Source organism: Dama dama, chromosome 3 (assembly GCF_033118175.1).
Source record: "Dama dama isolate Ldn47 chromosome 3, ASM3311817v1, whole genome shotgun sequence".
NCBI lineage: Eukaryota > Metazoa > Chordata > Mammalia > Artiodactyla > Cervidae > Dama > Dama dama.
Genome location: NC_083683.1, coordinates 23,993,812 through 24,137,990, shown reverse-complemented (window position 1 = coordinate 24,137,990; position 144,179 = coordinate 23,993,812). Strand labels below are relative to the sequence as shown.

Here is a 144,179-nt window from a genome sequence, read left to right as displayed (position 1 = left end):
GCTATGAAATTCAAAGACCCTTGCTCCTTGGAAGAAAAGCTATGGCAAAGATAGAGAGCATGTTAAAAAGCAGAGACATTACTTTGCCAACAATGGTCCATCTAGTCAAGACTATAGTTTTTCCAGTTGTCATGTATGGATGTGAGAATTGGACTAGAAAAGAAAAGCTGAGCGCCGAAGAATTGATGCTTTGGAACTGTGGTGTTGGAGAAGACTCTTGAGAGTCCCTGGGACTGCAGGGAGATCCAAACAGTCCATCCTAAAGGAGATCAGTCCTGGGTGTTCATTGGAAGGACTGATGCTGAAGCTGAAACTCCAATAGTTTGGCCACCTGATTCGAAGAACTGACTCAATGGAAAAGACCCTGATGCTGGGAAAGATTGAGGGCAGGAGGAGAAGGGGATCACAGAGGATAAGATGGTGGGATGGCATCACTGACTGGATGGACATGAGTTTGTGCAAGCTCTGGGAGTTTGTGATGGACAGGGAAGCCTGGTGTGCTGCAGTCTGTGGGGTGGCAAAGAGTTGGACGCGACCAGCGACTGAACTGACTGAAGTCTCTTCAGTCATGTCTGACTCTGTCTGACGCTATGGACTGTAGCCTGCCAGGCTCCTCTGTCCGTAGGATTTTTCAGGCAGGAATACTGAGTGGGTTGCAATGCCCTTCACCAGGAGGTCTTCCCGACCCTGGGATTGAACCCACATCTCCTGTGTATTGGCAGACAGGTTCTTTACCACTAGTGCCAATTGGGAAGCCCATCTCCTGAGGTATACATGATAATAAACGTCTGCTTGTTTTTCTCCTGTTAATGTCTTTTAATACAGGAGGGCTCAGCCAAGAACTCTCAGAAAGTTAGAGGAAAAATCATTTTTTCTTCTCTACAGTTAGAAATAGGACATGGATCCCACCTGTTTAAGAGCAAGGTGCTGGCAGGACACATTCCTTTCTGGGAACTCAAGAGGGGCCTCCTTTGCCTTGTCTTTTCCAGTTTCTCGAGTCCGCTTTCCTTCACTCTCGGCTCCCTCTCTGCTTTTTCAAAGCTGACAAAGTGAAGCAGTGTCCTTCGCCACGCAGCTGATTCTCTGGTTCTCATTTCCAGAGCCGCAGCTCTGCCTTTGTCTCCTCTGTCTCTTATGCTTTGAAGGATGCTTGTGATTAAAATGGGCCCACCAGGATATAATTCACAGTCCACTCCCTACTTGAAGGCTAGCTGACTAGTGATTTATTCCATCTGCCCCTCTGCCATGTAACGAACATTCACAGGGCAGTGGCTATGGGAAGAGGTGTCTAACTAGATTGCCAGATAGGTTGCAGTCAGTAATCATTTTATCACTCCATTCAGTCAAACGTGACTGTTATCCCAGTTCTCAGGGTTAGGAGGAGGTAGACCTCTTTGGGGAGCATTGTTCTGCCTGTCCCATTTAGAACTCATCCCAAGGAGTTAATTAGGACCAAGAGTTTATAAAGAAGTAGGTCCTGGTACAAGATGGGTTACATGACAGTAACCCACAAAGTCGTTTCGCTGACAGGACAATCAGGCCCCTTCTCCTCTATACCTGATCCATGGCAGACGCTGCTAAGCAAACTCTCAGGATCCTTCTCCACACAGCATAATAGGTAATCACCAGTACAGTCAATCAGACTTGGCAAGCAAACTGAAATCTATTTTCCATACTAAAACTGAACAAACGTAGTGGAAACAGACTTTCTCTCGGGGCCTTTTTTGGTATAACTTGCTGATCTGATGTTTTTAAATTGGCAGACAAAAGGAGTCCCAGCTGGCCTAAATAAAGAGATCATAATATGACAGTAAAATAAATGGAATAATTTATTCAATCCTTGACAGAAGTCTCTTTCTATGATACTTTGTAGAGCACTCAAATAGTAACTAAAAAAGCCTGCATTTATTAATGACCCTGCCCACACAATGCAAAGCCTACTCTTGAGATTTTTTTTGAAAATGAATTTTTTTTTCCTAAGAGGATATCTTGCTTAGATAAATATTTGACTGTGTGCTTATATGTAGATATTTGAAAGCTTTTAGTATTTCTAAAATAGAACATTATGATCTTTTACATGCAATCCATAATTGTGGTTAGTGAATTTTGGAAAAACAAAGAAGAAACAAAACAGGAAAACCACATAGAATTCTGTCAGAAGTACAGTCTGGTTCTCATTCTGCCAGATATGTTTACATTCATTTATTCATTCAACACATTTTTATTGAGCCTTTGTGCCACGCACTATTCTAGGCTTTGTTGTTGTTCAGCTGCTAAGTCGTGTCCAGCTCTTTGCAACCACATGGACTGCACCACGCCAGGCCTCCCTGCCCCTCACCATCTCCCGGAGTTTGCCCAAATTCATGTCCACTGAATCAGTGATGCCATCCAGCCATCTCATCCTCTGCTGCCCTCTTTTCCTGTTGCCCTCAATCTTTCCCAGCATCAGCGTCTTTTTCCAATGAGTCAGCTCTTCACATCAGGTGGCCCAAGTATTGGAGCTTCAGCATCAGTCCTTCCAATGAGTATTCAGGGTTGATTTCCCTTAGGATTGACTGGTTTGATCTCCTTGCAGTCCAAGGGACTCTCAAGAGTCTTCTACAGCACCACAATTGAAAGCATCAGTTCTTCAGTGTTCAGTCTTCTTTATGATCCAACTCTCACATCCATACATGACTACTAGAAAAACCATAGCTTTGTCTATATGAACCTTTAAGTGTATATTATGGGAAAAAAGATAAACAGACAAAAATCTATTCCCTCAATGAACTCAGTTATGTACAGAGAAAAAAACTTACATCAAAAATGATGCTATATTTTTCAAATTGTTTGTAACTCACTTTTTTGATATGCTAGTTTTTTTTTCTTTAAATGATTCCTCTAATTTTGTCAGGCTTTTGTAGTTTTCCCAACAGTCTTGATCACTCCAAGAGACAGGATGATTGTAGATTGCTACATAATTGGCAGTTCAGTCTTCGGTCTTGACTCCTCCTTCTAAGATGTGATGCTATGTGATCAGGAAGAAACCTCCCACAAAGAGAATGCTGTGAAATCGTACGCCACAAAAGATGACCTAGGGAACTGAAGAGAACTTCATTCTATCTGCTTCCAGTCATCCATCATTGTACTGTGTGTCTTCCTAAAGCTTAGTAGCTTAAGAGAACAGTGATCATTTTACTATTATTAACTCTAAACAGTTCTCAAGATTTACTCAACTCAAGGGGCAAGTTCCCCCTCTCGGAACTTGTTTTTTATGCAGCCTGACAATTCTGGGTACTGGAGTCACCTTCTATGTTTCTTCACTCACACGGCCCACTGCTTATGGCCGTTGGCTAGGACATCAGCCAAAGCTGTGGTCTGGAGCACCCACACACAGCCTCTCCGTGTGGCCTGCCTTCTTTGAACAACGTGGTTGGAACACAGGTGGAAGCTGTAGCATAGCCTTCTATGAGGTAGCCTCACAAGTCACATAGGGTCACTTCCCCCATAGTTACAGGCCCGTCAGATTCAAGAAGAAACAGAGATGCCATTTCTTAACAGGAGGAGCATCAGCATCACATTGTAAGGGGTGGATTGTGGTGAGCATCTTTGGAGAATGCGATCTGCCACAGGTCTCAAACACCTTACACCATTCACCCATATGATTAAAATCAGGGAGACCAAACTTCCAGGATCACTATAAGTTTAAGAAGAAAAGTTCTATCACTATCAAGACTCTAAAAAATGCAACTCAAAGATTCATTTTAGTAAAAAAAAAAAAAAAATTTCAATAATTGAATAACCAACTAGTCTACCGTTCCCTACATTTATCTTATGGATCCCACTTAAGAGTATTGCTACGTGTGTGCTAAGTTGCTTCAGTCATAACCGAATCTTTGCAACCCTATGGACTGTAGCCTGCCAGGCTCCATAGGATTTTCCTGGCAAGAATAAAAGTGGATTGCCATTTCCTTCTCCATTAAGAGTATTAATTGATGATAAAAATGACTTGATCAGATTTTTTTGGTCTTTAATTTACAAAACTCACCTTGAGATAATGACACATAGAGAAATAATCCTTCCTATGTATGAAGCATGGGAAGAACTGTAAGCTAAATTCGTCATCCATGGCTATTAAAATTATAAAGTAAGTTAATTTAAGAAAGCTGTTAAATGGGTTCCAGACATCTTTGGGATCTCCATGTACATCACTGTGAAGAGATAAACACATTAAATCAATCAGATTACTCTTACCTAAAAAGCCAGATAAGAATTTAGAGAAATAATTAATACTTGGTAAAACAACCATTTACAATAGCCCAAGACATGAAACGTCTACTAACAGAGGAAAAGATAAAGATGATGTGGTGCACGCTAAGTTACTTCAGTCATGTCCGACTCTTTGTGACCCTATGCACCATAGCCCACCAGGCTCCTCTGTCCATGGGATTTTCCTGACAAGAATACTGGAGAGGGTTGCCGTGCCCTCCTCCAGGGGATCTTCCCAACCCAGGGATCAAACCTGCTTCTCTTAAGTCTCCTGAATTGGCAGGCAGGCTCTTTACCACTAGTGCCAACTAGGAAGCCCATATATATATATATAACAGAATATATATAACATGGAATTTCACTTAGTCGTTCGTTCAGTTCAGTCACTCAGTCATGTCCAACTCTTTGCAACCCTATGGACTGCAGCATGAAAGAATGAAATATTGCCATTTGCAGCCACATGGATGGACCTAGAAATTAGCATACTAAGTGAAGTAAGGCAGAAAGATAAAGAAAATATGATATCACTTATATGTGGAATCTAAAAAAAGATACAAAACAGAAATAGACCCAGAGACAGAGAAAACAAACTTATGATTACCAAAGAGGAAGAGGAGAGGGATAAATTAGGAGACCGGGATTAATAGATATACACATTAGTAGATACAAAACAGATAATCAACAAGGACCTGATATACAGCACAGGGAACTCTACTCAGTATTTTGTAATAATCTATATGAGAAAAGAATCTGAAAAAGAATATATATGTGTATAACTGGATCCCTGTGCTATACACCTGAAACTAACATGACATTGTAAATCAACTATACTTCAATATATAAAGGAAAAAGTAAAGAAAAATACTTGCTAAAATGAATCAACATTTTACCCTTTTATTTCAATTCTTAATGATATATCTGGTTCAAATACTATGTACTCATGTCATACTAACTATTTAGGAAATAAAGTAATATTAAAATAATACTCTGTAAGTTTAATAGTACAAATAAAATCCTATTATAGTAAATACCATTATGAAGTATACTCTAGAGCAGGTATTTATACTATAATACTATAGTAGACTATCCACTACATCACTGCACTGTTGATCTAATCTCAACACACTTTTCCTGTTGCTTAGCCAAAAGAGTTACTTTACAGGTTCATAATTGATTCCTGTGGAGGGAAGAATCAAGCTGGATGGTAGCTGAATGCCACTCATTTCTTTTGTCCGGATGTCAAGAAGCAGTGACTTCTTTCCATGTTGTATGAATTCTCAAATCCTCACTCTAAAAGTCAACATAAAGAAGGAAACATGCTTTCTTTCTGAGTTCTGTCCTTTTTCCCTATTAATTCACCACAGTGAATATTTTTTTTTATGATTTTACTTATTTATTTATGGTTGTGCTGGATTTTTGTTGCTCAGAAGTTTCAGCTCCCAAGTTCTAGAACACAGGCTCAATAGTTGCAGAGCACAGACTTAGTTGCTCTGTGGCATGTAGGATCTTTCCAGATCAGGGATTAAATCTGTGTCCCCTGAATTGGCAGGCAGATTCTTTACCACTGAGCCACCAGGGAAGCCCCACAATGAATATTAATTGTTTCTTTCGAATCTGTTTCTAATCATGAGTTCATTAAAACTGAAGTTCTTGTTGTAAATTTTGTTTATTCTCTAGAGGGCATTAGAATGCAGGTTGACTCCTGTGATCTCCAAGAACATTCTGCATTAATTAGTTGATAAAATCAGCCTAAGAAATCTGAGATTTTGTGCATGATGTGCTCAACTTTATGAACTTAATGGGCCATTTCACTTAACAAGGGGGAAAAACAGATGAGAGAAAACTGTCACAAACTAGCAAAGTTTTGTCTTCTATTGTTTTTTGGTTCAGAGGTTTGGGTTTGGTCTTGCTGGTGAAAGGACCGTTCTCGCACATATCAGGAGCTTGTTCACCAACATTGCCCTGACAAAAAGGTACCTGGGCCAAAACCCTATTTTCCTGGAATCGCAGCCTTTTCTCCCCATCACTAAAGACAGTTTAGGGAACTCACACCACCCAGGTTTCTTTCCAGGAAACTCCATTTCTTTCTTGAATCATACACTTACACAGGGAGAGGAAATGATGAAAAAGTTTTCTTTCTGTTCTCAGAATAGACTGATTGTGTCTGTGGGTCCATGTGTGGGGACTGGAATCCCTTGTGGGCTTTCTAGGGTCTTTAGTGACCCTAGACGGTGCTCTGAAAAGGAGACACATCATTGGACAAGTCTTCGTCTTTTATTATTTAGAATTTCAAATGATCTAGAAGAGCTCATGAAGCTTGAATTGTTTGATACTGTAACTACCATAGTGACCAGTTGTTTTCCTCCAGATACTGCAAATGTATAAACTACATGATAATCATATATTAACCACTTTTTTATACATCTGCTTAGGCCTTCTTAGGTCACAGAAGCATAATGGTTTAGTGAGACAAGAGTCATCGTTTCTTTTGATGATATAAAATAGGGGAGAAGAAAGAATATTAGTTAGACTGATTCATTCCCAGTTTTCCAAATCTGTCATAAGTATCAAGGTTTCACTTCATAGGCATTCAATACTTATATCTGGGAAATCAATTTCTAAAACCAGAGTAAATCGGCCTTTTCATGGTGGGCCTTACTCTGGTTTGACTTCATATTTTTTCCCACATTTTGTTCATTCACTCTGCCAACATTCATGAAGTACCTAATATGTTCCAAGGCTGTGCATTAGGCTGGGAGCTGAAGACAAGTGAAACAAAAAAACAAAATTCCTGGTCCTCAGAGAGTTTAAAATTTAGCAGGGAAACGGACGATAACCAGTCACAAGACAATGTGTTTATACAGGATGCACTTAAAGAATGGCTTATGCTACAAACATTCCAGACACCCCACAAGGTGGCAGGAATAGAACAGCTAACAACAACAACAAAGACACAAACTGTCTCTGTGAACTTTAGTCACGGAGGTAGGCCTGAATGAGACGTAACACAGATGTAAGTCGAATATTATAAAATTTAGAACCCTTTCAACTCCAAGTAGCCAAAAACCCAGCTCACACTGGCATAAGCAAAAAAAGGGCATTTATGGATTCATGTAATATACAAACCAAGGGCTAGTTGAGGTGGGGATTGGTATAGGGGTCCCTGGTACCTCGCCTTATTTCAGCCCTGCTTTTACCTGTTTGGGTTCATTCTCACACTGAAATCCACTAGTAACAGAAGAGTGTTTCTCTTCTCCCAGCAAGTACCCTGGGCGTGAAGCTCACCAGGCCACCTTCCCTAAGCGGCTCCCGGTCAGGGCACGCGGGCGCCTGGTGGGCGGGGCCAGCGTCACACGTGAGGCCGCGGAGGAGGGGCTGGGCCGGTTCCCGGGACGCCTGCGCAGTGAGAGAGGGGAGGCGGGTCAGGCCCCCGAGGCGAGACGGGCTGCCTTCCCGCGGGGGGTCTGGACCCTGGCGGCCAAAGCCCACTGGCCACGCTGCACGCCCGTTTCCAGTCCAGTCCAGTCTCCATGTGCGGTCCTACTCCTGGGGACAAACACAGCAGCCGAAATCCCAGCAAAAGCGATTTCCGTCCTTACTGGTGCCTCTCCAAGTCCGCCCAGTGTGATTCGATTCGCAGGCCTGACGCACACCGCGACGATCCCGTTTCCCTTCCCTCTCCCTGGCTCTCATACCCAGCATCTCCCCACTGCCTCTCTGCAGCCCTGCTCTCCAGCTCCTGCCCGACGTCCTCTCGACCCGAACTCATGCCCCTGCAGCCCATCCCTCAGTTTCCCAGCCTCAGCTCCCCTTGTCTGGATCCACTGCCCGCCTCTCCTCTAGTACTTTCCACCTCCAGCGGAGATCTTCCAGGCTTAGCTGTTTCTCAGGTTTTCTCTCCACCGATCACCCTCATCTGCATAATAAAGGTCAGGATACCATTACAAAGTGGGGGGTGGGGGGAGGGATGAACCCATTAACTAAGAAAGACTGGACTCTTTTCAGCTGAAGAAGCGAAGACCATGAGCACTTTTAATGTCTTTTCTTCTGTCTCTGCCATCCAAATAATCACACTCCACAGTACAGAATTTCAAACTGTGACAAAAATCTGGAAAGCAGGTAGAGGACACACTGGCGGACTTACGGATTAAGATCTAAGGAATGAACGAGTTCAGCAGGTGAGACGGTGCTCTGAAAAGGAGACACATCATTGGACAAGATAAGCCTGGGGAAGGTAGAACGGAAAAGCGGGAAGACTGTTCAGAACCAGGGAGCAGGACGCGGGATGAGGCCAAGGGCTACGTGCAGGTAATCCCCAAGCAGTGGCCACCGCAGGAACAACACCGACGACCCAACAGGAGAGTCTGGCCCAAAAGGTCTGCACAGTTCCCTTGGGTCTCAGGCAGACAAAGGAGAGTACTTTTAATAGTGTTGCTAAGCCCCAGGCTTGGAAGAAAGAAATCACTTTTTGAATCCTCTGTGCATGGATTGTTACGCTATAGCCATCTGAGTTATGTAAGTGCTCTGAGAAGAAAGAAATGAAAAGTGCCTTCGGCTCAGCGTCTCTTGGCTGAACTTGTTAGTCATCTTTCTGTGATACTCTTAAGTCAGAGGAGGAATCGCTGCCAAGATCATTTTGCTGTTATGATTAGTTCAAGTTTCTAATCTTTCACTGCACTGCTTTTGGAGAGAAATTTAATGCTAATAGGGGATAAAAAGTTAACTTGTTTATTTGCTGAAGCGTACAGGGGGCAAAACACCTGGTTTATTTGCCCAAGTGTTTACAGATATGGATGGGTTTAAATCTATCATCTTGCAATTTGCTTTCGAGTTGACTTACCTATTCTTTGTTCCTTTTTTAAAAACTATTTTTCTACTTTCTTTTGGGTTGAGTGTTTTTACGGTTCCATTTTATTTCCTTTGGTAGCTTGTTAAGGTTATTTCCTTTTGTTGCTTTAGGGTTTACAGTATATGTCTGTTGCAGTCAACTTTCAAGAAATAATGTACCACTTCAAACAGAGTATAAAAACCTTACAATAGGACACTTCCTTTTCCCACATCTATGTATGCTATTGTCATACATGTTACTTCTACCTACATTATAAGCCCTAAAATACATCATATATATTGCACTATTTTCTTGTTAAGCAACTGATTATCTTTTAGACAGATTTTCAAAATAAGGAAAAAATGGTCTTTTCTACTTACCTATGTACTGTTTCTATTCTACTGTACCTATGTACTGCTCTTCAATCCTTTAAGTAGCTCCAGATTTCCTTCTAGTATCATTTTCCTTCTGTTTGAAGAAGTTTTTTAACATTTCTTTTGGTTCATGTCTGCTGTGATGAATTCATTCAGCTTTTATATGCCTGAAAGTAACTTGATTTAACCTTCCTTTTTGAAAGATTTTTTGTTTGTTTATGAATTCTAGCTTGGCAGATTTTTTTTTCTTTCAGTACTTTAAAGATGTTAATCCACTGTCTTGTGGCTTGCATTGCTTTCTATAAGAAATCTGTGATCATTCTTCCTTTTGTTTCCCCTCTGCATAGATTGTGATCTTTCCACTCTGACTGCTTTTAAGATGTTTTTCATTATCATTAATTTTAAATACTCTGATTACGATATGCCTTGGTATAGTTTTCCTGTTCCTTATTCTTAGAGTTTGTTGAATTTCTTAGATTTATAGATTCACAGTTTTCATGAAATTTGGAAAATTTCTGGTCAATATTTTAAAATATTCTTTCTGCCCTTCTCTTTCAGGGACTCTCAGTAATGTATTTCATCACTCAAGGTTGTCCTGAAGCTCACCAATGATCTACTGATTTTTTTCCTCACACTCTTGCTTTGGTCAGTATTCAACTGCAGATTTCAGGAGGAGCATCTGCAGTTCTCTAGACTTTTCTTTCTGTGTAGTTTTCGCTTATCTGCTTTTCTGCTGGGGAAGTCCTGGGCATCTTGGTCTCCCTGGACTCTCAACTCCCTCCCCACTACTCAGTGAGAGAGGCAGGCCCTTCCTGGGGCCCCCTCTCCCTTCACCTAGAACTCTCTCTGTGTGCTAAGTGGGAACAGTTGTCCGGATCATTTTCTTTGTTTTCCACTTCTCAGGATGACTGTCCTGAGCTGCCTGATGTCCAATGTCTGAAAACCATTGTTTCATACATTTTTTCCAGTTTTTCCTTTTTTTTCAGGTAAGAGGATAGATAAATCTGGTCCCTGTTCCATGTTATATGCTGAAAGCTGAAGTTTTAAACTATGTGAAACTGGTGATTCTCAAACCTTTGTATGCACGCGTTAACTGGTAGGCTTATTAAAACACAGGGCATAGTGGTAAAGAACCTGTACACCAGTGCAGGAGACAAAAGAGACAGGGGTTTGATCCCTGGGTTGGGAAGATCCCCTGGAGAAGAAAATGGCAACCCACTCTGGTGTTCTTGCCTGGGAAATCTCATGGATAGAGGAGCCTAGTGGGCTACAGTCTATGGGGTCATAAAGAGTCAGACACGACTGAGCACACACATTTGTCATTCATCATTTGAGTTGTTAATGGGTGCTGTGTGAAAGATGTTTATAGTCGAATAAGGTTAGGGACCTATAACATGTTAATGTATTTTATGAATCTTCCAAGGGGAAGATAAGAATAAGAAGTGTTTTCCAAACTGATTTGACCACAGAGACATTTATTTTGCAAAACATCTATTAGTAACTTGAGAAACTTTATTGCTCCTTGGAAGCTAGTTTGGGAAATACTGGAGCAGACCCTTGGCTTTTGTAAGTTTATTATTAATGTTAGCTATTTGTCAGAAGACATTTCATTGCTGTAATAATTTGTGGTTCTGCTGGAGTGAGTTTCCATTCCCAGGAAGTGAGTCACTCAGCTAATGAATGAACCTGACCACTGCCCATAATCCATACCCTAATTTGCTTAGCTGCACATCACTCAGTAGCTTTTGTAGTAATAAAAATTTGTTTGCTTTGTGAAAATGACCCTGAGAAAAAAAGTCAGCTATTGGTTTTGGTGGAAGAGAAAAAAAAAGGATTTGGTAGTGTTGGAAGTTATATTAAAAAGGGCGTCTTAGCAATGAAATAGAAGTTTGGGGATAAATTTTAAAGGCCATCTCCTAAATTTGTCAGGGACTTGGCTCTGTATGCAAATAAGCTCATCCGGTAACCTACTCGGAAACCAACAAGAATGATTCATGAATCTCTTCAGTGAGAGACAAAACCTAGCAAGATAAGATGTTACACAAGCAATTGCTGACTGAAGTATAATTCAAGAGAAAGCCAAAAAGCCTGGGCAGGTGTTTCTGTGAAGCCGCAGGAGGTGAAGACACTCATACATAATGAAGTTGGCTTCTAGATTCTAAAGAGAATTTTTTTTTTGGTATATTATACTGTCAATAAGGGAGATATGACCTTAGCTGACTATATCTCAAGGAAATGGAATATGTTTCATCCTATGCTAAAGACCTTACAGAAGCCTGAGAAATAAATTTCATGCCTCAGGACATAAAGAAAGTTATAGAGGGAAAAAAATGCTGCTAATCACAATGGTTCTTTTATAAGAACTTAAATTCATGTTCCTCTTACCCCTTTCATACCCTACTTAGGGCTTTTCTCGGTTAACTTAACCAATGTTACCAGTATTTATTAAGGACCAGGGGTATGATAGTTATAGGAGTTCGAAGTGTAAAGAAACCAGCGCCCTGCCTGCAGGGACCTCAGGGGTGAGGGATGTTTGAATTACTGCAGCCTGACTGATCCACCACAGTTGTGTTCCCACAAGGTCCCTCACTAAAATGTCAACTCTGTAAGGGCAGATATTTGATCCGTCATTGTATTCGTGGAATATACTTTAATTGATTAAATAAATATGCCTTATAATAAAGCTTAAAAACAACTTAGGTATTTAAATATAGAGAATTGAGTCAAGCAAAGAGTTAACACAATGAAATACTAGGCAGTAATAAAAATAAGAAATAGTGTCAGAGGGGAAAAACAAATAGAATAGAGTTATACCAATGAGTTATTAAAGTATCCTGCCTTGTCTAGGTTTATGCTCCAGCTCTTCCCTGCCCACATCTGTAGATGCCCTACCTCTCTAAGGCTCAGCTGAAGCACCACATCCCCTCTCAGGTAGCAAGACTCCTGCATCCCTCCACCCTCAGAATTAGCCTCCTAGAAGATGCTGGCGATCCTCACCCACACACCTAGTGTTTTACCTTCAGTGCTAACAAGTGGATTTCCGACTGCAAGTAGCAGCGTGTCTTTGGTTGAGAAACCTTCTCCAAACCTGGCGAATGCTGCTGTGTCCACTTGCTTGGCGGGCCAGAATGCCGAAAAAGTAACTGCTCCCCATCTGGGCCTCTGTGTTCCTGTATTGTAATGTGTCTCACATTATGCTCTTTACTGTGAGGTTTTGTGACTGTTTTGGCTCTTGTAACCTGCAAAACTATTTGAGAACAGACACCTTTAAATACTGTATCTCCCAGAGGCTAACAAAATATCTTGCATACAGAAAGTGTTTTTAAAAAACTAGATTAACTACATTAATCAAATTGAGTATTTCTAGAAGACAAGCACTGTAGATATCTAATACCTAAATAGTTCACAGCATTCTCTGTGGTATTTAATCAATGAAACTACTTAAGCAAGTTTTTATGAATCACGGTTATTGATTTTAAAATCTTATAATAAAAGTCTTATAATTATTGTTTCAAGTTCAAAGTTGGGCTTTGAGTTTTATATTGAGTATATTTTAACATTTCCTGATTGAAAAAACTCAGCATCCATTGAGGGAAATAGAGGGGATAAGATCTGAATTGAGTCTGTACTTTTTTTTTTTTGGCCGTACCATACGGCTATGGGACCTTAATTCCCTGACCGGGGATATAGCCCTGAACTCCCTGCAGTGGAAGCTTGGAGTCCTAACCACTGGACAACCAGGAAATCTCTGTATTGCTTAACACAGCATCCAGAAACCCACATGGTCCAACCCCCACTGTCTTTCTCAATTTTATCTTCCATACTCTGGCCACCTTTCCTATGTATACAGCTGTGGAATCTTCATGCAAAAGATTTGTAGTTCATATTTATCTTTGCTTGTTAACAACACTGTGTCATTGTTAATGCACAGATAACAACAATGCAGTGTTCTACAACAATGCAGTGTTCTTATAAAGTGATATGTTCTTATGAAGACATCACTTCATAAGAAAAACTATCATTTGAAAAATGGCAATGAAAGATATGATACATGGCAATGAAAAATGGCAATGACAGTGTGATATGAGGACAAAAAAAAACTCCACATGATAATCCTTCTTGAGATCCCACTTTTGCTTCCCTATCATTATTATATTGTCTTTGAGTCTTTATTAACAAATGTTCAAGTATCTAGGAATTTGATAACGTGACCTAAATTTGAATAATGATTTACATGCCTTTCAAAGTTATTTCCCAGGTCTAATTCAGTGGCCAGTATCCTGAAGACCCATATCTGCAGGACACAAAAAGGATACCACCTCTATGTCACATATAATCAAAAGAACATAAACAATAAGCATCATTCTTTTAAGAAAAAACACAAGATATACTCATCCTTGGTAGAAATATCAGGCAACATAGAGAAATGAAAAGGCAGTAAAAACACAGTAATATTTTTGATCAAAGCAAAATACTACTAAAATTTTACTGCATACCACTCCCAACTTTTTTGGTATGGTATTTTTAACATAGATATTGCGAGGGCTCATGGTATGTGCATGTTTTTTCTCCTCTTTGCACTCAGTCATGTAACACGCCGAACCAGGCACCACACATAGGCTCACTTGACACCCACTCAAGTCCGAACACAGCTTCCCATCCTCCAGAGACTAGTAGGAGGAGTAGTGTTAGTCACTCAGTCGTGTCAGACTATGTGTGACCCCATGGGCTGCAGCCCACCAGGCTCCTCTGTCCATGGGATTCTCCAGGCAAGAATGCTGGAGTGGGTAGCCATTCCCTTCTCCAGAGGATCCCTACCCAAGGATCAAACCTGGGTCTCCCACATTGCAGGCAGATTCTTTACCACTGTACCACCTGAGAAGCCCAAAGAAAGCCAAACATTTCCAAGACTCCGTTGCAGCCTGGCTTCCACAAATAATTGAGTTTCCACCAAGCCCAGATGGAAGAGACATTCCCTGAGCCAGATTTGGAAGGCAAGTGAGTGACATGAAGTGATGATCATGATCAGGGATGGCAGATCTACTGGTAACCGAGATAGAATGCTTACTCTCAGTCTCTAGGATAATAGCCATTGAGAGGTGAGCATGGGCAGACATGGCGTCTCCTTTCACACTGCGCTGTACTGGGCTCAGCTATTGTTCTGGGCTCTATAGCAACACTTGCATCCCTGCTCCTCTCAGAAATTCTGTGGTCTGCAACTAAGAACCCTAATGAATACCTGTGAACGCCTTTTCATGTCAAAAAGTACAAGTCAAGAAATATTATATAATTGCCACTAGTAGAATCAGAGAATTCTAGAGCTCAGTGGGAACCAAGCAATCAATCAGACTTAGGAAAATATGCTCAAAGAAGTTAAATAACTCACCCGTTTCCCCAGATGGAGACTGGTGAAGGCAAGACCATATGTAAATCTCCTTATTCCCACTCCATATAAGGAATTTACTCCATGCTTGCGTCCCAGTGAGAAGATGGACAAAAATGGCAGTGCTCCAAGTTAAACTTCAGTGTTTTGTGTTGCATAACACACTCATCCATCATCTGGGAGACTTTAGCCCAAGAAAAGCCACAGTGTGATGTCTTTTTAATGTGTTGCCTCTTCTTTCCATCTACCTCCATCCCCCAGCACAGGTCCATCCCCAGAGCTGCTCCCCTGGGTGAAGACCTGCTGACTTAGTCAGGGTGCCATGACCAAACACTGTAGCCTTCACTCCAGTTGGCTATGGGGTGGAGCATCTCCTCAGGCTACAGAAGTTTCTGTTTGGTTTGTATGAATGAAGACTTGCTCCCAGGGAGCTAGCGGTCTGTAATGCTCTCAAAGAGGGATACTTCTTTTCGCTCTTCTCTTATGACAGCAAAAATTCATTGTCAAAAGGCTTCAGATCCAGACAGGATCTGAATCCCAGCTCTGCCACTTACTAGCTATGTGACTGTGGGAAAAGTTATTCAATTTCCACAAGTCTCTCACTTTACTTCATTGTAAAGTGGAAAGAAAGATAATGGCTTTTACAAGGCTGTTCTTTGGACCAGAAGACACATTTCTGTAATGTTTGACATGTAAGGGACATTTTCAGGTGGCTCAGTGGTAAAGAATCCACCTGCCGAAGCAGGAGACTTGAGTTCAATCCCTGGGTTGGGAAGATCCCCTGGCAAACCACTCCAGTATTCTTGCCTGAAAAATCACAGGGACAGAGGAGCCTGGCGGGGTCACAAAGAGTTGGACACAAATGAGTGACTGAGCACACACAATAAATAGTTCTTCTTATTGGGTTGCAATATATGCTGTTAACCTGAAGAGCAGCCAATGGAGTATACATTGGCCCTTCCCCATTTATGATTTTATAGCTGAATTTGAGCAGAAGAGTAAGATCACTCCAGGGTAGCCCACTGCCATTTTACAAAGGATTTAGACGGTTGCTTGAGTCCATATAAACATACATATCTGAGCTCATACCCAGCCATTAACAGGTCACAGGAGTTTGTTTCTGCTGCAGCCCTACAAGTCTTCCACTAAGTGAACATAGGGACAAATAAATCAAAGCTTGGGTCTTTGAACATACGACATTATTTAAGAATTAGGTATGGAAATTAGGTATTCCCACAATCTCTGGAATGGTGTGAGTCAATAATATTTAAAGTAAAAGCTAAGTCAGCTTTCCCTATAGACATATAAATATAGAATTTATAGGAGTTGGGGTGTTTTTAGGTATTAACCTTTTTTCTATAGCTCAACATTTTTCTTATGAGGTGAGAGCTGCAGGACATGACAATTTTTATTTTGTTTTGCAAGAAAAGGTTCATTTTACAAATGACGTTTAATCCCACATGCGAAGCAGATTACACAAAAGTCCTGGCAGGCATATGCCGTAAGTAAGTAATTAAGTGCTGGTCAATTATAGCATTGTGTATTGTTTCCAAACTCAGGTTAACTTCCCTTACATCATTTCCAAGAGAAGCATTACTTATATACATATATATATATGATGTTTTAACTGGAAATTTTTATGAGGCTTTCTCTGAAGTTTTGTTCAATGATAAAAATACATATGGAAATCTTGTTTAACAATATTTAAAATGAAATATATACCCAAATGCTGATTCTTAAATCCCAAACTAGACTAATTTTCTAGTCTTTTTCCGAACAGAAGGGAAAAAGTCAAAATACTTTGATAAGCACTACTGCAGATTCTAAAATTTTTTCTTGAAATTTACTGGATAAATATACACTTTTATACAATCTGTAGCAAGAGAAAACTATATGAAAGTTAGAATATATATATATATATATACATTTTATTTTCCTGAAATTATCTAGTGTTTCTTATCAAGCATGAGATAATTCTTTGGGGGGGGCGGGGAGAAATAGGTTTCCCAAGTGGTTGTGGCTTTGAGAATTCATTCCCATTTCTTACCAAAACAGTCTTAAGACAGAAGTTAGCATTTGTGTGAAACTTTAGAACTGTGACCTTTCTTAGAAAATTCCATTCTGTGAGTGTACACACAATCACATATTCATTCAACATTGTCTCATAACCAAGAGGTCAAGTAGGGTGAGCCTTGGAAGATGGTAACTGGTTTGGCAATCAGGGCCTCTCCGTGACCACAGGGAGAGGCTCAGGGTCTCTTGGGCGGGTGATGTCAAAGCTGCAGCAAGCGCTGGAGTCATTTCAAGCTTGACAGACTATAGAATCTCCTTCCAAGCTCACTCATGTTTTTGTTGGCAACAGGCTTTGACTCCTTGGAGTCTATCAGCTGCAGGCCTCTGTTCTGCACCACGTGGGCCCTCCATAGGCTGCTTGCGTGTCCTCCTGACATGGCTGCTGGCTTCCCCAGAGCCAAGATCCATCCAACAGAGACAGAGATGCAGAGAGAGAGGGATGGGAGTGCAGGACACAGGAGGAAATCACAATGCCTTTTAGGATGTAGGCTGAGAATTATAGACTTTATGCTATTTTCTGGAAGTGAGTCACTAAAACCACCACACACTCAAGGAGAGGGAAATTAAATGCCACCTAATGAAAAATCTAGATAGCATATTAAAAAGCAGAGACATTACTTTGCCAGCAAAGGTCCTTCTAGTCAAGGCTATGGTTTTTCCAGTGGTCATGTATGGATGTGAGAGTTGGACTGTGAAGAAAGCTGAGCGCCGAAAGATTGATGCTTTTGAACTGTGGTGTTGGAGAAGACTCTTGAGAGTCCCTTGGACAGCAAAGAGATCCAACCAGTCCATCCTAAAGGAGATCAGTCCTGGGTGTTCATTGGAAGGACTGATGCTGAAGCTGAAACTCCAATACTTTGGCCACCTGATGCGAAGAGCTGACTCGTTGGAAAAGACCCTGATGCTGGGAGGGCTTGGGGGCAGGAGGAGAAGGGGACAACAGAGGATGAGATGGTTGGATGGCATCACCGACTCAATGGGCATGAATTTGAGTGAACTCCGGGAGTTTGTGATGGACAGGGAGGCCTGGCGTGCTGCGATTCATGGGGTCGCAAAGAGTCGGACACGACTGAGCGACTGAACTGCACTGAACTGAATGAAAAATCAAAGAATTTGTGGACATAGTTTTAAATCACCACAATCAGTTGAGAGTCCTAACTGCAAGTTACAGAAATCCCACCTCAAAATGAAATAAACATCAATGAGAATTCATTTGTTCTCAAAATGAAAAGACCCTGCAAGTAGACAAACTCTGTGCGTCGTTTGTTCAGAGCTCTGGCTCTATTTCTCCGATTCTGTGTGTTGAATCATCCTCAGGCTGGTTTCCTACCAGCAAAATATGACTGTAGAAACTCTGGGCCCCATGTATGTGCATAGAGCTTTCCAGACTGAAGAGCACGGCTCCCTCTCAACATCCCAACAGAGTTCAGAGACTCCCTCTGCCGGGACGGGCTTAGGTCGCGTGACTCACCATGCAAACCAGGGGTTGGAAGGCCTAGACTGGCTCCAGAGCACCCCAAGTCAGGGCTGTGGCGGCTGTTCCCTGAAAGCACACGGACCTCCAAACAGAAACATGGGCCTCTGGGAAAAGGGGAACGGATGCTAGTGAGACAGCCACCAAAACCTACTACAAAACTCAGGGAAGTTTCTGCCAACTTTTAAAAATATGGGGTAGAGAGCATTTTTGTAATTATTGATAGAAGGGGAAGGAAGCAGTAGAAATAGAGAAATTGAAGTGCAAAGTAATAGAAGCATGCCAAAGAATGAAAAGCACAGGCAGAATGGATATTCTTGGTAAGATGGGAGAAGCCCTGTTCCTCTGTAAACATGGGAGAAAATATGGTGATTCAAGGCAAAGTGGGGGAAGGCTCAGGCAGTGTTGGCTGGTGAATGGGAATTAGGATGAGGGAGAAGGTGATGTCACCACCTGAAATAGGAGAACAGCATATGCCGCATCTAAGGGGTTAAGATGGTTGAAATGGACAGACTCAAAGGCTAAAGTTAATGGTATTTTTCATACTAGAAGAGCTAGAAAAACTCTGCTGCAGTAAGAAAAGTCTAAACCAGAGGAGCCTGGTGAACTACAGTCCATGGAGTCGCAAAGAGTCAGACCTGACTGAGAGCGCGCGCGCGCGCGCGCACACACACACACACACACACACACACACACACGCAGAGCTAGAAAAGCAAAGATGCTGTTATAGAAAAGAAAACCTAAATAATGCTGTAATGGAAGGTAATAGCACTGAAGGAAAATACTGTAGTATTCAATAAGGGAAAGGTTAAGAAATAACCAAATTAAAGAAAGTGGGAGTTTGAAGCAAGTTTAAAAAAAAGCAAATATGGTAAATGTCAAAAATGATATTTTAATCTACCTTTCAGATTTTAAGCATATAAAACTTACATTATTTAGTCTCTGCCAGACAGTGCCTCACAGAGTACTGGGGTAATTTTTGAGTATGGGTGATTTTTAATTCTTACCATGGCTTCTAAATCTTGGCAACATCTGCTTCTTTTTTATTTTTAAGCATGTAGATAAGCAAAATGAGAGAATGTGTTTTTTTCCCCCTTTATTTAACAAATACTAAAAGATTCCTTTCCACCTAGCTGGCTTCTGGGAAGGAATCCTGGCCTTAAAATAAAATAAAGAAGCTTTATGTTTATACTCATACACTCGTCTGGCTCAGAGTTTTGTTAAGAAAAAGTAGCATGAAATAAAAAGAATAAAAATATTTGAAAAATCCAACCTTGAAGCACAAGGTCATTAAGAAAGGCAACCTTGGTTCAACTTGCCTTAGGACAGCGACCTTGATAAAGGACTTTGATTCAAAATTGGCTAATGGGTTCCAGAGACTGAAGGAGCTGTAATACAAGTATAATGTGCCTTTCTTGGGAAAAAGAAACACCCTTCTGGATACATTTAACCTTTCATTTTGCCTCTTATAATAAGGTGGAAGGAATCAAGCAGACTAGGACCATGTGGAAATTAAGAAAGGCCTATTCTCCATGAGGGCACATTTCTCCCACTAGCTCTTTCCCAGGCTGACAATTTACTTTCTACTGGCAGTCTCTTAATCGTTTTGGGAAATACTTCATACTTTCTTACTACCAAACCCTTCATGGGCAACATAAGATGAACTATCAGCAAAGCCTGGCTTCTATTTCTTTCTCAAGGCAGAAGAGGACATCAAGATATCCTTGTTTCACATAACTATCATCATTTACTGAGTGTTCACCAGGTGCCGCATGCTGTACTTGGCATTTTACATACGTCATCTGATGTAACTCTCCCAACAGTGGTACAAGGTGTGTACTATCGTCATGTGACAGGTAAAGAAACGGATACAGAGAAGACAAGGATTCGGTCAAGCTCACAGGGTTAGTAGGTGTCAGAGCTGTATGTTGAAACCACCTGTGTCTGAAGCTCACACTCTTTCCTTTGTGCCACTCTGTCTAAATAAATGGAGAGAATTTCCCAACATTTATATTGAAAAGAGTCAACAGTTTAAGGAAATGTTTAATTTAAGAGAAATAAAATAGTTTTTAAATGTGGATAGTTCAGTACAAATATAGATTAAAAATCAAATGTTGTACTTTACCCCCAAACTCACTGTAAAATACACTCAGACAAATACACGGAGAGATACCAGAAATACTTTTTAAGCTCAGAAGCAAAGTGAAAGTCGCTCAGTCGTGTTCAACTCTTTGCAGCCTCATGGACTATACAGTCCGTGGAATTCTCCAAGCCAGAATACTGCAGTGGGTAGCCTTTCCCTTCTCCAGGGGAGCTTCCCAACATGGAGCCCAGGTCTCCGGCATTGCGGGTGGATTCTTTACCAGCTGAGCTATCAGAGAAGCCCCCAACTTCAAATGCTAGGAGGTAACTGACAAGTTTAGGGATGACATGAGCATATCAGAAAGCTCAGGCCTGGAGATAACAGAACCCAAAGTAACGGAGAAAGGACAACTAAATTGAAACTGAAAACCAGTGTGGCATCAAAATTCACTGATGGCTTCATTCAGTTAGAAACACAACATAAACCAGTGCAAGAAAAAATAAATGCTGTACGCAGCGGAGCTAAAGGGAATATAGAATCTGAAAAACAGATTTTTCATGTTGGCCCCCGGAGTCAAGTCACTCTTACATTAGATGATGTCATGAAAATAGGGGCTGACCATATTTAGCAACACTCACAGCAGGCAGGAATATTTTCAGACTCCCAAGACAATATCAGGAGATGTCAATCACCACTATGTCTTTTTGCACAGTACTGGGTGGACAGAGAATAACGCTGCTGTTTTAATGGGTTTATCCTGGATTGGTCCCAGCATATAAAATAAAACAATAATAATACTATAAGCCACTTCTGCACTTTGTCAATGCGGATATATACCAGGGTGGTGTTCTCAACCAATGCCCTCTGCCCCCTCCCCAGGAGGGCATTTACCACTATCTGGAGACTTTTTGATTATTACAGTGTGGAAGGAGGGGTGTTATTGGCATATCGGTGGAGACATTCTACAATGTGCAGCAAGCCCCCACAGCTAAGAACCATGCAACCCCAAATGTCTACAGTGGGGAGCTGGAGAAGCTTTGCACTAGAGGAGGCTATTGCATTTGTGACTTGAGGGAAAGCCTTGGTCACTGCCTCTTGGAGTTCTCTCCCAAACGCCAACTCTCAGGGATCATCGCTGCTGGCACAGGTGACTAGCAGGCCTAGAACTGTGAACAAGGTAGAGATGCCACTGTTTATTTTTCTTTCCACCGGAAACAATAAAGCTGACTGTGGGTCAGGTATCAGGTCGCCTCGGTTGTCACTGCCGTCCCTGGGGTTCCCTGGGGTTTTTCCGACACCGACACGGCAGGGTCCTTTGGCGCCCGGGGTTTCTGGCTGGATTTGCCCCCCCACCCCGCCTCTCCACCCCCGCAGCAGAGTGTGCAACCGTGCCCCAAAGGTGGGAAAAGCAAAACACTTGGGTAATGAGGCGTTTTCTGTAACGTCATTTATTTAGTCTAGATGAGAAATTTTGCTCTTTAAGAACAGGAAGGCTGCGCGAATTCCCAGAAGCTGGAAATCGGGCCAGAGGATACTTATCCATTGGGGAAGTTGATCACTTTGAGTTTATTTATAAGGATAAGGCAAGGGAGGCGGTGGTGGAAACCCCCGATCTGGCCGATTTCCTACTGCTGGAAACTCCTCCACCTTGGAGTGCTCCGTCCTGAAGGAGAATTGGCGCCCGCGGTAGGAAGGGCACGTCGCAGAGCTGTTTTCCCAAGGGGACCGTCCCTCCGTCCGGCCTCGCGGCAGGGTGAGGCGGTCTCCTTTCCCAGTTCCTCTAGAAACCGCGGGCTTCAGCGGCTAGGGCGAGAAGGAAACCGGCGGGAGCGGGCCCGGTACGGTGGGGGACGCCGGGCGCGCGGGAAGCAGCAGGAAGAGGCGGGATTCTGCCTTTGTCTCTCCGGCCTCACTCCGGAGCCCCGCCGCGCGCGGCGCTCTCGCCAGACGCCCCCAGTCCTAGCGGCGGGCCCGGGAGGCCGCCCGGCGCGGCGGGGCGGGGGCGGGGCGCACACAGGCCACGCCCACGGGGCTTAAAAAGGTGCCCGGCGGGGCGGGGGCGCCGCGATTGGGGGCGGGGCGTTCAGAGGCCACGCCCGCAGAGCTTTAAAAGGTACAGGCGCTGCCGACCCTACTGCCAGACTCCCGCCGCAGTTTCTGCGAGCTGTTCTCGATCGCTCAGCGTGGTCCTCCTTCCGATTCGAGTGAGTAACCGGAGTGAGTAAGGCGATGGGGGTGTTCCGCCGATCCAAGGGGTGGGGGTTCCCCTCAGCCCCCCGGATCCTCAGGCCACCCTGCGGGCGCCCCCTCCCATTTCTTCCGATGTTCCCATCGCGATACCCATTCGGTACCCCAGCCACCCTCCTCACTTATGCGCCCCGATCTCCGCCATCCCTCTCCACACACCTGCCCTGGTCCCCGCGGCCGCCCGAGCCCTGCTCTCGGATCCCGGGTCCCCTGGGCAGAGAAATAATGGTGCGTGATCTCCATACCGGTTTTTCCGCGAGGGAGAGGTAGGGTCGAGAGTTTCGCGTGGCTGCTAACCCGCCTTTTAGTAGCCTTGGGCCCGCTCGTCCAGTGGCGCATTCTCTCTCCGCGGAGGGGAGGGCGGAATCCGAGTCCTGGGGTCTCCTGTGCCCCGAATGTGCTATGCGCCGAGGGCGACCTGCCCAGGGACTGGTTCGGAGCCCTGGGGGTGAGCAGGGGGCTTCCATAGCCGGTTGAACCCAGAATGCTTCCTCTGTTGCGGTGCAGAGCTCCTGGTAGCCCCGTTGTTCGGTGGCCTCTGCCCACCGGGCACCGAACCTTAAATGTTGGAGGAACAGGAGTGAAACGTCATATCGATCAGCCCCAGCTTTTTCCGGAACTTTCCACGATTCAGGTACAAACCGGGAAAGCAAGAATGCTTGGTTGTAAATTCTGCAACAGGTTCTGAAAATCACAACTGCGGTTCCAAAACTCCACGTAGGCAGCCCCCAGGGGGGAGGGGGGAGGGGGCTTTTCTGAGTCAGGAGACACCCACGTCTGCCCCACCCCACCCCCACCGCCCAGCCTGCACTTTTGTAGAACGGTATCTGTTTAAATGGTTACTCAAAATGTTTAAGCTGCTTTATTCGCGGTCCAGAGACCAGACTTATTTTTCATTTTCATTTTATAAATACTTTTTATTTTGGGTAATTTTTTAACTCGGGCAGTAAAAATGGCCTCTATAATTCTTAACTTTTCTAATTAACCTGTTTTAAAGCTCTACTTAAAAAAATGCCAAGAATTCAAATAGGACAGCCCCAGACTTGGCTATAATTTGACTCAGATTTTCAGGAAAGAGCTGGGCAATAGATTCTAAAAGGGTAAATTTCACATACTCTGTGTGTGAGAGAGAGAGAGAGAAAGAGGTTTATTGTTACTTGTAGCAAAGAAGGAGAATACTTTCCCAAAGCAGTGTCTCCCCAACAGCAAAACTGGGGAAGTTTTAACCTAAGGGCACATGGGTATTCATGAGGGGGCTCGAGCAAAGGAGAATTCAACATAGAATTGGGACAGAGGTCAACAGAGTCCAAGCCTTAGTCTATTGAAGTTGGGGGCCGGGGTGTGTCAATATCATTATTCCATCCTCTACCTGGGTGGGAGGGCCTTAGCTCCTGGTCTCAGGACTTAATGAAACCCAGGTTCTTGATGCCTCATCTCAGAAAGAATTCACTGAGAAAGTATTAGGTAAGAAGTGGAGTATTTAGAGAGAAACACACTCCACAGACTGTCTCAGAAGGTCACAGACTGACATACTTTAGAACTATATGTATTCAAGACATACTTTAAAAACTGCATACCAAACCAGAACAAATTTTATCAAGTCCTCTGTGGTCTCCCCCCACTATTTCATTGGTCATTGCCCTCTAAAATTGATTGCCTCTGATACTTTACCAGTATTTCTCAAGGTTCTTTCTACTCTGAATTCTAGTTTCCTTTTCTCTTTCAGAGTGAAGTTAGGTAGAGACAGGGTCTGCATCTCATGAGTCTTTGAAATTCACAGAACTTTGCTTGGGTATCTTAAACACTGTTGGACCAGAACCATACTGGGTAACTGAATGAATGAATGAAAGTTTGAGTAAGATTGCAATCATAGAAAACAAAGATTTAATTGGACTCAAGCCACATAAGTATTAGCAGATTGGAGCTACAGTTTCTATCTTGAATTTTTTAATGGATTCCTCTAAATGTATTCACAAATACTGATTGATACTGGTATGTGCCAAATACTGAAGTGAAAAGCCATACTCTTTGGAGGTCTGTCCTGATGAAACCGCCAACTCACTTGGATTTTGAGGAAACTCTATTTTACACTAAAACAGCAAGAACGATGGCATAGAATAAAGCTTGGCAGTAATAAATGAGCTTGAGAAACCTCAATGCCACTGAATGTGGAGATCTGGGCCTCTAATTTTTCTTCTCTGTCAAAAATCAGGTAAATCAGATGAGCGGGGTCAGCACTCCCGCTGCAGGAGAGGAGGCATATAGCATGGTGAGAAGGACAGGACTGACCGGCTGGGCCCAAATGCACATCCCAGCTTCAGCACTCACTGCTTTGATGACCTTAGGCAAGTTAGTTTACTCTTGGGTCTGTTACGTCACCTTATAAAATGGGTGTAATAGCACTTACCTTGCAGGGGTTCTCGAAGGCACGCTGTTCCTTGTACTATCCTGTACTTTGTTGAACACAGGGGTAAATGGCTATCCATGAAAGCCTCCTCTGGGAGAGTGCTGCCTTGGACAGTATTGCCTGGGCCTTGCTTGGAGGCCAGCTTTCTTCCCTTTTGCAGGTTTCCTCAACTGTGTCATTTCCTGGGCTTGTATCGCCGGGCATCCCTTGTGTTCTCTTGGATGGGGTTCCCTGCACCTGGGGTCTCGATTACTCAGGATGGCACTACCTAACTTTTTCATGTCATGGAACTGTTTGGCAGTCTGGTGAAGCCTCTGGACCCCTTCTCAAACTTTTTAAGTACATAAAGTAAAGTTCATGGTACCAAGTTCACCTATCCCCAGAATTTCAGGGAATCTGTGGACCTCAGGTTAAGAACCTTGACTTAGGGGGAGTTTTCTCAAAATGGATTGTGGAGGAGCCAGGCACAAGTTCTGATTGTTGAACATTTTAATGTAAGTCTTAGAGGAAGAACCAAAAGATGTGTATTGTAAACATTTTGCAAAGGCCATCAGGTTCCTTTGTTGCTCATCTCATTGTGCCCACACTACTACTAATTGTCCTTGACTAACAGGAAGACGACACATACCGTTGAATACATTTTGGCCGGATGTCTTCCCAGTAAGGTTTCGTCGTGGCTGCTTTTCCAGAAGAGAAAAACAGCATCGAACCCTCACCCCTCCCACAGCAGGACAGAAAATACCCAATTTAAAAAGAACTTGTTGAGAGTGTAGCATTGATATATATACACTACCACGTATCAAACAGATAGCTAGTGGGAACCTGCCATATAGCACAGGGAGCGCAGATGGGTGCTCTGTGATGACCTAGAGAGGTGGGAGGGGGGAGGTATATCTATATGTACACATCTGTGACTAATTCACTTTGTTCTACAGCAGAAAGTAATACAACACTGTAAGTGTCCTCTCTGCTAACCTCACACCCAGACTGCTGCTCTCAACCGAAAAGTACCCTACACTCCTCTGTGCTCCCCCAAGTCCATCCTCCTACTGAGGGAAACCTCCCTTCTGCCCAACAAGCACCCCTGTGTTCACCTCACCCTCACCATTCACTGCTAATTCTATATCCTGTTGCCACGCATGTCTTCACCTTGGAGGACAGCAAAATCCCTAACACAGATTTGGAGACTAGCTGCCAGATCACCCATTAGAATACGACTACGCTCTCAACTCGGTCACTGACCTCCGTCTGCCAGCCACAGCAATCCAGAATCTGTGCAAACGACAAGATATTTACTCAGACAATTTAATGTTTGTATGGTTTTTACATACAGTCACACTGAGATTGATCTGCCACAACTACTGTTTATTTGCCAAAAGGTCTTAGGTTGGTTATCTGATCCGCTTATTTTCTCATTTTAAAAATGGAGATACTGCTTATTTATATCATAAGGCAGTTTTGAGATTGGACGATATTTGTAAAGCACTTAGAATAATGTCTGCCATGTGATAAGTAGCAATAATTAGAAATAGTTATGTAAAGGGGCTTCCCAGGTGGTAAAGAACCCTCCTGCCAGTGCAGAAGATGCAGGAAACATGGGTTCAGTCCCTGGGTGGGGAAGATCCCCTGGAGAAGGGAATGGCTACCCACTCCAGTATTCTTGCCTGGGAAATCCCATGGACAGAGGAGTCTAGTGGGCTACAGTCCATGGGGTCACAAAGAGTTGGACACGACTAAGAAAAATCAATCAAAGGTAAAGCTTACTATACTTATGTTAAGTAGTTTACTTATATTAACTTACTTAATCCTCATGACAGCTGAGGATTATCATTATCATTACACTGTATGAGTGGGAAAGCTGAGGTATAGATTATTAAGTGACTCATAACTGTGAAACCAAAAATTACCAATTCAACCTAAAAATACCAATGAAATTCAAATAGACTATATTGAATTTATTTGACTGATGTTTCACTAAAACTAAACCACTGCTGGCTGGATGGTTGAAGACACCAGAATGGAAGGCATTCCTGGGTGTAAGTTATAGTTCATGCTCCAGTGATCTGAATGTTCTCCACCCTTAAATCAGATACTAGAGTTTGGAGGACAGCTTGTGGTTCTGGGGTCAGACATGAGTGGTTGAACCTATATTTGCATCTCTGGAGGTCACTGATCTGAGCAAGTCAGTTAACCCTGAACATTTGGTAACCATATTTCAGGCCTACTGGCACTCCTGAAGGAAAAGGAGGCCCACATTTATGGAGCACAGGCTCTCTGCCAGGAACTTTACAAATGTTATTAATACCTCGTCAGATCCTTAACAGTCGTCCTATGAGAAAGAGACTGCTCATCCAATTCCAAGTTGTAGCTGAAGACATAGAGGCTCAGGGGGTCAGGAACTTGGTTAAGGTAGCAGAGCTGATCACTGACTTGCAAGCTTACAAGTGACTGATTCTGAGTCCCACACTTTATCTTACTCCAGGAATGACTTAAGAGGCGGTGTGTGCACTGCAGTTTCTATAGCAGACATTAAATAATAATCTTGAATTCAGAACCTTGACTGATCTCTGGAATCTTTTTTTGGCATAGTTGCAGGAACTCGTATCAGTGAACAAGATGAAACTGTTCCGGCATCCCTCTGTCGATAGACTTCCCAAACCCTTTCTCCATGCGCCTGGGCTTTGGGTTATGTTATTTTGCTGTTACTTGTTTACATACTTCTACCACCAAAGTAGGACTCCCTGAGAAACTGGCACTCTTCCTTTACCCTTTGATCCTCAGCTCCCGACCCAGGATATGGCTTGTAAGATGCTGAGCTAATAGATTTGTAGGAGAGCTTCATAAACGGCACAGCATTACAGTGTTTATTAGCTGCTCCTATGCTGGAAGAATTACTTGAGATTCAGAAATGAAGTCAGGAGTTAACTGGATGAGGGAGGGAAGTCAGTTTTCCTGATGTTAGAGGGATTATGGGTATAATGGAGGAATACATGGACTCTGAGATGGGTAGAAGATGAGTATTGATAACAAAGACTGAACCTGGCTAAATACCAACGGTAAAGGCTACCAATCATTAGAGGCTGACTATAAGGACATTTTCTCATCTGATTCTCTTAACAATTCTATATGAAAGGCATTTTGCATATGAGGGAAGTGAGTTTGTTGACTCCAAAATCCGTTTTCTTAGTTCACCCTGAGGCTGAGCTCTCCTGAAGGCCAGCTTGAGGATCTGGCTTTGGTAGAAGGAGCCCAGTGGAACATGGAGAGCATCACTCAGATTCAGTCTCACTCAGACAAGGGAAGTAGACTAATAAGAAGGTAGTTTGGGTTGAAGAAGAAAATTTTAGAATGGGCATTCATACATGAATGCCCGTGAAGCTTAATTTCCAATTATTTACAGCTCTCAAACTCTAGCCTCTTTAAAAACCACTGTAATTGGGGACAGTTACATATTCTTTAACAAGTGACCCCATCTGGATGTGGCTCAAAATAAAACTGGTTTATAGTAGATTCTCCTCTTGGGAAGTTAGGTTATAGTATAATAACAAAGATTCTAGTATAATAACAAAGACCTGCATGTAGTCGTAAAATGGCAGATCTTCTGGAAGCATTTAGAATCTAGGTGTATGAACGATTCACTCGGCATCAGAGCAATTAACTTAAATTGCAGGTGGTGACATGGAGACTTGAAATTCATGGATGTGCGTCATTCAGATCCTAAAAGAAGGCAGTTAGCGCAGCACAGGTGGGGAGGATGATCCCTGTGGCCGCTGGCCATCTAGAGAATGAGCTAACTTTACCACACGGTGACTCAGATTTAGACGACAGTAAGTTTCTTCTTGGGCTAAGTCTTATGAATTCTGGGTGTGGTGCCTTTAAACTAGCGAGAAGCAGCAAAGAGAAACTGCACATAGGTGTTTGGATGAAAATCAGGTTTTTTCATCCAGCACAGTGGATAAATCCTAGTGCTGGAACTCTTTCCGGTAAGGAGAACCAAAGAACAAGACGAAAAACCTGAATTAGCCCAAGTGTGGCCTCTTTTGCAAGGTATGTGTAACGTGGGGTTTTCTTACCATTCTGTAAATTAACGCATAGGATAAGGGAAAGGCATGCAGACTGCTCAGTGCAAATCCAGTCTGCTGTGATTCATGTCAGCTGCTGTGGAGTAGTGCAGCCAGGGGCTTGTAGGAAAAATGAAGCTTTGGGTTTGTGTGTGTGTGTTTTAACATATGCATAGCAGTGCCAAGAGCGACAGAAACAGAAGATGGCCCCATTTCCCTCTGCCACATTTAGCAAATGTGCAGAGGGGCACACCCAAACGGTGTGAATCCGAACTTCATCTCATAGTCCCCACAAGCGCCAACTGTACTTGTGGCGCATTGCAGTGTCCCAGAAGAAGGTTTATGAGTGACTGATCAGGTAACTTTTCTCTACTGGCTGTTGCTCTGAGCTGTGTCCTGTGGGTGCTGGTCCGGGAGTTTCCTCTAGGAAGACTACTGGCAGGGTGGACAGTATAAGACGCTCCCCCCATCCTCAAGCTGCCAGTTACTGGATATCTGCCAAGAAATTTATGTATTTGTGTTTTATCTTCACAATATCTCTGTGAGGTAGAGAGGGTTACCTTCCCCCCCCTCTTTTGCAGATAAGAAAGCCAAAGATTGCACAACCATTAAAATAGTGAAATTAACCCAGGTCTGTCTAAATCAATGTTTTCCTTCATCTCTCCCTTCCTTCTTTTCCCTCCTTCTTTCCTTCCATTACAAAATATTTCAGACGAAACAGAGAATAACATAAGAAACACCCAGCTACCTACTATCCGGCTTAACCAATAAACATAAACCCAACTGAATCTCTCTGAGGATGCCCTATGAGCCTGGCCCACAGGGAGCGTAATTCAGAAACCCTGAGCAAAGCCTTTAAGCGGAGTGCAATTTTTAAAAAGTTAATGATTTGGAAATTGTGCTGAGAATCCAAGAACGTGACGGAGAAAAGCAGGACAGTGCCACCACTGTCTTCATAAGATCGAATTGGGAAGTGTACAAACAAATTGAAAATGGAAGGATTCTTTGAAAACAATAGAAATTACATATTTTAACATGTGCCAAATACTCTGGTAGATGGTGGGGAGGAGACAGAACTGTGGTCCCCACCCCCAAAGGAAGAAGTTCTTAAAATGCTAAGCTGAACAGATATTGGATAGGTATTTCCCCAAAAGATTTGACTGGCATGCTGTGTACGGTAGGAATCAGACTTGACTTACAAGAAGTGAATTTAAGTAACCCTGAATTGCATAAGAAAAGGGAGGATATTCTTCCTTTTTTAAAAGTCCTGAGTTGCTCTACAGTAGAGAGAAACATAGAGTGATGAGTTAGTTTTGATGTATTTTTAAGTGCTATTCAAAGAAAATCCAGGACAGTTTTAGTCTTGATAGAAGTCTGACTCCTTACAGGTGATTGCTCCAAAGTAAATATAATACAGGTTGGCGTTTCCATGACACTTCCGAATGTGATGAAAAGTGCCTTGACGATGATGTATTTTAAAAGCCAGCTAGGCTGTTGATGTTTGGGATCCGATTTTAAGTTACTACAGCATCATTACCTACAAGTCTGGCTTTGGTGTTTGGATTCCTCAGAATCACGGGGTTACTTCCAACAGATGTCTGTTGTATCTGTGAGCGTTCCAGAACACAGGTAACTTTGGAGCCACGGGGCAAGGTCGTTACATTAATTCAGCTCCAGGCTCAAGCCAGGGCAGGCTGTTGGAGCCAAGTTCTGTGTCGAGTTCTGCAGCCGGGTTCAGGTTTCACTGTGGATTTAAACACTGGATTTAAGCACCTGTCTCCAGGGATGGGAATGAGAGATTTATGCCACTACTGAAGGACAGCGTGCAGATATATTTCATTGGCGCTGGGTATCGATCCTATAGGACGCCTTCACAGGAGCCTGGTAACATGTGGACCCCAGGAACTACTCTGTTCCTGTCTGAACAAGGGAAATAGGCTTTCTGCAAGTTGAGGCCAACAGTATGGAGATAACTGGTCCCATCAGTCAGGCCTTGGTGTATCTCTTTGTGTGTTGCTGTTGTTTATTTCTGGGACCAGGGGCTGTGTCTCCCAAAGGGAATTTATTGGCTCATATAACTGAAGAGCACGGGATACAACGAGGTGAAGCTGAAAAGCATCTGGTTTCTCTGTTTTCCTCTATGCTGGGTTCCTTCTCAAGTTTCCTTGCAGACAGCTGCTAGCAACTCCCCTCCTGCATTCGCCCAGTTCTAAACCAAAGACCAGGTTTCACTTCCATTGAACTGGCCTGGGGTCCTGTGCCTGGTCCTAAACCAGTCACCATGGGGGATGCAGTGATCTGACTGGTGTGACGAGTTGCATGTCTGGCCTTGGAGTGGAGGGTAGAGGCAAACACCTCTAACCCAGTGCTTCTCAGACCGTCTGTGGTGAAGGACTGTTCTCTTTAATTCCCAAATAGAGACTGACTGTCCGACTGGCCTCTGTCCAACAAGATGAGTCCACTGATCATGCTCTTGACTGTTGTGGCATAAAATTGGGGAAAGGTTTCTAAACACTTACCTGAATGTTGTCTTGAATTGGTAGCAAGCACTGTGGACTGTCACCAGGAAACTGCATCTTAGTAAGTCAGTCTCTTAGACCATATGTGCCAAGAAAGAGATGGTTGCTTCCCTGGAGAGAATCTGGGGAAACTATTCCCAGAAGAGAAGCCAGGGAAGGCTGGGTACCAGCAGGGTGCCCAAAACGGTGACTGATTCTGTCAGGCTTTCCTGTGGAAAGACCTCATCTCAGTGTTCAGGAAGCCTTACGTTCTGGATGGTCTAAACGGTGTAGGATGGTAAGTGGGATGGGCATTTTCTCCACCCTCCTTTTTATCTTAAGACTGAAGATTCTTCAGCTTTTTGCTTAGAGGCTGTCCCCTGTCCCTTCTTTTTCTAGCCAGATTTGAGTTAGTCAGGACATCCCAGCTTTCTTAGCAAGCTTTATGAATACTTCTATAGAGGCCAGCCGCTCATCCAAGGGGATGCAACAGACAAGGGCTGCAAACGCCCGTGACTGAAGGGAAGTCTGGAAATGATGGTGGAAGCCAAAGGGATTCTTGTACTTTGTTTTTAGATACTGTGTTGTCGCTACGGCGGGGCTGACATAACATGCTGTCTTTACAGGAGAACTCTTAACTGGCAAAGGCACTCGAGCAGGTTGGCCATTCAGAACTAGGCATTTTAAACGGTCCAGGGAGACCAACTCATTGAGAAAGAGATGAGACCACGCTGCCCTACATCATAGCAAGACAGCCGAGGATTTTGACTTCCAGCTGCTCCACCCAGCTCCCAGGGCACACTGCATGCGTGATCAGTCGCTCAGTCGTGTCCGACTCTTGCGTTGCTATGGACTGTATCCCCCAGGCTCCTCTGTCCATGGGACTGCCTAGGCAAGAATACTGGAGTGGCTTGCCATTTCCTCCTCCAGGGGATCTTCCTGACCCAGGGATCAAACCCACATCTCCTGAGTCTCTTGCTTTGGCAGGTGGATTCCTTACCACTGAGTCACCTGGGAAGCCCCATCAGGCCACACTGCTTAGGTTATTCTGACGCTCAATGAACAATTCACTTCACCAGGAAGGGACTAGGTAACATGTTTTGTATGGATGGACAGGCCCATCAGAGAGGGACAGCCAGCTGTTGGCTGGACTGGAGGACCCTGGGATTAGTGGCCATCTGGATGGAGGTCTGCTGTGGTTACAGCCAGGCTCCACCCACGCAGTTGTGCTTAGTCAGATAAACAACTGTTTATGCCGTGACCCCCCAGAACTTTACAGAAGATATCCAACTTAATGTTACCGGGCCATCCAGCACTTCCTTCCTAGAGAGTGTGTCGTAGCTTGTGTATGTTAAGTGGTTAAGAGTTTGGCGGTGTTACGATGATGTAAACGTGTAACAAAAAGCTCTCCCCTTGAGCTGAGTTTTCAGAGCTCATCACAGCCGCTGCGGCTGGCGGCAGCGTTGGCCCTTCCACTCCTACATTGCTTTCTTAAACCCTGTGGGTGCGGGGCGGTTTGGTTTGTGCCTGGCGACGTGCACGGCTGTATTGTCCTTTGTCCTGCAGCAGAAAAAAAAACCTGTGCCTGACAACCCGGCTTCCTAGTGGAAGAGCTGTAATTTGGGAGGCGAGATGAGGTTATGCTGGAGGACCCGCCCGTCTTTGAAAGATGTGGTCGGGGCAGGTGATAGAGAAATGAACGCGGTCCCCCGGGTGTCAGCAGCCCTCCGGGGACCCTGTGCGGCATCGCGTCGGGTGGGGGCCCGTCCTAACGAGGCTGTCTTCCGCAGGATGCCTGTCTGGGGAGGCGGCAACAAGTGCGGGGCCTGCGGGAGGACCGTGTACCACGCCGAGGAGGTGCAGTGTGACGGCCGGAGCTTCCACCGCTGCTGCTTTCTGTGCAGTGAGTCTCCTGAGATCCCCCATCCACCTGCTTCAGGCAGAAGATGCTGTTAACAAAGCCGACACCCCGGTCCCAGTGGCTTCTGCCTGCCTGTCCTCCTGGACGGTGCATGCGCCCAGCCTCCCAGCGAGGACGGTGACCCAGACACCCAGCCTTGCGTCCCCACGGCACCTCCTCTCCATTAGGCTCCGGTGCACGTTATTCGTTGTCATGTCTGTCTCCCCCGCTGCGCCCAGAGCGCGCCCGTGTCTGTGGTTTGGCGCCCCGCACAGTCCCTGGCGCATCCCCGGGGCTTGGCTCCGATCCCCGGATGAACGGCTCACTCCCCGTCCGCCCGGGCTTTCTCGTCCTGGCTGAGCTGCTCCTCCTTGAAACCTACTGGCCGGTTTCTCAGCATGTCATTCGTTCAAATTCACATGTCTAGAAGCTCAGATCCTAACTTCTCTTGACAGTGAATGTTTACAGTTCTTTCTTGTTATTGATGTCCTAAATTTGAGGGAAAGGAACTAAGGAAATGAGAATACCATAGAATTTGTGGGGAATTCCTGTTGTTTCTGGATGGAGAATGAGCAGTGTCTGATGGAGACAGGAAGTAGCCCATTAAACCGCACATGTCCGTCTGCTCCAAGGACGAGCAGTACCTGATAAGGAGAGAGGGGATAGGAGAGAAGCCCCCTCACCCACCAGGTTGCAGACTCCTCCTGAGGACAGCCAGGTCTTCAGTCTTCAAACAGGAGAGGAGCTGCTTCAGAAAGCTCGACGTTAATCAGTTTCTGATTCAAACGACAACATTTTCTTTAATGAAGGATTTGTCACATGAGGAACCCAACCATCCGTGCAGCTATCTGCCATCTCTAGAGTGCCGTGCAGTGAAAACTACTGTTAGGAGTTCTGTATGTTTAAAAAAAAATTTAGTTACACTAAGGAATAATTAGAAAGAGCGTCCCTCACAAATTTTAGTCATCCTTTTCCTTCTAGGCACCAACACTGAAGGCGTCTGGACCTTTTTATACAGCAACTGCTTTGCAGGCGATCAGAAACATGAAAATTGCAGTTACAAAGAATACAGACACAACATATGAAATGTCTGCTCTGTAGCCTCCGTAACAGCTAGCACGTCTCAGATTTGGTTTAACCATTTCTTCTTATAAGTTAATTTTCTTTTAAAGGAATCTGATTTTTCCACAGCTTTGTACCAAGAGAGTGTAAGAACAGAGAGGAAATGCAGATACTTGAAAAATTGTTCTTAGTCTCCTCTAGGTTAAGCCATGATGTCTACACCATAATCAAGCCAGTGTTTATTCAATGTCAAGGTCATTACTGGTCATTTTTATTACTCTTTCCTAATATTTGCCTCTGCTGACTAAAGCCTTTTAATTTTTTTCTCCTAAAGCCTTTTAAGGAAATAGTTTGTGGACCTAGAATTTTACTGCATAGAATACAGATTAGGCCTTAGGGGGAGAGGGTGGTTCTGTAGTAAAAATTTCACATATTTAAACTTGTTCTGGTTCATAGATATGTGTTAACAGTTAGTTTTCTGTGCATTCTGTGAAGGGTGTTTGTTCTTTAGCAGTGTACAATTTTAGGTTAACTGTCTTTAGGCAGACATCCGTATGTCAGTATTTGAGCCTCAGCATCAAGGTTCAAAGATGATGATGTCATTCTGTTCTACCAGAGAGGACTTCACTCTAAGATAACAGAAACTTCATCATCGAGCTCTGCTCTGAAGCAGCCTTTCCCTGCCCTTCTTTCTGTCTTTCCTCTTTTCATTTCTCCCTCTTTAAGAAAAAGGGGGGCAGAAAACCCCCTCTCCTGCTGCACTAATGTGGGGTTTCCTGCTGCCCAACTGTGCCACCAGTGAGCTTTCTCACAATTCTTTTTCCCTCCAGCTTAATTGAAGTTTTAGAAAGTGAAATAATGTCTGGATAAAACTTGATGACATTTGGCAGTTTTATGAAGTGGGATACGTGGAAATGTCTTGTGGTAAGAAATCCATCAAGAAAGAATGTGTTCCCCTTTGGGACTGAAGGAAGACTTGAAACCACTTGAAATCAGACTTGAAACCACTTGACGATTTTCAGACGTACTTATCACTGCTGGAGAAGCCGCTGGTGAGATGAGGGAAGACTGTTTTTTTCCCCTTCCAGACTAGTGATGACAACTAGAATTCTGGATTTAAAACTGTGTGCATCCCAGGAGGTGCTTTTGGGGGAGGAGGAGCTGCTGCAGAGGCAGCCCCGCCGCCTGCCCAGGCACTCCTGCCCTTTTGTTCCTTAACAATGCTTGGATGAAGGGAATGAAAAGGCTGGGTGTTGAGGGCTGGGAGCAAAAGCCTGGGCACAAAGTGCTAGCTTCCTTGCTTTGTGCAGGTTATCAGTCATCTCTGAAACTTCTCTCACTCCCGCCTGGGGGGCACATCCTGCCACCAAGTCTGAGGCTTCAGGATGTTCACATTCTAATGTACTTCTTTTTTTTTTTCCATTTATTTTTATTAGTTGGAGGCTAATTACTTTACAATATTGTAGTGGTTTTTGTCATACATTGAGATGAATCAGCCATGGATTTACATGTGTTCCCCATCCCGATCTCCCCTCCCACCTCCCTCTCTACCCGCTCCCTCTGGGTCTTCCCAGTGCTCCAGGCCCGAGCACTTGTCTCATGCATCCAACCTGGGCTGGTGATCTGTTTCACTATAGATAATATACATGTTTCGATGCTGTTCTCTCAAAACATCCCACCCTCGCCTTCTCCCACAGAGTCCAAAAGTCTGTTCTGTACATCTGTGTCTCTTTTTCTGATTTGCACATTCTAATGCAAACCATCATACAGGTGGGGGAAGGCAGAGCATTTGTGTGACTTTTGGGAACCAGAGAATACAGCAGGACTGAGCGCCTCTGCCTTTCCCGTTTCTAAGTTTTGTGTCAGCGTTATCTTTGTTCTAAGGAAAAAGGCATCTTTGGCACATTCTTAAAGTCTAACTTTTTCCCCCTCAGTGGTCTGCAGGAAGAATTTAGATAGTACAACAGTGGCAATTCATGATGAAGAGATCTACTGCAAATCCTGCTATGGAAAGAAGTACGGGCCAAAAGGCTACGGGTACGGCCAGGGCGCGGGCACGCTCAACATGGACCGGGGCGAGCGGCTGGGCATCAAGCCCGAGAGGTGAGTCAGGACTCTGACCGCCAGGGAGGAGCAGTGGCGATTCACGTGGCTTGAGCAACGGGGAATCTTGGCGTTTCCAGGTTTTTAGCTTGAAATAATCAAAGACAATGACTCAGATTTACTGCTGTTCTTGAAGCTTGAAATAATGGACAGTTTTAGACCTGGCCAAGTTCTTATTGATTATTCTAGTGATTTCCAGTCCTGGTTTATAGCATTCTGAGGTGTAGCAAGGAGTCATGATATTCTCAAAAGCAAGTACCACTTTCACAGCACTTCAAAGACGTCAGATGCGGTGTCGGAATCCAGAGATGCATTTCTCCTGTGCAGTCATGCAGTTGCCGACAATTCCTCAGTCACTCCCTCCTTGCCAGAATGCTTCCTCACCAAGACATGACTTTAGCTTACTTAAAACTGGAAATTATTTCCTGTATTTGATTCTATGAGATGAGTTGCTATTAAAAGTGTCAGTACCCAAGTAAGCCAAGTGCTAATAAATCTGCTAAATTTTAGTGATTCATACTGACACTAATTTCTTCACGTGAAACTTAAATTCTATTGTTGACTCAATAATTCCCTCATTAGAACTTCATATTTTTCACATCCATTTTTATACTGAAGAAGCCAAAAGTAGTATAATAATCCTGTAAGATGGCCTTTCTCTTGGATAAGGCCATTAATTGTGCCCTTATTCTAGACTGGACACCATGCAATAATATATGGTAACTCATATAGTTCTCGCAGTCCTATAAAGTAGGGTTTCCCATCTTACTCAGGAACAAAGAAAGACAGCATTAAGTGATTTGCCTACAGTCACACTGCTAGTTAACTGTAGAGCCTGGAATAGTGTAACTCCAAAGCTTATAATCTTAAATACAAAGCACTATGGTATGCCTGAAATAATGTGTGCTGAACATTTATGTTCATTCTGTGTAATCTTCATAGTAACTCTGAGTTTAGGTACTCTGTCCCTGCAGGACACTAAGGCTCAGCTCACACAGGTAAGCAGCAGAGCCAGGATGTGAACATTTGTCCTCTTGGCCCCAAACCTGTGCTCCTTTCTGCGTCGAAGCCCACCTCTCGTTTCTTCTCCTCTCTGAGCCACAGGGCCTTGCTGGGAGTCAGTTTTACCAGGACTGACTCATTCCCTGCTGCATGCCATCACTTGCAGGAAGGCCAGCTTACCTCTGACTTGGTTAAAGTTCACTGTTCTTGTTCTGCTCTTCTTTTCCAACCTGTTAAAATCCATTCTTGTTTCCCAAGATTTTATTTCAAACACAGATCTGTCCAGCTTCCCCCCTAAACTAAGCTCATCCATGACCCCAAAAGTGTCACCAGGACCCGTGGCCCGTGCTTATCTGCTCGTCTTCACATTCTCCAGTAACTGGCCAGTGTTCCAAGCTGGCCTGTGTTGATCTGTGCCTTCACCTCATCCCTGCGTTAGCCTGGCCCTGTGCCACGCACCCAGCAGGACCAGGTGCAGGGGTTCCTCTTCTGGACGCCTCTCCCAGTGACTGCCCCCTGGGAGCAGCTGTGGTCGGGATGGCCCTCACGGTGCGTGGTCAGAGCGCCAGGCGTGGGGGGCACACAGCTCCAGGAGACTTTCTTGACGAGGCCACACTGAGGGGGCAGGTACATCTTCACTGGGGCAGACCTGCATTTTTTTAGTTCAGGCTCACCAATTTACTAATGCTCTAGCCTTTCAGCAGGTTATTCAACACATTAGCCCATGTTTCCTCATCTGACATTCAAGGTAACTATTAACCATACCTTCTGAGGTTGTTAGTTCCCTAGTGACTCAGAGGGTGAAAAAAAACACACAAAAAAACTGCCTGCCATGTGGGAGACCCAGGTTTGATCCCTGAGTCGGGAAGATCCCCTGGAGAAGGGCACGGCAGCCCAGTCCAGTACTCTTGCCTGGAGAATCCCATGGACAGAACTGGGTCACAGTCCATGGGTTTGCAAAGAGTTGGACACGACTAAGCGACTTTCCCTTCTGAGGTTGTTGGAAGGAAGGTGGAAGATAATCCATATGAAGTTCTTCTCAATATACCTAGCAGATCTGGAAATTTTTCTTGGAGAACATGTAACTACAAGTGTTGGATATTGTGAATAGCTTTTAAAGATCACAAAGCAGGTGCAGGTATCCTTTGGTATCTGCAGGGGGGGTTCCAGCACCCTTACAGATACCAAAACCCAAGAATGCTCAGATCTTATACAAAATGGTGTAGTATTTGCATGTCACCTACACACACTCTCCCAGGTACTTTTAAATCACCTCTAAATGACTCATAAGACCTATTACAATGTAAGTGCTATGTAAATGGTTGCTGCTATGTGGTAAATTCAGGTTTTGCTTTTTGGAACTTCCTGGAATTTTTTTCTTGAATATTTTCAGTCTGAGGCTGAATCAATCTATGGATGCACAACTTGTGGATCAAGAGGGCGAACTATATATATATATATATATATATATATATATATATATATATATATATATATTTATACAGTGGGTTGTGGAGTTTTAAAAATATGCCTATTTACAGACAGTTCAATCCTGTGAATTAGTACTGTGAATTGGTATTTGTTGCTTAGAATAAAATTTCCAGTGGCCACATCAAACATGATTCAAGAAATGCTGTGCATGAAACAATTTAGGTAAGTGGAAATGTAGGAAACTTGGAGATGAAGATATTAATGATACATGTGAAGTTTGAATAAACTGTCTTATGAAAAGGTGGTATTTTCAATAAACATTTATTTTAAATGAATTATTTTATTTTATTTATTTAATTTGTTTATTTTAAATTAATTTATTTAATTTAAAATATATATGTAAGTTACTTAATAAAATATAACTAGGACAAGATTGTTTTCCTAGGTGGAAAAACTGACACTTAGCTACCCTTTGCTGAATGCTAACTGTTGTTGTCTTATCTGCTCAGCCCATGTGTAAGGTTTTAGAGGAGCCTTTCAATCTGTTCAGAGCCCAGAATGGTGTTCTGTGTGCAGGTGCATCTATATAATGAATGGAGAGAAATTGCAGAACAAGGAAATAAGGTTTTATCTAGTGACAAACACAGCACTCTATACAGAGAAAAAGTAAAAGATAGGCAGATCACATAGTAATAGGAAAACTTTCTGAAATATTTTCCCATGAAGAAAGTAATTTATTTATACTTTCCCCGAATATATTGGGGAATTAAATAATCTGTAAAACATACTTAATTTTCATAATTCTGCCTATATGCAGAAACTTAACTGCCTAAACTACCACTGATTTTTTTTCTTTTTTTTGTGGAGAAGCTAGCTGTTAATTCCAGTGTTATGTGAACAATAATATGAATGTGGGGTGCACATAGGTGCTGTGGTAGGTTTAGTGCTGAGGATTCCATGAATTGTGATGAGTTTAGACTCAGAGGGACAGATACTTAAGTCTGGAGCCTTGTCTGACTTGGTAATAATGAGCACATAAATAGATTAAGATAATAACTGGCTAGCCCCTGAGATTTCTTTCTCCTTTGCCCTGGCCTGGCCTGTGGAGGCCTCCAGCCAAGGACAGTAGAGCAGTTACATCCCAGAGTTCTGCTGTGTCTGCCTTGTGGCTTCCGAGAGCCTTTAGGGAAATCTTACCTAGTTCCTTTTTTCCCCTTTCCACAAGTGTTCAGCCTCACAGGCCGACAACAAACCCAAACACTTCTAAATTTGCTCAGAAATACGGAGGTGCCGAGAAGTGTTCCAGATGTGGGGATTCCGTATACGCTGCTGAGAAGATCATTGGAGCGGGAAAGGTGAGGTGCTGAGTTAGTTGCCTGCTCTCTGCTCCCTCCCCCAGGCCCCTTCAGGGTCCACTCAGGCGCTGTACCTTATACGTCAATGCCTTGAATTAAACTTTTTCTTAATCAGATTTCCATCTGAATCAGTAATTTTTTGAAGTGATCCCCTTGTTTGACAGATCACATCTATGTTTAACAGAAACTTGTTTTCATAGGGGGCACTTAGGAAGGTGTTAACGAATAAGGCCAGACTTTTAACAAACCTGGACTCCACAGGTTTTTCAGTGTGGTGAAAGGGACAAAAAAAAAGGAAGGAAGCAGTGACAGTCAGGGCCCCTGATACACTTCCCCTCTTTAAGCTGCAGTGTTCTCAACCACAGAGGAGGCAGTCTTTAAAGGGAGCACTATGCTTGAGGCGCGCTTGTGGACAGCTCCGGGAAACGGCCCTTGTGTGGCACAGCGCCTGCTCCGCGTGCTGTGGATGAAGTTAGAACTGAGCCCCTCTGCGGGCAGCCGGCCATGCAGAGGGTCTGGCTTCAGCCTTCTGGTCCGGGCTCTCCCACAGCAGTCAGGACCCATGGGGGCTTGATCTTCCAGCTCCTAAACTTACTCATTCTTCTCTTCCAGCCCTGGCACAAAAACTGTTTCCGATGTGCCAAGTGTGGGAAGAGTCTCGAGTCAACAACTCTGACTGAGAAAGAAGGTGAAATCTATTGTAAAGGTATAATTTAACTTCAGTTATTGCTGTCCATATGAATATCCCATATTGGCTACTAGTGAAGAAAATGTCACCACCAGGGCGGGGAAATACTCTGAAAATGGGGAAAAGGTGGGGGATAGTGCCACTGGGTATTTGAAAAGATCTAGAGATGTTTACAGGTGACAGAAGACCACAGAACATTCTTGAGGACACAGTAAGTTAAGTTCCCGGCCATTTAAAATACCCCCTACATAAACAACAGTCTTCTTTCAACTTAAATGTTTTAAGCAAAACATATGAATATATGAAGGTAATAGACAAATATATAACTAGTCTGCTCCCAACTTGCAACTCAGTTGGGACCATGAGCTGAACCCTAGGGAACTAGAACACTCAGACTTAAATTTGTAGCTCTAAGATAGTTACTGTAAGGCATAGCCAGCAGGTTTTTATAATTTACGGAGGTTTGTTGATACATGGGTCTTAAGCAGTGCTAGCAAAGCTTAATGGACTTGCACTAATTCTTCCCTTTTCTTTTTGTAGGATGCTATGCGAAGAACTTTGGGCCCAAAGGATTTGGCTACGGCCAAGGAGCAGGAGCCCTTGTTCACGCTCAGTAGAGGTGCAAACGCAGAACCGAGAAAAATCACACACTGAGAATCTACATAATCTAGGCACAGATAATCTAACACTAAACTACTGTGAAATTCTACAGTACTGAAGTACTGTATGTTGCCCTGTACTTGGATAGGCTGGCTGACTAGTAGGAAGACAGGACTATATCTTTTCACTTTATTCATCAGTATTTCAAGAACTATTTCTTTTACATTTTAAATAAAACTTCAGCTTGATTTGGGTATTCCGTGTCTTTCAGTTAACCTTTTGGAAGAGTGCTGTGATGTTGGCTAGCATAAAACTAACCAGTGGGTCCCCACCTGCATTTTTATTGGTTAAAGAGCGTCTACCTGCCCCATTACGTGGTTGACTCGCCAGGTTAATCTCTGCATTACAGCTGTTGGAAAAGATGGCTCTCTAAGCAGCAAGTGTACCCTAAGTGAGGGTTGCTAGGCAACAGGCCCACCACGCCAGCGCCTCAGAGCTGGCATTTAGCAGCGCAGAACTCCTGTCTGCCTGCCCCCCTCAAGCGCCGTGGGCGCACTCCTGTTGTTGGGTGCCGCCTCCTAAAACACGGCTCCTAGACAACCTGCACCAGTCACCTGAGGGCATGAGAAGGCAGGTTCCTAGGCGCCACAGAAGGAGAATCTCCAGCAGCGAGGCCATAGAAGCCCTTCTAAACAAGCTTCTCAGAAAGGCACGCTGACCCAGGCTGAGCACACTGTTCAACAAAACACTTAAAAATTCTTTTGATTTATCTAGATCATTACAAATAGCTACCTGTAGACAGCTACAGAATCTGAGGCTTAGTGAGACCCCACTCTCCTCTGATAAGATGGTGAATTACTAATCCTGGAAATGGGTGATTATCTTGCAAGTTTCAGTTCTGCAAAATCAGCAAAGAATGTTACATTGTTGTGGCACATTCAGCTGGCTCAGGTAGAAAAGGAATATTCGACTATATGAGGTATATTTTCATTATTTCTCCAGAAACTTTTAGTTCATTATCAAAGACTCAACCCTTTATTTTTCAGGAGCAGGGTGTGAAATTGTTCTGTAATGTGTAATTATAAAATTGAACCAGCCTAGTGTGTGAATATCTCTTAATCTTACATAACCTTAGTGGGAAAAGACTAGTTGAGGGTGTACCAGGTGAAGAGAGCTCATGATTATTGACATCACAGCCTTGAACACTCTGCATGTTCCGTAAGCTAGGTTTCACTGTGAGAAAGGAGCCAGCAGGCTGGGGAAGTTCATCAATAAGAGACAGAGTTCCCTCATGGTCCAGTGGTTAAGAACCTGCCTGCCAGTGTAGGGAACATGGGTTTGATCCCTGCTCTGGGAAGATTCCACATGCCTCAGACAACTAGGCCCATGCGCCACAACTGCTGAGCCTGGACTCGAAAGCCTGCGTGCTGCAATACCAGAGCCTGTGCTCTGCCACAATTAGAGAAAGCCTGCACAGCCAAAAATAGTCGTATGTAAAAATTAAAACAATAAAGGATACAGGGTTATGAAGAAGACTTACGTAATAAATGTAATTCATTCTGTGGCAGTTTCAAATGTGTACAAATTCTTTTGGCAGCTCCATCAAAAGATGGGAGTCTTAATTACCGTTCCCTTGGAGTAAGGGTCAACTTTAGTGACTCATTTTTATAACAGTACATATAATGGACCAGGCTAGGCTAGAAAAGACAACAAAGCTACCTGCCTGTTTCTCGAGATGCTTACTCTTGGGTGGGGAGGCCACATGTAGGTGTTACAGCCATAACCTCAGCTAAGATCTCCCTCATCAGACAGTATCAACCAACAGCTTGCAGACTATTCCAGTGCCCAGTTTTCTGAACTATCCCTGTGGATACCAACTGGTGCAAAGTGAGTTATTCCTGTTGAGTCCTGACTAAATTGCAGATCTGTGAACAAAAATGCCTTTTTAAGCCACTAAACTTTTCAGTGCTATAATCAGAATTTAACTTACCACAGAGCCAACATTCCCCATCATACTAGGTTTCCCAAACTGTATTGCAGATGCTAACAGATATTCAAGAGGAAAATACATGAAGTTGTCAGGCACCTGATAATTTGAAATTTAAAGTTTAGCCACCACCCCCCATTCAGAATTAAATTTATTCTTAAATTGGGAGCCACGGCAAAACAGCTACTCCAAAACGATAAAGGTTCCAGTGGTTCCAGGAGTAGAAGAAATGGAAATGTGGCTTTGAGTAGGCTCTGTTCTGAGAGGCATTGCTTTCATCATTTGGGAGTAGATCAGTAGGGTAGCCCCAAATTAATCCAAATGTGATAAGTGTTGCACCGTAAATACCAATATTTTTGTTTTAAAAACGACCCACTTGGGATATTCACCCCAACAGGGGCCAAACCACTCAGGCCCCTGTGGTGGTTTGGTACATTTGTTGACAAGTCTAGTTCTGAAGGGCTTCCCTGGTGGCTCAGATGTTAAAGAATCTGCCTGCAATGCATGAGACCCGAGTTCAATCCCTAAAAAGTTTCCATGATCAATTAAGTTTAGGGAGCGTTACAGCCATCTCTGTCTATACCTATGTTCCTTTAGATTCACAGTGCACATCAGCATATTGAAGTCTTGAGACTTGTGGTGAGAAGTCTGTTTTAACTTGAAGAAAGCCTTGCATGGAATTAACTGTTCATAGAACCACTAACATCTCAAGGAACAACACTGGGAAATGATGGCCTGGACCACTGGTTCTCAAACTTTGACTGCAGGACCTCTTTACATTCTTCAGTTACTGAGCCCCCCACCCCCGCAAAGAGCTTTTGTTTATGACAGTTAAATCTGTCATTACTTTCCATATTAGGAAATTTTTTAAAAATTTAAAAAATATATTAGCTCAGACTTATGGTCAAGCTGAGATTAACAGGAACCAGATTCACCTCACTTGAAACAATAAAAAATAAAGACAAATTACATGAAAAAAATAAGATTTTGAGAACTGATAGTACGCAACAAAGGATAGTTAAGGGGAAAATGAGGTCAGCCTTGAGATTAGCAAGCTTATTACTCTTTTTGGGAGCTGGGCTATAGTGCAAGGAGGAGGAATAAATGAGGGAGCTGGAAGGCACCCCAGTTGAGACAGAGCTGAGGGTCCAGAGGGACCAAGGCGGCTAGAGGTGGAGGGGCTGCAGAGAACTGCACAGAGCAAGAACCCCAGGAATTCATAAAGTCCCGCCTAACCCCCGACGTGAAGTCTTCAGCTATGTTCTGGACTGAACATGCGTGTGAGGTGACTGCTCAAGAGTATGGAAAAAACCATCTGAAAGATTTAGACAAAACAGTGTCTGGTGCCCATACGGAGCTGGGAATAGTGCCTACTCTCATCAGTGAGATCAGGAAGCATGACTCATGGAACTCTGGATGGAATACACAGGTCTTGCTTCAGTAATGGCGAACAATTAACCCTAAACTGAACACTGCTCTGGTCCTGCCTTAAAAAACCCTGCTTATCAGCAAACCTGAAAGGATCAAAGTTTCCGAATAATTGCATCCCAGAGCAATGCTCTGGAGTTTCTATAGGAATTAAAAAATACCCAATACTCAGTTTCTAGTGTCTGGCATCCAGTCAAAAATTACCAGGCATTTGCAGCAACATGGATGCATCTAGAGATTGCCATACTGAGTAGAGTAAGTCAGAGAAGGAAAAATATGGTACGACATCCCTTATATGCAGAATCTAAAATGGCTCAAATTTACAAAACAGAAACAGACACATAGATTTAGAGAAAGAACTTATAGTTGTCGGGGGCAGGGGGAAGGGATAGTTAGGGAGTTCAGGATCACCATGTACACACTGCTATATTTAAAATGGATAACCAGCAGGGAGGTCCTACTGTATAGTACAGCAGAGAGAACTCTGCTCAATGTTATGTGACAGCATGTATGAGGGGGAAGTTTGGGGGAGAATGGACACTTATACTATATGTATGGATGAGTCCCTTTGCTGTCCACCTGAAACCATTACAATATTGTTAACTGGCTATACTCCAACATAAAAGTTCCAAAATAATAGTAATAAAAAAAGTTAAATTTACCAAGCATGCAAAGAAGCAGGAAAATAGTCCATAATGATGAAAAATAAAATCTATCAGGACCAACTGAGACCTGATATTCATTGTGATAATTAGCAGGTAACAATACTAAAACAGCTAATTGTAACAGTAGTCTATTTTGAAAGCATTAAGTAGCAATCAGAAGATGTAAAAATGTCTCAAATAAAGCATTGTAGGTGAAAATTATAATATAGCAGATAAAAAATACACCAAATAGTACTGATGACAGACTAGACAGTGCAGTAAAGAACTTAAGAGAATTTTAATAATGAGTTATCACTGAGCTGCAGGACAATCTCACACGGCCTAATATGTGTGTAACTGGAGTCTGCTGAAAAGGGGGCAGAAAAATATTGGAAATGATGACTGAAAAATTTCCAAATTTGATGAAAACTGTAGAACTGCAGATCCAAGAAACAGCATTAGTGGCAATGAGGCTTCCTAATGCTTTGGATGGGAACAGTCCCTCTTTCTTACTCAGTACCAGAAACACTGCTGTGTATTAAAAAGCATTTACCAAGACGAGGGTGGGACGCTATGAGAGAACAGCAATGAAACATGCATATTACCATATGTGAAACAGATGACCAGTGCAAGTCAATGCATGAAGCAGGACACCCAAAGCTAGTGCTCTGGGACAACCCAGAGGGATGGGGTGGGGAGGGAGGTGGGAGGGGGCTTCAGGATAGGGGACACTGTACGCCCATGGCTGATTCATGTCAATGTATGGTAAAAACCACCACAATACTGTAAAGTAATTAGCCTTCAATTAAAATAAATATATTATTTTTTTTAATGTATTTCCCAATACCAGTCTGTTATCTGATGACAGAGATATTCTGGTAAAATTTATCTAAGCAAAACATTCATACTTCAATTCAAAGGCAAAAACTTTTCTAAGAGACACATATGATTTCCTTGAGTTGGTGACTTAGCTGACCTAGATCAAGGGACATTTTGAATTTTCCACTTGGAATTACAGATTTTTCTATTTTAAAAGCCACATAAAGATATTTAAAACTCATATACCAAAAGTTTGATAAGATTTAAGGTTTACTTTCTGACTTGAAGCTAAGATTTCTTGCCCTGGTAGGTACTTGTTTCCAATTATCTCCATAAACTCTTAGAACCAGGCATCCACATCACAGTGCAAGCTACCAACCTGGGGAGGACTAGGGGATCCACTACAGAAGATAACAAAGAGAAAAGGACCTAGCCAGAGGGAAAGGGGAGGGCTTACTGTACGCTTTCCTTCTGTATCTGCACTTGTTTAAAACATTGTTACTTGAATTCTAATAGCTCTGGAGGCACTGCTCTCAACATAGCACAATAATTATGAAATGAGTGTTAGGTCAATCTACTTGTTTAATACCACTGGGTTCTCAGTTAAACCATACACAATCATGTGATCAACAGCAAAGGGTGCCTCCATAATTCTTCCTTTGTGAATCCCCAAATAAAGCTTTCCTTGTCATGCAGTTTCTCAACTAACTGAGAGCAATGTTTCATAGGTTTCCAATTTACTAGAGTCTTTAGACACACTTAAGGTTTAAATCTTGGGGCTTCATACACTTCCTGAGAATCCTAATTAACTCTATGGAATCCAAAATTCTTAAAGAAAAATATACTTTCTTATTTTAAAATTATTAATTACAAACACGCACACATACACAGAATGAAAGTTTTGTTTGTCTTTTAACAATACTTATCATCTTCTACTTTTGCCAATTTGTAGTTTTGCCACTTGATTCCTTGTTGACCCAGATATAAACATATAGAATAACCTTTTCATATCACAGGTACCAATATTAGCAGTTCATCCATCTCGTGAAGTGAACTGAGCAAAATAACAAACACACACACACACTTAAGAGTCAATATTTATTCTGATTAATATTTTACAAAATTTTGACAGATTTAATTTATGTAAGGAGAGCTAATTTATTAAACACTTTACAGGTTTTTCTTTCCACAGAATAACACGTTAAGTAGCAAAATAATACTTGGCACAGTTATAAATAAAATATAAAATAAAAATATCCATAGCTTAAGTATAATAATGATGCTGTTTTATGCCTATTAATATTTCAAACAAATTCCTGGGAACAACAAAAATAAGGAAAAAATTTCAAAGAACTAATTCATGTTTAGAGCTGAGAAGTAAGTTCCTATTTGCTAAAAGTATCCAATTAAGCTGACATGAACTATTCCTCAAAGGGTCACCCTTATACACAACTTCAGAATGGGGTTAAACTGGTTCCACGCCTAAGACCTGTAAAATCATTAGAAGGTACACTGCTGCATAGTTGGCTCCTGACCATCTGACCATTTCTGAGTTAGAGATTTCAGTGGTGCTATGAGATAGTTTAGTGCTAAAGCATTAACATTGCTAATATTTTCCATGTATACATCTAGAGTTTTTTTTTTTTTTTCTATTTAACTGAAAGACATTTCTTTCACACTTAAAAGAATATTGTACCATAAAGAAAGAACATGGTAACAACACTCTCATTCAAACTCTGAGAAAACCACCATTGTATTTGACTGTTAATAAAAAATGTTTCGATAAAAATTGCAACTGAGTCTTCATGTGAAGTGGCTCAAAATACAAAAAATTAAAACAAATTCTAGCCTTTTATAAATAACTTTGAATTTAAAAATTATCTAAAATTTCCCCCAATTAGTAGTCAAAACTAGCAGAGACATTTGTAAAGTTAACCAATTTTGTACATTCTATGACAAAATGGCACGATGCTATTGCCACCCCACACCCATCTCTTCCCTTTTCAAAAATAAAGTACGTATGCCAATTTTCTAATATTAAAACACTAACATACACTAAGTAATCTTTTTGATGTATGACTTATGGTCAAAGAAACTACTATATAAAAATGGTACTTGGAAATACTGAACATCAACTATATACATTTTCGCTGCTCCTCCTACTAAGGCAAGGGGCGGGTTTACCACTAGATTGCTTTAATACCTGTAATCTGCATTTTACAGAGAATACTAATTTTACCAAGCATCAGACATGCAGTGAACTTGCAGGGTATAATGCCTATTAACAGCAATATTGAACATCACGAGAAGCTCATTAGTTATCTCCCTTTTCTTTTTGGTTGGATAAAATGAAACGAGCAGCTTTAAATACACTAACACATGGAGACACAAAGAGAAAACTATTGGATAAATTATTTATATACAGATACACAATCTTTACACTGGGCTAGGATCTGTCATCAGTCCGGCCACCCTCGTCCCACTCTCCCCGGCCTGTTCCCTCTCACACGTTTCCCACAGGTCGCTCGAACCACAGTCTGCTACAGCACTTAAAGAGGACCACACCAAGCCTCACTCTGTAAACAATACTCGTGGAAGCAGTGACTAACAGTTCACCGTGAGAGTATGGAAATGCTGCAACGAAAATTGATCAGTGCATCATGTTTAACAACTAGAAAATCTTTCTGAAATTGTTTCAGACAGCATTAACAAATTTCAAAACATTCAACAATGGGAAAACTGAAACAATCTTAAAGATAAAATCCTTTCTGATAGGTCATTTTTTAAAAACCAGAATATACCATTAGCTTTTCTTTTATTCACATGTCTATTATGTACAGAAATCATGCTCCATCTTTAGCTAGACTCCCATTATTTTGTCTATAATTTATTTTTGCTGTATATCCATTTATCTCTATTACTGAGAATTTTGCATTAACTTGAAAATAGCTCAACTCTTAAAAATTGGACTATTTGCACATCAAATTAAATTCTAATTTATGCTTTACTGGATAGTGTGTGCTAGTATACATTCTATGAGGTGCATCATGCACTTAGTAGGGCTTTTAAGTTGAACAAAATAACATGACTTACTATACTCATGCAAGTGCTTTATTATCAGACCATAAAACCTTAAGAGCAAGGTTACTACAAATTATTTCACTGAACCAGAAATATATCAGCACTTCAACAGCTGATAGCAATAAAATATTGTTAGCACATTTTTTTGGTGAACATTATTTTCCTGTGCCTCTGAAGACACATTACAGTAGATCCCTAATAAAACCACATGATTTTCATCACAGTATTTACATGTACATTCTAACACGTACATAATACTAGTCTGAATCAATTTAAGACAACTCTCTTGGAATTAAATGCAATACTAATAGTATATTGCATTATAAAATTTAGCTGTATACCATAAATTTAGTTTTAGCTAGACTCGAACATTTCTGATCAGTAAACCATGTCTGTCAACAGAATAAGTTCCCTCTTTCCTCATGAAAAATGTTATGAGAACAAAACCAAAAAGCTGCGTATGTTGTGAATTCCCACATTAAGAACCATTAAAATTCTTTTTAAGATCTTTATTCTTCCCAGAAGTGGCAGTGTGTTCTGTCCATGTTTACCTTTGTTAATAAAAGTGTTGGAAAAAAGACTGTAAAGTTCACTGTTAGCCCTACATATAGCATGCTATTTGTTCAAAGGATGTGGATTCGAGTGTGAGAGAGACACGGACAGACACAATTTTCAGGCACCACTCAGCAATATGCTTCAAAGGATAAAGATGTTGCTACACGAGCTGGTACCCAGATCCTGATATTTGGTCATATTCTATCGTATACTGCCTGGTCCAGTCCACGATAACAGGACGAAAGAGGCCACAGCATCGAAATTCAAAGAAGTCTATAATATTCCTTACACATCCATGGCTAAACAACCCCCCGCAAAAAAGAAAAAAAAAAAAAAACAGAAACAGAAAAAGAAAAAAATAGTCTATTAGTATAGTAACTTTGAGTTTAACATAACTTTTTAACATTTTAATGTTAAATATATTTTTTCCAAACTTAAATACTCAGATTTTTTGTCAGAAAGAATCTGCTTATAACTCTACAAGATACGTATGCATTCATGTTTCTTCAGAGCTCTGACAACAGTGATTTTTCTCTTGTGCTTATACCATGGGTTACACTATTATATTTTAAAGTTACTCAAACATCCATCTCTCATTCCTATGTAAAATGCAATTTTTGATAAAACCTTGCCTTGACTGGTAGCTCTTTGGCAAGGAGACAAACTATATCCAAAACTGAGAAAGTAAAAGAGAAAATAAATATAAACAGCACAAATGTGACAGTGTACCTAAGAGTAACAATTTAAAACAAGAAATGTCAAGGGAAGTTCCTGGAATTTTACAATTCAAGAATTTTAGAAACTTCAAGAATACCTTTGGAAAAACAGTCAGTTTTACACCTTATGTAATTATTGTGCCAATGGGAGAATTCTCAAAACTGTTCAACTGACTGTTATTATTTTTTTCTTTTAAAGATCTGCGTGCTTTCTAGAAGCATGCAACAATTAATAGCACCACAAAAGCTTGAAGGTAGTAGACAATTTGTTTGAGTAAAACTCAAAGTTTTAAATATTTCATGTTATTAGGAAACTACTGTTTAACTCCAAACTGAATGCAAATTTCAAAATATATACATATATAAATAAAAGAATAGTACAATCTCTTCAATAAATGGTGTTGGGAAAACTGAACAGTCACATGCAAAAGAACTAAACTGAACCACTATCTTACACTACATACAGAAATTAACTCAAAATGGATTAGACTTGAATTTATGAATTGAAACCAGAAAATAGAGATGGTAAGCTCCTTGACATTAGTCTTGGTGATGAATTTCTGAATCTGACACCAACAGCAAAGGTAACAAAGCAAAAATAAATGAGACAACATTAAACTAAAAAGGTTCTGCCCAGCAAAGGAAACCATCAGCAAAATGAAAAGGCAACCTACTGAATGGGAAAAATGTCTGCAAATCATGTATCTGATAAAAGGTTGACATCCAAACTATATAAAGAACTCACACAACTCAATAGAAAAAAAGCAAATAATCCAACTAAAAATAGATGATCTGAACAGACTGATGGCCAACAGACATGAAAAGACGTTCAACATTACACTAATCATTAGGGAAATACAAATCAAAACCACCATGAGACAGATATGCGTCATTCAAACAGCAAATAAAATAAGTAATCAGTGGCTAAGAATACACACTCTCAATGCAGGGGACCTGGGTTCGATCCCTGGTCAGGGAACTATATCCCACATGCTGCAACTAAGAGTTTACATGGTGCAACTAAAGATCCTGAGTACTGCAAGTACGATCCAGTACAGGCAAATAAACAAATAAATATTAAAATAATAATAAGTAATCTGAAGCAAAAAGTAGCTGCCCAAGAGTCTAAGAAATTTCCCTAAATAATGAATTTCAAGCAATTGTATTTTTAAAATATTATTTCAATTTTCTTTTCATTTTTGAATGAAAACTTATAAATTGATGGAAATGTTAAAGAACAAATACTAAATGTTAGTAGGTCAATAAAGCTTGAATTATATAATTAAAGGAAAAAGTGAAATCTTGGTATTTATGTTTTACAAGCTATTTTATACTTGGCTAAGTAAAGAAATATTCCCTATTTCATATCTTATTGCCACTTTAAAAGAAAGTACTTCTCTTTGAGGTACTCATTACCTATTTGCTTAGTGTAGTTAGTAAGGAACTTCGTGAAGGAACTTCAAGAGAAAATATTAAATCCACAGAAATGTACGTACTTGAATGGACTTTCAATAGATGTTGTTGTGACTTTAAAGTGCTTGTATCTCCTCGCATTCATTCTTTCATTTGTAGTAATACCTAAACATGATATCTAAGAGGCAAAAGAAAGAAAACCATTAAATCTCTGAATATTTAATATAAAATAAATTTAAAATTAATTCTCAAGAGGATTAGGATGGAGAAAACAATGATGAAGTCTGTCTTTGCTTTTCCATCAGGAGACATCAAGCTGGTGTACATGAGATCATCTGTTCTATGAAAAGTAGCTAGCTAAACAGGGAAATAATTTTTAAACAGGCATTGTGTATGTGGAGAGACAGACATTATGTACATACTACTACTCCATGGGCCCCTTTAAGCAGGAGATTTTAAAACCCTAATTAAAAGGAAAGGGATTCCCAGGTGGCTCAGTGGTAAAGAACCCGCCTGCCAATGCAGGAGATGCAAGAGATGCAGGTTTGAACCCTGGTCAGGAAGATCCCCTGAAGAAGGAAATGGCTACCCATTCCAGTATTCTTGCCTGAAAAATTCCATGGATACAGTAACCTGGTGGGCTACAGTCCATGGGTTGCAAAGAGTTGGATACGACTGAGTACACACAGCACACACAGAGAAAATCCACGTGTATCAGTTTTCTTAATTAAGAAAAAATTCTTAACTTAAAAAATTAAGTTAAAAAAAAAACGCTTGAATAAATACTGATATTTGCAGGTAATAAAATATTACCATTCAAACACATACAAAATTAATGGCACCATCAATTTAAGCTCACAGTTATATCCAATTGGATGTATGTAAATGAGCAAAGACAGAAATAATAAGCTTCGTCAAGAGTAGTACTGCAAGTCAAAAGTTCCTAATATAAGAAGAGGGAGGAGAGGTGGAAAGACAGAGGGAAGAAGAAAGGAACAGCAAATTGAAAATTTTAACTCTTGAAAAAATTTTAATTATTGAAAAGTAGGAGTGGTTATAAAGAGGATACGCTATTATCTTTTAAGCAACGAGTGAATTTTTAAGAGTTCTCAGCACACTAAAGAACAACGCATTTGCACATACCTGATACATTTGACACATGAGTAATACAGCCACCCACATGAAGTGAAAAACACTGTTCAGAAACATCCAAAACATCCAAGGTGAACAGGTGGCAATTTGAGTAATATACGTCCAAAATCCATCCTTGGTGTAACTGGTCTCACAGTGGAGTCCCCAGTCTAAAATCAGAGCAGATGTACTCAGATTTACTCGATCATCATCCAGGCCCCTTGTGGATGATTTTGTGGTAGGTACCACTAAGAAAACATGACCTAAGAATTTAACTGATGACTTTCAATGCAAATATTTTTGTACTCATAAATAATCCCCTTATCCATTAGTGAAAAAACATAAAGAACAGAAAAGAGCAGCCAATCTTAAAAACAAACAAATCTGTACTGTAACAACAGCTTTTATCTGATTGGTACTGCATACATAGAATACTTTAGAAACATTTCCTTTATACAAAGATAAGATGATATATACATGTGAGACTTCTTTGGAGAGAAGGCATATAATACATGATCACCTCGGGGAGGAGAGCTTTTTCCAAAACAAAATTTACTCAGAGAGCCGCTGCCATAAAGAACTGGTGTTATTGCTGGACTGTGCTCTTTCTTAGGGGTGCTGGACTGGCAGAAATTAAGTAAAGATCTCTAGCCAAAACTTTCTCTCTGTTCATCTCTATTTGAGGAACTAGCCTCCTTTTTCATTACGGTATTAATAAAAATAGAGATTATTCTTAATATCTGTGGGAGTAGGAAGACTAGGAAATCATCCAAGACTTATTTTCAAGTCAGTATCTAATACGTCTTCATGCTAAGTACCAACAAGGCCTGAAGGACAGTAACTAATATTTCCATTCAAATTCTTTCCAAATTATGTTCTCAGTGCAATAAAAGCCTATTATTTCTTCTAAAATACTAAACCATATGATCAGTGAATGACAACTTATTTTTAACCTTTTAAATATTCTCCAGTAGACAATAATTATACCTTACTCTTCAAAATATTTCAAGTTCTGTGAAAAGTGAACTTCAACTGTATTTTCCCAGCTGTTTTATAAGAAAGAGCAACTGGCATAATCCCAAAATTTACAAACTACTAAAGGAAAGCAAGCATGCAACGTGAAAAATATTGGTGTATTTTACCCAGCTTTTCAAAGCCTATTAAAAGATAATTAACTGATAACTCTGTTGCCTATACTCTACTGAATGTTTGATAGTTCTATATCTATTTTTTCATTGTAGTGAAGTGCCCCAGTTAAAAGACATTTGTCATTATAGTGTTTTTTGTTAATATGGTAAAGCGTGAGGTTGCAAACATTTGCTTTAAGAAGACAAAAAGTACTAACTATACTCACAAGAAATACAACCATAAATCATCCAGCAGATCATAAAAAGCAAGAAGAACAGGTAGCCCATAAAGTATCTATGGTTGCCTGCACCTAAAATACAAAACAGAAGCAATTTTTTTCCAGCTAAGAAAAAACAACCAGACACATACCTAGAGATGACGCTGGGGTGGGGAAATGCCATGAATAGTGAGATACACACTGGACAATAATCACATATGTTATTCATTTTATAAAATGATTGTCAAGAAAACAGTTGTTTTAATCAAAGTCTTTAAATAAAAGAATGCTTACAATTACACACAAAGATATAGTGACTGCAATGAAATGCATTCTGAAGTCAAAAGTCTTAATGAACCAAATAAATCACAATTTTGAGCTTTCACTGTGTGCTTTGGGGTTTAAACAACCCTATTTTATCTTTATTTTTATCAACTTTATAATCCAACTTTTTAAAGGTTTCTCCCCAAGAGTCATACAATCTTTGTAACATTTCCCTGCTGTCCCCTCATAAAATCTCCATGGTCATCTCTCAGGCCACTGAGTCCACTTCCTTAGATTGTACCATTCTGAACACTGACGTATGTAGAGTTCTTATCTGTCATTCTTCTTTGCCTCTGTACATAACAATCTTGTGGCAAATTTTAATCGTCTTACTTTCTCTAGTTTAACTAAAAGACAACACAACCTGCATCTTTACTGATTTCACTGCTGTCCAATGGAGAAAACAGGAAAGAGGAGGTACCAGAGAGAACTGATAAAGAAATTATATCAGTCTTTCCTAGACACTGATTTTTTTTCCATTTATTTTTATTAGTTGGAGGCTAATTACTTTACAATATTGTAGTGGTTTTTGTCATACATTGACCTGAATCAGCCATGGATTTATATGTGTTCCTTATCCCGTTCCCCCCTCCCACCTCCCTCTCCACCCGATCCCTCTGGGTCTTCCAGTGCACCAGGCCCGAGCACTTGTCTCATGCATCCAACCTGGGCTGATGATCTGTTTCACCCTAGATAACATACATATTTTGATGCTGTTCTCTCGAAACGTCCCACCCTTGCCTTCTCCCTAGACACTGATTTTATGATGTCTTTTCCCCTCTCTCACAACTGAGCTGATGTACTGCGAACAAGAAAATAATTAGGGGAACAAGGGGGTGTTGCATGTTGCAAGAACGAAGCTTCTGTGTCTACTTGAATATTGTACTTCATTAGTTACCTAGAGCAATATAAATGAACAATACATTTAGAAATTACTTACCTAGAAATAAAACTTTAGAAATAAAACCTTTAGATGTTTTAAATGTTTAAAACTTTTAAATGTTTTAGAAATAAAACATTTAGAAATAAAACTTACCCACACAGTTACCCACCCACGGGCAATGATGGTCGAACTTCGCTATACAGCGGTTGCACACACCACAGTGTTTGGACCTTACTGGTTTCCGTATCTGTTAACAGGCATGTGAAAAGATTACAAAGGCACTGGACCTAAGACAGAAAAGCTGAACATTTTCTCAAAATACAATTATGAAAAAAACTATTTTTTGAAAAGGATTACACCAAGGTTTCCAAAGGAATAGATCCAATCAAAAACCATTCTTGTTTAATAAAATTTCAACTGTAACAACAAAGATGAAAAAGAAGGCTACACTAAAATATAAATTCCTTGCTGTGTGGACAGTCAAACAAACAAACAAATAAAAACTCCTAAGGTGGGGGCAGAACTATCAATTTACAAAAATAAGAATCAAATACAATCTACTATTGCAGTGAATGGTACTATATTTAATTCATAACCCTTAAATTCCTCAAATATCACTCTTCCAGCTTTTTAATGAAAATCTATCACAGTGAATGATACTGGTTGCTGCTTAATAAAATGAAACTGTTCCTTAGTAATAGGAAAGTCGTTAGAAGTGAATAAAAGCAGCTTTTAAAATTCAAATCATTAATAAAATGTCTTCCCAGAGTTAACAAATCTAGCAAAAACAACAAAAAAAACCCAGTAAGTGCACGCGTCTTTCAGAGCCTCTTCAGATCTCATTAAGGTACAGCACTTTACCCTGCTAAAGTGCAAGCCCACTACCTAAGAAAATACAACATGCTTGTGAAGTTTAGGCAGTCCCTGTGTGTTCTAAAAACAGAACATACATTATACAGCTCTTGACAGGCAATAGAGTTAATTTTCATAATGCCTTCTGTTTTAAATGTTGTGAAATGCCTTTCTCTCCACTACTCTAAAGCAATCAAGTGAATACAAGAGCTCATTGGTGACCTTCAAAGAGCTCTTAGTCCCAATGCTGGGTGCATGACAAGAGCTAGAGTTATAACACTTGCTAGAAGCATATTTTATAATGCCCTTCACTGGTGCTTCAACAAAAGCACTGTCGTCTCCCCAACACTTTACATAAGCATGCATGATTCTGAGGGTACTAAGAAAAAGGCATAGGTGCATTATGTGGCTCTTACCTGTACTAAAATTATCTGTGGACCCAAGAAAAGGCTAAGTTATTCTTCACCACAGATATGAGACTAAATCCATCAGCAGAAAGAAGTAGGATATACCAAACAACTTCTACCCTAACTTGCAACTCTCAGCTAAGTCTCCTCTTTGGGCAACAGCTATGAAGGAATTCTGCACAAAAACTGACGCAAGGCTCCTGAACACAACAGCTGCCTTAGTTCACTTCCAGAGCAGTTCATTTTCAGGAAATTCTGATTTACGTATGTCTTCTTACCTATTTGTCAAACTGAAGAATACCCAAATAATTACAAATACCTCTGTCAGTTCGAATCATTTTATAATACGACATGCTCTTGAAAGATATAATATATGCTCTTCATATAATACGACATGCTCTTTTACAATACCAAATTATCTATCCAGAACTACAACTTACTGTAACATAACACATAATGAAAACATTTATGCTATAATGACAAAAGTAGTCTTGTTCTTGCCATCAGATATTTACTTAATAATGAAACTGTATTGAGCAACTTTATATAAAAGAATCTGTTTGCCATATGGCAAAAACATCAGCAATGTATACTTGACTTTATGGAACAGGATAATATGTTCATAGAATAGTATAATATAAAAATGTTCTAAACGTTAAGAATACAATTCTGAAAAAAAAAAAAAGAATACAATTCTGCAAATTACCCATTGTAAAGCACAGAAATAAAAATATTTTAAAAGCATTCTTTAAAATACAGAAGAATCAGTACTCTAAAGTTGTTACCAAAAATAAAACAGTATATACAGTGAAAATCCAAAATCATAACTGTCTGTCGAAGAATGTTAAGTGAAACAAAAGAATCTGTAGAATTAATTTCAAAAACTCATTCCAGAATTCTGAACTAAGTCAATTACTCATTATTATTGTTAAGATGTTAATTCAGTTGCAGTGTATAACTTAAAGGTATAAAAGAACATTTAGTTTCAAGCATGATTTGGGGATATTTCCATTTCCATACAGAGAAACATGGTTTATACAGGAATGCTATATGCCACAGAAAAGACTGTGGCAGTCCATACATTTTCCACAAGAACTCATTACAAAAACCAAGCAGAAAATCCCTAAACCACAAAACTGTTTTATTATCTATGACCTGGCTGAATATGGTAACTTTTACTGTCAATGATAAAAGAGTGCTCTAATTTGCATAAACACCCTAACACAGATGGATAACTGCTCTAATGTTGTCTTAAAGGTTACCTAATTTCCCATCATGGCCTTTAAATATAAGAAACAATTTCCTTAAAATGTGATTAGGATAACAGCATATTAGGGAATCATGGTAAACTTTTGATTTTAAATACTTTATTAGTTAGTTTTTTGTTGAATTACATTCTGAGAAAAAAAGAATGAATATAAATGAATGACAATACTGAATCGGAAATGCAGCTAAGGTGTAACATCAGGGGGAAGGAGAGACTGGGAAGAAGATACCCTCTCACCGCCTTTCCCCCTGTCCCACGATCCAAAAGCCTTCTGGCTGGGGGATCATGGGACGTGCTCAGTGAAAGACACTGTCCTGGTTTCCCAAACTCTCTATGCTATGCCACTGCTAAGGGAAAAGGAGAAAGGGAAGAATAAAGAAAAAAATACTACCAAACAGGTACTGCAGAATATACTGAGGTCCAGACTTCCTGTCTCTGCAAGTTCAACTATTGTCTGTGAATTAAAAAAAAAAACTTCATTCAAAACAGAACAATATTCATCAGCTATTATTCCATCAATATGAGTGTCAACAGGCACTACTAAATATAGATAACCAACAAGGACCTACTGCATAGCACAGGGAACTATACTCAATATTTTGGAATAAACTGTAAGGGAAAAGAATCTGAGAGAGAATCTATTATTTCTCAGATTACACAAATAAAACTCAGTGATTCAGTGAACACAGATGAGTCACTGTGATGTACACCTGAAACAAAAACAACACTGAAGATAAACTACACTCAGTAAGAATATTTATATAAGTGTCAACAGACACATTTTTAATTAACCAAGGTTTTCAGCTGAAAGTAATAAATTTCTTCACTTACTTCTGTTATTTTACTATAATCTGGATACAGAAATTTTATTTCTTGGATATATGAAAAAGCAACCCTAAACCTAAGTTACGGGAATAAAACTAAATTACCTAAGAACTAGTCTGAATGGGTTTTGATGATTAAGAGATAAATGTAAACCTGAATCCAAAAAGACTCGAATCTTCGGAGCTAGATGATGACTTAAGAAACCTGGCAAATCAATTAGCAGTGAAGCCTGCGGCCCCCTGGGACACAGAGCAGCGCTCTGGATGCAGACACAGAGGGGCAGACTGTAAGGGACCACTAGTGCCTTACTCACTGTGGGCAGAGTCACTCACCAGGGTCTGCTCTGCGCTCTGGATGCAGACAGAAAGGGGCAGACTGTAACGGACCGCTAGCGCCTTACTCACTGTGGGCAGAGTCGCTCATCAGGGTCTGCTCTGCTTTCAGCGACTGGGTAAACAGCTCTTAAAATAATTAACTGCCTCTGGTCTAATTCTCTACTTAACATGACCTCTTTTGTAACATGATTACAAATTCGGCTTCCTAAGTACCTGGGCTATAGATGAGGGGTGCCCTGGATCATATATACCAATATGTTTGTTATTAGAACAATTTATCTATACTATCAACCAGTTTTCTGGACTTCTAGTTTACATGGTCTTTTAACAAACATTTATTTAATGGATGCAAATTTATGTGCTGAAGGTTTACTGAGATGTTTAAAATACTTTATTAGTCCCTCAAAACAATCATAATCCTTAGAGAGGAGAGAAACATGAAAATTTTAAATGTCATTTTAAAATATCAAGGAAGTATAAGGACAGGCATCTCAAGAGCATCAACTATATACATAATCTCAGTTTGGTTTGAAATTCCGTTTCTTTGTATTCTCGTATCTGCTAAAAATACTGATAATCTGGCAATAAAACACATGTAACTAGTTAGATTGTATCTTGCTACCTTTTTCTTTTGTTCTTCTGTGGCTTTAATAATCCCTGGATCTGATTTCCAAGATTTTCCAAAATTGTAGAAAAGTGCAATACTATTGGCAAGGAATGGAAGATGGATAAATAGAAAATTGAGATGTGCCTAAAGTTAAGGAATCTAAAGAAGCAATGAAAACTAGTTATTACTATAGATAAACTTATACTCTGCAAGATTTTATCACACATACAAAAAAACCTAGAAAAAAGTACAAGATGGTTTATTACATCAAAATGAATTCCATCTATACATGCTAGTCTATTACATCGCAACAAACACATTTTCCATTGTGCTCATAAGTAAATGTAAAAAACAAAAATGTCAATTGTTTACAAATTTTAAACCATGTAGGGTAAGCTTATCTGACACTTTTTTAAAGTCAGTGAATACATTATTTTTAAATGATCATTACTTCTTTCAACAAAAACGAGGGGCTTCTCCTGTCCAAAGTAAGTAGCATATTACTTTATCTATATTCATTAAAATCTATGAAACACTTAGATATCATACCCATATATTTAAAAGATTGTTTTTACATTCTCTTCATTGCCATTTTTGCCCTCATTCAAGTTGACTTTAATTTTAGAAAAAGTATTTATAAACTTGCTTAAAACAGAAATACTTTCTTTGGTTACATTTTCCTTCCTAATAAAAACATGATAAATGTACCAGGCACTTATAAATGTTAAGTGAAGCATCAAAGACTATTTTCAATAACACTGAGGAAAATAACATAACATTGCTAGAGCAACACTTTCTTGAGGCACGGAACACACCGTTCCCAAGATGTGACCCAGGTACCAAAGCTGCCCACGACGTTTCCGGGGGAGGGGGGCCGCCGCTCTGCCAGGGGAGACAGGAAAGGCCTCTCGCAGAGGTCTGGGATGGACGCGACGGCCGGGATCTCCGTTCACACACTGACTGCACAACCGTGCACCCCCACACACCTGCTGGCCACACCCCACCAACGACTGCCTCAGCCACATCCTTGTCTTGTTACTGCTTCACAAATGCCTTATTGGTCTAAAAGGCATGAAGAGTCCTACTCCGCTCATCTGTTAGGTCTTCATTATTTATGAAGGCCCCTAAGTACACGTTAAAAAAAAAAGATTTATAAAACATGTATGCTAGGAATTCCCTGGTAGTCCAGTGGTTAGGACACCACACTCTCTTTGCCAAAGGCCTGGGTTCAATCCCTGGTGGGGGAACTAATCCCACAGACTGCAGGATGCAACCAAAAAGAAAAGTGTATGCTTTTCTCCTGTTTTTTTTTTTTTTTTTTTTAAAAACAATTTTATGTAGTACAAGTATCATACAAATATTCTGTAAGATTTTTAGGTATTATCATGTATACACACTCTTTACATTTCTCATGGAAGCACAGGTTAAGAAAGAACCATTTCGTAAATGAAACAAACCTGTATTTGTTTGGCAAATACCAAAACACTACCCAACCACTTAAAATACAGGAGGAAAAAAAGGAAGAAAAAAGAGTAGTTAATATCAGCTGCCACATATAAAAGTGATTTTCTTGCCCAGTCCCATTTACTCCCACCTTTCACCATCCTCATTCTCCAAAATTCATGGGTACAGCCAGCACAGGATACACAGAAAGCCAAATTTCCACCTCTTTCAACAGCCAAAAAATAAATAAAATAATAAATAAAGCTTAAGAATAAAGCTGGATAAATGTTATGTGCAAAAAATGCCAAATGGTGGCATTTTTCAGTGCAGAATCTTTATTATAACAGTTTCAAAAAGTGCTAACATATGTAACAAATATACACAGCAGGTTCTTGCTGTCGTTCAGTTACTCAGTCCTGTCTGACGCTTTGCGACCACATGAACTGAAGCCTGCCAGGCTCCTCGGCTCATGGGATTTCCCAGGCAAGAACACTGGAGTGGGTTCCCATCTCCTTCTCCAGAGGATCTTCCCGACACAGGGATTAGACCCATGTCTCCTGCATGGGCAGGCAGACTCCTTACTAACTGACTCACCTAGGCAGCCCACGTGCCATTTAGGCTGCACAAAAACCCAATGATAAAGCTTGCTGCCATCCCCAAGACAAAACCGAGGTGGAGGTTAATCAAGCAGTCTAAGATTAAAGAATGGATTAGAGATGGAGCTGGTATTAAAACCTAGGCTCTCACTACATATGCTATCCTGCCTCTCCAAAGTACTCTGCAGAATATTCTGAGTCATTAAATGTTATGGGAACAATGATCACATCCACCTCTGATTTAAGAAGCTTAAGACCTGACTGAAAAATAATTTATTTTTAGATACAGAATTCCCAATAACCTATTTCGAAAATTTTGTCAACACACTAAACAGTAGACTATATTATTTACGAGAGTGAATTTCAGGGTTGTATGATAATTACAGAAGTATGAACAAAATTTTCAAACAAAAGTGCAAGCAAATCACTCACAAATCTCACAACCAGAAATAACCACAGCTAAAACTACATGTGCTCACTTCCAGCTCTTATCATTCTAGAATCTCTCTGTAAATACAATTTAGTATTTTTTCATTTGTTATAAGTATGAGCCCACATCACTAAGTCTCAAAAAAGCATTTTAATGGATATTTTATTGTATACCACATGTCAGATAACTGATAAATCTATCCTCCTATTCAGGTTATTTCCATTTTTTCCCTATTATAAATGGTACAATGATAAACTTCTTTGTAAATAAACCTTTGATCGGATCTCTTATTATTTCCTTGTACAAATTATGGTCAGTGTATAATACAGGGCATTTGAAGATATACTGCAGCAGGTCAAAGAACTGGGTTCTATACCAGACTCTCAATAATTACCTGGCTATGAAACTTTGAGAAAGGCATACTACTTCTATGAACCTCAATTTTTCTATCAGTTAGAAAACAGCATTATGATTTGTGTGGTTTTTTTTTTTTAATCTCAAAGAATTGTTCTGAGAACCAAGTAAAATAATATACCTGAAGAACTATAAATCAAATAGTAGAATTTATTTATTATAACAAATGGTTTATATCAATACAAGACTCATTATCACCACAAAAACACTGAAGCTGAGTAACATATGAGAAACTAAAATAACTTATGTTTACTAGCTAAAATTTATTTGTAACCCCAAAACCAATATTTAGAATGCTTCTGCAGTCATTTGTGAATATGTGCAAAGTAACAATAAACATGAGTTGCCTTATGCACACATTTCCAGTTAAGCTAAACAAGGCAATACTTTGCCTTCTTGTTTAGCATTTGTGTGCTTTATGTTGGTGATTTTGCTGTTTAAAATGGTCTCCAAGTATAGTGCTTAAGTGCCATCTGAAGTTTCTAAGCGAAAGTTGATATATGGACTATATAAAACTCTCTGGCATAAAGTTTTCATTATTTGTAATTTACTAATTATCCTGCTTTTCTCTATTTAAATGCAAACAGATTAACAGTACAGCAACAGTCTAAAACATTTTGAGATGTGAATTGGATTTTTTTTTTTAAACATAAAATTTACCGTCTGATTTAGGAAGCCAAGCTAGAAAACATGTCTGGAATACTAGTCATTTCAGAGGTCAGTGCTTTTTATAAATTTAAAACAGATGAGGCACTGAAAATGAGCAGATATGTTTTACTCATTAAATAATCCAATAAGACAATTCTAATGCTTAATAAATCTCTGAAGAACAATTTTTATATCAAAGTATAATACAAGCCCAGAATGAGCTAGTGAAAACTGCAAGTGAAAAAATTTCAATAGACACTATGCTAAGAAAGTATTTTAAAAAGTAATCCTATAATGCTGTGAAAATTAAGAATTAGAAGCACAGTTATAATTCTGTGGCTCAGTTTCACAAAGAAACATATTTTGTTCTTGTCTAATACACAGGACAACTTAACAAAAAGAACACAATATTATAATATGCAAGACTGTGAAGTGAAGCCAGGTATCAGTAATAATTAATATTGTTCAGCACAGTTAAAAGTCACTGAATACTGCATACCATTTAAAATACCATATACTTTTCATATTGATAGTAATGTTTTTGAAGAATGATTTAAGACATCAAACATGTACCTTTATTATAATAAAACAGACTGTCTTACTGATTTTTTCTATTAAAATATCAAATGCGGACACTGTCCTTATTTCTTAAGATGTACACACATGCACACACAAATTTACAATGTCTAATTATACTACGTTTTAAAAGTACATTGAAAACAAAAAACAAAAAAAGTACATCAAAATAACTGCAAACATCTGAAGGTAACAGCACTAAAGGCTTTTCATAAGCAAAAGAGAAGATTAACTGTTACCTATGACAACAGAACAGCAGTAAGCGTGACAGTAAGAAAACATGCAGAGGAAATGATGACAGTAAAACATGAAAATCACCATTCAGTGGAAAGGTGCAGAACGCGTCATAGAATCAGACAAATATGTGTTTCTACTCTCCTTTATTAGAGAGGAGCTGTGTGATCTTGGGAAAAAACAACAAATTAACCTATTTAAACCTAAGTTTTCTCAACGATAAAATGGAGACAACAATATAAACGTATATATAATAGGATGTGTAGTAAGTGGAACACAAAGTATTTAGGAAAATGCCCTTTAAAAACTCAATTAATGGTCACTATTATTGATATTATTATTACTACTGATGTTATTAAAAGCAGCTTTGAAAAGCAATTTATTAAATATGAAACACTTAAAAATACATTAGTTCATACTTATTTTTCTAATAAAACTGTTTTATTCTAGCATATAGTGAGTAGCTCATCTATGTTAAATATTAAACATTTGTTTAAATAGCAAACAAAAATTGTTTTAGATAAAACCTTTATAACCAAAGGATATCATTCCAAAACCAGAAGAACCACGTCACATACATCCAAAATTTGGTTGCCAAATATATTCCAAGGGGCAATGCACTATGCATTGAATGATCAAAAAAGGATCTGTAAAACACAAGTTTTATAAAACGTGAACTCTATATTTCATTGTAAAAATGAAGATTTATTTAAATGAGAATTACATCTATTCCGCATAGTAAACTTTTAACAAAATCCAGAAATTCAAGATGCTTAAATATGAAGGCTGTTTTCCACAGTAATCAGTAAGACATGAATGCACAGCTGAATGACTCAAGTCTGAAGCTACTTTTAATTCATCAAGAATTAGAATTATATTCTATATACTTTCCAACTTTAGAATTTCATTGTACTCCTATTCTTTTAAATAAAAAACCCACTTTAGCATATACAGTAACTCTATCATCCAGCTTACTACACACCAAAGGCATGTTATAATTTTAACAAATGAATGCAAAGCGATCCCCGAGTTTTTCTCTATGCTGCATCATTATTTCTCCTTACCTACACATTCCCACTAAGCTTTCAGCACATCTTTTCAAAGAGAATGAACCAGCTAGTTTGGAGGAATTAAAGGTCATTATTTACAGCATTTAGAATTCAGGAAAAAATAAACACTGATAAATCTTATTAAACACTAAGTAGGATCAACCATCCAGGTATGCTAAGAAGGCAGAATTGGTGAATTCTTACTTACACCTCTTGGTGAAAGTACACACTAAAATAAGATTAAGTTTCTTCCTGAGAGTTACCACACTGGTGCATTACCATTCACTCTCATCTCTGTGAATTATTTTCAGAACTCTCTTTTGAAATTCTGGTGAAAACCAAGTACTAAAGGAAGGGAAATTAGGTGGGAAATTCTGGATCATAAATAACTTCCTAGTTTGCTGGATGGGCAACTTTAGGGCAATAGGATCTAAGGATAAGAATAAAGCAGTATGAACACAATGCTTAGAGAACAAAGGAGAAAATTTTAAAAAACAACTGAGCCCACTTCATATGCTTAGACTCCTCATGTGCTTAGGCGTTCCCTCATTCTTGCATGCTGCCTATGGCCAAAGAAAATTTAATTTCATGGAAAGGTAAGCTCAAGCATTACAGTTAACCAGAAATAAGCAATATATTACAGAGTTCAACAAACTCGCATTCATGTCTATTGAAATGTTTTAAAACTGTATTTTAGCCTTAAAATGTTAGATTTAGTCACTACTAAGTACCTTTACAGTCATTTTTCACAATGATGTTAAAAATGTTAACGATTTCAGATATAAATTTGCCCAAAATTCTTTAACATTACATTAAGATCAAACATGTTACATAAAGGCAGTGTTCTAAATATAATTAATTTTACATAGCCAGGTGCAAATTATGATTTTTACCTGTCTGGTTAAAAACACAGTTAAAAACAACACTTACTTTGAAAGAAACTGCACTGTAGCCCAGACGCCACCATACATTAGCCCTTTAATGAGCCAAGAGTCAATGTTTAGGTCTGCTATAAACCCAACCAGCCAAATAACTAGGAAAGGAGTTCCCAGCATCACTTTCTGCCGAAATTCCTGGACAGGAAAAAAAAAAAAACACACACAAAGTTTTTCATGTTTCAAGTAACCTCAATGTGAATCGCTGTTACCTTTGTGAAAACACACAACCGGGGTGAAATTATCAAATATACCTACTACGTGCAGAAAGTATTCAAGGTGCTAGTCTGATTTCTAGAAAGAGGTATTAAATAATTTAAAAGTACCTGGTTAAAGTCGTGGAAAACGAAAACAGAAGTTATAAAAGTGGGTTTAGATAGTCAGATACAGACAACAGAGGGTACCCCCTGCTAACACATGGATGGGCTAAAAAACAGTTCATGAAAATACTACCCGATTTTAACAAATGCACGGACGTCTAAGGAGACAAGGGCAACCAGAATGACTGAAGGTCTCACAGCTGTATCAGATAAGGAAAAGAGTACGTTTAGCCTGGAGAAGATATTTTGAATGATACATGTAAATAGTATATATCAACGTAAGAGAATAAAATCAATTTTATTTACAGAGTCCCAGAGATCACAGAATGGAGATGATGTGCCTCTGAACACGTATCAAAGGACAGTGCTTCAAACCTCAGCTGTAGTACCATTGCATTTCTGTACCGGTCTAACTGTAGAAACACTCAAAGTATAAAACGTGTCTGCTTCTCTCTAGCAGCTACTACAACCGTATCTTTGGAGCAACACACAGTCTATGGCCTCTCCTACGTAACAGCCCTTCACAGACTTAAAGGCAGCTATTAAGTCTCTCGAGTTACCTTAGGGGACAAAATTATGAGATATTCCAGTTGTGATCTAACAAAGCTCAGAGTGTAAACATTACTCTCCTCATTGAATATTTACCTTTTTGAAGGACAAGATTACATCAGACCTTTTTTAGCACCCCTTTCATACCATTGGCTTCTAATGAAATAAACACTTTTTTCATATAAATGACTGTTTTCCCCAATTCAGTCACTGTAATTCATATCCTGAACTAATTGTGTAATTTTAACTTAGACTAATAATTAAACATATCAACTTCAGAGTTTAATTTTATGCTGTTGTGAAATGTCACCCTTCCAATTTGTTTTTTATCTCTATTATGTGTGAATTTTGTATCAAGACATTAGAGAATGTGTAATTGGGAAGAGTATGTGAGTAGGGTGGATATTGGTGGGAGAGAAGGCAAACGTGTGGCAGTTGAAAAAGTATTTTCTAAAATTATCTTTAAGCTGGCTTGTTTTTAGTCAAGACATTTTTTCCCCCCAGCAATGACCACATTTTTTTCCTTATTAAAAATTAAGACACAATTTACATACAGTGAAATTCACCCTTTTTTGTGTATACTTCTCTGAGTTTTGATGAATATACACAGTTGTGTAATAAGCATAAATATCAAGACACAGCACAGCCCCATCAAGCCCTGAGACGTCCTGAGCCACGAGGCACAGCCCTGGCTGCCACTAGTCTGGGGTCTGACCTCTGACTTTTTCCTTGGCATGCATGTCATGAAAAATGGGTCATACTGAATGCAGTCTTTTACATCTGGTTTCATTCACTTAGGTAATGCATTTGACATTCATCCATTTGTTTCATGTATTAGTCGTAAGTTCCTTTTGAATGCTGAGTAGTATTCCATTACAGAATTTAACACAGTCTGCTTATCCATTCCCCAGCTGAGAGACTATGCTTGTTCCCAGTTTCTGATTGTAAATAAAGCCATCATAAACACTTACATATAATTTTTTGTGTGAACACTGGCTCATTTCACCCGGTTAAAAGCCTACATGTGTGATTCCTGGATGTTTTCCAAGCTGTCATTTAATATACATATTACAATATTGTAAAGATGTAACAGTGATATGCTGCTTTTATAGATACAGAAAAAATTTATATTTCATTACAGAATTTTTCAAATATATAATAAATTTGAAGGGATTTTGAAGTGAATCTACCACCCAGATTCAATTTAGTTCTTTAATTCCACTTTTTGTTTTTAAATAATTGCAATTTTTAATCTATTTTAAAAACTGATGTACAGTTAAGTTACAATGTTGCATTAGCTTCAGGTATATAGGTATACAGCAAAGTAATTTCAGTCATACATATAAAGGGATATTTATATATATTCCTTTTCAGATTCTTTACCATTATAAATTATTACAAGACACTGAACATATTTCCCTGTGCTATATAGTAGGTACTTGTTGTTTATCTATTTTATACATAGTAGTGTGTAGATGTTAATGCCAAACTCCTAACTAATTTATCTCCCCCCACCCCCTATTATCCTTTCTGGTCACTGTAAGTTTTTCTATGTCTGTGAGTATACTTCTATTTGGAAAAGACATTCATTTATATCATTTATTAAGATTCCATGCATAAGTGATACTGTGTATTTGTCTTTCTCTGACTTAACATGGTTTCTAGGTTCATCCACGTTGCAGCAAATGGCATTAGTTTATTTTTTATGGCTGAATAATATTCCACTGTGTACCTATACCATCCTTATCTTATTTAGGCTGCTTCCATGTCTTGGCTATTATAAATAGTGCTGCTATGAAAATTGGGGTGTATGTATCTTTTTGAAATAGAGTTTCATCTGAATACATGCCCAGGAGTGGGATTGCTGGATCATATGGTAACTATTTTCAGTTTCTTAAGGAACCTCCATATTGTTCTCCATAGTGACTGCACCAATTTGCATTCCCATCAAAAGCATAGGAGAGTTCCCTTTTCTCCACACCCTCTCCAGCATATATTATTTGTAGACATTTTAATGATTGGTGGGCCTCCTGGGTGGGACTAGTGGTGGCAAAGAATCCACTTGCCAGTGCAGGAGTTATAAGAGAGAGGGGTTCAATCCCTGGGACGGGAAGATCCCCTGGAGGAGAAAATGGCAACCTGTTTCATAATCTTGCCTGGAAAATTTCATGGACAGAAGAACCTGATGGGCTACATGTTCCATGGGGTCACGAAGAATTGGACATGACTGAGCACACAGGAGAAAGAGCAACATTGGTGGGAGTGGGATTAGGCGGCAGGGTGCTCTGTTGCCAACCTGTGAATATGTAAATATATACTGACTGGTGTGAAGTGGCACCTCATTGTAGTTTTGATTTGCATTTCTCTAACAATAAGTGATAATGAGCATCTTTCCATGGCCATCTCTATGTCTTCTTTGGAAGGAATGTCTATTTAGGTCTTTCACTCATTTTTTTGATTGGGTTTTTTTTTATATTAAGCAATATGAGCTTTTTATTTTAGAAATTAATCCCTTGTTGGTAGTATCATTTACAAATATTTTCTCCCATCCCACAGGCTGTCTGTTTTGTTTATGTTTTCCTTTGCAAAAGCTTTTAAATTTAATTAGGCCCCATTTGTTTCTTTTTGTTTTTATTTCCATTACTCTTTAGAGGTGGATCTGAAAAATACTACCATGATTTATGTCAAAGAGTGTTCTGCTTATGTTTTCCTCTAGGAGTTTCATAGTATCCAGTTTTATGTTTAGGTCTTTAATCTATTTTGAGCTTATTTTTACACATGGTGTTAGAGAAAGTTCTAATTTCATTCTTTCACATGAAGCTGTCCAGTTTTCCCAGCACCCACTTCCCGAAGAGACTGTCTTTTTCCCATTGTATATTTCTGCCTCCTTTGTTGTAGATAATTGACCCTAACTGTGTGGGTCTCTTCCTGGGCTTTCTATCCTATTCCACTGATCCATATACATATGCTTCTGTACCAGTACTATACTGTTTTGATTACCATAGCTTTGTAGTACAGTCTGAAGTCAGGGAGCATGATTCTCCCAGCTCCCCTTTTCCTTTCTCAAGATTGTTTTTGCTATTCCAGGTCTTTTGTGCTTCCAAACAAATTGTAAAATTTTTTGTTCTAGGTCAAGAAAAATGCCATTGGTAATTTGATAGTGATTGTGCTGAATCTGCAGGTTGCCTTGGGTAGTATGGTCATTTTAACAATACTGATTCTTTCAATTCAAGAACATCATATACCTTTCCATCCGTTTATGTCATCTTCAATTTCTCTCATTAGTAGCTTACAGTTTTTTTTTTTAAGAGTACAGGTGTTTTATCTCCTTAGGTAGGTTTATTCCTAGGTATTTTATTCTTTTTGATGTAATGGTAAATGAGATTGTTTCCTTAATTTCCCATTTTGATATTTCATTGATAGTGTATAGAAATGCAACAGGTTTCTGTATATTAGATTTGCATCCAGTAACCTTATCAAATTAATTGATGAGCACTAGCAGTTTTCCACTAGCATCGTTAGGATTTTCTATATATAGCATAATGTCAGCTGCAAACAGTGAAAGTTTCACTTCTTTTCCAATTTGGATTCTTTTAATTTCTTTTTCTTCTCTAAACTGCTGTGTCCAGGAATAAAATGTTGAATAAAAGTGGCGAGAGTGGGCATCCTTGTATTATTCCCAATCTTAAAAGGAATACTTCCAGCTTTTCATCACTAAGTATGACGTGAGCTGTGGGTCAGGCAGTTTTAATAAAAAATGCAGGCAGATCCCAAGTACTCGATACCCAGAGTTCCCATCTTGCAAAACAGTACTATAATATCACAACCAGGATACTGACACTGACAAAATTAAGATACAGAGTATTTCCCTCACTACAATGAGTATTTCCATCCTTTAAAGCAACTTCCCTCATCCCTTACCCCTCATCCCCGTATAAACCTCTGCCAATCACTACATTTCCATAATTTTGTCATTTCAAGAATTTTCTATAAGTGGAATTATATAGCATGTAATCTTATAGGATTGGCTTTTCATTCACCATAATTTTCTGGGTATTCATTGGGTTACTGCATATACCATTAGTTCATTCCTTTTTATTGCTGAGGAATATTTCACAGAATGAATGTGTTAGTTTGTTTAATCATTCACCCACTGAAGGACTTGAGGTTGCTTCCGTTTGGGGTCTATTATGAATATATGAATGAATATTATGAATATATGAGTATGGATGCTATAAACAGTCACATACAAATTTTCATGTGAATGTCAGTTTTCACTTTTCTGGGATAAATGCTTAAGAGTATAATTTCTGGGTTGTATGGTACTGCATGTTAAGTTTTTTAAAAGAAAATGCCAAAGTGTTCTCCAGGGTACTGTACTGCTTTACATGTCTACCAGCAATGTGTGAGTCTCTCAGCATCCTCATCAGCATGTGATGTAACTTTTTACTGCAGTTATTCTGATAGGTATATAACAGTAAGTCACTGCAGTTTCAATTTGAATTTCCCAAATGACTAAAATGATGTTGAAGATTTTTTTCATGTGCCTGTCAATTTTATACCTCTTTTGGTAAAAACTGTCTCTTCTTTAAACTATTTTCTAATTGGATTCTTTGATTTTACACTTCTGAGTTTTGAAAGCTCTTAATATATCTTGGAAACTAATCCCTTTGTCGGATATGTGGCTTGCAAATTCTTTACCCCAGTCTCTAGTCTTCTTTTTCATTTTAATAACAGGGTCTTTCACAGAACGTAAGTTTTTAATTTTGATTCAAATCTGAATGATCAATTTTTACCTTCATGGATCATGCTTTTTACGTCAAATCTCTGTGTAGCACTAGATTTTTATAGTTTTACATTTTACATTTAAGTATTGAACAGTTTTGAGTTAATGTATTAATAAAGTATGAGGTCTGATGGAGAAGGCAAAGGCAACCCACTCCAGTACTCTTGTCTGGAAAATCCCATGGATGGAGGAGCCTGGTAGGCTATAGTCCATGGGGTCGCGAAGAGTTGGACACGACTGAGCAACTTCACTTTCATGTTTCACTTTCCTGCACTGGAGAAGAAAATGGCAACCCACTCCAGTGTTCTTGCCTGGAGAACCGTCTATGGGGTCACACAGTCGGACACGACTGAAGCGACTTAGCAGCAGCAGCAGCATGAGATCTGAATAGAGGTTTATTTTTTTGCCTATGCATGTCTAGATGCTCCAATATCAGTTGCTGAAAAGGCTATGTTTCCTCCACCAAATCGCTTTTATACATCTGTCAAACATCTGTGGGCACATCTCTGTGGTTGTAATTCTAGGCTCTCTATTCTGTTTCACTGATTATTTTATTCCTCCAGCAACACTACAGAGTCTTGACTACTGAAGCTATATAGCAGGTGTTAAAACTGCAGACAGTGATTCTTTCTTTTCAAAATTGTTTTAGATATTCTAAGTCTACTGTCTTTCCAAATAAGTTTTGGTTATACAAATAAAAAAAAAAATCTTGCCAGGATTTGAGACCAACTGCAGACAACACCACCCTTATGGCAGAAAGTGAAGAGGAGCTAAAAAGCCTCTTGATGAAAGTCAAAGAGGACAATGAAAAAGTTGGCTTAAAGCTTAACATTCAGAAAACTAAGATCATGGCATCTGGTCCCATCACCTCATGGGAAATGGATGGGGAAACAGTGGCTGACTTTATTTTTTTGGGTCCAGAATCACTGCAGATGGTGACTGCAGCCATGAAATTAAAAGATGCTTACTCCTTGGAAGGAAAGTTATGACCAACCTAGACAGCATATTAAAAAGCAAAGACATTACTTTGCCAACAAAGGTCCATCTAGTCAAGGCTATAGTTTTTCCAGTGGTCATGTATGGATGTGAGCGTTGGACTATAAAGAAGGCTGAGCGCTGAAGAATTGATGCTTTTGAACTGTGGTGTTGGAGAAGACTCTTGAGAGTCTCTTGGACTGCAAGAAGATCCAACCAGTCCATCCTAAAGGAGATCAGTCCTGGGTGTTCATTGGAAGGACTGATGCTGAAGCTGAAACTCCAATACTTTGGCCACCTCATGTGAACAGTTGACTCACTAGAAAAGACCCTGATGCTGGGAAGGATTGAGGGCAGGAGGAGGAGAGGACGACAGAAGATGAGATGGTTCGATGGCATCACTGACTCGATGGACATGGGTTTGGGTGGACTCCGGGAGTTGGTGATGGACAGGGAGGCCTGGCGTGCTGTGGTCATGGGGTCGCAAAGAGTCGGACACGACTGAGCGACTGAACTGAACTGAACTGATATATTTACTATATTTATTGTATATATTATATATACATATAATATAATATATATACATATAATATATATATTGTAAATATATATATTTACATGAATCTTCCAATTCATGAACACAGTAAGTCTCCCTACTTACTTGGATCATCCTTGATTTCTTTCATTGGCATTTAAAATTTTTCAGCATACAAGTACTTTAAAACTATTTACAGAGAAACTCTCTAGGAAAATAACCTGAAGACTAGCAGAAAAGGTTTTCCATAACTGAAGAAATAAAGATGGAACCACAATGAGACGGCAGGAAGGGGTGAACACAGTATAACCAGGGCTCACATCTCCAGGATCAGTGGACTTACAAATGGAAGGAGTATCACAATCCTGGAGGTCTTCCCCAAGGAAGAAGTGGTTTAAGCCCTATGTGGGGCTCCCCAGCCACGGGGTCCTCCTACACTAGGAAGAAAAGCTCCCACACATCTGGCTTTGAAAAGCAGCAGGACCCATTTCAGGAGAGCTGCAGGTCCATAGGAGACAGTGATTCTGCTTTTCAAGGACACTGGCAAAATTTCAGACACTCCAAAGTACCAGCACAAAGAGGCAATAGTTAGAAGCCTGGAACAGATCTACTAGCTGAGCTTAAAGAGTCCTCTGGAGTGGCAGAAAGCAAATAAAAGACCCCTACATATATAAAAATTGGTGGCAGCTATTTTGGGGAACTTCTTTTACCCTAATAACCCTAGGTTTCCTTGGTGGCTCAGCTGGTAAAGAATCCACCTGCAATGCAGGAGACCTGGGTTCGATCCCTGGGTTGGGAGGATCCCCTGGAGAAGGGAACAGCTACCCACCCCAGTATTCTGGCCTGGAGAATTCCATGGACTGTAAAGTCCACGGGGTCGCAAAAAGTCAGACACAACTGAGCAACTTTCACTTTCACTAACACTAGGGTTGGAAAGCGGCATTTTAGAATCCTCCCTCTAGCCTGTTGGTCCCCAGAACCTGGCCCCACCCTCCATCCAGGCAGCACACCCTAAGCACTGCCCCCGCCACCTGCTGCTGCTGCTAAGTCCCTGGGATTCTCCAGGCAAGAATACTGGAGTGGAAAAAAAAAAAAAAGAATACTGGAGTGGGTTGCCATTTCCTTCTCCAATGCATGCATGCATGCTAAGTCACTTCAGCTGTGTCCGACTCTGTGTGACCCTATGGACAGCAGCCCACCAGGCTCCCCCGTCCACGGGACTCTCCAGGCAAGAATACTGGAGTGGGCTGCCATTTCCTTCTCCACCCAAACAGCCAACCAATCAGCATGATATATTACACTAGCAAACTGAAGCATAAATATCATATGATTACCTCAAGTAGATACATAAAAATTTTTTAACAAAATTCAACATTCATTTATGATAAAAATCTCAACAAAAGGGGTATAGAGGAAACATATCTCAATATAAAAAAAGGCCACATATGAAAAACCCACAGGTAACATCATACTCAAGAGTAAAAAGTTGAAAGCATTTCCTCTAAGATCAGGAACAAGACAAGGACGCACACTCCTCCACTTCAACACAGTATTAGAAGTCCTAGCCACAGCAATGAGACAAGAAAAAGAAAAAAAGAATCCAAATTGGAAAGGAAGAAGTAAAACTGTCACTGTTTGCAGACGACATGACACTATACATAAGACATCACCAAAAATCTATTAGAACTAATAAGTGAATTGAGTAGTTACAAGATATAAAATTAATAAACTAAACTCTGTTGGTTACATACTAATAACAAACCATCAGAAAGAGAAATTAAGAAAACAATCCCATTTACAAGTGCATCAAAAAGAATACAACACATAGTAATAAATCTAACCAAAGAGGTAAAAGATTTGTACTCTGAAAACTATTAAGACATTGATAAAAGAAACTGAAGATGACACAACAAATGGAAAAACATACCATTCTCACAGACTGGAAGAACTAATATTGTAAATGATGGTACTACCCCAGGCAATTTATAGATTCAATGTAGTCCTTATCAAAATACCAATGGCACTTTTCACAGAACTAAAACAAGTAATTCTACATTTGTATGGAAATACAAATGACCTGAATAGCCAAAGCAATCTTGAGAAAGAAGAACAAAGCCAAAATACCACATTCCCTGATTTCACACTATACTGCAAAGGTACAGTAATCAAAACAGTACAGCACTGGCAGAAAAACAGACACACAGGTCACTAATCGGTGAAATGCAAGTCAAAACCAAAACAGGATGCCACCTCAGACCTGTAAGAATGGGTATGATCCAAAAAGACAAAAAAACAAATGCTGGTGAGGATTTGGAGAAAAGGAAATCCTTGCACACTACTGGTATAATTGTAAGTTGGTACAGGAACTATGGAGGGTCCTCAAAAAATTAAAAACAGAACAGCCGCGTGTCCCAGAAATACCACTTCTGGGTATTTACCCAAAGAAAACAAAAAGACTAAATAGAAAACATATTTACACCTCAGTGTTCACTGCAGTATTATTTACTGTAGCCATGATATGTAAGCAACTTAAGTGCTCATCAGTGTATGAACAGACACAGAAGATGTGATCTCTATATATAATGGAATATTACCTGGCCATTAAAGAGAATGAAGCCTTGCTATTTGTGAGAACATGGATGGATTGAGAGGTATTATGCTAGGTGGAACACATCAGAGGAAGACAAATATCACTACCATGTGGTCTCATCTACATGGGGAATCTAAAAAAACAAACAAAACAAAAACAGACTCGGAGATATCAGAGGGGAAGGGGCTGGGACTGAAAGAGATTAAGAGGTACAAACCTCCAGTTATAAAATAAATAAGCCATGGGATGTAATACATAGCATAAAGAATATGGTCAATAATATTATAACAAATTTATATAGGAACAAATGGTTACTAGACTTAATGTGGTGATCATTTCATAATGTATACAAATGTCAAATCACTATGCAGTACATCTGAAACTGACATAATATTGGAAATCAACTATATTTCGATTTTAAAAAGTTATATTTACACTATAGTCCATTAATAGCCTTATGTCTAAAAAAATATCTTTTCATTTAAAAATATTGCTAAAAAATTGCTAGAAAGCGCTAACCATCACCTGAGCCTTCATCAAGTCATAATCTTTTTGCCGGTGGAGGGTTTGAAATACTGCAAGCATTACCAAAACGTGACATGCAGACATGAAATAAGCAAATGATGCTGAAAATGGCACCAACAAGACTTACTTGATGTAGCTTGTCACAAAACTAAACTTGTTAAAAAAAAGAGAGAGTGAAGAAATACCTGTGAAATGCAATAAAATGAGATATGCCTGGAGTTTTCCTTTTTGTACTGTCTTTGCCTGTTTTTGGAATCATACGTGATTTCTATTCTGCTACTTGCCCATATAAGCAACTTTCCAATATTCTTGTAGGTGAAGTGAGTTTCAGACAGTATATAGTTGAGTCATGCTTTATAATCCACACTGCTGATACCTGTCTTTTAATTTGTATATTTAGACCATTTATGGTTATTCTGGGCTTTCCGGGTGGCATAGTGGTAAAGAACCTGTCTGCCAATACAGAAGACTTAAGAAATATAGGTTCGATCCCTGGGTCAGAAATATCCCCTGCAGGACATGGCAACCCACTCCAGTATTCTTGCCCGGAGAATCCCACGGGCAGAGGAGAGCTACAGTCCAGAGGGTCGCAGAGAGTCGGACGTGACTGAAGCGACTTCGCACACAAACAGTTACTCTAATTACTGATATGTTAGCATATAAATTTATAATTTAATTTTTTGTTTTCCATTTGTTCTGTTCCTATCTTCTTGTGAGTTACTGAAAAACTTCTCATAACTCTATTAGAGCTTTTCAGAATTTATGAGTATATCTCTTTGAATAGCTATTTTAGTGGTTACTCTAAGTACAATATAAATATAACTTATCACAGTATACTGGTGTCATCATTTTACCAATTTAAGTGAAGTGTGGAAACCTTACCTCCGTTATTATCCCTCTGTCCTCACCTGTTTACAATACAAGTTGTCTCAAATCCATTCTCTACATGCATTTAGATCCACAGCAAACAATATTGTGATGTTTGTTTAAACTGTCAAACATAGTTTGGAAGATGCAGAATAAGAAGGAAAGTCTACTGTATTTACCTGTAATTTTGCTTACACGATATTATGTTCCAAGAATCTCTTTTATCACTTCCCGTCTGTCTAAAGAACGTCTCTTAGCCACTTTTAGGGCAGGACTGCTGTCTACAAATTCTGACTTTTCCTTTATCTAAAACTGTGCTCTTCCCCTTCACTCCTGAAACATCTTCACTGGACATGGGATTTTGAATCGATAGTTCTAACCATCCCGCATTTGGAAAACGCAGCAGCCCCTTCTGCCTCTACAGAGTCTGAATAGAAACCCACTGTTACTGAACGGTTTATCCCTACTGGTAAGGGGTGTTTAAGATTTTTATTTCTTGGTCTTTAGTTTCCAGAAGTTTCACTATGATACATTTATTTGGTTTGGATTTCACTGAGTTTACTCTGTTCAGAGTTTGTTCTACTTCTTAATCTACAAGTCTGTCTTTTGCCAAATTTGGGGAATTTTTGGCCATTCTATCTTTGAGCACGTTTTCGGCCCCACCCTCTTCTCTTCTGGAACTCCAACCATACCAATGTGAGATATTCTGTTATAACCACAGGCCCCTAAGGTTCTCTTTTGTTTGTTTTCCTCAGTTTATTTCCTTTTGTCATCTTCAACGTCATTGATTCTTTCCTCTGTCACTTCTCTTCTGCTGTTGAACTTATCCACTGACTTTTTAAAAAAATTTTTGGTTATTTTAATTTTCAGTTTTACAATTTCCATTTGGTTCTTTACAGTCTATTTCTAGGTCTTCACTAAGCCTCTATTTTTCACTTGTTTCAAGTGTGTTCAGAGTACTCACTGAAGGCTTTTCACGAGGGTTGCTTTAAAATCTTCTGCCACACAATTCTAACAGCTTTGGCAGGACACTGGCATCCACCGATTCTCTTTTCACTCAGTCAGACCTTCTTGATTCTTGTTTTGATGAACAACTTCTGTTTGAAACCTAGACATCTGGGGTATTATGAGATGCTGGATCTTATTTAAACCTTTCGTGTGGATTCCTCTGATGCAGGCAGGGGGACTGAAGTAAGACACCTTCTCATTACTGGCAGGGGAGGTGAAAGTCCAGGATCCCAAGCGGGCCTTCACTGACACCTGAGGAGGGGTTTCCTCATTACTGATGGGCAGAAGTGGGGCTTCCAAGTCTCCAGTATCTTTCTACCGGCACACGCCCTAGCTGAGAGTGCCTCATGCCTGCGTGCTACGTGATCATCACTAACACAGCAGGGAATGGGCCCTCACTAACAGCCAGTGGGGACGCAAATCCCGACTCTTCCACTCCACCTTCCCTGACACCACCTCAGGAGAGAAGCTGGGGCGCATCACTATAGCGTTGTAAGGTTGGAAAGCTAGGTCTTTGCTGGTATGAGTCAGGGTGGGTCCACAGCTTTTGCTGTTGTTTCTGGCTGTAGCAGAAATTTATTTTCTAAAAATTTCTACCTTGCCAAATACGCTGTCTCTTTTGTGGTCTTTGGCTTAAGGGCAAACTTTTGGGGGAGCTGTTTTTGTCTGTACCCATTCATGATTCTGGGTTGTTGGCTTTGTCAGTTCCTCTTCTGGAAAATATGAAGCAAAAAAAGAAAAAGGAGGGAACTCACCACCACGTTATTCTTTGGATCCTTAGCTCCCTAACTCTCTGCCTTCTTCTCTCCATCTTCAGCCTTCCTATATGTGTTTTGTACATAGTATCCAGGTTTTTTAGTTGTACTTGGCAAGAAGGAACAGGGAAAAATACATCTACTCCATCTTCCCAGATTTATTTTCACATAATTAATAAAAAAACATTAGAGAGTAATACTTGTGAGATTTTCACTGCTAACAGAATGGATCCTGGGTTTTTAAATGTTGAGAAACACTAATTTAGAGATTTCCTTATAACTCATCAAGATTCCTTTCATATCTGTCTACTATCAGTGTCCAAAAATAATTTTTTTCCTTTTGGGCTGACTTATTTTTAGTAAAAAGCTATTGAGTCTTGGGCGGTTTCTTGTTTAGTTTTAAATACAGAACATACTTCACAGACTAGCAAATCAAGTCATGTTCATAATTTAAATTTTTCTAATGTGAGATGGAAAGAGCATAGTCTATACAAATACAAATACTTAATTTCACAAAGCCCCACTTAATGAAATCATGAACTTTCATCTAGTGATCGCTTTAGATTACATAATATTTTTAAAGCTACTAATGCAAAAAGCTAAAACAAAAAAACCAGGAATATACAACTTCTGAACTGATCACAATAATATATACAAATGTTAATAAAATTGTGCAGAACTTTTTAATGCAGCTCTCTTCTTAAAAGAAACCGCATTCAAACATATAACCCTGATATATAGTTCACTACTGCTGTAATAAATAATTTTATAAACATCTACAACTTCACTAAGCAAATGAAAGCATAAAGACAATGAGACGTTCCAGAGTAACAAGAGACAGCTTTATCAGTCGCCTGGTTATTACGAGAAATTAGCCACTTTTCACTCTGCTGAGCAAAACTGCTCCAAAGCCTGGAGGACAGAGCGACATCCAAGTATTGGGGTGGCCAAAAAATTTGTTGTGGTTTTTCCATAACACTGTATGGAAAAACTGGAAGAAACTTTTGGGCCCACTCAATAAATAATTAACTATTTTTAATAGTACACGTAAACAGTAAAACGAAAAGATGACATGACATGCAAAAACCGCTCCTCAGCCTCAAATATGGGGCTGAAAATGGCCAAGTTTATAAACTACAAATCTAATTCTTCTGATGTCTAAGTAATGGACCAATGGACTTTTCAGCTCATTAGGACATTAAGGAAGTCTAAATCCTACATATCAATGAGGCATGCTTTTAAATAAATCTGTTTCTCTTTACCCAAAACTTGTTATTTTGTTTTGGTAACAGACAGATCAGTGTTAACTTTATATAAAAGTATTACTATTAGAACTGACTGAATAAGACATATATGATACCCAAGGCTTAATGCCATTCAAATTGTGATTACTGACAAGTTAGCAAATATCTCATCAATTATTTAGATATACAAAAAAACTATCAGTCAACTAATTTTTCCTTTTAAGGAAATAAATTTTTAAGAAATACAGATCCTTCTTTTGGGGAAAAATGTTCTTAGTTTTGAAATCATACAATTAGGCAACTAAGGCAAAAATCATACAGTTTAAAACTGAAGAATTTATGGAAGATTTAAAATGAACTTTCTATAGAGAACTGAATAATAAGTTTCTCTCTCTCAATGAAAGTTACAACATATTACAAAAGAATGGAAAGCTTAAATTAACTATAGAGTTGTAAGTAGTTTCAAAATATATAAGGACTAAGATTTTTCACAATTTATTACTATACTAACAAATACACTTAAAAGGAAAAGTTTTATTACCTCTCTATAAAAACTTAACAAAGGCCAGATGAATTAAAGTTTATGTTAGTAGTGAATTTCAGATATACCCATCCTTCTTAAACTTTGGTATCTACCTTTATTTAGCTGGGTGAAATAATATTTTAAAAACTACACTGGCCAATGCCAAGACTAAAGCCTGTAAATACACACGCTAAGAAAATATGCTTATGAATTTTACTTAAAAAGACTATCTGCTGAAAATCTTCAGTCATGGATTTACCTTATCAGCTTTCAGCTTTCTAAGGAAAGATGGATTGTCATATCCCTTTGCTTGCCGTGCCTCTTGCAAATGGTTGATCATCCACACATTTTTTCTCTGCTTTGCCAAATCAAGTGCTGATTCGCCCTGACGATATAAGCAGAAGAAATTCACATTTAAAAAAAAAAGAAAACAAAGAAAAAGCAGAATATTTTAGTTACAAGCTTTTAAAGCACTTCCACAAAGATAAACGGACAGCACTATTACTTCATTAACACTGCTTTTACATTTGGCAAAGTCAATCACTAAAGACTCTAAATGATATATTACTTATGCTTTTCCACTTAAGGTACAGTCAGAGAATATATTTACACATCCTATTCTATAGACTATTTCTGGCTTGCATTTTAACTTATTTTAGACAGTAATCAAAAAGTAGGTATTTTAGCACCTGCTGGATCAGAGGCTATCACTAAGTTTATGCAGTTATTCCAAATTCTTTAAGTGTCTCATTAGTAATAGTTATTGCTACAAACCATTCTGCTATAATACCAAACTGCCAGAAATCTGCCTATTTAATTTTAGTGATGAAAGAAGTCTAAAGACGACAAGAGAGAAGAAAAAGAAAAAACTTCCACTTCTACGACTATTATATCGATATTCTTGATCATGTTAAATTCATTCACTCATCCAGAAACTTCCAAAGAGAACTAGGGCAGTAACAAAAAAGTTAAACTCATTTTAGAGACTTGAAGCTCCCTTTAATTGCAAGAAAAAGAACACCAGGAAGTATAAAAACAGAACTAAAACGTTTTAAAGGAAGTAAGAAACAAGAAATGAGCGTCCCCAATTCTAGATTTATGCTTCTTTATGCCTTTATTAATTTAAAATCTTATTTTTCCTTTTGGTAGTTAGATACCTACATTTTTATTCTATTTCATAGTTTACACTTTTATCTACTTCCTCAAAAGGAAAAAATAATTTTGTTTGCCAAAATTTCAAGAATTAAGGATGAATATTCAAAATTACTTTAAAAATGGAAGAAAAATACTGAAATTTTATTTTTAAAAACTGGATAAAAATAAAGAAATAAGGAGGCCTGGGTGCCTTACTTATGAGGGATAATTATTAATCAAATATGGAATATGGTTTATTCAATTTAAAAAAAAACACTGAAAAATAATCAAATAACAAAATAAACACACCACTACCACCAAGAGCAACAACAATAACAACACAACAATAAAAACAAAAAGCCTAACCAATCCTTTAATAAAAAGATCAATAGCATTTAATAAGAAATGGGCTAACTTAGGTGAATCTTCCACAAATAGGGATATTTACCTTAAAATGTCTCCTTACCTATTCCAAAATTCTATCACCTAGGTTGTCAGAACCAGCTAGTTAATCCAAACTGAAAGATTACCTGAATAAAAGCAATCCCTTGGGTAACAACTCCCAGAGAATATTCTGCAGTTGCCTCGGTCCAGCTGAGCATCCCTTCCACTAGAGGGCCATGTGACACCTAGGGATTGCCTAGATAAAAAGATGGAGGGAGCTTTAAGAAATCTTTCAACTACTCCTCTAGTCATCTGACTACTTTTGTACAGTTCTTTTATTCAGCTGGCAAAATAAACAAGCAATTAATTTTAAAAATTCTACTAAAACCAAGGATCCAAGTCAAGTCTATAATTAACACTCCATGTGTTAGCCAAAATAGCAAGTGATAGTAACAACAGCAGTAACAAGAATCATGGAGTATTACAGAGTATGTAACTAACTAGTAATAAAAGATATTCTTCAGGGGTTTGGGTGAGATAAACACTATGGAAGGTGGAAGATCACTTTTTGCCTAAGTGAGGTAGAATTTCATTATTAAAACTAAGGGAAGGTTTTCCTTGGAGACCATCAAGGTCGGGTACCTAAGGGGTAATGAAAACTATTTTCTGAATATAGTTTCTTAGCTCTTTTCAAGAAACCATACAAAAGTCTTTCAATGTATTAATTAACAAAGCTCAGTAATTTTACATTTTGCACAAGCTAAAAATTATGTCCTTTGATAATTTTAGAAAGAATAAATTATAAATGTATAGGCAGCACTCAAGATTAACTGCCCTCTCCAAACTCATCGGAATTTATCAACCAAAAACATGTGTAAGGAGGTGAAATATATTTTTTAAATCCACAAATGAGATGCTACCATGAAAAGGGATTACTGCATAGGTCATTTTTCTTAAAGTCTGTTTCCCAAATCACTCTCTCCCACTATTGTTACTACCTCAGAAGATTTAAATTTATTCTCTGTAACCATTAATTAGGGACATGGTTTTTAAACTCTTTTAAGGCATGTCTGATGAAAGTTTGGTGACTTCCTCGCCAGAAAAATGCTGATACTTTTTCATGAACAATTTTAGAGCTCATGGACCTACCCCTTAACCAAAATCCACTGGTGGGCCCCAGATTAAGACCCTCTAATTGAGGATATATGGTCATTCCTAATCCTTCTAAGGATAAAATTAGTCATTTTAAAGTTACCTATCATTTAATAATGTCTCCAAAATAAGTTATTATTTTGATAAAAGAATCATTTACTTATATATTATAAGAACTGAAACCCTCAAATAACTAATTTACAAGGATATAAAGACAGATTCCTAAGAAACTTATGCTTAATTTTATTTAGGAAATAGCTTTCACAAGGAATAGAGTTAATCAATAGTTAAATACTATAACATATACTTTTTCATATTCTTTGAAGAATGTAACTTCTATTAGCTATTAAAGCCATATCCAGATTTACAGGCTCCATCTTGGTAAAATTCATGTTTATCAACCAGACCTTCTTAAGACTTAAAATGAAAAAAGGAAAAATACACAGCTATAAATCAACTTGATCTGTCAAATTCCAGGACAAACAATCTAGGTTGGGTTTTTTTTAATTAACAAATTTTTCACATAGCTATGTGACATTCCACATAGCTAAAAGGCACCACCTCAAATTATATATGACTAAAACAGAACCAAGTCCTATTGCCCCCAAAAAGCTTATTTCCTTCCGTTTTCACAACTTCAACATATATCACAAGATACTCAGTTATTCAAAACAAAACTAAATCAGTAATGTTTTTTCTTTCATCTTTATTTTCATTCTACCTTTTCTTTTCTACTCTAAATTAACATTTCCAAAACCATTCATTTTTCTCCATCACTTCAATCTTAGGCAAAAGTAACATTGTCACGTGCCTGATTTATTATAAGAACCAAACTGATCTTAATACATCCCCTTTCATTTTCTCAATTCTTCAATATATTCTCCAAATAAAGTAATGTTTAAAATATATTTTAAACACAAAGATTACATAACAGTTCTACATACATCTCCCCAGTTTGACTGAATACAGTTAGAGCACTTTCTCACGGCCTGGCACCTGTCTCTCAGGGGCGCTTGCTCTGTCAGCACTGTCATTCCCACACCGCTAACATGACAAGCTTGCTCCTGGCCTTGGCCTCACACTTGCGGGTTCCTCTACATGAAAAGTGTTTTCTCATGTATCTAACTGGTCCCTGTCTCAGAGGCATGCACAAATCACTCTCACCTGATACAGCCCCCTTAGCCCTCATCATGACCGCATTTGCCTCTGTGTATGTGTTTGCTATTTATTTATTGTCTATTTCCTCAATACGGTGTAATTTTCTGAGAGAACAGGGACTTTGTCTATCTAAAGCACTGCCTGCCCAGCATTAAACAAACATTTGCTGGATGAATGAACACTCTCCACTAGAAGGTGACCAGGCTTCAGCATATCAGGAATGCCAGATTCCAGTAGAAAAGGTATTTGATACTTATTTCACTCTTTTAATCACATTAAAATTACAGTTTTAAACAAAAATCTACTTTTTCACCAGTGTGGTTAAAAAGATTGTTTTTACTCTGAAAGTATAAATGCTCCCTGAGCAGCTGAAGCAACTCCTTAGACTTTATTTCCTTTAAATACAGCGTCACTTCAAATAAGTCAGAAGAAAGACAAATACCTTATGCTACCACTTACATGTGGAATCTAAAAACAAAACATCAACAAAACGCAAGCTAACAGATACAGACTGCTGAGTGCCAGAGGTAGACAGTGTGGGAAGTTGGGGAGATTAGCAAAGGGAGTCAAAGGTGTAAACTGCCAGTTCTAAAAAAAAAGAAATCACGAGGATATGATACATGACAACTATAGTTAACAATTGTTGTTATTTGGCTGCTAAATCAGGTCCAACTCGTTTGTAGCTGCATGGACTGCAGCTTGCCAGGCTCCTCTGTCCGTGGGATTTTCCAGGCAAGAATACTGGCGGGGTTACCATTTCCTCCTCCAGAGGGATCTTCCCAACCCAGGGATGGAAGGTGCATCTCCGGCATTGGCAGGCAGGTTCTTTACAACTGAGCCACCAGCAAGCCCACAGTTAACAATACTGTAGTGCATATTCAGAAGTCACTAAGAGTAAATATCTTGAGGGTTTGCATCATGTGCGCGCTAAGTCACTTTAGTTGTGTCCAACTCTTTGCAACCCTTTGGACTATAGCCCACCAGGCTCCTCTGTCCATGGGATTCTCTAGGCAAGAATACTGGAGTGGGTTGCCATGCCCCTCTCCAAGGGATCTTCCTGACCCAGGGATCAAACCCAGGTCTCTTAGGTCCACTGCACTGACAGGCAGGTTCTTTACCACTATGTCCATCTGGGAAGCCCAAATCTTGAGGGGTTTGCATCACAGGAAAAAAGAAATTTGTAACTGTGATGGTGATAGATCTTTACTGAACATGCTAGTCATTTTGCAAGGTGTGCAAATGTCAAATCATCATGTTGTACACCTGGGAGTTGTATGAAAGTGAAAGCATTAGTCACTCAGTCATGTCTGACTCTTTGTGACCCCATGGATGGTAGCCCACCAGTCTCCTGCATTGGCAGTCAGATTCTTAATCATTGAGCTGCCTGGGAAGTCAAAAGCTTATCAAAAGTTTATACAATGGTTAATTTGGAGTACAAGATGAAAAGACATTAAACTTACAAACCACATCTCAAATACATAAAAGTTCATGACTAAAGAGAAGTTATCTAAACTTTTATATGCTAAGAAAAGATAATTTTAAATGCTATGAAAATACTAACTACTAGTTTCAAATTATAAAACTGTGCCGTCACTTTGTCATAATTCTTTGGTACTACTGTAATTTCAACATATCTATACGATTCTTGGCAAAGTCTATGGGCATACACTATTTGCCATACTGAAACTGGTTCTATTAAAATATAACACTAAATACTGGAAATGTATTCCTGAGGCATGACTCACTTTAGGAATGGCTATTCAGTAGCTAAGAGAAGAAAAATAACACTCTAAAGCAATTCAGATCATAAAATATAAGGTCATCTAGTTAAATTTTTTCTCACAGGGATACTGATTAGGTTTAGTCAAACTCCTCCTTTCTTTTTCTTCAGGCCTTGGGATCAGCCTAATTTACTAATTACGATATTACGAACTTTTCAGAACTTCCTACTTTAAAATGTTTGGAAAAGCAAAAATTTCTATGATTTCGGAAGTGGCAGAGAGGTATGCCAGCACAGTCATGAAGACCAGCCTGGGGTGAAGCTCAACACAAGAATCTTCATTCGGTCAACAAAACTAAAGAGTGTTCATCACACGTCAGACATGAGGGTAAGCTGACTGTACTCTTTCCATAAATTTACCAGCAGGTAACTAGACCATTCTGATCATTTTGGGTAGAGACAAAAAGACTTGAACTTGAAAAAAGGTAAAAGAAAATACATGTTTTTCTCAACTTCTTAGTGTTTCCAATAAGATATTTGATAGTAACTTTTAACTAAGTACTTTTAGTTAGAGACTCACTTCTAAAAATTGGTTGTAATTATAAATAAATTAGTCTAAGCTATCTTAGTAGTTTAATCTTCTCAGAGTAATCAAACAGAGAAAGAACTATTCACTGCTACATAAAAAGATGCCCTGATCCAGCAGGAGATAACCAACTTTTTGATTGCCATTTTAGATTATTATGCAACTCAAATTCCTTTCATATTTAAATAGCATATACTCCTTAGAAATTTAAGAGGCATGACTGAGAAAATACTATGGCTTACAGTAAAAATTAAACAACATTTGTTAATGAGTACAAAGTTATTTAAGAAGGCACATTATTAACAGATGTTTAAAATTTTCAAGTCATTTCACAGAAGAAGTCTGTTGCTAAAAGACAAGCTTTAAAACTGAGAATGGTTAACCAAAATTTAAGATTACCAATAGAATTTTCTTGCAGGTATTCATAAAAATGTCTATAAATTTCTAAGTGCTCAGAGTGTAAATGTTAACATTGTGTATACTTTTTGGGTACATTTTTCTTGGATTACTCCAGCATAGAGAGAAATTCTCCTATAAATATCATAAAGGTGATTATCAAATTTAAAGGTCTTGACCTTTATAAAAATAAGATAATTAATGACCAAGTCAAAAAATTACTGAAAGTTATTATGCATACTTGGGATAAAAATCTGTGATTCTCTGTAATGATATTATTTATTTATTTATTTAGGTTGCATGGTGCCGCATGTGGGATCTTAGTGCAATAATCTTCTTAAAGAAACCATAAAACTATCTATTCAGTTATAAATAGATAAAAGTCAGTAAGAATTTACTCATGAAAAGGTCACCAAAATCTGAAAAATACTTCAATACTAAAAGACAAAAATAAATAAATTAGTTTTTCAAAACAAGTTCTTGCATGGAAACAAAGGGTTGAGAGTAAGTTAGTTACTTCCACCTCTGACAGTCTATTAAAAAACCCAAGTTTTATTCAAGAATTCCAACCTTGGTAATCACATTTCACAAAGCACAATCAATAAAGGCTATTCTTACCTTGATATTCTGGGCATCGACATTAGCCCCAGCTTCCAGAAGAAGACTAATGACTGTGGTATTCCCTGCTAGCACTGCCCAGTGCAGAGCAGTGTTTTTGTGATACTTGTCACCAAGGTTAACTGAAACATTGAATGTTAAAAGCAATCTAGTTGGATCCACACTGAAAAGGAAAAAAAAACACAACAACAACAACAACCCTAATTTCAATTATAGAAATCATCACAGATACTAAACTGATTGTGGTTATATTCCATCTTGGAACACTTCTATTCTAACCTATTTTTGACAGCTTTAGAATGAGTAATGAGACAACATTTTTAATATGAAGTATTAAGTATGTTCTACATCAAAGAACGTAAACTAGTTCCAAGAGAGCGCACAGTTGGTCCTGATGTTTATATTCTACATCATGGAATTAATGTCATTAATATTTAAATACTTAAACAATTAAAATTTTACGTTTAAATCTAGACTGTTCCAAAAATGATTTAAGGCAACTTATTAATGTTAAACTTGCCAACACACAAGTCATATAAAAAATGAGTTATACTTTTAATAAGAAGGTGCTTAAGACTACCTTAAGGATGCTACAATTACCAACATAAAAGTAAACATAAAGACTCAAAATATCCAAAAAGATAATCTGTGTTATATACTATGTATTCATTGTAAGAATTTTAAATGTTAATAAGTGTAACATTGATTGCTTTTCCTCACCACCTGTGTTACATTTCATCATGCTGAAATGACCTGAGTAAGTGTTCTGTAACGGTTACATACCTGTGTGTCCTATAAGCTGCCCACATTAAAGGCGTCATCCCATTCTGATCCATCATATCTACATCCTGATAGAGTAAAAAGCCAGACAGTAAAAATTTCTAAGTCCCTACCAAATTTACTCAGAAAAACATAATTTACACATCACAAAAGAAACCAGAATGATAACACCACTCAATCAAGGTTGATTTATGAAACTTTTTCTTTCGTAACTTTAAAACTATTTATTAAATATTTAAATTAATATGGATATAAATATCTACATAAATATACTTATTTATAAATATAAATATATATTTAATATTTAATTACCTTCTATTTATAGTTTTCTCTTTTAAGATGCTTCACTCAGCCTTTTAATGTTTTCATTTAAAGATCTTGACCTTCTCTTGATCTTTCACCCACAACGAATAGATTAAATAAATGACATATGTTTCTGAAAAACTTATTTATACTAATTCATGATATGAAGGAATAATAAAACCCTGTTTATTTCTAGCCATTTTAAAACAAAGAATAAATTCAATAAATTTTAAAAGAGTCAAATGTTTTGAATCTATTAAAATTTATTGAATTTGTTCTTTGTTTTAAAATGCTTTTCATCACTATGTCACTATACATAAATATTTTTAGAATTAACTAACTCTACAAAGTCTGTGGTGAAAAAGCAAAATAATAAGCAATCTTCTGTCTTACTCCCTACCATTTTCATTTTTTTAAAACTCATTATTGTGCTTTTTGCTCCCACATACTTAAAATGAAAAACCTGAATTGGTACTAATTGATTTTTCAGTTTTAGGCATTATCCACAATATCCATATTTTACATAACCTCAATACGTAAAACGGCATATTCTCTCTTTCTTCTCACTGCCCCATCACAGACATGCACATGCATCCTATTCCTTCCTCTGAACAGATAATAATTCAGGTTCTATAAATATTTGATACTTACATTATTATAAATATGTATGAATACTATTCCCAATAAAGTTATATAGAAACCATCATTACTTTTCCTCTCCTACCCAGCTTTTGCTTTCCTTGGTACTGTATTTTTTCTCCCTTATGCTTAGCTCTTTTTTTTTTTCTTTTTAGAAAATTAGAACTAAAACTACTACCTATTCAACCCAAACTCTTCTCAAGTTATCTAAATCTTCTTTCAAGACATGCTAATATATCAGGGATTCTATTAGTTTCAGTTCCCTAGAATTCTTTCTCTTGACCCACTCCAGCAATCAATTTGGATTGATTCTGCTTTGTACTTGAGGTATCTGTCTCATTAACTAGAACAACACTTCTTTAAGGATCAAAATTGTTTTAAAGTCATCTTTGTATGTACTTTTCTGGGCATGGAGAATAATAAAAAGCCATCTGTCAAATGAAAAGACAAGTTTACCTATCTACTCTTCTAGGCTTGGGAAAGGCATGGGCGTTAGAACAAGACAGACATGATTTTGAATTCCTAGCTCCATCACTTAACTGTAAAATTGGCAAAATTACTTTAATTCCCTGAACCTCAGCTTTCCCATCTACAAATGTGAATACAATAATGGCTTCGTAAGATCCCAGTGATGATTAAATGGAATGATGTGTGTAAGGCAACCTAATTCTATAGCCTGGAACATAACAGACATTCAATAAAAATTGTTTCCTCTTCATGCCACCCCCATCTCCCATTCCTGGACTACATCAAACCCATAGATGTTATCCAACTTATGTTATCTAATCTACCACCCAGCGGAGAGAGCACAGTTATAGTGAGTACACTGTAAAACACTTCATAACTCTATGTACAGTTCTCTGCAAGTCACTCTTACTGAGGCGAGTATGTCTTAAATGTCCAAATATATTGAGGTAAAGAGAAAAAAAGCCGAGAACCACTATCTTGACAAGAGGTAACATATATCCTTGGACATCACTAATTTCAGTCTGTCTCATGAAAACTATAGTTAGGTATCGTGCCTTACCACTACAAATCCATTTCTAAATTTATTCTATGTCTTGTTGGGACTATCTCATGTAACCTCACTCAATATTTACATTATAGTTTTTTTTTTTTTCCAATAAAAATCTTTTAAAAAAGCTGCTCTGAAGAAATGACAGACTTCCTGGCTTCTTACATGAGAGCTGAGTACTGTCACTTATTTTACTTCCTTCACTGCCCTGGTTTCAAGAAAGCTCAACTAAATTTGATGTCCAATTAAAACAAACATGTAAATTCTTATGTTTAAGTTTCTTTTTCCTTCTTAGTCATAAGTCTCTGCATTATCATTTTTTAAAAGTGACAGTATTAAAAATATTAATAAATAAAAAATGTAAAACTATGCCACACCTCTAGAGTACTAAAAGAAAAATGAAAATCAACCTTTTCTCTCTTTGGGTCAGGATTTAAAACTTGGTACTTCTTTTCCAAGTTCAGCCTGGACGTATGAGTATTCTCTATTAGGAAGAATTAACAAGCCCAGATCAAAAGGTTATGGGAATTCCATGATCAACAGGGCTCCATTACTTAGCATTTTCCCCTGAAAATCATTCAAAAGAATTGGTAGTGAGCACTGAATATATTTAACAGTATAACTGACATGAAACAACTGTGATGAATAGAATGACAAACTGAGTGGAAATGTTATTTGTTCTAAGAATGTAAATTTGGCACAATTAATAAAAAAGGGGGGTGGGGCTGGGAAAAGGCTGAAAAGAAAGTATAATGAGTGTCTACCCTGCATTAGCTATGAGTCAAAGAATATTATTTAGAGCTGAAAAATCAAGTAACAGAAATGTAAGTTATATTTATCAGAAAAAAGTTAACACTAAGAAAAACAGTATTACTGACTAATGACAAAATAAGACGGAGAATAAGTAGGAATTAGAAATACACTAATTTTATTACTGCTTATAATTGGGAACTAATCAGAACTAATCAAAATTGAGCAAACATCTGATTAAAGTGAGAGAGAAAAGGAGAGCGAACTGTGTGACTGAGAAGAATTACCAAGCAGAAGAAGAGCAGGCACAAAGGCCCTATGAAAAAACTCATCAAAGCTGCTGAGTGAACTGCAAGACAGGTGTGGTAAAAGCAGTGAGTGAGGCAGAGACGACAGAAGATGAGATGACAGGTTTCCAGGACTAGACCACACGTAGTTCAGTAGGCCAGAGAAGGACTTTGGAACCCATTTAAAGTACAATGGAATGCACGTTAGAGGGGTTTTCTTTCTATGATATTTTAGCATGTACATTGACAAATTCTGGAAAAATACATAGTAAACATTAGAGGAAGAGATCTCAGTGGGGGTGAGGAGGTAAAGAAAGAGGTGAGATTTCATTCTCTAAGCCATACTTTTCTGTTATGTTTGAATACAGTAAGTACTGTTACTTTTGTAAGCAGGAAAAAACAATGACTCATGAAAAAGAAAACTAATTATCTGTCAGACATTCATTAACATCATCATGTATTTACTGCACGAGAAGTACTATGACAAAAAAGTCTACCCTTTAAGACTTTTATAGCCTCCACACTATGCCAGAGTTAAACTGACGACTGAAACATCCGAACTCAAAAACCAACAGGTTAGCAAAGAGAGCCAGAACTTTATTCCACTATTCCTACCCAGTGAAAAACTGGAAGAGAAAAGGTGAACATGTATTGTAAACTTATATCTGTAATATAGAAGGCCAGTAGACAATGTCATGTGCAACAGCGCCATCTACTGCTTTTATCCCCAGTCTACAAGGAACTGTAGGAGAACAAATTTGGTCCCTCCTGGTAGCTGGTCTCCAAAGACAGCCTCCAATAAACCATCTCTCCGGGTGTGCAAACCTTTGTGTTCCTACAATGAACATAGGTTGGCCCTGTTACTTGGTTTAATTGACAGAATGGAGCAGAAATGTTGCCATGCTGGTTCAAAACCTTTAAAAAAGTCCGACAGCTTCTGCTTTTGCTCTTTGGGGAGCTCTGCGCCACCATGCTTCCCTGCTAGAGAGAGCGCATGGAGGGGTGGTGTGGAGAAGGAGAAATTCTGGGACTGCATGGAGAAAAAGAGACAGGTATCCCAAGTGAGCCCAGCCTTTTGGCCATTCCTATCAAGATACAAGGTATGCAAGTGAGACATTCTCCAGCCCAGCGGAGCTCCCATATATGTCTCCCCTGCCATCATCACAGGAAGAACCACCCAGCCAAGCCTAGTCAACCCAGAGAACTGTGAAATATAACGGTGGGTACTGTTCTAAAACCATCAGATTTAGGGGGCAGTCTTTAACATAACGAAAGATGATAAAACTCCCCCTTTCAACAATGAACTTAAGCAGCCTCCGCCTCCTTTTCTTAGCAATAGCGTACAGCACACAGTCATCACTGACTGGCACTGCCAACAGCAAACACCTCCAAGGAGTCACAAAATGGTATTCAAGTCCTAAATCTAATGTGAACATTAAAATAACAACTATATCTTAACAACACTGATTAAAATCATTTATCTTACTTTTATGATAAGATCCTTAACTATAAAACTAACGTGTAAGTACAACTAGAAAAAACTCATGAAAGAAAAATTAAGTGATATAACTTTTAACAAAATACATTTGCTATTAGAAAATCATGGCACACATAAACTGATAATATTTAATGTGATTATAGTCACTACATATTCAGGAGTAATTAGGAAGAACCACTTAAATCACAAGAATTCTTCTGATGTGTAAGAAGCAGTATTTTAGACATAGGAAACAGAAAATGAGTGAAGAATGTATCCCCCTTGAGAGGGACTTAATATAGAAAATAACCAGTAATATGTTCAAAACAGTTTAAATGAATTCAGATAATATATTCAAAGGGTGTAATTAAGGGGGAAAAACAGACAACCTAAATTTTCTCCTTACTTTCTGAAATTCATGTCTATCACTACTGGAAATAAAAACCCAACTTAATGGGTCATTATCTGGGTCATAACTGGTTTTTGTACTTTTAGGTTAACTACAATAAACAGCTCATTTATTTACTCTCTTCACTCGTCAGAAAGTACTATTTTAATATCACTAGACTGTTACACTTGTTAACACCAATGATAACAGGTATTCAAACCATGAAGAAAGTTTGATTAAAATCTACCCCACTGTGATTTTTTTTTACCTGTCCTTTTGCTATGAGATAAGCAACAATTGAGGTATGTCCAAACTGAGCAGCCAAATGAATACAGCTACATCCTTCTCCATCAATTAATGAAGGGTCTGCACCATATTTCATTAGTTGCACAACCATAGATAGATGGCCTTGTCTAAAACATAAAAGAATAAACACTTAAATATATAAAGTTATTTCAAACAAGAAACTGTGGAAAGATCTTTTAAAAACAAATAGGGTAATGGTAGAAAAGATTAGAAAAACCTTATTTTATGTTATTTTAAAATAGATATATGTCAAAACACATTTAGGATTTTATGTTCTTAAGTCTTAACTGGTATAAAAGTCTTTGAAAATTTACACTCATAACTTCTTGAAACATGTATTAAATAGTTACTATATTCTATTAATCCTATTCCAGTATGACCTTAATTGTCCCATGAACTAGACACTTCTTTCAGTGTAAACACATATAGACTGCAAAAGTATTCCAAAGTTTAACCCCAACTTATAATTAACTGGATTGATATCAGCATGGTTAACTCCTAAAGGACACTTTAGACAATAAACTTTGCTTTCAATGCAAGTAACCCTGGACAGCAATAAATGAGTTCATTATTGACATTAACTATCAGCATAACAAGTTCTCCCACGCATTTCAGCACATCATTCTTTTAAAAAGTCGGTTATAGACTGCTAAAAGAGGAAAACAATCCAGAAGTAAATTTAAACCTTGTGGCCCAGTGCAATGGAGTTGAATTTAGGTCTCCTCCAAGTTGATCCACAATAGCACCTTTCGAAATATAGTATCTATAAAACAAAATTTTAAATAATTAAGACAATTTCCAAGTTCAACTTTAAGAAATTATATGAAAAATAAAGAAATAAATGTTCTTTATTTTAGATCTCATGCTAGTTTATGCCTCTGGCAATAAACAGTCTTCCGTGAGTTTTTAAAATACACTAGGAGAATTTTATATGAAACATATCTGTCCTGTTTGTTCCAGAAGTAAAAGGAAAACAATGTTTGTAATTACAAAAAAGAATAGCAAAGCCAAACAACCATCATATAAAAAAGAAAGCAGTCCAAGAGGCACAAGATTTGGTTCCTATAGTAGGATCCGGTAGAATTTTGGGAAGAGGAACAGTTGTGGAGTAGGCCAGACCTACTCGACATGGGTAGAAGCTGTTTTACCTTCCTCACAAGATTACTGTAGATTAAATCAAACAATGTATGTGAAGGAGTTTTCTAAACTGTAAAGTGTAATACAGAGGTTCTTTATGATGCCTTATTTGTGATGCTTTTAAAGTTATGTTGCTTTAAAAGGAAAGAGCAACCTCATTGCTTACTAAATTAAATGTCATAACATCTTGATATCCTCTGAAATGAACAGGACCTAGTTGTTTATATAATGCTTGCTTTCAAACTGATTAATGCAATGAATCTTGAATACAAATGATTTCAAGGCATTTGATGGCAAATATTTGACATATGTATTTTACTGAGGTTCTTTAAACTGTTCTAAGCAATTACTGCTCTAGACCACTAATGCATTCACTCTTAATGCTCAGTTCTACACATTTAATAAATTCATATTTATGAGCTTGATTCAGAAATTTTCTTCTATGTATGCCTAAGTTGGTGCTTTTAAGGCATTATGCAATGATGGGCCCAATTCCACTCTATCATGTAGAACAGTTTGAAGTAACTTAAAAGTATTTCCAGACTAACATATTTTCAGTCCAAAATAATTTTCAGTTCAGACAGTCTGAACACAAACATTCAAATACTCCTAAACTGCTTCTTGAGATACTCAGCAGACATCAGTGTAGTAAGAAAAATGGTTTTTTTGAGCCCAAAGAGAAGTACAGCACTGCCAAAGAACTGCTTTGACAGGAAATATCTTCTTAAAAATTCCAACTAGAAAGAAATTTTTTAAAAGCAAGTTTATTGCCTTCTCTATAGTTAATATAGCTGTATCCCTGAGAGGTACTTTTACTCACATTTCAAATTCATGCTAGGACTATGGCAAAGAGTCATTTCCAAAGTTCTAAAGTACAACTTTGTTTTCACAAGGATGGGGGAACTTTTTTCCTGCATTCTAAAGAATAACTTCTTTTTCATTGTAAACTTTTAAAAAAAAAACACCAGCTTTTTATAATCTGTTATTCTTTGTAGCTTGAATATTTTAGTTCAAAACTCCAAAATTCTGAAATCTTATAATTCTTACTTTTAAACCTAAGCCTCCTTGCAATACTATAAGAAGGTTATTATCAAAAAATATACTTGCAGGTACTAATGATCCCTAGGTTTGAGAAGAGAGTATCAGTGAACAAGAGATAGCAACACATCTCTGAAAGAGGAAAAGCAAAGAGCTAAAACCCAGTGTCTTCAGAAACTAAATGAGAAGCAAGCCAGAATATGTTTTAAAACCCTAGAAAGGTTAAGGGATTAAAGGTAAGAGTTACAACAAAAGGAAAAGGTAAGAATCTGGACTGTAAACAGAAACAGTGGTTCAAAGTTAATATAAGTTGCTAAAAATTGTTGTTTTCCAACTTATATTCTCACTGAAAGTAATTATTTATTTAGCATCACCACAGGCATTCTGGGCTTTCCTGGTGGCTCAGACAGTAAAGAATCTGTCTGCAATACAGAAGACCCAGATTTGATCCCTGGGTCAGGAAGATCTCCTGGAGGAGGAAATGGCAACCCACTCCAGAAGTCTTGTCTAGAGAATCCCATGGACAGAGGAGCCTGGCGAGCTACAGTCCGTGGAGCTGCGAAGCTTGGGACGTGACTGAGTGGCTAACATACACGCACACAGGCATTTTAGTGACGTGGACGCGATCAAGCCGCCAACAAGACTACACTTGTTTTCTCTGTGCAATGTGTTCTTAAAATGTGACTATTCAAATTTTTAATAATATGACGGTGATACCTCAAAGTCTGTTAAAATCAGACTGACACTAGTGCCCTGACACTTCTCACGCTCCTGCTGATTTTAACACTCAGCCATTCAGAATTTGCCAAAAGGTGATTCAGTGCGTCTTTACCAGAGAAGTTTAGGGACTCAGGGAATTACATCACAGAAACACAGGAGCCACTGAAAATGTAGCAACGAGAGTTTACAAGCTGAAGGGACATTTGGGAGGTTCCTGTTGTGAACTCTATACGTTCCACAACTTCTAGTCAGCTTTGTTATTTCTCCTAAGTATGAATGGTCAAACAGGATCAGATAATTGAAAAAAACTTCAAATATGGAAGGAGACCAAAATAAACAGAAGCTCCAAATCAACAACATACAGAGAAGAAAACCTGAAAAGAGAGTACTAATGCTGGGAAAGACTGAAGGCAGGAGGAGAAGGGGCCGACAGAGGATGAGGTGGTTGAATGGCATCACTGACTCGATGGACATGAGTTTGAGCAAACTCCGGGAGCTGGTGAAGGACAGGGAAGCCTGGCGTGCTGCAGCCCACAGAGAGTTGGGGTTGCAGGGAGCTGGACACGACTGAGTGACTGAGCAACAAATAATTAATATTCTCCAAAAACTAAAAGATAATACTCATGACGTAAGAACAAAACATTTTTTCAAAGTGGGGTGAGAGGTAGAGATCAACAAAGAATGCTTCAAATTGAAAGCGCAATAGATAAAATTAGAAATTCAAAAGAAGGATTAAAAGATAAACTAAAAAATCTCCCCGAAGTACAACAGCTATAAAAGGACCATATCAATGTACAATGATGTGAACTTTCACAAAGTGGAGGATAAAGAATAAAAACTTACATGTTTTTAAGAGAAGAGTAAGCCACACACACAGAGTGTTCTCAGAATTTATAAGCTCCATGTTTTTTAACAAATCCCCATACTCATTAGTTACACCTTGACTTGAAATCAAACTGAAATCAGAGACTATAAGCATTATTATCTGTTGTTAATGAAGAATCCTGAGATAACAGGAGACTGCTAAAGCCAAAAACCGGCACTAAACCTTTCTAGTTCATTCTATCTGGATAAAATTTCAGGAACAGTTCAAAGACTTCCACTTGAAAATATGAGAAATATGAGAAATCCAGGTTAGGTGAAGGTCTCCTCCTTTCCAAATTATACTTACTTTAATCTTATCATCATGAAAGTGACCCAACTACTTTGCTTGCAGTAAGTTTCTTTAACACGTCCTGATGGAACTTAAGACTCTTCTCCATTGGTCTCTGGGGCTCCCCTATGTCTTGCTGAGTACATGAGAACACTGCAAGGTCCTAACCACTCTTCACATAAGACATTTCTCAGAGCTGTGTGTGCATCAAGCAACCTTGAGGATGAGGTAATGTCTCCCTCTGGAACAAAAAGCAACCTTGCTTCCTACATACCATAAAAGCAATGAGAAGAGGAGGGAGCGGAGCAGACAAGAGACCGCGCGGCAAGCAGAGCAGCGGCGGGATCCACAACTCCAACACTGGTGCGCATGCCCTGGCTGCCAGGCGGTCACCCCCGCAGGCACCGGCCGGCGCTCCCAGACCGTCCCCAGGTGGGGCCCGCGGCCACACTGGGCACGCCTAGCCAGGCCTGGGGGCACTGATCATGTGGGCGCAGCCGAGGAGCCACGGACTGCAGCCTGGTGCAGACACTGGTCCATGGATGCTGTAATGGGGAGGAGGGTTGGGTAGACAGCTGGACTGTGCACGAGGGCCATCGGGAGCCCCCCCGCCAGGCGCGGAGGCCTACATCCTGCGGAAGTACCGGGACAACAGGATCGTCTCCAAGCACACACTGTGGAACTGCATACCCAAGTACTGATTTGAACAATTCAGAAGAACAGCCAACTTTTATTTCCATGTATTTCCCGTATAGCTGATTACTGATACGCTCAGGAGTCTGGTGAGGAGTGGTCTCTCCTTGTTCTTCCTCATCACTGTCACACCCAACTCCGGTGAGCTTCACAGACAGAGAAGAGGAAGCCTCCAAAGAATCTGTTCCCGCCTATCACCTTTCATCCAAACCAGTCATCTGGCTTGTTTGAGCCAGTTAGTTCATGGGAAATGTGACTCACTCCTAGAAGGTCGCTTTTGTAACTGCTTTAGACTGATTCTCAGGTTAAGAGACTGTTGTTCTTTGTCCAGTCACTAAGTTGTCTCTGAGTCTTGACCATGCCATGACTCCAGCGCACCAGGCTTCCCTGTCCTTCACTCTCTCTCAGAGTTAAAATATGAGATTCTACAATTTGGTGCCAGTCTGGTGCCCTGCGAGTTTGAAGAAGAACCTATTGTTCTCACACGGCATCACAGGGACACAGCACCTACATCGCTTCACCTGCTGTGTCGCCAGCGGCCCTAACTGCTAGGACCTGCTCCCGCAGGGCGTCTGAGATGTGACCCCATCGCTCAGCCCACTGACTCCTGACTCGCTCAGTGTGGAGCCTGATGTCCTCTGCTGTCCTGACGAATGAAGACGACAGTGACTCACGGGAAGAGCAGTCCGCCTTTTATTTCCACAATCTGATCACTGATGTTCAGTACTTACCCACCAGCTCTATTCAGTTCCAGAAAATTCCCATCATCCTGAGCGTCTCTCTCTACCTTCCTCGCCACCCCCAGCCCCTGGCAGTCACCAGTCCCCCTTCAGTAGCTTTTGTTTGCTTATTCTGGATTTTTATGAACAGAAGCACACACTAACAACCTCTGCGTTGGGCTTATTTCACTGAGCGTGTTCTCGAGGTTTATCCATGTGGTAGTGTGTGTCCGTGCTTCAGTCACAGATGAATAATATTCCATCATGTGGGCAGACAACACATTTTGTTTATCCACCATTCACTGATGAACATTTGCAGTGCTTCCACTTTTTGGCTATTATGGAGAACACTGTTATGAACATTTGCATAAAAACTTTGTGTGGACATAGCTTTTCAGTTCTCCTGCATACATATAAAGTAAAATAATTGCTCCTAAGTTGTATTTTCCAAACTGACTGCCCTCTTTACATTCTCATCAGCCATGCTTGAGATTCCAGTTTTTCTACATTCCTGCTGAGGCTTGTTGTCCATCTTTTTTATTATACTCATCCTAGTGGGTGTGAAGTGGTACCAACCATGGTTTTAGTTTTACATTTCCTTGGTAACTAATGATGCTGAGCAACTTTTCATGAGTTTACTGACCTTTTGTAAATTGTCTTTTGAGAAACACCTTCAAAATCATTGGCCCATTTTTAAATGGGGTTGTCTCTTATCCATGAGTTGTGAAAATTCTGTGTGTGTTCCAGATACAAGTCCTTTATCTGCTGCCAACATTTGAACAAATGATATTTGCATTTGAAATTATTTCCAAAAGGAAGCATCTATATTCTTGGTAATCACATTGTTGCTGACAAAGTCATGCTTTCTGTGTTAGTCTCTAAATTAAAAATAATAACACTAGGGGAAAAAAGGGGGGGATGAGAGAGAAGATGGTGGAGGAGTAGGTGGACATGGGAGTACATCTCTCTCCACAGGTGCACCAGGAATACATCTTCCGATGCACAAGATGTCACAGAATGTCGACAGGAGTCCCTGACCATTGGAAAGGAATATACAGATCCACACAAAGTTCAGTAAGATGAAGGAATGAAGGGAAAAAAGGAGAGTGAGCAGGACTGGACCTCCATCCAAGGGTTGGGGTCAGATCCCCACGTAAGACCAACTGTTTCAGACAGAGGGGAGGCATTTGAGGCTGATGGGACAGTGCAGCAGCTGATCTGTGACAGTGAATGAAGTAATAACCACATAGACAATCCTTCAGCAGCCCTACATGCCCCAGACAAGGATGCAAGTCTCCTGGTATGGGTGGCAGCTGAGACTGGAGTATGGGGAATGGACAGCAATCCTAGGATGAGGTCTGTTGCCAACTGCACTGAGACAGCTGGAGGGGGCATAAGGGAGATCACAGAGGGGAATACCTTTGGAGGAAAGCAGGGCAGTCATGGAAGCAAGGCAGTACTGCTGAGTCATGTGCAGGCTGTGGGGCCATCATTGTAGCCTCTCTTTCCCCACACACCTGTGCTGGCGGCTGACCAACAGGGAAAGACCCCAGAGAGGGTGGATCTTTGAATGCCTGATCTGTGGAGCAAACAAAAGGATCCCAGCCAGGGGGGCACTCTGAGCACATGCTGTGCTGAGCAACACAGAAGGAACCCAGCTAGGGGGGGTCTTTGGAGCACCAGCTGTGCCAAGCAACAGAGAAGGAAGAGCCAGTGAAACTCTTTGAACAACAGCTGTCAGAAGCCACAAAAAAGACTAATAGGGCCTTCCTGGTGATTCAGATGGTAAAGAATCTGCCTGCAGTGCAGGAGGCCTGGGTTCAGTCTCTTGGCTGGGATGATCCCCGGGAGAAGGGAATGGGTACCCACTCCAGTATTCTCGCCTGGAGAATCCCATGGACAGAAGAGCCTGGCGGGCTATAGTCCACGGGGTCGCAGAGTCAGACACGACTGAGCGACTGACACCACCACTACCAGCAAGTACCACAGCGCCCGTGCCTGAGGACACCAGTGTCCCTGCCTCCTGGGGCTGCCAGGGTTCCCACTGCCCACGCAGCCGGCCCGCCTCCTCGCCTGGTCCCTGCGCGGCAGAGCTGCCCGAGGCTAGGAAAACCCCAGCAGTGCCGTGCCTCCTGTGCTCAGGGCCGCCAGGTCCCCTCATGCCTGGCGCTGCAAGCCAAGCAGCTGCCCCGCCTCCACGCCCAGTCCTCGCAGAGCAGACCCAAGGCCCAGAGGGCAGTCTCAGGAGCAAGCGTCTGCGGATGGCCCACAGGCAGAGTGGGGCTAGAGACACAACTGGACCCCAGAGGCAGTGCAGCCAAGGGGGACTGGCAAAAGCACTTCACCAGCCGTACACGCTGCGGCTTAAATCCACAGGGTCAACAAGCAGACTCTGGGTCCATGGGCTACACAAACGGATAATGAGAGTCCCCACAGAAGAAAACCACCCAGCCCTGGCAGCTGGGGACAGCGGAGGCAACAACACGCACAAGTAGGGCCAATGAGAGTCTGAGCTGTCCCGCAGCAGGTACAGCGAAAGCCTAGTGTTGGAAAGCAACCTAAGGAGGTGGATGTGGACTGTGACTCACAGCAAGGGGAAGGACGCTGACAGCTGAGATCAGAAAAAACACGATTCTTCTTATATTTTGATGCGTTTGGTAGTTCTGGATTTTTTTTTCTCTGTTGCTATGATTGTTGATTTATTATTAAATCTATTTAAGCTTTTGAGAAGTTTTTTATTTTAATCATACTTTTATTTCGAATCATGAACTTATTGCCAAATTGAGACTTAATTGAAGAATGTAGGGAAACCACTAGACCATTCAGGTATGACCTAAATTAAATCCCTTAGATTATACAGTGGAAGTGACAAATAGATTCAAAGGATTAGATCTGATAGAGTGCCTGAAGAACTACGGATGGAGGTTTCTGACACTGTGCAGGAAGTAGGGATCAAGACCATCCCCAAGAAAAAGAAATGCAAAAAGGCAAAGTGGTTGCCTGAGGAGGCCTTACAAATAGCTCTGAAAAGAAGAGAAGCCGAAAAGCAAAGGAGAATAGGAAAGATATTCCCATTGGAATGCAGAGTTCCAAAGAATAGCCAGGAGAGATAAAGCCTTCCTCAGCGATCAATGTAAAGAAATAGAGGAAAACAATAGAATGGGAAAGATTAGAGATCTCTTCAAGAAAATTAGAGATACCAAGGGAACATTTCATGCAAGGATGGGCTCAAAAAAGGACAGAAATGGTATGGATCTGACAGAGCAGAAGATACTAAGAAAAGGTGGCAAGAATACACAGAAGAACTAATAAGCAAAAAAGATCTTCACGACCCAGATGACCACAATGGTGTGATCACTCACCAGAGCCAGACATCCTGGAGTCCGAAGTCAAGTGGGCCTTAGGAAGCATCACTATGAGCAAAGCTAGCGGAGGTGATGGAATTCCAGTTGAGCTATTTCAAATCCTAAAAGATGATGCTGTGAAAGTGCTGAACTCAATATGCCAACAAATTTGGAAAACTCAGCAGTGGCCACAGGACTGGAAAAGGTCAGTTTTCATTCCAATCTCAAAGAAAGGCAATGCCAAAGAATGCTCAAACTACTGCACAATTGCACTCATCTCACACGCTAGCAAAGTAATACTCAAAATTCTCCAAGTCAGGCTTCAACAGTATGTGAACTGTGAACTTCCAGATGTTCAAGCTGGATTTAGAAAAGGCAGAGGAACCAGAGATCAAATTGCCAACATCCAATGGATCATCGAAAAAGCAAGAGAGTTCCAGAAAAACCTCTACTCCTGCTTTATTGACTATGCCAAAGCCTCTGACTGTGTGGGTCACAATAAACTGTGGAAAATTCTTCAAGAGATGGGAATACCAGATTACCTGACCTGCCTCCTGAGAAATCTGTATGCAGATCAAGAAGCAACAGTTAGAACTGGACATGGAACAACAGACTGGTTCCAAATCCAGAAAGGAGTACATCAAGGCTGTATATTGTCACCATGCTTATTTAACTTATATGCAGAGTACATCATGAGAAACACTGGGCTGGATGAAGCACAAGCTGGAATCAAGATTGCCAGGAGAAATATCAATAACCTCAGAATACAGATGACACCACCCTTATGGCAGAAAGCAAAGAAGAACTAAAGAGCCTCTTGATGAAAGTGAAAGATGAGAGTGAAAAAGTTGTCTTAAAACTCAACATTCAGAAAACTAAGATCATGGCATCTGGTCCCATCACTTCATGGCAAATAGATGGGGAAACAAGGGAAAGTGACAGACTTTATTTTCTTGGGCTCCAAAATCACTGCAGATGGTGACTGCACCCATGAAATTAAAGGATGCTTACTCCTTGGAAGAAAAGTTATGGCCAACCGAGACAGCATGTTAAAAATGAGAGATATTACTTTGCCAACTAAGGTCTGTCTAGTCTAAGCTATGGTTTTTCCAGTAGTCATGTATGGATGTGAGAGCTGGACTATAAAGAAAGCTGAGCACCAAAGAATTGATGCTTTTAAACTGTGGTGTTGGAGAAGACTCTTGTGGGTCCCTTGGAGAGCAAGGAGATCCAACCAGTACATCCTACAGGAAATCATTCCTGAATATTCATTGGAAGGACTGATGCTGGAGCTGAATCTTAAATATTTTGGCCACCTGATAGGAAGAACTAACTCATGTGAAAAGACCCTGAAGCTGGGAATGACTGAAGGCGGGAGGAGAAGGGGATGACAGAGGATGAGATGCCTGGATGGCATCACCAACTCAATGGACACGAGTTTGAGTAAACTCTGGGAGTTGGTGATGGACAGGGAAGCCAGGGGTACTGCAGTTCATGGGGTTGCAAAGTCAGCCAGGACTGAGTGACTAGACTGAACTGAACCTACTCATTGGCCGTTTCTGGCTCTGTGGGTGTTTTCTTTTCCTCCTTTCTTTATTTCACCATGTTTGTTAGTTTGCTTTGTTTTCTTTGTTTATTCCCCAGCTGACACTCTGCTTTGGTCTTGTTTTCTGGTGTGTTTTAGTTGTTCGTAACTGGTCAATATCATTTTTTATTTCCTTTGCTCAGCAGGTTACTCTCTTCTACTTCCTTTTCCTCTGGCTGTTTTAATTGTATGTGTGTGTATGTGTATGTTCCTTGTCTTTGCTTTTATTTGTCTGATTTTGTGTTTACCTTTGCCTGGGGTTTTCCCTTTGTTTCTTGTTTTGTCTTTTGTTTTAATCCCCTTTCATGCCATAACAAACAACTTGTGCAATCTTGGTTCCCCAACCAGGATCAGGCTTGAGCCTCTGGAATGGGACCTCTGAGTCCAAGACCCTAGACTGCCAGAGAGCTCCTAGCCCCAAGAGTGCTAATTTGTGAGAACTGCCACAAAGGTCTCCACCTGTATCCCAGGTCCAGCAGCACCCAGCACAGGACATCTCCCCCAAACCACAAACAAGACAAAAACACAAACTCCATCATCGGCAGACAGGCTTCCCACAGACCCCCAAAACATACCACCTCACACAGCCCTGCTCATCAGAGGGAGAAAAGCTGACCTCCTCCGACCAGAACACAGAGACCAGGCCTCCTAACCCACAGCCTACGCAAACAACTGGACCACCCTAACCCACCACGGGCAGAAACCAAAAGGAAGAAGGAAGACGACCCTAAAGCCTGCGAAAAGGAGACCTCAAACACAGTAAGTTAGAAAAAAATGAAAAGAGAAATACTGCACAAGGGAAGCAACAAGTTAAAAAGAAGCAACAAGTTACAGACTTACAATACCAAACAAAGGAAGAGGAAATAGGCAAACTACCTGAAAAAGAATTCAGAGTAATAGTCAAGATGGTCCAAAACCTTGAAAACAGAATGGAGAAAATCCAAGAATCAATTAACACATTTAACAAAGACCTAGAGGAAATAAAGAATAACCAGAAAGAAACAACACAGTTAATGCCATTAAAAACACTCTAAAAGGAATCAATAGCAGAGTAACAGGCAGAAGAACAGATAAATGAGCTGGAAGGCAGAATACTGGAAATAACGACTGAAGAGCAGAATAAAGAAAAAAGGATGAAAAGGATTGAGGACAGTCTCCAAAACCTCTGTGATAATATTAAACACACCAACATTCACATTATAGGGGTCCCAGAAGAAGAAGGAAAAAGAAAGGATCTGAGAAAACTGAAGAGATTATAAGTTAAAAACTTCCCTAGCATGGAAAAGAAAATAGTTGATCAAATCCAAGAAGCAGAGTCCCCCCAAAACAGAATAAACCCAAAGAGAAACATGTCAAGACACATACTAATCAATCTAACAAAGATTAAACACAAAGAAAGAAATCTAAAAGCAGCAAGGGAAAAGTAACACATGAAGGAAATACAATTTCATTTTCATACTATTAATAGCTGATCTTTGCAGAAACTCTGCAGGTCAAGGGAAAGGCAGGATATATTTCAAGTACTGAAAGGGAAAAATCTACAACCAAGATCACTCTACCTGGCAAGGATCTCATTCTAAACTGATGGAGAAGTCAAAGGCTTTACACAAAAGCAAGAGCTGAGGATTTAGCAACACCAAACCAGCTTTACAGAAAATGTTAAGGGAACTTCTGCAGGCAGGAAACACAAGAGAAGGAAAGGCCACAAAAACAAATCGAAAACAAGAAAATGTCAAAAGGAAGACATATATCGATAATTACTTTGAATGTAAATGGATTAAATGCTTCAACCAAAAGACATAGACTGGCTGAGTGGATACAAAAACAAGATCTATATATAATGCTGCTTTTAAGAGACCCACTTCAGAGCTAGAGATACATATAGGCTGAAAGTAAGAAGATGGAAAAAGATATTCCATGCAAATGGAAATCAAAAGAAAGCCAGAGCAGCAATCCTCATATCTGACAAAAGAGACAAATAAAAATATAACAAGACAACGAAGGACACTACATAACGATCAAGGGATCAATCCAAGAGGAAGACGTAACAATTGTAAATATATATGCACACAACACCAGAGCACCTCAATACGTGAAGCAAACACTAACAGACATAAAAGGGGAAACTGACAGTAATATAGTAATAGTAGGAGACTTTAACACCCACTTATACCAATAGACAGATCATCAAAACAGCAAATTAATAAGGAAACACAAATCTTAAATGACACATTAGACCAGAGAGACCTTATTGATATCTTCAGGACATTCCATCCAAATGTAGAAGAATACCACTTTCTTCTCAAGCGTACATGGAACATTCTCTAGGATAAACCACATCTTGGGTCACAAGTCAAGCCTAAGTAAATTTAAGACAACTGAAATTGTACCAAGCATCTTCTCTGACCACAATGCTATGTGACTAGATATCAATTACAGGAAAAAAAACTTAAAAAAACACAAACACATGGAGGTTAAACAATATGTTTCTAAATAACCAACAGATTACTGAAGAAATAAAAAGGGAAATAAAAAAATTCCTAGGGAAAAAAAAAAATTCCTACAAACAAATGACAATGAAAACACAACTCAAAACCTATGGGATGCAGCAAAACCAGTTCTAAGAGGTAAGTTTATAGCAATACAATCCCACCTCAGGAAACAAAAATACCCAATAGACAACCTCACTTTACAGATAAAACAACTAGGAAAGGAAGAACAAAAACCCTTAAAGTTAGCAGAAGAAAAGAAACCACAAAGATGAGAGCAGAAATAAATGAAAAAGAAGTGAAGGAAACAATAGTAAAAACCAAAACAACTGAAAGCTGGTTCTTTAAGAAGATAAACAAAACTGACAAGCCATTAGCCCTACTCATCAAGAAAAAAAGGGAGAAGAATCAAATCAACAAAATTAAAAATGAAGGAGGAGAGGTTACAACAGACAGTGCAGAACTACAAAAGATCATAAGAGCAACATGCCAATAAAATGGACAACCTAGAAGAAATGCACAGATTCTTAGAAAAGTTCAATCTTCCAAGACTGAACCAGGAAGATATTGAAACTATGAACAAGCTAAACAAAAGGAAATAAAAATCAAAACTGTGGTAAAAAATCTCTAAAAAAAAAACAAAAGTCTAGGGCCAGATGGTTTCAAAGGCAAATTCTATCAAACATTTAGAGAAGACCTAATGCTTATGCTTCTCAAGCTCTTCCAAAAAACTGCAGAGGCAGGAACACTTCCAAATTTATTCTACAAGGCCACCATCACCCTGATACCAAAACAGATAAAGATATGACAAACAAAGAAAATTACAGGCCAGTATCACTGATGAACACAAATGCAAAAATCCTCAGTGAAATTCTAGCAAACAGAATCCAACAACACATTAAAAAGATCATACACCATGACCAAGCTGGGTTTATCCAAGGGATGCAAGGATTCAATATACACAAATCAATCAATGTGATACACCATATCAATAAACTGAAAGACAAAAACCATATGATAATCTCAATAGATGCAGAAAAAGCTTTTGACAAAATTCAGTGCCCATTTATGATAAAAACTTTCTCTAAAAACAACAGCCATAGAGGGAACCTACCTCAACATAATAAAGGCCACAAATGATAAACCCACAGCAAACATTTTCAATGGTAAAAAACTGAAAGCATTTCATCTAAGATAAGGAAGAAAAAGAGTGCCCACTCTTGCCACTATGATTCAACATAGTTTTGGAAGTCCAAGCCATGGCCATCAGAAAAGAAATAAAAAGAATCCAGATTGGATTCCCTGTTCGCAGATGACATGATACTATACACAGAAAACCCTAAAGATACTATCAGAAAACTAATAGAGCTAATTAGCTGTAGTAAAGTCACATGATACAAAATCAATACACAGAAATCACTAGCATTCCTATACATTAACAACTAAAAATCAGAAAGAGAAATCAAGGAATCAATCCCAATTACCACTGCAACAACAATAACAACAATAACAAAAAAAAACCCTAAGAATAAACCTACCTGATGAAAGAAATCAAGGACAACATAAACAGATGGAGAGAGATTCCACGTTCCTGGGTTGAAAGAATCAATACTGTGAAAATGATTACACTACCAAAAGCAATCTACAGATTCAATGAAATCCCTATCAAATTACAAGAGGCATTTTTCACAGAACTAGAACAAAAAATTTCACAGTTCGTATGGAAACACAAAAGACCCCAAATAGCCAAAGCAATCTTGAAAAAGAAGAACGGAGCTGGAGGAATCAACTGTTCCGACTGCAGACTACACGACAAAGCTACAGTCATCACAATAGTATGGTACTGGCGCAAAAATAGAAACATAGACCAATGGAACAAAATAGGACGCCCAGAGATAATCTACACAACTACAGGCACCTTATCTTTGACAAAAGAGGCAAGAATATACAATGGAGAAAACTATCTTCAGTGAGTGGTGATGGGAAAACTGGACAGCTACGTGTAAAAGAATGAAATCAGAACACTTCCTAACAGCACACACAAAGATACACTCAAAATGTATTAAAGACCTAAATGTAAGACCAGAAACTATAAAACTCTTAGAGGAAAACACAGGCAGAACACTGTATGACATAAATCACAGTAAGATCCTCTATGACCCACCTCCTAGAGGAACAGAAATAAAAACAAAAATAAACAAGTATAATCTAATTACATTTAAAAGCTTTTGCACAGCAAAGGAAAGTATAAACAAGGTGAAAAAACAACCCTGAGAATGGGAGAAAATAACAGTAAAATGAAACAACTGACAAAGGATTAATTTCCAAAATACACAAGCAGCTCACGCAACTCAATACCAGAAAAACAAACGTTCCAATCAAAAAGTGGGAAAGAGACCTCAACAGACATTTCTCCAAAGAGGAAATACAAATGGCTAATAAACACATGAAAAGATGCACAACACTGCTCATTATTAGAGAAATGAAAATCAAAACTATAATGAGGTATCGCCTATCAGTCAAAATGGCCATCATTAAAAAATCTGCAAACAATAAATGCTGGAGGGAGTGTGGAGAAAAGGGAACCTTCTTGCACTGCCGGTAAAAATGTACATTGATAGCTCCACTATGGAAAACAGTATGGTGTTTAAACTAGTTATTCCTAGTTTTATTGCCGGGATTGACATAACAATCTCACTACTGGGCACTTACCCTGAGGAAACCGTACCTGAAAAAGACACATGTATCCCATTGTCCACTGCAGCACTATGTACAATAGCTAGGACATGGAAGCAACCTAGATGTCTCCTGACAGATGAATGGATACAGAAGCTGTGGTACACATACACAATGGAATATCACTCAGCCATAAAAGGAACACATTTGAGTCAGTGCTCATGAGGTGGATGAACTGAGAGTCTATTATACATAGTGAAGTCAGTCGGAAAGAAAAAAACAAACATCATATATTAATGCACATATATCCGATCTAGAAATATTGTACTGCTGAACCTATCTGCAGGGCAGCAATGGACACACACAGAGGCAGACTTGTGGACGTTGGGGGGGGGGAGGACGGTGGGACAGAGAGCAGCATGGAGACAGGTACACCGCCATATGCAAACAGATGGCCAGTGGGGTCTGCTGTGTGACTCAGGGAGCTCGGTGACAACCCAGAGGGGCGGGATGGGGCGTGAGGTGGGACGCAGGCTCAAGAGGGAGGGGCGTATGTATACCTGTGGCTGATTCATGGTGATACATGGAGAAACCAACACAGCATTGTAATTATCCTTCAATTAAAAACAAGTAAAGTTAAATAAATAAATACAATTTATACCTAAAAAAATTAAGTTACTAGAATATTTTTCTAATATCCTGACTCAAGCTTTCTAACAGCTGGCTTATCTTTGTCTTTTTGTCATATTTAGTTGCATTTCATTTGTTTTGTTACAGACCCTGTAGTCACACCTAGACTTTCCAAACTGAAAACATTACATCTATATATGATCTACAAAGTCAATGTATGATCAATGATCAAACTGGAATATCTGAAAGAGATGCAATTTTGAATTAGTATCAATGTTTCATATTTCTATTTTCTGAGTAAAGAAGAAATAAATATACTTTCTTGTTATACAGCAAAATAAATCTTAAATACTGCTTTAAAAAAAAAAAAAGCAATGAATATCCACTGTGTGTGCTACATCCATATGGACCATATCAAGCTGCTCCCACAGAACCTTTGGAGCAAGAGGGAGCTATGAAAATAAGATGCTCATGCTATTTGCTATACTGTGAATAATAAAGGCCTTTGTCTCTACCAGAATCATGTATCTTCTGCTAGCATCCATGAAATAGTAATATGCTTTAGCTTTAAAGTAGGGTGTAATTCTAGACTCAAAAGTAAAAATCTTGAGGCTATGAATACTACTTGCTATTGAAAATGGTATTTACTCACAATTATGTTTGTTTTAGGAAAGTAACTTGCTAGACTATGTATTGTAAGAAATTAAGCTTACCCCCCTGAAGATATAATATACACAGACACTATAATTATTAACCCACTCTATAATTACTGACTTTATTTTGTAACCTCACTTGTCCATAAGTGGCGGACAATCCATAAGGCAGGCAACATCAAGACTTTCTGTCTGCATTTTATCATTTTAGAGTTTCTTATTTATTTTTACACAAGACAAATGTGACTTTTTGATCAACAGAATGAGATCAAACAAATCTCAACTGCAACACGTGAGCAAAAACATAATCAAGTAATGCTTTAAAATTCTGAGAAAATTAAGTTCAATCTAGAAGTCTATGCTCAGCCAACCAACCAATAAGGTTTAAGGGCATAAGAGATAGTCCCTTCAAAACATTTTCCTCCCAAGCACTCTCTTTCTCTCAGAAAGTTATCAGAAAGTTCAGTTATCTACTAAGAGCAGAGAGTAAACCAACAGATAGAAGCATCTGAGATGCAGGAAACCAACAATGCAGCAAAGGGATTTTGCAGAAGACATGCAAAGGTGTCTCAAGATGATGGCTGTATGCAGCTCTCAAGGGCAAACAGTCTTTGCTAGAACAGAAAGGCAGAGAAATTCAGAAATGATTTCATTCTCTCCACTCCACCGAATAAGGAACCAATAAATTATCTGATACTATTACACAGATGGTTTTTAAGTTCTATTTAAGAGTATGGAACGATCAGTTATGATATACAGAAAGTTAAACAAATGAGGGGAAAAAAGCAACTATTACTTCAGACAAAAATAAAAATTCTACAAGAAAAAAACCAGATCACCGAACACTTCTGGGCTTATCAGTGAGAATTTACATACGCACAACAGTTTAAACTTTACACAGTAATTTAACTAAAATTGTAACAGCAGATAGAGGAAGAAGTATTAGCAGTGAGGTGTTCTAGGACATCTGGCTATCCCCAAAAGGAAAGTCAAAATAAAATAACTAATAAGCCAAGAATAAAAATATAAAATACAATAATGAAAGAAACATCTCAAGTACTGAAAATAGTTACCTCTGGGGTATAGAACCCAAAGGGGAGGGAGGGGCTGCTGTTTTTACTGTAAGACTTAAGTACTATTTAATTTTTTTAATTGCTTATGTACTATTGTGATTAAAATAACAGTAATTTAAAAAAATACAGAGCCTACAGAAGGCTAGATAATTTGAACCAACTCAATTAAAAAAAACTTTAAAAAGCTCAACAAAATATAAGAAATATTTCCTAAAAATAAAACCTAAGAAGGTTAAGAGCATTCACTTTCATCAGGAGATTAAGATTCAGGAGAAGGTTAAAACTGGGAAAAGTCAGAAAACTGCTTGGGCTCCATCTGCCCAGAGACACTCTGCTGAGGCAGGAGAGCTGGCCCAGAGACAGCCTCAGCAGACAAAGGAAAAGAAGGGCTGGGACCCCGAGAGCTTAACTGCAAAAGTAATTAAGGACCAGAATTAAACCTTGCTCTAACACAGTCTTCAGCTACCTGAGTGACCCAGAAAATCTAAAGCTTAAAAGTTGGGCTTAATGAAAACAAATGGTATCTTCTCACCTTAGGCCTCAAATTATTCAACAACTAAGTTTTCAAACATAATATCTAGTATACATTCAAAGATAAAACAGGCACACAAAAGAATAATACAACAGATACAGACCCACATGGGCTCCCAATGCTGTCTTCTCAGACAGATTATACAATATTTAAGTATGTAACACAAGATGGAAAATTTCAGCAACAAAAGAATCAAATACAAGCTAAAAGAAAATAAAAATTCTAGAACTAAAAAACAAACTTAGGAACTCAATGAATAGATTTAACAGCAGACAACACATAGAGCACAAAAGAACTGGAAGGTAAGTCAGAAGAAGTTTCCAGAATGAAGCAGAGGAAGAAAGGACGGCGCACACAGAAGAAAGGCTGAGACACGGTATACAATGAAAAGGTCAGACACACACGTAACTGGCGTTCCAGGAAGAGACAAAAAGAGAACGGGGCAGAAATATCTGAAGAAACGCATGCGTGCTAAGTCACATCAGTCATGTCCAACTCCTTGCGACCCTATGGACTGTGTAGCCCACCAGGCTCCTCCACCCATGGAATGCTCTAGGCAAGGATACTGGAGTGGGCTGCCATTTCCTCCTCCAGGGGATCTTCCCAACCCAGGGATCAAACCCGTGTCTCTTGTGTCTCCTGCACTTGCAAGTGGGTTCTTTACCACTAGAGCCACCTGGGAAGCCCTATTTGAAGAAATAATGGCTGAGATTTTCCAGAACTGATGAAAACATCAATCCACAGAATCAAGAATTTCTTGCAATCTCAGAGTAAATAAAAGAAATCCACACTTAGAAACGTCATCATGAAATTGCAGAAATCCAGAAAGAAAACAAACTTAAAAGCAGTCAGAAGAAAAGAAAGGAAAAAAAAAAGCAAAGCCTTTAAAAGTGTAATACTTAGACTGACTTATCAATAGTAACAGAAGCCAGAAAACAGTGGAACGATACTCTCAATGAGTAAACAACAAAAATAAAAACAAAATGGCCAACCTAAATTTCTATGCCATCTGAAAATATCCTTCACAAATGAAGATGAAATAAAAAAATTTTCTGAGACACAATAACAGAATTTAGACATCAAGAGACTCTGTGCAGGCAGAGGACAAGTTAGAGGTGTAAGAAGTGGGGAAAGAGCAAATAAGATGGAAATACGCTCTCCAGATGAAAGGGATTCACGGAGTTCAGTGCTTTAATTATTACTTGCTTAATCTTTTTTTAGTACTCTAAGGGCTAATTCTTTTACTTGATATTAACATCCTATTTATCTCTAGACTCTGCATGCTATACTTCAAAGGCACATCTGCAAGTAGTTCATTTCAGATTCATGTCTCTATCTAAAGATCTTAGGCCCAAATTGCCAGAGACTATTAAGCCAGATTTACTAAGACTTTGTTATCATTCTGACTCCTGCTTATCTAACTTATTATTACTGAATAAGCAGAAAAAAAGTAATAAAAATAATTTATACTGAGTATATAAGGTATTCTTCATTCATGCTGATATGAAGTTAGGTTACTACCTACTATCTTTGTGACACCTCTTTCCTTTTCCTCTTTCCTTTTCTCCATAGAATTCATATTTAGACTGTGAGCTATAGGTTAGACTGCCTGAGTTAAAAGTCTAGACACCAACCTTTAACAGCCAAATGTCACTGGTAGTATATTTAACCTCTTTATGCATCAGTTTCCAAATCATTAGGGCAGTAGCAAAAATTGTTATTTTCACATAGGTTATTTCAAGAATTAAGATCTAAAATATACATGGAAAAGCTCTCAGCAAAGTATCTATCACATAATAAACATTCAATATACATTAAAAACAATTTTTTCTCGGAAAAAAAGTACATAGAAACTACATTTTAAAAGCTATGAATTTTAGAAATTATATGTTTTAAAATTATTCTCAATAATTTTGTAGTAACAACTAATTCCTTAAAAATAAGGGACTACTCACTTGACTAGATCTGTTCTGTTGTTGATGGCAGCCCAATGCAGGAGTGTAACGTTTTCTTTGTCTGGTTGCCTCACGTCATAACCTGCTTCCACCAACTCTCGGCAGCGTTCATATATTCCGTATCTTAAGAAGAAGGAAAATGAGTCAGTTACCATTATTTGACAAGAAGTTTAAAGCTGAAATAACATTTCTAGAAGAAACTGATGCTCCATTTTGATACCTGGAAACTAAAAAGGCTTTCTCAATATAAAGTGTTACTTTTAGAAATATCAATATTCCAACAGCTTTTACTAACCCATTTTATAATTTTAAACTTCTCTTCTCTAACAATGCAATACCTCGTAAAGTAGAAGAGAACAGGACACTATAGATTAAAATATCTATCAGTTGTTTGTTTTTATTAATATCACCACTTATTCCACAAAACACTGAAGGCAGCTTATTAAAAATACATACAATTATGTTAAAATATTGTCATAAATAAGCAATAACAAAGTTTGTCATTGATTTATGACATCAAAAAAAAGGATGTCTTACAACTTTAAGATACTTTATTTAGAAATTTAGCTTTGGTATTCCTAAAGGCAAATAAAAAAGGAGGTGTGGAGGTGGGAAATAGCGAGGGTGGGGAAGGGTCTTGTGAGTTTAAGTCAATGAGACATAAGAGAAAGTTTACTGGAAAAGTGCGAGAAAAGATGTTAATGTAATAAAGAAGAAAGATGCGTACAAAGAGCTTAACCTTTTCCTCCCTTTCTGTTTAGGTCATTGTGTGGCTGCATATATATTTCTCAAAATGCTGTAACATGGAAATTTTTATGCATAAGCAAAAATGCAAAGAATACAACAAATCACCAAGAATCCATCATGGAGTCTCAAAAACCATCAACTTTATCCAAAACAAAATACTGGATCCTTGGAAATATGAGAAACAATAACAAATTTAAATGAGCTTTGACCATATTAATCAGAATGGTCTCCAAAATGGGGAAGGCATACCACAGGGTGAGGCTGGGGAAGAGGTGACATAACAATGGGACATTTGGAGCAAATATTAAAACTACATTCGTATCACAGTTTACAGGGAAAAGAGATTAATCTTCACTAATGTTCAACAGTCTTCACTGCTTTAATGCTCACCTACACTGGCTCTGAACTGCGTATGTTCACACATACACACACACACACACGCACACACACACACACGCATGCACGCACGTGCATGTGCACACACACACACACACACACACAAGGTCAATCAACCTAAGCAAAGAGCAGGAGTTCCACAATTCACAAGTAATGAAAGCAGCACCTTCAGTTCTCTGTTCTTTTTCAGAAAACTGTTTACATGTGCCCAGTTAAGTGAACTATGACTGAGCAACTGCACACACACACACACACACACACACACACACACACACACACACACACAGACACAGAGGAATGCTCATGAGAATGATTCATAGTAATTTCATGAGAAGTTTCCCTGGGGAGATAAGGAAAAAGGAAGCTGAGCAACCTGCAGCAATTATAGCAAAATGTTAGCATCTGCTTAATCTGACAGTTATATTCTTCTCTATATTTATCTGGAGGATTGAAACATTTCAAAATTTAAACAAATGTTTTAAAAGGTAGAAATCAATCAAAAAAAAAAAAAGGTAGAAATCATAGGCCGCACATATAGTTAAGAGGGTATTTGAGGAAGAAAGAAAGGTGTTTTTTTTTCTTAAGATCAAAGATGCTGGTGGAAATATTTGCTGATGGAAATCATGCATTACAGTGCGAGATTAATGACAAAGGAGAGAAAGAATATATTAATAGAAGCCAGGTTTGAAAAGGAAAAATTAATGTAGAGCAGTATAATTTGCTTGGTAAATGGAGCTGGCGGGGTATGCTATGAGTTCTGACTTCATGGACACAGTGTAAATTAGGGTGACAGCAGACTAAGAGCTTCAGAAAGTTTGCCTCTCCACAAAAGTAATGAAAAACTGGCAGTATCAACGTTTTCAGATTTTCCAAAAAGTTCTTCTCACTGGTAAAGAATCCACCTGCAATGCAGAGGATGCGGGTTTAATCCCTGGGTCGGGAAGATCCCCTGGAGAAGGAGCTGGCAATCCACTTCGGTATTTTTGCCTGAGAAATCCTGCGGATAGAGGAGCCTGATGGGTTACAGTCTATGGGGTCACAAAAGAGTCAGAAATGACTCAGCAACTAAACAACATCAAATTTTTCAGAATCTAGGGGGGAAAAAAGTTAACAAGACTTCCAGCTACCAAAGCTATCTTTGGTCAAGAAAAACAGGAAGACTTTCAGGAAGAATAGAGGACTCTGGTATTTTAAAATACAACACTCCCAGACTTCCCTGGTGGTCCAACGGCAAGAAACAGCCTGCCAATGCAGGGGACATGGGTTCAATCCCTGGCCTGGGAAGATTCCACATGCTGCAGGGCAACGAAGCCCATGGCCCACAAGTACTGAAGCCTGCAGAGTATAGTGCGCATGCTCCACCATAAGAGGAGCCACTGTGATGAGAAGCCTGAGCACCAAGCTTGAGAGGACCCCACTGTCACAGACAGAGGACCCCACTGTCACAGCTACAGAGGACCCCACTGTCACAACTAGCGAGGACCCCACTGTCACAGATAGAGGACCCCACTGTCACAGCTAGAGAGGACCCCACTGTCACAGCTAGAGAGGACCCCACTGTCACAACTAGAGAGGACCCCACTGTCACAGATAGAGAGGGCCCCACTGTCACAGATAGAGGACCCCACTGTCACAGCTAGAGAGGACCCCACTGTCACAGATAGAGAGGACCCCACTGTCACAGATAGAGGACCCCACTGTCACAGCTAGAGAGGACCCCACTGTCACAGCTAGAGAGGGCCCCACTGTCACAGCTAGAGAGGACCCCACTGTCACAGATAGAGAGGACCCCACTGTCACAGCTAGAGGACCCCACTGTCACAGCTAGAGGACCCCACTGTCACAGCTAGAGAGCACCCCACTGTCACAGATAGAGGACCCCACTGTCACAGATAGAGGACCCCACTGTCACAGCTAGAGAGGGCCCCACTGTAGCAACTAGAGAAGACCCCCACTGTCCCAGATAGAGAGGACCCCACTGTCACAGCTAGAGAGCACCCCACTGTCCCAGATAGAGAGGACCCCACTGTCACAGCTAGAGAGGACCCCACTGTCACAACTAGAGAGGACCCCACTGTCACAGATAGAGGACCCCACTGTCACAGATAGAGGACCCCCACTGTCCCAGATAGAGAGGACCCCCACTGTCACAGATAGAGGACCCCACTGTCACAGCTAGAGAGGACCCCCACTGTCACAGATAGAGGACCCCACTGTCACAGCTAGAGAGGACCCCACTGTCACAGATAGAGAGGGTCCCACTGTCATAGATAGAGGACCCCACTGTCACAGCTAGAGAGGACCCCACTGTCACAGCTAGAGAGGACCCCACTGTCACAGATAGAGGACCCCACTGTCACAGCTAGAGAGGACCCCACTGTCACAGCTAGAGAGGACCCCACTGTCACAACTAGAGAGGACCCCACTGTCACAGATAGAGGACCCCACTGTCACAGCCAGAGAGCACCCCACTGTAGCAACTAGAGAGGACCCCCACTGTCCCAGATAGAGAGGACCCCCACTGTCACAGATAGAGAGCACCCCACTGTCACAGCTAGAGGACCCCACTGTCACAGCTAGAGAGGACCCCACTGTCACAGATAGAGAGGGTCCCACTGTCATAGATAGAGGACCCCACTGTCACAGCTAGAGAGGACCCCACTGTCACAGCTAGAGAGGACCCCACTGTCACAGATAGAGGACCCCACTGTCACAGATAGAGGACCCCACTGTCACAGCTAGAGAGGACCCCACTGTCACAACTAGAGAGGACCCCACTGTCACAGAGGACCCCACTGTCACAGCCAGAGAGCACCCCACTGTAGCAACTAGAGAGGACCCCCACTGTCCCAGATAGAGAGGACCCCCACTGTCACAGATAGAGAGCACCCCACTGTCACAGCTAGAGGACCCCACTGTCACAGCTAGAGAGGCCTCTCCACTGTCGCGCAACTAGAGAAAGCCTGCACACAGCAACAAAGACCTGGTAAGGCTAGACTAATAAACAAACAAAAATATTTTGAAAATACCACCATCCCATCCTCTGCTCCCCAGCAGCCTTGAAAAAGATGTTCTATTCCTGGTACTGGTATCAGAGTGAACAGAACAGGAAAGGAGTTCTTTCAAAGCCTCATTCCCAATGAGGGGTCATTATCTCACCTACATGGCGGTTCCCTGGAAGAGTCTACTTTGAAAGGCTTATCAACAGGACCTCACCCAGTTGATGACTTCAAAACAGATGTCAAAGAAGAAGACAACTCCAACAAGAAACTTACTGTGTAGCCTTAACTATGTCCCATGTGCTATAATCATCAATGTGAGTTTTCCGTCCCAGGGGTTCACCATATCCATGGTTATAATGGCTTTGAGGTTTGATTTCCTGTTAAAGAAAAAAAAATTACACAGAAGAAATGAGAAAAGTACAGAAAATATTTCAGTATTTTACTATTGCTTCTGTGCTGTTTGAAGGATGTTTATTATTTAAAATATTAACTTTAACCTTATGCTGAAGTCCGTACTCTTTGGAGAAAAAGCATATTCAAACAGATATACCCCTTATACAAACTCTCAAAATAAACAGCTGTAAGACCTTAAATTAGTGACAAATTAGTCACTGAAATTTATCTTTAGCTCCAAAGAACTCTACTTCTTCATCAAATCAACTCTCATTCTCTCTGACCAATTTTTCTATTATTCCATCATCACCTCTAGTTCTACATCAAAACTTTTCATCACCTGCCAAATAAAAACTAAGGTCCTAGAAAAGGAACCCAGGATACTACTTTATCAGTCTCAGATGTCACCTTTTCCTACACTCCGTCATGCTGAGAGCACGTTACGCATCTCTTAGGTGAAAAAGGAAAATGGGGGCACTCTGTGTGTGTTCAGCCGCTCAGTCGTGTCTGACTCTTTGTGACCCCATAGATTGTGGCCCACTAGGCTCCTCTTTCATGCAATTTTCCAGGCAAGAATGCTGGAGTGGGTTGCCATTTCCTACTCCAGGGGATCCTTCTGTTCCAGGGGCTGAACCCTTGTCTCCTGCACCTCCTGCTTTGGCAGGCAGATTCTTTACCACTGCACAACCTATAAATTCGCTTAAGTAATCCTAAAAACATCAACATCCTTAAAGAAACTAATTTTTAAATAAAAATTTAAACAGCCTTATAGAATATTATCAATATATCCACTTAAAGCTTATATACTATGTGCAACTTTCTATTTAAAATACAAAATTTGCTATGCATAGTCAATTTCTTCAATATATAGCACTAAGATCCAATTACTTCTTCTATATGAAAACAGAAAAATTGAGCATGTTTGGCTCTACTATCATCCATTCAAATCTCTATGATTCTGATATTTTTCTCTTATAGGTGCACACACATGCAAATGAAAAGATAAGGCATAACAAGATATTTGGAAAGAATTAAATCCTTAGAATAATTCATTTTTTCTTGGCCACTGAAATTTAGTAATACAAATTTAATGGTAGTTCACTGGAGGAAAAAAGGCTATATTATCTTCAGCTCACTCTAGCCATTCAACCTGTGAAAAATTCCAAAACTGATTTGTCTGGGCCATATATTTAGAAGACTATCAACAATATTGATGAATATTTTCAACAACAAAATATTTAGAAGTTTCACAAAAATAAATTCTGCCTAATATAACCTTTCAATAAAGAAAGCTTAGTTCCTTATGAAAAATACTATTGCCAATATTAAAATACCACCACAACAATCACAAATACACATTTGCAGAAGAAAGAAGATAGACATCAGTCTTAAGCCAAGATTCACAACATACATACTGCATACAGCTTATTAAGTGATTTTTTTTTTGAGAGATTGTTCTTGGACTCCATTAAAGTACAACTGGTTAAATGTGAACACAAGCAGGTACACTATTCTGGGTGTAGGCAATACTGAATAATTGATGGAGCTAACCAATACATGACTTGCTGCTGCTGCTGCTAAGTCGTTTCAGTCATGTCCAACTCTGTGCAACCCCATAGATAGCAGCCCACCTGGCTCCTCCATCCATGGGATTCTCCAGGCAAGAGTACTGGAGTGGGGTGCCATTGCCTTCTCCGAATACATGACTTACCCAATTTAATTTTTTTAAAACTTTCCTGTTAAATTTCTCCACTGAATTCCAGTTCTCAACTTCTCAATGCTCTATATTCAGTGGCACAAGCAAGATAAGAGAAAGACAATTCTCAGATCGGCAACACTGATCTTCCTTTTTTCTAAATATTTTTATATTATTCTCCCCTACCATAGGGAAAATAACTTTTTAATAGGGTGTCAAAAAACTCCATAATCAAAATCTTAAAAATAAAAATGAATTATCTTTTAAAAATCAACCCCCTCCCAAAAAAAGACTACCCAAACATCAAAATTTTAAATATAGACATCACTAGTAGTATTGCTCACTGCTGTTCCTTTGCACCAGGCTCCACTGTGGCTTTTTCATACTGTCCACGGGGTTCTGCTGTTACAGTGCTGTGTTCAAACTGGTCACCAAATTTGGAAAAATCAGCTGTGGCCACAGGACTGGAAAAGATCAGTTTTCATTCCAATCCCAACGAAGGGCAATGCCAAAGAACATTCAAACTACCATACAATTGCACTCATTGCACAAGATAGCAAGGTTATACTCAAAATCCTTCAAGCTAAGCTTCAGCAGTATGTGAACCAAGAATATCAAGATGTATCACAAGCTAGATGAATCTCAAGCTGGTATCAAGACTTGCCAGGAGAAATATCAACAATCTCAAACATGCAGATGATACCACTCTAATGTCAGAAAGCAAAGAGCAACTAAAGAGCCTCCTGATGAGGGTGAAAGAAGAGTGTGAGAAAGCTGGCTTGAAACTCAACATGCAAAAATCTAAGATCAAGCCATCCAGTCCCGTCACTTCATGGCAAACAGATGGGGGAAAAGTGGTAGCATTTTATTTTCTTGGGCTCTAAAATCACTGCACACAGTGACTGCAGCCATGAAATTAAAAGACGCTTGCTGCCTGAAAGGAAAGCCATGACAAACCTAGACAGCATATTAAAAAGCAGAGATATCACTTTGCCAACAGAGGTTGGTATAGTCATAGCTATGGTTTTTCCAGCAATCACGTAGGCATATGAGACTTGGACCATTAAGAAGGCCGAGTGCCGAACTTCAAACTGTGGTGCTGGAAGAGACTCTTGAGAGTCCCTTGGACTGCAAGGAGACAGAACCAGTCCATCCTAAAGGAAATCAACCCTGAATATTCATTGGAAGGACTGTTGCTGAAGCTGAAGCTCCAATACTTTGGCCACTTGACATGAAGAGCCGACTCACTGGAAAAGCCCCTGAAGCTGGGAAAGATTTGAAGGCAAAAGGAAAAGGGGGTGGCAGTGGGTAAGATGGGTTAGACAGCATCAGCAACTGAAAGGATGTGAATCTGAGCAAACTCCAGGAGACAGTGGAGGACAGAGGAGCCCGGCGTGCCATGCGGTTCATCGTTCAGTCACTAGGCTGTGTCGCTTACGGTCGCTTAAGGTCACCAAGAGCGGGACACCACTTAGCGACTGGGCAACAAACCACTGTGCTCGGATCAACTGCAAACCAAGATGCAAACAACCAGTGTGGTCTCTTGCTCCCAAGGCCTTTACAAACCAGAGTGGAAGGACAAAGTAGATAAGAAGCAAAAGCAAAGATTAGAAGCCCAGAGCTAAGCTAAAACCTAAATGATGGCAACAAAAGGACCAACAAGTAATACTTAACTTCAAAACCTATGTCAACATGAAAATCTGCTAGGGCAAACTGCTGTTCTTTTTCTTCCTAAGGACAAACATGTTCTTTTACAGGCAAAAACAAATATTCATTAAATAAAATAAATATCTTTTTAAGGCTTACTACTATAACACTTCATGTGATTTGAATTTCATTTTTATAGAAACCCCAGAGACCTGTTATTATATATGATTAAACTGTATTCTCAGTTTATCTTCTATCCATTTTATCCCACTGACAGTGCCAGATGTGATATTCCAATATACTAGAAATCAGACTTTTTTCCAGTAACATTTAAAAGTTAAACCTATAACCAGTATTTGTTTTATCATAATTATCTGATTTTTATTTAATTTCCTACTTTTTAGTAAAGGAAATAAGATTTTTTGAAAGATGGTTTTACATATATCCCTAGAGTAATTCTTAAGAGGTAGTTATTCCCACTAAAAAGGTAGAAGAAATGATGTTTAAGCAACTCTCCAACCTGTTTTACTTAAAAAAAAAAAAAAAAAGTAATAATATAGAATTCAAATTATTTTTCTCATTTTAAATCACACTGGAAACTGACTCATCTCTGGAACTAGTACCCTGCCAATCTGACATGACAACATTCTCTATTAAGATAAACACCACTTAGGTACAGTAGCAACAGCTGTGATTTTTAAACTTTAAAAATATAAAATAAAAAATAATGTGCTAATGTAAATAAATATCACCTATAAATGCAGAGATAATATTAATTTTAAATTATAAATTTGCTACTATACATCAGATGAATTTTCAACATACAAATATTTAATAATAATTTAATTTTTTTTCCATTTATTTTTATTAGTTGGAGGCTAATTACTTTTCAATATTGTAGTGGTTTTTGCCATACATTAACATGAATCACAGCACTTTAATATCTTATAATTTTTCCTTGATTTGAATGAAAACCAAGAAGCAATTTAATTGGTTTCTCTGCCAAGGAAAGTAATACTGATTTCAAAATACATATGTAGGTCATCACAACTTTTAAGAATACAGTTATTCTGTTAAAAGCAGCACAGTATAACAGAAAAAGTCCTTGACTGGGAGACTATTGAATTGAAAGTCTGCCACTCTCTTATCTAGGCTACAACCCAGCAAGGCAATTAACTACGGCAGGATTCAGGTCCCTTATTTGCAGAAAGAGGAAGATGAATAAGATGAGCTGAGAGTTTCACTGAGGTGCCTCAAGGACCACACCAGGGCACCAATGAGCATGATGGTTTCAGCTCCACTCAACTCACTCCCTTCTTAAACAAAGCACTTTATTATTTAGCCTCTTCTTACATATATGGCAATTTACATAGTATATCTTTAATTTTAAAAAAAGATTCAGCTGCTTTTTAAAAAACTTGAAAAACTACTAGATCAGAAGTCCTCCAAGATCCCTTCTAAGGCTAACACACAATGAAATTATTTTATATACTGGAACAACATAATTACAGACACCAAAAAGAGTCTTAAAGGTTCATAAATTGACAGAAAAGGTTTTTATAGCCCTAGGATTGCTGAACAGAACTGGCAGGAAAGAAAGCATCTCCAAAACTTGCTGCTGAAACAGCTGACAGGAATGAGAACTGTGACAAGCTCAGCTGTCATACACTGCCGCTAAGAGAAATCAATAAGATAAAACTCAAACTTACATGCAGGTACAGGCAAACACTGGCTTGCACATCAAGATGGTAAAACTCCATGTGTGCATGCTCAGTTGTGTCTGACTCTTTGCAACCCCATGGATTATAATCCACCAGGCTCCTCTGTCCATGGGATTATCCAGGCAAGAATACTGGAATGGGTTGCCATTTCCTCCTCCAAGGGATCTTCCTGACCCAGGGATCGAACGGGAGTCCCCTGCAGTGGCAGATGAATTCTTTACCACTGAGCCACCTGGGAAGCCCCAATAGGCTCCATCTGTTCAGTTCAGTTCAGTTCAGTCACTCAGTCGTGTTCAGCTCTTTGCAACCCCATGGACTGCAGCACACCAGGCTTCCCTGTCCATCACCAACTCCTGGAGCTTACTCAAACTCATATCCATTGAGTCAGTGATGCCATCCACCCATCTCATCCTCTGTCATCCCCTTCTCCTCCTGCCTTCTATCTTTCCCACCACCAGGGTCTTTTCCAAGGAGTCAGTTCTACGCATCAGGTGGCCAAAGTATTGGGGTTTCAGCTTCAGCATCAGTCCTTCCAATGAATATTCAGGACTGATTTCCTTTAGGATTGACTGGTTTGATCTCCTTGCTGTCCAAGGGACTCTCAGGAGTCTTCTCCAACACCACAGTTCAAAAACATCAGTTCTTCGGCACTCAGCTTTCTTTACGGTCCAACTCTCACATTCATACGTGACTACTGGAAAAACCATAACCTTGACTAGATGGACCTTTGTTGGCAAAGTAATGTCTCTGCTTTTTAATATGCTGCCTAGTTGGTCAATAGCTTTTCTCCCAAGGAGCACCTTTTAATTTCATGGGTACAGTCACTATCTGCAGTGATTTTGGAGTCCAAAAAAATAACATCTGTCACTGTTTCCATTGTTTCCCCAATCCCCATCTATCTGCCATGAAGTGATGGGACCAGATGCCATGACATTAGTTTTCTGGATGTTGAGTTTTAAGCCAACTTTCTCACTCTCCTCTATCACTTTCATCAAGAGGCTCTTTAGTTCTTCTTCACTTTCTGCCATAAAGGTGGTGTCATCTGCATACCTGATGTTATTGATATTTCTCCCGCCAATCTTGATTCCAGCTTGTGCTTCATCCAGCCCAGTGTTTCTCATGATGTACTCTGCATGTAAGTTAAATAAGCATGGTGACAATATACAGCCTTGATGTACTCCTTTCCCAATCTGGAACCAGTCTGTTCTTCCATGTCCAGTTCTTCATGGTCAACAAAAGAGTCCAAAATGCAGAACTTGGACGCAATCTCAAAAATGACAGAATGATCTCTGTTCATTTCCAAGGCAAACCATTCAATATCACAGCAACCCAAGTCTATGCCCCAATCAGTAATGCTGAAGAAGCTGAAACTGAACAGTTCTATGAAGACCTACAAGTTCTTCTAGAAGTAACACCCCAAAAAGATGTCCTTTTCATTATAGGGGACTGGAATGCAAAAGTAGGAAATCAAGAGATACCTGGAGTAACAGGCAAATTTGGCCTTGGAGTACAAAACAAAGCAGGTCAAAGGCTAACAGAGTTGTGCCAAGAGAACGGACTCATCATAGCAAACACCCTCTTCCAACAACACATGGACAAACAAAAGACTACACAAGGACATCATCAGATGGTCAACACCGAAATCAGATTGATTATATTCTTTGCAGCCAAAGATGGAGAGGCTCTATACAGTCAGCAAAAACAAGACTGGGAGCTGACTGTGGCTCAGATCATGAACTCCTTATTGCCAAATTCAGACGTAAATTGAACAAAGTAGGGAAAACCACCAGACCATTCAGGTATGACCTAAATCAAATCCCTTAATGATTATACAACGGAAGTGACAAACAGATTCAAGGGATCAGATCTGATAGACAGAGTGCCTGAAGAACTTTGGATGGAGGTTTGTGACGTTGTACAACAGACTCCATAATATGTGTTTATTCACATGCCTGGGTGGATAGCTAACAAACTAGTTACCAAGTGTCTGTGTGCAATCTAGTTAACTTTTAAAAAATGCTAGACCTATTAAATTCATTTAAGACAAAGAGGGAGGCAGCACTGACCAAAGAATCCTCTATGGCACAGGACTTTATCACCCACCAAATACAGATGTTTTTATAAGTGCTCTATAAGAAAAGGTGCTCCAAGAATTGGTTCTATGGTAGAGTATATCTGAAAGAACAAACATGCAAAGAGTAAGTTCAGGAATGCTCAGAAAGAACAGTAAGGGCAGGGACTTGTCCTAGCATTAATTACAATATATTAGAAAGCAAGCTAATGAAAAACTAGGAGTGCTGCAGTAATAGGGCAGAGGATAAAGCATGAAGAATGAGAACTGGGATCAAGAGGGAAAGGCATGTTACTCAGTAAATGGCTGTGCATGCGTGCTCAGTCATGTCCAACTCTTTGCGATCCCATTAGGCTCCTCTGTCCATGGAATTTTCTGGGCAAGATTACTCGAGTGGGTTGCTATTTCCTTCTCAAGGGGATCTTCCCAACCCAGGGACCCATGTCTCTTGTGTCTCCTGCAACGGCAGGCAGATTCCTTACTACTGTGCCACCTGGGATCCCCTAGAATACCTGACTGAGTAAATGGTACAAGCGGACAACCAGCCATTTAGGATTTTTAAAAAAGAAATTAAACAAGCTCCAACACAGAAGGGTGATGTGTATGACAGAAAAGCGCCAACAAATACAGCCAAGGATGTATTTTCTTTAATGGCAGATGCTGCTGAAACTTGTCTGAAAAAGCAGTACCACACAAAGCAGAATTCAGAGCAGCATACTCCCAGGTGGAAGCTTCCCAGGTCAGCAACATATTCCATGAGAACATACAGGGAGACAGCTATCCCACTCTCCGAGCGAGAGAAGCATGCAGCCCCCTGTTCTTAGGGGGTCTCTGTGCCATTCTGGACGCTCCTATTCTGGAGACACAACCATATGTTTGCTGCTGACCAGGTCTAAGCAATAACTTGTTCAAAAGAGCTCTAGGACTTTCCAGAATGACCAATGCAAGACCAGGTAAGCTGCAGATCAATTTCCCAGGCTTCCTAGATAAGTGACTATCAGGTCTCAGGACCAGGCCTCAGTCTGCCTAAGGACTCTTCCTCTAAGATTCCCATCTCATTCCTTACATTAGATAACTTCCAATCAGATTAAAGATTTAAATATAAGAATATCAGTAATAATAATTCTAATGTTTAAAAAAAAAAGCTCTGAGAAAAGCATGAGTAACAACACATTTGAAAAATGGGCAAAGAATATGAAGATAATTCAAAAGAGGGCAAAACACAATGGCAAATATAGGTATGAGAAGACACCATAATTCTCAATTAATATAAATGTATTTCCAAACTAAGAGGGAGAAAGAGAGAGAGAGAACTGGAGCACAAAATCAATTCAATGAAATCCTAGGGCACATACATGCTGCCTACAAGACGCGTGTTCCCTGCCTGCCTTTGGGGCACTCACTCACATGCACGGGTGCATCAGAAACCCAGCAGGGCTTAACTGCATGCTTACGTCAGGGCTTACCTGTACGCTGAGGAGCTGCACCGTGCAAATGTCTGCCGTCAGGTCACTGTAACAGGGTGAACTCTGAATCAAGACACTAACTGTGTTTAATTATATAATTTTGAGCTGCTCAAATTTAGTTCTATAAAATGTATAGAACAATAACAAGGGTTACTGACAGGAAGCAAGGAAAGAACACCTCTATGCATAACTGACTTATTCTTAGTCCTAACCACAACTGATGAGCCAAATGTGAGACCTTCTTAAAACCTAGGTAGTGATGAACGAAATTCCAGGACTATCATAAGGGTTTTTTTCCAAAGAATAAATAACGAAACGACCCACACAAGCATAAAACATACAACCAAGTGAACAATGAAGGATAAAGAAAAGTAATAGCCACCACAAAATTATAAAATAACTTTCTTTTTAAATATATCTGATTAACAATGCCAGCAAATGGCATTACACTCAAGACAGAATTTCTCACTAATCTATCTGATGCACCCTCTTTAAGGGAAGATTGGACAAAAAAGATTTGGTAGTACAATGGAAAGATTTCACATCAATTTTTCAGTTAGAGGCCTCTTACATAGTATGTGATCCGCTGTGGTCCCTGATCCCCGGTTAAGAGTATATGACTTTTACTTTTAAAACAGACCAACTTGAGGCATAGCTTCTCTTTATGCTGAAGAACCACCACTGTCTCAAATTCACTTTGCTTGCTTCCAACAAATTTTACACTAGGAAAATATATATCACCTTCTATTAAAAGTTGATTTTCATTTCATTTCCTTCTAGCATTAATCTGTATGTATACACATGTATATAATAATATACATAAATCCGGCATACTTTTTTTCCTTCCACAGACATTTGATAAACAAATGCCTATATGTGTATTTTTCTCCCTCTCTTAAAAAAAAAACCTTATTTTTAGGATTTTTATTTAGGATAGTTTAAGATTTACAAAACCAATGAAGAGTCCCCATAATTATTTCACACACCCAGTTTCCACTATTATTAACATCTAACATTCAGTTCAGTTCAGTCGCTCAGTGGTGTCCGACTCTGCAACCCCCATGAATCGCAGCACGCCAGGCCTCCCTGTCCATCACCAACTCCCGGAGTTTACTCAAACTCATGTCCATATGGTACAATTGTTCTAATTCAATCAACATTACTATTAACTGAGGTCTATACTTTATTTAGATTGCATTAATTTTTAGGTAATGTCCTTTTTCTGTTCCAAGATTCCATCTAGGGTGTCACACTAAAGTTGTCACGGCTCCCTAGGCTGTTCGTGGGTATGACAATTCCTCAAACTTTACTTATTCTTGATGACCTTGACAAGTATGTGTTTTGTTTTATTTTGTTTTGTTTTAGGGCTTCCCTCATAGCTCAGCTGGTAAAGAATCCGCCTGCAATGCAGGAAACCCCAGCTCGATTCCTGGGTCGGGAAGATCTGCTGGAGAAGGGATAGGCTACCCACTACAGTATTCGTGGGCTTCCCTTGTTGGCTCAGCTGGTAAAGAATCACCTACAATGTGGGAGACCTGGGTTCGATCCCTGGGTTGGGAAGATCTCCTGGAGAAGGGAAAGGCTACCCACTCCAGTATTCTGGCCTGGAGAATTCCATAGACTGTAGAGTCCATGGGGTCACAAAGAGTCGGACACAACTAAGCAACTTTCACGGGTTTTTAAAATGTGTGAGCTTTTAATGTAACCTAGTTTTGTAAGTTCCCTTCAGTAGTGCTATATAATCTTGATCTGCCCAAACATTTATATATCTTTGTGTAGTCTGTAATCACAGTATTCATGTATTTTATACTCTTCCCTTTACATTTCCTCTTAGAATGACTACCACTAAAAAGACAAGATATAACAAATGTTGGAGAGGATATGAAAAAAGGAAACCCTTGTACACTGTTGGTGGGACTGTAAACTGGAACAGTCACTATGGAAAATAGTATGGGGAGTCCTCAAAAAATTAAGAATAGAATTACCATATGACCATACTATAGTTACACCGACCAGGTTAATTTTGGAGGAATCTGATGGGTACTAAATTGTTATCTTGTTTTCATCTGCATTTCCCTGAAGCAAACTGAAAAAGATTTATCTAGAATATGGATCCTGCTGAAAAGTCACCAAGTCAACCACTGGATGCAGCAACACAGACGTCCTGTTGCTTTGACCGGGTGGGGGGGTGACACGCCAGACTACAACTGATTAAGGAAAAGACGGAAGGAGAGAAATGAGGAACAGCAAGTACAGGCAAACCTTCTGAGTTTTGATACAAGGAAGAGCAAAGGACTAGGGCAGTAGGCAGAAAAGTGGAATCAAAGGAAAACAGTTCGGGTTTTCAGAGTTTTTAGGATGGGAGAAATGACTGCTAGTAGAAATGACCTGGTCAAGTCAAACAGAAATGACCTGGTCAAGTCAAACACTGATGAGGCAGAAGTATGAACAGAGAACTGCTGGAGAGATGCCTTGAGTGCACACGAGAGGACAGACATTATCATAAGCAAACACATGCAGCACTTCTAAACTAAAAACACAGAACACTGATGAAAGAAATCAAAGAAGATCTAAATAAATAGGCAGACATACCATATTTACAGACTGGAAGACCAAAAACGGTTAAGATGTCAATTTTCCCCACACGGGATGTAAGGCAAGTCCTATCAAAATCCCAGCAAGATGTTCTGTATGTATAGATAACACTATTCTATTAATAAAACTTATATGCAGGGTTTCCCAGGTAGTTCAGTGGTAAAGTGGAGACACAGGAGACGCAGGTTCAGTCTCTGAGTTGGGAAGCTACCCTGGAGGGAATGGCAACCCACTCCAGTATTCTTGCCAGGAAAATCCCACGGACAGAGGGGCCTGGTGGGCTACAGTCTATGGGGTCGCAGTGAGTCGGACACAACTAAGCGCAAACACAAAATTTATATAGAAAGGCAACTAAAACAGCTAAAATAATTTCAAAAATAAAAAAGAAATTGTACAAAGCAACAGTCTATTCAATTCAAGACCTAGTACATAGCTCCAACAATCAAGACTGTGTAGTACTGGGTGAGAGATAGATACATAGATCAATGAAATAGAACCCAGAAACCAGAAATGAAAACATACAAATATGCTCTCCTGATTTCTGACAATAATATAAAAGCAATTCAATGGAGGGATGATAAACTTTTCAATAAATGGGGCTAGAGCAGCTGGACATTTATAGGGGTGGAGGGGGGCGATGTTCAACCTAATTTTCACATGTCATGCAAAAAAAACCTCAAAATTTATCCTGAACTTAAATATAAATGTTACAAGTAAAACCATAAACTGTTTAAACAAGAAAAAAAACCTATTGGATCTATCGCTAGGCAAAGAGATCTCAAACTTGACATCAAAAATACAATCCATAGAACGAAAAATTTATAAACTGAAGTTAATCAAAATTTAAATATATATATGCTTTGAGAAAGACCCAGTTATGAGAATGAATAGACAACCTACCCTGGTGGTTCAGATGGTAAAGGATTTGCCTGCAACGCAGGAGAACCGGGTTCAATCCCTAGGTCAGGAAGATCCCCTGCAGAAGGGACTGGCAACCCACTCCAGGATTCTTGTCTGGAGAATCCCTGGTGGGCTACAGTCCACGGGGTCACAAAGAGTTGGACACGACTGAGCGACTTCCACTTTCAAGTTAATCAAACTTTCACAAACAAGCTACAGGCTGAGAGAAAATATTTGCAAACCATAACAAAAGACTATTGCCTAGGAAATTAAAAACAACAAAAAAAAAAATCTTCTCAAAACTCAAGAGTAAAACAATTCTTTAAAAACCGGAAAAAGACACTGTCATGGGCTGAACTGTGCCCCCCCCCCCCCCATTCATGTGCTGAAGCCCTAACTGGTCAAGTTGAAATGACGTCATCAAGGAGGGCCCTAATCCAGTGTGACTGGTGTCCTCGGCGCTAGTCACTCGGTCTACCCAACTCTTTGCGACACCATGGACTGTAGGCTCCTCTGTCCATGAGATGCTCCAGGGAGGATACTGGAATGGGTTGTCATTTCCTGCTCCAGGGAGAAAATCTGGACATGCCGACACCAGAGATGCATATACACAGAAAAACAGACGCGCTGTGGACACAGCAAGAGGGCTGCCATCTGCTAAGCAGAGGACACCTCAGGAGAAACCACACCTGCCGACCTCGCTCTTGGACTCCGTGCTTCCAGAACTAATAAATGAGAAAATAAATTTCCATTATTTAAGACATTTCATATGTGATATTTTGTCACGGCGGCTCCAGCAAACTAACACAGACACGAAGAAACATTTAACCCAGGAAGGTACAGATGGCAAGTAAGCACATGAAAACAAAGTCAGCATCGTCGGTGGTTAGGGAAATGTAAATTAATGGCATCAAGACTTACCACCACATACCTAATAAAATGAGCTAAAATTAAGAAGCGACAACACCAAATGCTGGAAAGGAGGCAGAGAGATCAGATTACTCATACACCACTGAGTTGGTTGGAATGTAAAACGTACAGCCACTCCAGAAAACAGTCTGCCAGTTTCTTAAAAATTTTAACAAACAACTCTCATATGGCCCATTAACAGTACTCTTAGGTATTTATCCTAGAGAAATGAAAAACTTACGTTTACACAGGAACTTTACACAAATACTTAAAGCAGCTTTATTTATAATAACCCCAAACTGGAAACAATGCGGATGTATATCCACATAAGTGAAGTGAAGTGAAGTCGCTCAGTCGTGTCTGACTCTTTGAGACCCCTTATGGACTGTAGCCTACCAGGCTCCTCCGTCCATAGGATTTTTCCGGCAAGAGTACTGGAGTGGGTTGCCATTTCCTTCTCCAGGGGATCTTCCTGACCCAGGGATCAAACCTGGGTCTCGGATCGACCCAGGTCTCCTGCGTTGCAGGCAGATACTTTGCCCTCTAAGCCACCAGGGATTTAGTAATAAGAAGGAATGAACTACTGATATATGCTAAAACCTGGATGAATCTCCAAACTGTTATGCTAAATGAAAAAAGCCAGTCTCACATGGATACACACATGATTTCATTTAAAAAACATTCTTAAAATTACAGAAATGGGAGAATAGATTGGTATGGGTATACAAAGGCAGTATTAAAGATATGGCAGTATGGTGATAAAAATATCCTGCAACTTCACTGATTCAATATCAATCTCTTGGATGTGGTATTATAATTTTGCAAAGTGTTACCATTTGAAAAACCTGGATAAAAGGGTACACAGGATCTCTCTGCATTTTTTTCCTGCAACAATATGTGAATCTATAATTATGTCCATATAAGAATGTTTTAATTCAAAGAAAATCACTAACTTAAACATTTAAAATGTGTAATTCATAAATAAAATATGCCTCAATAAAAATAGCTATGTGGTAAAAAAAAAAAAAAAAATAGCTTTAAAAGATAAAATTAAAACAAAAACTATACAGACCAGTGTTGTCCTATAGAACTTTCTGCAATTACTGATATATTCTATATTTCTGTGCTATCTGTAATAGTAGTCACTAGCCACATGTATCTAATAAAATACTGAAAATGTGACTAATATAACTGAAAAGCTCAAATTTTTATTTTAATCAGTTTAAATAGTCACAAGCCATTGGTGGCTACCAGACTGGATAAGGCAGATCTAGATATTATAAAGAATGGGAAAGATCATTATGTGCTAAGATGAAACTACGGCAAAAGTGTATTCAGAAAAAGTGTAAATTTTATAACACTGTACGATACCAATAGGGTTTCCCAGGTAGCACAGTGGTAAAGAATTCATCTGCCGATGCAGGAGATGTTAAGAGTCACAGGTACAGAGTCAGGAAGATTCCCTGGAGGAGGAAATGGCAACCCACTTCAGTATTCTTGCCTGGGAAATCCAATAGTTAAAGGAGCCGGGTGGGCTACAGTCCATGGGGCTGTAGAGTTGGACCCCACTTAGCAAGTAAACAACAACATTCAATTATCCACAGGAAAAAGGAGACAAGTAAGGAAAAAACAAGTATTATAGCAAGTGTTAAATCAGAAAGCAAAACTTCCTCAGAAAATGATGTCTACATTTTATTCATGATTATAAAAATTACAGAATTATGAATGAAGATTAATGCATATTTATAATTACAGTGAAGGGAGATAAAATCTCCAAGGTAGAAACAAATTCAACAACGGTGAGCAATTCTCTCTCTCATAATCTTGAACAGCAGAAAGGGAAGACTGTAAAACAAGTAACAGCTAACTCTGTGCCAACTGCTATTCTAAACTTTAGAGGTAGGATTCCTCAGAATCAAAGATGCTGTTGACTGTAAGATGCACATTGTTGTTCGTTGTTCAGTCATTAAATCATGTCTGACTCTGCCACCCAATGGACTGCAACATACCAGGCTGCCCTGTGCTTCACCATCTCCCTGACTTTGCTCAAACTCATGTCCATTGAGTTGATGATGCCATCCAACCATCTCAATTCTCTGCTACCCCTTTCTCCTGCCCTCAATCTTTCCTAGCATCAGGGTCTTTTCCAATGGGTTGGCTATTCAGTCAGGGGGCCAAAGTACTGGAGCTTCAGCTTCAGCATCAGTCCTTCCAATGAATATTCAGGGTTGATTTCCTTTAGAACTGACTGGTTTGATCTCCTTGCAGTCCAAGGGACTCTCAAGAGTCTTCTCCAACACCACAGTTCAAAAGCATCAGTTCTTCGGCGCTCAACCTTCTTCATGGCCCAACTCTCACATCCATACATGACTACTGGAAAAACCACAGTTTTGACTAGACGGACATTTGTCGGCCAAGTAATGTCTCTGCTTTTTAATACACTGTCTAGTTTTGTCATAGTTTTTCTTCCAAGGAGCAAGCGTCTTTTAACATCATAGATGTGGTCACCATCCGCAGTGATTTTGGAGACCAAAAAAATAATATCTACCACTGTTTCCATTGTTTCCCCATCTATTTGCCATAAGGCACGGGATGCATTGATCTTAAGTCTCTGAATGTTGAGTTTTAAGCCAGATTTTTCACTCTCTTCTTTCATCTTAATCAAGAAGCTCTTTAATCCCTCCTTGCTTTTTTGCCATTAGGGTAGCATTATCTGCATATCTGAGGCTGATATTTCTCCCAGCAATCTTGATTTCAGCTTGTGATGCAAACACAAGATGCACATAGTACTGTAGTATTTAATACTGAAAAAAAATCCATGTGTAAGTAGATCCACACAGTTCAAGCCCATGTGTTCAAGGATCAACTGTACATGACATTATGATAAAGGGATAACTATGGAAACAGCAAAAAGATCAGAGGTTGCCAGAGTTAGCGGAGAGGGAGGGATGAGTAGTCAGAACACAGAGCATTTTTAGGGTAATGGAACTATTCTCTATGATACTTTAATAGTAGATACATGTCATTATTCATTTGTCAAAACCCATATTAAAACCCAGAAGAGAACCCAAAGTGAAGTACAGATTTCGGATGATAACAATGTGTCAGCGCAGGTTCACTGACTGTAACAAACATGCCACCTCTGGTGCACGTTGTTGACACCTGGTATGTGGGAATTCTCTGTACTTTCTGCTCAGTGTTGCTGCGAACCTCAAGCTGTCTAAAAATTAATCTATTAAAAATATTTCTTATAATATCAGGGACATTCACCATCACAGCCAGCTATTCAATCAACTCTATCATCACTATCACACGCTGCTGCACAATACTAAAGGGGCAACTGGATTTAAGCAGCTTGAACCCGAATTCAAATTCAGTTCTGCTACTTACCACCCAGTTACCCTCTTTATGCCTCAATCCTCTCCTTTGTAAAAGAGGTATTTCAAAAGGTATGGGAATTAAATGAATGAACATATATGCAAAACTGCTTAGGACAGTGGCTAGCTCATAGTTATAATTTGATAACTGTTAGCAATTACATTTGTGATTATCAGAAGACTGAGGATCTCAGTCTTGGAAAGCACACAATACAGTGCTTTATACCTTAAATCTCAAATTAGCATCCTTCTTCCTTCTTGTGCAAAAAAAAAAAAAAGTAATAAAATTTTCCCACATATCAAGTGTGTATCAGAGAGGGCAGGAGAAAGTATGGGATTGTTTACAGTATCACCTCTGAAAGTTTTTCAAAACATACATACCACAAACCCAAATACTAAATTAGAAACTTTGAAATGTGTATACGGAAGCATGTGTATTCTAACAAAGTCCTCCATAAGGTTCTAATACACACGCACAGACACACACATTCTTATTTTACCCAACCCATCTCCCAAGCTGATGGGAGATGAAGTTATTGCATACCAGCAGTGAATGGAATTTAATGCACTGAAATAGCAAAGATTTTAACATAAATTTCTTGGAGTTCTTACACATTATCTAGGTTGGGGCTGGCAAATAGAGCCTATAATTCAAATCTGGCCCAGCATTTAATTTTATATATAAAGTTTTATTGAAACACACTCATTCATTCCCATACTGCCTACAACTGTTTCCATACAATCACCACTGAGCTGAGTCACTGCTCCAGAGACTACACAGTCCACAAACTTGAAAATGCTTTCTATCTGGCCTTTACAGAGAACGTTTCCCAACCGTAGTCTGGATTATTCATGCAGAATGCTATTCAGTAGCTCAACTAGAACATTTACTGTTAACAATGAGTGCAGTGTAATTACAGAGTCCCAAAGTACGTAAAAAACTAGAAGACCGGAACAAAGCAAATAAACAGTCTTCACATTAAGAGCAGAGAGCACAGAAACAGTCTCCTCGGAGCATTCCTTCTTTAAGGAAACTGTTCCTCCTCCGCTTCCAAGCAGGAAATCTTGGCTAAGTTTAGGCTCTCTCCCATGGTCACAGGAGTGGGCACATAAACTAAATCAGGACGACCTGATTCCACTTCCCAGTGTGGCATGAGGAAAGACACGCAGTCCCTCTCTAATAGTTGAGATTTTAGATATAATGCTGGCATCCCTGTCCCCACTGCAGAGAACACAGAAGCTACTCTGCACAAGGAGAAAATGAAGCTGAAAGGCAGAGATGAGACGAGAGAGAAGACTGTCTTGGTGACATTCTCGGCTCAGGTTCCAGGTATCCTTGGGCCCAGCTGCACCGCTGGCATGCCAAGTGTGGGCTATGTGAACGAGTAAATTCCCTTTTATGCCCAAGGAGATTTTTAAAAGGTTGGTGACATTTGCAGTTCAAGGACTCTAACTAACATGCCAAGCAACTTCTTCATTCACAGAATGGTTTGTTCATTCAATCATTCATTCATTCATTCATTTATTTTAACGAGAATGAGAATAGTTCTGGTCACCAATTTTGTTCATCCTTCATCAAATCTTTCATAAATTAACAGATATTCATAATTAGAAAGTTATTCTAAAAAACTGAACTAGGGTACAGTAACTTCTCAACCATTAGTTATTATTTCTCAGTTGATTGTTCCTAGTATAAAACAACTGAGAAAAAAAACATAAGTTATCTGACATAGGTACAAAAAACCCTTCAGGTATACTTAGCCCTACTGTTTCCATCTCCTCAACAATAATTGTCGATAATCAGAAAGATGAGCCTAAGACACTATAATATTCTGATTTATCAAAGAAATATTCTATCATATTTAATATGTATTAACCCTAGGAAGTCAAAGTAATTCATTTGGCAAATCTTCAACAACTGAGGCAAAAACAAAAAATATTTTGTTAACCCTCTATAATTCAGGAAATTAAGCTTTTCATAATATCTCACAGAAAGCTCAAGTTTCACTCCACTTTTAAATTAGCTGCCTATAGCTCTATTTTAAGGAGAATTTAACAGAAGATATCATCCTACAAATGTATAATTATTGCATGGGGTGAGAATTTTACCTGCATATTTTGTAAATACAATACTGCCTTCAATCAATTTTTTAAACTTCACAGTTTAAACTATTTGATATTTTATTCTTAAATTACCTATCTGTAATAGAATCTAATCATAAAATAATATTAGAAATAGATGATGCTTTGAAAGCACATTTCACATAACCTTGATATTGAAACATCTTTTAGGATTACGTGCCTGTTGGGAGTTCTGTTAGAAGCACACCACATCAAGACACAGAAAATGACTAACCAACCCTCAAGACACCCTTAAAGGTGGTCCACAATGCATTTAAAGATTTTAAAAAAAATACACACACACACACAGGTGCACCTTCATCTATCCAGAGGGACCTGAAGGCTGCCAATTCATCTTTTGTTATTTTAGAATGACTTACTCTGTGGCCTATCAAAGCATGAAGACCATACTGAGCTTTTCAATAAAAACTCCTAGATCAAAGCACACATCTTTAAGAAAACTGTTGTTGTTTAGTCACTAAGTCATGTCCAGCTCTTTTGTGACCCCATGGACTATAGTGCACCACGCTCCTCTGTCCATGGGATTTCCCAGCAAGAATACTGGAGTGGGTTGCCATTTCCTTTTACAGGGGATCTTCCCAATCCAGGGATTGAAGCCCATGTCTCCTGCTTGCCAGGCGGATTCTTTACCACTGAGCCACCTGGGAAGCCCTTGGTGTTGGTTTAGTTGCTAAGTCACGTCCAACTCTTTGCGAGCCCATCGACTATATAGCCCGCCAGGCTCCTCTGTCCATGGGATTCTCCAGGCAAGAATATTGGAACGGGTTGCCATTTCCTTCTCCAGGAGATCTTCCCAACTCAGGGATCAAATCCAGGACCCCTGTCTTGTAGGCAGATTTTTAACTAACTGAGCTATGAGAGAATGGGAAGCCCTTAAGAAAATTAAATACTGCAAAAAAAAGTTTATAATAAAAAGCTGCCCGCCCATCTGCTCTTCAAACCCCAGACAACCAATTTTCGTTCTTAGCTACTTAGTCAGCTGTCTCAATATCTAATACATGTATACTACTCTTGCCTGAGATGTTACTACCTTATCACAGCATTATCAGCTAACATGCATTGTGTTATTAAGTGCCAGACACAGAACTTCATATATGTTTTCTCATTTAATCTTCACAGCAGCTCCATGATGTAGGGGCTATTATATCCCCATTTTAGTCTGGGAAACTGGAACACAGTACTCTGGAACTTGCCCAGAGTCACATGGGTAGTAAGTGGAAAACTAGGATTTGAACTGAAGCACTTGCAACCTATACACTCCTATATTTACCTACCGAACAGCCCACTCTTAATAAAAAATGTTTGGGATAAGTCTCACAAATTAAATAAAAACAGTGATCAAAACAGTAAAATGGCACTTCTCACAATCGAATGTAATTTTTTTGTTCCGCAGATCAGTAATTTTCAACTTTGGCTTTGCCACAGTTCATAAGGTGACCAATTAGTTGCATTTTCATTATATATATATTGACTCAGTGGTTATTATGCTTAAGGTATAGTATTTTAAAATATAAATTACAAGTATATGGCCTATAGCTGAATTTTTGCTGAATAAAAAAAGGGATCAGATTCTAAAGACTGACAGAAAGACCTGTTTTGAAGGGAAAGAGTGTGCCAGTAACCTATTAGAAAAAGAAAAGCAATTTTCAGTACTTCAGTTTAATACTCTAAACAAAGAAAAAATGAGACATGCATATACACAAGTGTAATGTGAAGCAAAAAAATTTAGCATTAAAAAAAATGAGACACTAGAAAAAAGGCAGTAATAGAAGGTTTGAAATTGAGCAGGGGTGAAAAGGAAGCAATCAAGAGATGAAAGTTCTACGTAATCTAGGCAATCCAGTTCAAAGCTCTAAGTCAGCTCTTGCTGAAACAGAGAGCCCTTATAATAATGCTCTGTCTGAAGGAGATATCATGGCCTCATTATACGAAAGAGCAGAGATGGCTTACTGAAGATGTACTGGCAAGTGAAATGGAAGGCTGGTGACAGACAGCAAGTCAGCTGGATCTGGAGACCAACATACGGTATCCATCTCTCCGCTCTAGATGACGGGAATCCAAACTTACTAACTGGCTACACTTCTCCTTTCAGCACTTGGTTTCGGCGATCTTCCCAACTAGGTCATTAACCTCTGGACAGCCGCAAGTTATTTATTTCATTTGCACCCATAAAACCTAGCAAATACTATGCATCTAGCAGAGAGATGATCAAGCCTATCAACTTTGAAAAATCACAACTTACATCAGAACACTAAAGTTTGACGAAATCTGAAGACAGCACCTAGTCTAGCCTCTTTATCTTAAAAGCAAAGAAACAAAGTATAGTTTAAATGTCCACTAGCCTAAAGTAGGAGAGCTGGGATTAGCACCCTAATCCCCTGATCATCAGTTTATCTTTTTCCAAATAGCCTCTAATTTTTTCCACTAAAATAAAAGTCTATCTCATCAGAAAACAAAAGTCAACAGCATCAGTACTCACTTTACATCAGGGCCCAGCACCCTTTGGATTTGGTTGGCAATCTATGTGCCTAGATCTGCCATGACTGCTTTATAAATGTTATTCTACTTAATACTCACAAGGACTCTAAGAGGTAGATACTATTAACTTAATTTCACAAAACCGTAAAATGTAATTTGACCATGATGATAGTAAGAGGCAGAATCTAGATTTTCCATTTGTCACTAGTCTTGGCTTTTAACCAGTACCCTATACTGTTTCACATTGACTTTATCACAAATATCCTGAAGTCTCAAGATAAACAAATAATGAAATGACTTACTAAATGAATGGATTATTTAATTAACTGAAAAGTAAGGTTCTCTCACAGCAAATACTTCCAAAACGGAGGGTTCATTGTTCATCTAGTTACATAATCCCCTAAGAAAGGTTTTAACAGTGAGCATCTGCATACTAACAGATTTAAGGAATAGATAATGTCTGTACCTCACAAATGATCTATTCAACATATAGTGAGAAACAATTTTTGTGACACAGTGTTAAATTTGAACATAAAAAGTAAAATAAACTTGTTCCTGCAAGATCCTATTCCATTAAATTAAAATCCAAACAAGTTTCTAAACCATTATCAAAATCAAAATAAATGTATACCACCACTCACCTTCTGACTGGAGAAAGGAGAAACATTAGCTTAGCACCTACAATGTGCCAATTCTTAAAGCTCAACAAAACCTGATCCCTTAAAGTCAAGTGAACTAGGCAGCATTTCCATTTTCTGATGAACAAACTGAGGTTTTAAGAGGTTAAGAACCTGTCTCAGGTCACTTGGCTAATTACTACAAATCCAGAATTGGAACCCAAGTTTGTCTAGCCAAAAGTCTATGCTAACCAAGTTAAAGGTACTATTATCTTATTTGCTCACCAAAGCAAATAAAAGTTTGCTCAGTTTCTTTCCAAAGAAGAATGAAGGCACTGCTTACTTTAACAACAAAAAAGGATACATTATCTCGCTTAATCCTTATTATAGCTTATTAAAATTACTTCATCCAATTATTAAAAATCATGAAGCTAAAACTCAGAGAAGTAGCTTGCCCAAGAACACACAGAATTACCCCAGGTCTATTGTTTAGTCCCTAAGTCATGTTCAACTCTTTATAACCCCATGAACTGCAGCATGCCAAGCTTCCCTGTCCTTCACCATCTCGCAGAGTTTGCTCAGACTCATGTCCATTGAGTGGGTGATGCCATTCAACCACCTCTGTTGCCCCCTTCTTCTTTTACCTTTAATCTTGCCCAGCATCAGGGTCTTTACCAATGTGTCGGCTCTTCGCATACCAGGTGTGAATGCAAAACTAACCACAGGAAAAATGCAGAAAGACCACAGCTCTGGTATTAACAGTTATGAGCTTAAGACTCAAAATATCTAAACTAAGTGAACCCCATGTTTGTCAAGTAAAAAGGAATGGTAGCTATCCTGCACTTCAACTTTCACTTTCACTGATGAGGAAGTTGATTTTCTAGTTAAGAGTCTATTAAATGGCAACCTGAAGCCTGGTCTCTGAATTTTAAGCCTACAGGCCATTCCATCACACCAAGCAATCTCTGGATTTGTCACCTGTTGAAATTATTCCTGAAGTACCAAATAACGAACTACTTCACAAAGCCAAAGTTTGAGAGAAGAGTTATGTTAAAATACACAGAATCAATATTTATGTATTTAAAAATACTTTCAGAGGAATAGGTGATTAGAAATATTTCTTAGCAACATTTTCAGTGCATCCTCTGAAAACTTCGTCTATTTCTTTATATAATTTTAGGGCCTGAAGAGTGAACTAAAAGAGAGATGTCTCCAATGCCAATTCTGAGAATTGTTTTTGCCATCTGGTCAAAAAAGAACGTTTAGTTTTATTGTACAGCTCTGTTAGAAATCCAGAGTAGCCTTTTCACTGAGAGTGGCCCAGGTATACACCTAAGGAACTGTCCCACTGTTTTTGATAAGTCAAAGTGACAAATGAGAAGGTAACGAGTATTAGTATGTAACATGGGTAAGTGCTTCTATTTATATTCTACTAAGTAATATAAGCATGCTATGGGCTTCCCTCCTGGCTCAGTGGTAAGGAATCCACCTGCGAATGCATGAGAGGTGGGTCCGATCTCTGGGTGGGGAAGATCCCCTGGAGAAGGGAATGGCAACCCACTTCAGTATTCTTGCCTGGACAATCCCACGGTCAGAGAAGCCTGGCGGTCTACAGTACAAAGGGTTGCAAAAAAGTTTGTACCGGACTTAACCACTAAACAACAAACAATAAACAGGGTATAATCTCAAGTGCAGAAATAAACAGAATCATTCTAATGCATGATAACCAGTTAGAGACTTCCATGTTTGTTCATCCTACTACAACACAAAGACTGTCTTCATCCCTTAAGCTCATATAAACTATACGAGTTTTTCAGGAAGCTTTGCTGCTGCCCTCCGCACATCACTGTGGGTCATTTAAAACCGAATGCATCAAAAATCGCGTCCAGGCCTGAATGAGCACTACCTCAGCTATAAAACTAATAGTAAACACGTACAGAATGCTACCGATCCTGGAGCGGAGCACTGTTTACTGTTTACAGGGAAGACACTCATGTGATGGGAAAACGTGTTGCACTATCCTCTTCTGGCTCCTGCCCCCCGAAAAAACAAGATACTCTGACAAGCTACTGTGAGCGTGGGTTTATTCCCTAAAGTTTCGACCTCTCTTTTCAATCGCTTAAGGATAAACGCTAAAATACGGAGATCCGACACAAGGTGCCCGAGGTGCTGCCCATGGCATAACAAGAAGGACATCACTTTGGCCAAGAAACTGTGTTCGTACCCTACACACCTCCAGAGAGCCAAACGCGAAGAACAGACACGACGTTCACTCTGGTGAAGGGAAACAAGAAATCAAAAGGAGACGCGCTTCCTTCTCCCCCAACCCCCGCGGGGAGGCTTGAGCAGAACTAGGAGCTCAAGGTGCGGTCCCAAACCAGTACCAGGCCCCCGTGTCCACCGGACCGGCGAGCAGCGCAGCGACAGAGGAGACCCGTCAACACCTCCACCTCTGTCCTCCAGGCACAGCCGGGGCCGGCGTCCCAGAGCCCGCCCCGGCCGGGCCCGCCCCGCTATCTCCTCCCCCGTTATCCGCTCACAGCCCGCTCGGGCCTGGATCTGCCTGCCCGCCCTCCCCAACTCCGGCACGCTCCACTGCCCCACACACGCAGGCCACCGCCCAGCCGCGCGTCCGGGGGCGAAGGGCCGGGGGGACCGGGGGCGAGGACTGCGCTCGGTGCCGTTCCTCACCTCTGGATGGAGAAGGGGCACGCAGCCCGCTTCGCTCTCGTACTCATCCGGGCCGTCCGCCATCTTGGTGTTAAATCCCTCCTCCCGCTGCATGCCGGGAGAAAGCGTTTCACCCTCGCGGGGCTCGGGCGAGGCGGAGGGCGAGCGCGAGGGCGAGCGCGAGCCCCACCGGAGGCGACGCGGTCGCCGCCGCCTCCTCCCCTTCCCCCCGGGCCGCCCCCTCTGCCCCCTCCCCCTCGGAGCGCGCGGGTCCCTGCGCGCGTGCGCGCGTGTCGGCCGGCCCGCGCGGGAGCGCGCTCTGCTGCACTGCGCCTGGGCCGGCGGGCCTGAGGCTCTGGGCGTGGGCGCCGCCGCGCGGGGGCGGGCCCTGGCCTCCGGCAGCTGTGGGCCACTGGCTGCCGGG

General features: G+C 39.6%; 2 protein-coding genes across 3 annotated transcripts; one reads left to right on the top strand and one right to left on the bottom strand.

The window, feature by feature from the left end:
- Window positions 1-22,547: 22,547 nt before the first annotated feature.
- Window positions 22,548-42,071, top strand: CSRP2 (cysteine and glycine rich protein 2). Of its 2 annotated transcripts, none has more exons than XM_061124937.1 (6): window positions 22,548-22,667; window positions 33,467-33,579; window positions 36,573-36,741; window positions 40,400-40,529; window positions 41,142-41,235; window positions 41,758-42,071. In XM_061124937.1, exons 2-6 carry the CDS (start codon window positions 33,468-33,470, stop codon window positions 41,832-41,834), a joined length of 582 nt encoding a protein of 193 aa, XP_060980920.1. In that variant the 5' UTR covers window positions 22,548-22,667; window position 33,467; the 3' UTR covers window positions 41,835-42,071. The 2 variants fall into 2 exon arrangements, with proteins under 2 accessions (XP_060980920.1, XP_060980928.1); XM_061124945.1 differs by having other exon boundaries at window positions 22,660-22,680.
- Window positions 42,072-47,779: 5,708 nt separating this feature from the next.
- Window positions 47,780-143,967, bottom strand: ZDHHC17 (zinc finger DHHC-type palmitoyltransferase 17). The gene is made up of 17 exons (XM_061124924.1): window positions 143,777-143,967; window positions 119,347-119,450; window positions 114,929-115,051; window positions 95,217-95,294; window positions 94,494-94,638; window positions 89,370-89,434; window positions 88,587-88,749; window positions 81,698-81,823; window positions 66,757-66,899; window positions 65,324-65,424; window positions 60,452-60,576; window positions 59,061-59,123; window positions 56,297-56,390; window positions 54,946-55,029; window positions 53,604-53,761; window positions 52,544-52,638; window positions 47,780-50,630 (listed from the first exon to the last, which is right to left on the bottom strand). Exons 1-17 carry the CDS (start codon window positions 143,867-143,869, stop codon window positions 50,492-50,494), a joined length of 1,899 nt encoding a protein of 632 aa, XP_060980907.1. The 5' UTR covers window positions 143,870-143,967; the 3' UTR covers window positions 47,780-50,491.
- Window positions 143,968-144,179: the final 212 nt, after the last annotated feature.

Coding starts and splice junctions, on each gene's coding strand:
- CSRP2 (XM_061124937.1), top strand. CDS start 33,468: ATGCCTGTCTGGGGAGGCGGCAACAAGTGCGGGGCCTGCGGGAGGACC. Junction 40,530..41,141: donor AGATCATTGGAGCGGGAAAG/GTGAGGTGCTGA, acceptor CTTCTCTTCCAG/CCCTGGCACAAAAACTGTTT. Junction 41,236..41,757: donor AGGTGAAATCTATTGTAAAG/GTATAATTTAAC, acceptor TTCTTTTTGTAG/GATGCTATGCGAAGAACTTT.
- ZDHHC17 (XM_061124924.1), bottom strand. CDS start 143,869: ATGCAGCGGGAGGAGGGATTTAACACCAAGATGGCGGACGGCCCGGAT. Junction 119,451..143,776: donor TGCCCCTTCTCCATCCAGAG/GTGAGGAACGGC, acceptor TTTCTTTAACAG/GAAATCAAACCTCAAAGCCA. Junction 50,631..52,543: donor TCTATTGAAAGTCCATTCAA/GTACGTACATTT, acceptor GGGGTTGTTTAG/CCATGGATGTGTAAGGAATA.